This window comes from Pristiophorus japonicus, chromosome 5 (assembly GCF_044704955.1).
Source record: "Pristiophorus japonicus isolate sPriJap1 chromosome 5, sPriJap1.hap1, whole genome shotgun sequence".
Lineage (NCBI taxonomy): Eukaryota > Metazoa > Chordata > Chondrichthyes > Pristiophoridae > Pristiophorus > Pristiophorus japonicus.
The window spans coordinates 94,239,400-94,383,578 of record NC_091981.1 but is presented as its reverse complement, the minus strand read 5'-3'; the positions used below and the strand labels follow the sequence as shown (position 1 = coordinate 94,383,578).

At 44.0% G+C, this 144,179-nt stretch overlaps 2 protein-coding genes across 9 annotated transcripts in view; one reads left to right on the top strand and one right to left on the bottom strand.

The window, feature by feature from the left end:
• srd5a1 (steroid-5-alpha-reductase, alpha polypeptide 1 (3-oxo-5 alpha-steroid delta 4-dehydrogenase alpha 1)) overlaps positions 1-29,611 on the bottom strand; it is a 91,212-nt gene extending 61,601 nt beyond the window's left edge. For all 5 annotated transcript variants that reach the window (XM_070880779.1, XM_070880777.1, XM_070880780.1 and 2 more), the window contains exon 1: positions 29,097-29,611. In XM_070880779.1, the coding sequence (XP_070736880.1) occupies positions 29,097-29,413 (317 nt within the window). In that variant the 5' untranslated portion in view covers positions 29,414-29,611. The remainder of the gene's footprint in view (positions 1-29,096) is intronic.
• An 18,505-nt stretch (positions 29,612-48,116) lies between these two features.
• On the top strand, positions 48,117-126,130 carry nsun2 (NOP2/Sun RNA methyltransferase 2). 4 transcript variants are annotated; one of them, XM_070880776.1, is made up of 19 exons: positions 48,117-48,430; positions 82,479-82,636; positions 84,604-84,708; positions 84,785-84,890; positions 87,721-87,792; positions 91,211-91,295; positions 94,278-94,473; positions 97,384-97,458; positions 100,302-100,432; positions 100,922-100,995; positions 101,437-101,567; positions 102,904-103,000; positions 104,227-104,351; positions 105,126-105,218; positions 112,492-112,627; positions 114,036-114,116; positions 119,854-119,992; positions 121,070-121,109; positions 124,823-126,130. In XM_070880776.1, the coding sequence occupies exons 2-19, from the start codon at positions 82,581-82,583 to the stop codon at positions 125,265-125,267; spliced, it is 2,187 nt and encodes a 728-aa protein (XP_070736877.1). In that variant the 5' UTR covers positions 48,117-48,430; positions 82,479-82,580; the 3' UTR covers positions 125,268-126,130. The 4 variants fall into 4 exon arrangements, with proteins under 4 accessions (XP_070736877.1, XP_070736875.1, XP_070736873.1 ...); XM_070880774.1 differs by lacking the exon at positions 48,117-48,430 and adding an exon at positions 72,775-73,546; XM_070880772.1 differs by lacking the exon at positions 48,117-48,430 and adding an exon at positions 79,616-80,036.
• The last annotated feature ends 18,049 nt before the right edge of the window (positions 126,131-144,179 follow it).

Genomic DNA, 144,179 nt, shown 5'->3' with positions numbered 1-144,179 from the left:
TTAGTGGGAATAGGGTCGAGGGGGTAGGAAGTAGGTCTCATGAACAAGAGGAGTTCGGAGAGGGAATAAGGGGAGATCAGAGAGAAACTGGAGGGAGGTTCGAGTTCAGAGCTAGGGAAGGGGAGAACCTTAGAGGAAGTTTGGCCCAGTGGGCTAGGGGAAGGGAGGGAAGTGGCAGAGGCAGCTGAATGGATGGTTTCAATCTTAGAGACAAAGAAGTCCATCAGCTCCTTGCACTTGTTGTTTGAAGGTGAGGGTGGAGACAGGGGAGAGGGGTTTAAGAAGACAGTTTGCAGTCGAGAAAAGAAGCTGGAGGTTGTCTTTGCATCCTAGAATGATCCTGGACACGAAGCAATTTTGGCAGGCAAGAGCAGGACCCGATAGTGCTTCATGTGGCCCAGCCAGATCTGGCAGTGAATGACTAAACCAGTTGTCCACCATATATATTCAAGTCTGCGTCCCTTGGACTTAAGGGAGCAGAAATGAGGATCATACCAGGGGGAATGGCCAGGGAGAGAGTAATGCCTTTAGCGGAGCAGGTTGCAGATCGGGGCTTGGGCGGGGGTGGAGGGGAGGAGGGAGTCAGTGATCGTGAGGCAGGCTGTAGATCTGTTTGGGGAAGCGGTTTGCTGATTGAGGTGGGGCTAGGAGGAGGTCACAATGGTCAGAGGAGAGGCTCAAATCTTCCAGGCCCACAGGAGTGCCATAAAAAGCACTTTTATTCTGGAGCCAGCAGCTTCCGCATCCATTTCGCTGCAGAGCCTTGGTAAATCCATGCGGCAGCAATTAAATTTAAATTATACTGCCAATTGCACTGTGGGCGCCTGATTTAAATATGTTAATGAAGTGTCCCGCCTCTCCTGGCGGCAGGCGCATACTAGTTGAGTTGGGGGTCACATTTTTAAGCATTTAACACCACCCCCCCTCCCCATCTCCTGCCTGTCTTTGGGGGGGGGGGTGGGGTTTAATATAGAGGTCGTTACCATATCAATGCATCTATCTATAATGTACCAAAAATCTTGCATTTGCACGATGTCCTGTCTGTGCCACCTGACATCCTGCTGTCACATTTCTGTTACACACTTTGTGTCATCTTGGAATTACATCCAATGTATAGCACAGGAACAGGTCATTCGATCCAACTGGTCCATGGCAGTGTTGATGCTCTACTCGAGCCTCCTCCCACGCCTCTTCATCTAACCCTATCAAAATAATCTTTTATTCCATTCTCCCTCATAGGTTTATCTAGTATCCCTTAAATGTGTCTATGCTATTTACCTCAACTGCATCTTGTGATAGCAAGTTCCACATTTTAAACACTCTCCAGGTAAAGAAGTTCCTCCTGAATTCGCTTTTGGATGTATTCGTGACTATCTTACATTCATGGCCCCTAGTTTTGGACTCTCCACAAATGGAAACATTTTCACTACACCCACTCCATCAAACCTTGTCATAACCTTAAAGACCTCTATCAGGTCACACCCTCAGCCCTCTCTTTTCTAGAGAAAAGAACCCAGCCTCTTCAGTCTTTCCCGATACCAGAACTGAGAGGTTCTACCTATCATTCTTGTAAATATTTCTGCACCTTTCCAGTGCCTCTAAATCTCTTTTAGAATATGGAGAACAGGACTGTGCACAGTACTCCAAGTGTGGTCTAACCAAGGTTCTGTACAAGTTTAACATAACTTCTCTGCTTTTCAATTCTATCCATCTAGAAATTAACTCCAGTGCTTGGTTTGCTATTTTTTTTTAAATGGCCTTAATAACCAGTGTCACAACTTTTAATGATTTTTGTATCTGTACCTTACATCCCTTTGCTTCTTTATCCCATTTAGACTTATTATCCAAGCAGTATGTGGCCTCCTTATTTTTCCTAACAAAATGCACCACCTCATACTTGTCTCTATTGAAATTAATTTGCCAATTACACACCCATTCTGAAAGTTTATTTATGTCTTATTGTAATTTGTCACAATCCTCCTCTGTATTGCCTATACTTCCCAATTTGTTGTTCACAAATTTTGAAATTGTACTTCTGATTACCGAGTCTGAATCGTTTACGTAAATGGTGAACAGCAGTAGTCCCAGCACCGAATATTGTGGAACACCACTTCCACCGTTTGCCAGTCTGAGTAGCTATCTTTAACCCTTACTCTCTGTTTTCTGTTTTGTAGCCAGTTTGCTATCCATTCTGTTACTTGAACCCGAACTCCACATGCGGTATCTTATCGTAGACCTTTTAAAAATTCAAATTTATTACATCAATTGCATTATCCTTGTCTACTCTTTATGTTAATTCTCCAAACAATTCAATAAGGTTGGTCAAGCATGATCTTCCCTTTTGAAATCCATGCTGACTATTCTTTACGATATTTTCAGTTTCTAGATTTTTTTAATTTTATCTTTGAGGAAAAACTCCATTTTCTGTCCTGCCACTGGCGTTGAGCTAACTGGTCCATAGTTTCCTGGACTTGTTCTACCTCCCAGTATCAGCTGTGGCTCAGTGGGTAGCACAGGTTAGAAGGTTGTGGGTTCAAGTGCCACTCTTGACTGGAGCACAAAATCAAATCTAGGCTGACACTCCAGTGCAATACTGAGGGAGTGCTGCACTGTTGGAGGTGTCGGCTTTCAGATGAGACATTAAACAGAGGCCCCGTCTACTCTTTCAGGTGGATGTAAAAGATCCCATGACATTATTTCGAAGAGGAGCAGGGGAGTTATTTCGGATGTCCTGGCCAATATTTATCCCTCAATCAACATAACAAAAACAGATTATCTGGTCATTATCACATGGGAGCTTGGCTACTGCAATTCCCACATTACAACAGTGACTACACTCCAAGAGTACTTCATTGGCTATAAAGTGCTTTGAGACATGCGGTGGTCATGAAAGGCGCTACATAAATGCAAGTCTTTCTTTCATTCCTTTTTAAATATCGGAACAACATTGGCTGTCCACCAATACTCAAGCATTATTCAAATGATTTTTTATATATATGTAATAGTGTCTCTGCTATCTCTTTCCTAGCTGTTTTTAATATGCATGGATGCAATCCATCCAGATCAAATGTTTAATTCTCCCTAAGTTTGGTTAGTTTATTAATTATCTTTCCCCCCCCCCCCTTTCTATCTTAAATATCTTTTCGATCCTTTTCCTAAGGTCATACCCAGCTTGTTTGACTCCCTGGTAATTACTGAGGCAAAGTAATTATTCAATATCATTTTGCTATCTTCTTCCCCTGTTGTATATTCCTAGGTTTATCCTAATTATGGATTTCCCTTATGTATACTTGTTATGCTTTAACTACACTATCTTGTTTCTTGGTGGATTTGTGCCCAGTTTATGAACACCTCAAAACAAAATAGCTCAGAATTTACTTTATCAGTTGGCAAGGTTTTGTTTCAAGTTTTAGGTTTATTATCTCTATTTTTTTCTATTTTATGGAATATTTCAGCCTGTTCACTTGAACGTAAATTGGTTAATTCCTAGATGCTTCTTTCAGCTTGCCTCTCTCAAATATTAGTGTTCATATCGTCTGCACAGTCATGACATTCCAAAAATGGATTCACCAACGAGACTGACACAGGAAATTAATACAATGTTACGAGATATTTTCATTTCAGATTCATTTGATTAGACATCCATCTCTCATGACCTAATGTGAAGGAAACCTGTGACCATGACCTCCATGCGACAAAACAGCAGACGTCATCACTGTACCCTGGTCACTGTCGGCTGATCACATGCTATGAATGAAAGCTCTACTAAACAAGCGAGAATGGACAAAATGGCTCAGATAAATAATACCCACATTTTATTCATTACGGGATGTGGGTGTCGCTGGCAAGGCCAGCATTTACTGCCCATCCCTAATTTCCCTTGAGAAGTTGGTAGTGAGCTGCCTTCTTGAACCACTGCAGTTTGTGTGGTGAAGGTACTCCCTCAATGCTGTTGGGTAGGGAGTTCCAGGATTTTGATCCAGCGGCGATGAAAGAACGGCGATATCTTTCCAAGTCAGGATGGTGTGTGACTTGGAGGGCAACTTGTAGGTGGTGGTGATCCCATGCTGTCCTTGTCCTTCTAGGTAGTAGAGATTGCAGGTTTGGGAGGTGCTATCGAAGAAGCCTTGGCAGGTTGTTGTTGTGCATCTTGTAGATGGTACACACTGCAGACACGGTGCACCTGTGGTGGAGGGAGTGAATGTTTAAGGTAGTGAATGGAGTGCCAATCAAGCTGGCTGCTTTGTCTTGGATGATGTTGAGCTTCTTGAGTGTCGTTGGAGCTGCACTCATCCACGCATGCCATCATATGCCTGACTTGTGCCTTGTAGATGGCGGATAGGCTTTGGGGAATCAAGAAGTGAGTCACTTGCCGCAGAATACCTAGCCTCTGACTTGCTCTTGTAGCCACAGTATTTATGTGGCTGGTCCAGTTAAATGTCTGGTCAATGGCGACCCTCCCAAGAATGTTGACAGAAGAGGGATTCTATGATGGTAATGTCAAGGGGAGCTGACTAAACTTGCTACTTATCAGCAAAAGCCTGAATGTCGTCCAGGTTTTGCTGCATGCAAGCATGAATTGCTTCATTATCTGAGGAGTTGTGAATGGAATTGAATACTGTGCAGTCATCAGTGAACATCCCCACTTTTGACCTTATGATGAAGGGATGGTCATTGATGAAACAGCTGAAGATGGTTGGGTCCAGGACACTGCCCTAAGGAACTCCTACAGCGATGTCCTAGGACTGAGATGATTGGCCTCCAACAACCACAATCAACTTTCTTTTGTGCTAGGTATGACTGAAGCCAGTGGAGATTTTTCTCCCCGATTCCCAAATTGGCTTTAATTTTACTAGGGCTTCTTTAGGCCACACGGTCAAATGCTGCCTTGATGTTGAGGGCAGTCACTCTCACCTCACCTCTGGAATTCAGCTCTTTTGTCCATGTTTGGACCAAGACTGTAATGAGGTTTGGAGCCAAGTGGTCCCGGCGCAATCCAAACTGAACATCGGTGAGCAGGTTAGTGGTGAGTAATTACCGCTTCATATCACAGTCAGCAGACCTTCCATCACTTTGCTGATGACTAAGAGTAGACTGATGGGGCGGTAATGGGCTAGAATGGACTTGTTCTGCTTTCTGTGGACAGTACATACCTGGGCAATTTTAGACTTTGTCAGGTAGATGCCAGAGTGGTAGCTGTACTGGAACAGCTTGGCGAGAGGCACGGCTAGTTCTGGAGCACAAGTCTTCAGCACTACAGCTGGGATATTGTTGGGGCTCATCGTCTTTGCTGTATCCAGTACGGTCAGCCGATTCTTGATATCACTTGGAGTGAATCGAATTGGCTGAAACTGACTTCTCTGAAGGTGAGGACCTGAGGAGGAGGCCGAGATGGATCATCCACTCAGCACTTTTGGTATTTTGAGGTAATGGATTGCATCCAAAAAATTTAATTTATTGTTATTCTCACATTGGAAAGAGGTGTTCCATTAAACTCCTTCCCTCCTCGCACAGAAAGAAAAGACTTTTGGAATGTCTGGAAGTGCTTGATGGCCAATTAAATATGTTTGAGCTGTAGTCATTGTTGCAATTTTGGGAAATGCAGCAGCCATTCATGCACAGCAAGATTCCACAAACAGCAATGAGATAATAAAAACAGAAAATGCTGGAAATACTCAGCAGATCTGTGGAGAGAGAAAGAGAGTTAACGTTTCAGGTCAATGACCTTTCGTCAAAAGTGGATTGTAATGTTGGGTGGATTTTGGTCAGTTGCAATGGGAGTGCTCATTTTACCCATCTAAAGTCTCTGCCAAGAGGCCCGAGCCATTTTGAGAATTGGGCCCTCATTTATTTACTACTAGCGAACTGTGGGAGAAAATTTTTGTGAAGCTCCTCCTGGGCCCACATAAATCTGTAACAAAGCTTGTCCTTGTCTTTTTTTGAATGACTTGCAGCTATCCTTTTAAAGACAGTTGGTTAGACTGCTCATAAACAATGCACACTATTCTCATTGATACCTCAAAATTGCACTGGAGTCCTATGTACTCTTGGCCCTTGATTAGCACTTTACAAGAAGGTTCCCACCTGGACCATGCAAGCTTCTAGGCTGCCCATGTGAAGACCCAATGAAAATGCTTGCGGGCAGATCAGGAGCGGGAATGGTACAGCAAGTGCTTTGCCAGAATTGCTGTGACACTACCACCGACTTCTGCTGGACGGAGGCCCTCAAAGTCAGGGCTAGAAGTGTTTTTTTTCACTTCATGTTATTTCAATTACACAAATGCTTAATTTTGAAGTCAACTAATTATCTCACCCTTGCTTTCTTGGCAGAAAAAGGTCAATGCTAGTTACACCAGTGAAGTGGAGATACTATTTGCTTACACCAATAAGATTGAGAGACATACAGACAGCTGTCCAAGATAAATAGATTTATGATTTCCACTTCATTTGTATATTTTGTTATTTTGAATACTTGTTTCATGTTGTCCCTCCAGAAATATGTTTAATCGCAAACCTTTGTTTCCAACTTAGTCCCCTAAGACTTGGAATTATCCTAGTCTCTGGACCGTTTCTTAAGCATCTATATATTTGAGATAGGATGACTAAAAATGCATACCATACTCCATTCGCCCTCACCACTGATCTGTATAATGTCAGTACAACTTCTTCTGACTTGTAATCCAATGTCCTTCAGTCCCTGATTTGCCTAATTAATATCTGTATTATCCTGCTTTCAGTGCATACTGAATGATCACTCCCAAATTATTTTTCATTACAATCTACTCAGAATTTGATGTTTTCATGTTATCCCATGAATATTGAACACCAACATATAGGTGTAAATTTTCATCTTCACTGCCTGGGCAGTAATCTGACAGAATACTGATTTTAAATGGAGAGAACATTAGGCGGGCTCTACAACATGTGGGTGAGCTGCTCCACCATATTACTGCGGTGAAGACAAGAATTTAGCCCATGGCTTCCACCATTTTACCAGATGCCGTGTGTGGGCACTGCTCTGAATTTTTGTTTTAATCTCCCCTGACCATACCATTTCAATGTAATTTATTTTAGTTATTTTCATCTGAAAATCAGTTTGGACGGGCCAACCCATCTCTACTGGTGTCACCTATTAAGGACCAGCATTTAATTCCATCCCTGCGAGGTTGAGCTTGCCTGGCTCTAGACCAGCCTACCGCAAAACAGTTTTGTTTTTTGTTAGTTTATTTTTGTTTAGGACTAGTTTGCGTCGATTCATCCTCCTTGACATTTTAATGATGGTATCATTTTGGGTAGCCACATGTTGCATGTCAGTGGCGCTGCATTTAGCCCAGTCCCACTATTCCTAATAGCATATATTAAAATATAACATTTTCATGTTATGATTTTAGTTACGTTTGTTATATTGTTTTGTTTGAAAACCAGTTTGGGCGAGTCCCATTGTTTCATGTTACACGTTTACTGTTACCTGCTTCTATATGCATTTATGAAAATTGATATTGACATCCATCTGACATATTTCACCTCACCTTCACAATTGGTTCCAGTCTCTCTGGAGGAAATCAATCTTTTTTTCTGCTGTTACCTGCTCACAGAGCTTTTTGTCATTGGCAAATTTAATTCTGCTACAGACACTCTGTTGCAAATTATTCACAATATTGTAAATAGCGGGTGTCACAGAACAGATCACCGTGGTTCTACATTTTCCAAAGAGCACATTTTCAATTTAAGAGTATCCTTTGTATTCTGTTGCGGGTCAAAGTGTAATCTATCTATATGATTTGTCAGCTATTCCTTGAACCTTAAGCGTCCTTACTATCCTCATATGTGGAACTTTGTCAAACACTTTAAGTTCCCAATAAATTAAAGCTACTCGAGTAGTCTCATCCACGAGCTTATTTACTCCCTCAAGAAATTCTTTATTATTTGGGCCGGATCGTGCTGGGAAAATAATGGCATGCTAATGATATATGCCGTTATTAAGCCAGCAATTTTAGGGGATTAAGACATACGCTGCAGTTGCAAATCTCCAGAACTTGCTGGTTTATTTACACCACTTCACCATTTGCTTCAGTTATTTTTAAGAACTTAGAAACAGAGAAAATAGGTGCAGGAGTAGGCCATTCGGCCCTTCGAGCCTGCACCGCCATTCAATGAGTTCATGGCTGAACATGCAACTTCAGTATCCCATTCCTGCTTTCTCGCCATACCCCTTCATCCCCCTAGTAGTAAGGACTACATCTAACTCCTTTTTGAATATATTTAGTGAATTGGCCTCAACAACTTTCTGTGGTAGAGAATTCCACAGGTTCATCACTCTCTGGGTGAAGAAGTTTCTCTTCATCTCGGTCCTAAATGGCTTACCCCTTATTCTTTGACTGTGACCCCTGATTCTGGGACTCCCCAACATTGGGAACATTCTTCCTGCATCTAACCTGTCTAAACCCGTCAGAATTTTAAATGTTTCTATGAGATCCCCTCCCATTCATCTGAACTCCAGTGAATACAAGCCCAGTTGATCCAGTCTTTCTTGATATGTCAGTCCCGCCATCCCGGGAATCAGTCTGGTGAACCTTCACCGCACTTCCTCAATAGCAAGAATGTCCTTCAAGTTAGGAGACCAAAACTGTACATAATACTCCAGGTGTGGCCTCACCAAGGCCCTGTACAACTGTAGTAACACCTCCCTGCCCCTGTACTCAAATCCCCTCGCTATGAAGGCCAACATGCCATTTGCTTTCTTAACCGCCTGCTGTACCTGCATGCCAACCTTCAATGACTGATGTACCATGACACCCAGGTCTCATTGCACCTCCCCTTTTCCTAATCTGTCACCATTCAGATAATAATCTGTCTCTCTGTTTTTACCACCAAAGTGGATAACCTCACATTTATTCACATTATACTTCATCTGCCATGCATTTGCCCACTCACCTAACCTATCCAAGTCACTCTGCAGACTCATGGCATCCTCCTCGCAGCTCATACCGCCACCCAACTTAATGTCATCCACAAATTTGGAGATACTACATTTAATCCCCTCGTCTAAATCATTAATGTACAATGTAAACAGCTGGGGCCCCAGCACAGAACCTTGCAGTCACTGCCTGCCATTCTGAAAAGTCCCCATTTACTCCTACTCTTTGCTTCCTGTCTGCCAACCAGTTCTCAATCCACGTCAGCACACTACCCCCAATCCAATGTGCTTTAACTTTGCACATTAATCTCTTGTGTGGGACCTTGTCGAAAGCCTTCTGGAAGTCCAAATACACCACATCAACTGGTTCTCCCTTGTCCACTCTGCTGGAAACATTCACAAAAAATTCCAGAAGATTTGTCAAGCATGATTTCCCTTTCACAAATCCATGTTGACTTGGACCTATCATGTCACCTCTTTCCAAATGCGCTGCTCTGACATCCTTAATAATTGATTCCATCATTTTACCCACTACCGATATCAGGCTGACTGGTCTAAAACTCAGTTTTCTCTCTCCCTCCTTTTTTAAAAAGTGGGGTTACCTTGGCTGCCCTCCAAACCATAGACTTTATTTATTTTATTTGCCCATTAAACTCGCCACAGAATTTAAGTCTGGTAATTAAGAACGTAAGCACCCTTTTAATGATGTGATACTTGTTAATGCAATACCAATCAAACACTCTGGCCCAGAAAGGGAACATGTTAATGCTTCAATCTCATTCCTGCTTGTAGTCAAATATTAAGAGATTTTAAAAATGTCAAATTTAAAAATGTTTACATTTTTTACTTACTTTTCCTTTCAGTATTTTTTTGTCTCTTAATCAAATTTTTCTGTCTTTTTTTTTCTCCTTTCTCTATCTGATTTGACTAATGCACCGACACTAAATCATCCTCATTCTCAGTCATTCCTTTGTTTCTTTCTCAATCCTTAAATCTCATTGGTTGAGATAACTGTTGGTCCCAGATTTCTTTTTGTCAGCTCACACGAGCAGCAAGTTACGATGCAAAAAAAATGTCAACTGAAAAGATGCAGAAAATAGCCTAACGCCATATGCCATGAGATGCCCCACTCCAACAAGATCCGGCCCATTAGCATGCTCTATTACTTCTATATTACATCAACTTGACTCAGTTAATAGCACTCTCTGAATCAGAAGATTGTGGGATCAAGTTAATTCCAGCCTGGATTTATTAAGGGAAGATTGCGTTTGACTGACCTGCTTGAATTTTTTGAGGAGGTAACCAACAGGGTCGATGAGGGTAGTGCGTACGATGTAGTGTATATGGACTTTAGCAAAGCTTTTGATAAGATCCCACATGGTAGACTGGTCATGAAGGTAAAAGCCTATGGGATCCAGGGCAAAGTGGCTTAGAGGTAGGAAGCAAAGGGTAATAGTTGCTGGATGTTTTTATGACTGGAAGGATGTTTCCAGTGGGGTTCTGCAGGGCTCAGTACTGGGTCCCTTGCTTTTTGTGGTATATATCAATGATTTAGATTTGAATATAGGGAGTATGATTAAGCAGTTTGCAGATGAAACTAAAATTAGCTGTGTGGTTGATAATGAAAAGGAAAGTCATTGAGAGGAGACCTAATTGAGGTGTATAAAATTTTTGAGGGGCCTGGATATAGTGGATAGCAAGGGCCTATTTCCATTGGTGGAGGGGTCAATTACAAGGGGCCATAGTTTTAAGGTGGTTGGTGGAAGGTGTAGAGGGGATTTGAGGGGGGCTTCTTCACGCAGAGGGTTGTGGGGGTCTGGAACTCACTGCCTGGAAGGGTGGTGGTTGCAGAAACCCTCACCACATTTAAAAAGGTACCTGGATGGGCACTTGAAGTGCCATAACCTGCAGGGTTACGGACCTAGAGCTGGTAATTGGGATTAGACTGGATAACCTCTTGTTGGCTGGTGCAGAAACGATGGTAAGTACTGCAGGGAATCGAATATGGCCAAGGTGCTCTCCTCGACTAGTTTTGATCGCCTGGATGGGTTAGAGAGGAATTATCTCAGATTTTATTTTCCCCCCCCAATTGGCCTGGATTTTTAATCTGGTTTTTGCCTCTCCCAGGAGGTCGCAAGGATCCGATTGGGGTGGAGTGTAGAATGTTGCGGTATAAGGGGTGTTGCAGTTTGTGTGGGGCGGACTGGTTGAGCTGGATGCTCTTTACCTTTCCGCCATTGTTGATGAGTTTATATGTAACCTTCAGGGCTGCTGACAGAGGGCCGTGGTAGACGCGGGAGTGCTGTGATTTTGAAGGTGACATTACATGTTTGAATTTCTACATAACATGTTTTCTAGTCACATCTGTATGTTCAACATGTTTGTATGTTCAACATGAATCACAGTACCCATTTACTATGGGCTAGACTGTCCACTTAGCTGGCTATCGCCCAACAAATGGGCGATGTTCCAGCTTTCAAGATCGCTGGAACATCATCCATTTTTCTGATCACTAATTTCGGCTTTTTGGGAGGGGCAATAGCTCAGCGATGTGAAATGGGCCTCAGCGATATGGAAGACAAGGCGTCCCAAGCCTCAAGCCTTTCTGCGCATGCGTTTTTTTTTTGCAAAGAAGGTTTCCCGCGATTCAGGAGGTCAGGGTTCATCTGGGCATGCGCAGAAGGCAAAAGGAGGGCGAGGAAAAAAGAGAAAGCAGTTGAGAGATAGAGAGATAGAGAGAGAAAAAGCATAAAAGATGTCCCAGCATGAGTCTGCAGAGAGTGGGCAGGAGGTGGAGGGCAAAGCCGTTTTCGGATGAGGCCGATGAGGCCCTCGTCAGTGAGGTCCATAGCCGGTGGGGCCAACTAACCTGAGGTGGGTGTGGTAAACCGCCACCCTGGGCCTGCGTCCCACGAGGCGGAGGAGGTCAGACCAATGCCACAAGTGCTGGAGCAGCCTGGTTGCTTCGGCAGGAGTAAGTATTAAATAGATTTTAAATTGTAATAATCCACATAATATGTAAATCTCCCGGATTGAAATTAAGCTGGCTATTCTTGCATATATTACCTGCTAAGATCTGGACAGGGCTCGGAACCTGCGCCCTTTTTAAGTCAAGTTTTGGCACCGTCTCCTTTTGGGTTACGTTGATAGATGGGGCACGACTGAGCAATGAGGGGTCCGGTCACCTTTACCCAGACTGTGTCAGTCTCTCCGGCTGCTGTCACTCACACAGTGAGCCAGCCTGGACTGGGGGGGAAGAGCTGCCCTGGGACACTTTTGAACATTAGCTCCAGTCATTGCCGAGCTCACCAGCGGTCCTGATTTCCGCGCCCCCCCCCACACGGGGGCCCTCGTGGAGATTGTAGTCGAGATGTTGTGTGTCAAGCATTAGTTCCTAAACACGACCTTATGAAATATTTTATCTGAACGTAGATGTTATAAGCATGCATCAATAGTGGATACAAACCGTATTAGGATATAACGTTGGAACCTGTTGTCTTTCCATGATAGTACCTAGTCAATTAACTCATGCTATGCTCGTCATGTTTGCAGAGGAAGATATCTAACAATTGCAGGGAGCAGAGGCACACCGGAGGAGGTCCTGCTCAGCTACAGCTGCTCAGCGACCTGGAGGAACATGCAGCAGCACTTGTGGGCACCCACAGTCGCTCGGCCACCACCCGTGGTGGTGCAGATCCCTTGCTTGCGTCATGTGAGTAATGTGTAAAGCAGTGGTAATTCAAAGTAATGTAATGGCATTTCATTGTAATATACGAATTAGGTCATGTTATGCATGCAGTTTCTGTACTATTCTCAAGTTAACAACATAAGAACATAAGAAATAGGAACAGGAGTAGGCCACTTGGCCCCTCGAGACTGCTCCGCCATTAAATAAGATCATGGACTCCGCTCTACTTCCCTGCCCGCTCCCCATAATTCTTCACTCCCTTATCATTCCGAAGTCTGTCTATCTCCGCCTCAAATATAATCACTGATCCAGCCTCCACAGCTGTCTGGGGCAGTGAATTCCACATAGATGTACTACCATATGATGTATTAATATGCAACGTCTCTCGGTCACATTTACTGCAGTAGTGCTGCTCCTCCTACGTATACCAGCGCAGCGCAAGAATCATTTATACCCTTCGGTTCCAATAAGCTCAATTGTGTTTTGCAGGTCACCCAACTCAACAGCCGCAAAGGGAGGCCACACCTGTCCCTTTGCAGGTCATTATCACTACCTGGGGGGTGAGGAGGAGACCACGGAGTCAAAGGAAGGGGTGGAAATTAACAAGGAGGATGTCCCTTGCACCCTGGTATCCGTTGTACCAGCGGCCACATAGTCATCTTCGACAGAAAAAGTAGCAGGCCCAAGCGGCTTGCAGCAGGCAACCCCAAGTCATACAGTGCCCCCATGCCGACCCCACGGAGGTTGAGTTAGCGAGGTCGGCATGTGCTGCGATGAGCAGATCCTAATGAGAACATGACCATACTGTGCAGGGAGAGCATCGCCATAAGTAGAGAGCTGCTCCAGACGATTGGTGGGTTGACCGGAAACATTGTCGCAATGTCCGTCGAATAACGGAGGGCTTCGAGCGCATAGTTGTGGCAATGGGCCAAACAACCGCCACCATCCATGCCGTGCGGCGTGCGATACTGTTGGGAGAAGGCACTGCACTACAAGGTGCCGTCCCACCAACCACTAGCACAGATGCGAGTCGGGAGGAAGAACTTCCTTCTGCCTCGGAAGTCGCTACATCTGAATCATCTTCTCCTCCACCCAGAGGGGATGCTACCACCGTCACCGCCCCCCACCACCACAGCAGCAGGCCTTGAGGTGCCCTGCTGCAAGTCATCCCGGTCCTGTTACTCGGGGATTAAAACACGGGGGGGGGGGGGGGGGGGAAGGGGCGGTCGTATAAAATCTGGAGGGAAGCGTAGCCGCAGGGGTGTTGTTATTGTTAATAGAAATTTGTTGAATGTTGGGGGTGGTGAGAGGGTGTTTTAGTATTTTAAGTTTATTGTTGGTGACTGTTGAGGATGGCCGGGGGGGGGGGGGGGGGGGGGGGGTATTTTTACAGTACATAAAATATTTTATTGACTTTTACAATTGTGCCGTGTCTTCTAATAACGTACGGTAAGGTAAAACATGAATACAATTGTTGGAAAACAATGGCGAGGCCAGGCAAGGATAAAACGTAACGCAACTGCAACTGTTGTCTTTCCAATGTAAGTTCACGCAAAGCGTTCATTTATGAACTGCTGACGCAAGAGTTTTAGAAACATAGAAAATAGGTGCAGGAGCAGGCCATTCGGCCCTTTGAGCCTGCACCGCCATTCAATGAGTTCATGGCTGAACATGCAACTTCAGTACCCGATTCCTGCTTTCTCGCCATACCCCTTGATCCCCCTAGTAGTAAGGACTACATCTAACTCCTTTTTGAATATATTTAGTGAATTGACCTCAACAACTTTCTGTGGTAGAGAATTCCACAGGTTCATCACTCTCTGGGTGAAGAAGTTTCTCCTCATCTTGGTCCTAAATGGCTTACCTCTTATCCTTAGACTGTGACCCCTGGTTCTGGACTTCCCCAACATTGGGAACATTCTTCCTGCATCAAACCTGTCTAAGCCCGTCAGAATTTTAAACATTTCTATGAGATCCACTCTCATTCTTCTGAACTCCAGTGAATACAAGCCCAGTTGATCCAGTCTTTCTTGATATGTCAGTCCCGCCATCCCGGGAATCAGTCTGGTGAACCTTCGCTGCACTCCCTCAATAGCAAGAATGTCCTTCCTCAAGTTAAGAGACCAAAACTATACACTGCGTAGCTCCCACGGGGCTTTTCCAGTCTAGCGAGGGGGCATGGGGGCATGGGTTCATGGTCAGGCTGATTAGGACCTCGGGGAGCACAGTCATCATCCTCCTCCACCTCCTCCTCTTTGTCTTCCTCTTCCCCTCTCTCCCAGAGGGGAATGTCGGTCCACCTCAATAATTGTTGTCCTCTCCCTATAGCTAGTTTATGCAACATGCAGCACACCACAATAAGCTCAGCGACCTGGTCAGGGTGGTATGCAAGTAGCCTCCAGAGTGGTCCAGGCATCTGAAGGGCTGCTTCAGCACTTCAACTGTCTTTTCAACGATACTGCATGTAGCGATATGGCTTTTGTTATATATGCAACCCTATGTAACCAGCATACTACCATCACCAGAGGGCATCTCTGTTGGAGTCGCAAGGGATCCCAGCATCCCTTGGGAGCACTGTATATAAGCATGCCTCCAATGCTGTACCAGCACTCTGGAGTTAGAATAAAGAGACTAAGGTCACACTTACTCACGTCTACAGTACTCAATCACATTACTTTATTCTGGACTTAATAACTGGCGACGAGATAACAAACCAGCATGCAAAAATGCAGAGAACTGTTGGTACCCTGGAGAAATTCTCAGAAGGGGACGATTGGGAGGCCTTCGTGGAGCGACGACCAATACTTCGTGGCCAATGAGCTGGAAGGGAATGAGAACGCTGCCAAACGAAGGGTGATCCTCCTCACCGTCTGCGGGGCAACAACCAATGGCCTCATGAAGAATCTTCTTGCTCCGGTGAAACCAACAACCAAATCGTACGACGAACTGTGTACGCTAGTCCGGGAGCACCTAAATCCGAAGGAGTGTGTTCTGATGGCAAGGTATAGATTTTACACATGTCAACAGTCTGAAGGCCAGGAAGTAGCCAGCTACGCCGCCGAACTAAGGCGCCTTGCAGGACATTGCAAATTTGATGGATTCCTAGAGCAAATGCTAAGAGACATTTTTATGCTTGGCATTGGCCATGAGGTTATTCTTCGCAAACTATTTACTGTTGAAACACCGAACCTGAGCAAAGCTTTAACAATAGCCCAGGCATTTGTGCCCACCAGCGATAACAACAAATTTTGCAGCATAAAGATGTTTCAGCAAGTACTGTACACAAAATAACGTCGTTTTCAGACAGGAATGCATATGGCAGAATGTACACGCCTGCAGCTGCACGACCTCAGGTGACTGAGTCCGCCATCAAATGTTAATGCGAGGCAGTTTAACACCTTCTTGGCGCTGCGGAGGTGATCACTGAGCCCATTAATGCCGCTTCAAAAACTATGCGTGCAAAGGCTTAGAACAATGGGACACCTCCAGCGAATGTGCAGATGAGCTGCAAACCCTGCAAAACACCAGAGGAAGACCAATCCATGGTGGATCAAACTGAACTAGAGACTCACTGGGTACACACCTTCACCACGAAATGTCCACCGATCATGTTAAAAGTTAAATTGAATGGAATTCCAGTATCCATGGAATCGGACACAGGTGCGAGTCAGTCCATCATGAGCAAAAAGGCCTTCGACAGGCTGTGGTGCAACAAGGCATACACAGGCCCAAGCTGAGCCCCATTCACACCAAGCTAAGAACTTACACTAAAGAGCCGATCCCTGTAATTGGCAGTGCAGCAGTAAAAGTCTCCTATGATGGAGCAGTGTACGAACTACCACTATGGATAGTACCAGGAGATGGCCCCACACTGTTCGGCAGAAGCTGGTTGGGAATAATCCGCTAGAACTGGGATGACATCCGAGTGCTTTCGTCCATCGACGATGCCTCGTGCCCAGGTTTTGAGCAAGTTTCCGTCGTTGTTTGAGCCAGGCATCGGAAGTTTCTTGGGGGCAAAGGTGCAGATCCACTTGATTCCCGGTACACGACCCATCCACCACAAGGCACGGGCGGTGCCATATATGATGCAAGAGAAAGTGGAGATCGAGCTAGACAGGCTGCCACGAGAGGGCATCATCACGCCGGTGGAGTTCAAAGAGTGGGCTAGTCTGATTGTTCCGGTTCTCAAGGGCGATGGCACGGTCAGAATTTGCGGGGACTATAAAGTAACGATTAACTGTTTTTCGTTGCAGGACCAGTACCCGCTACCCAAGGCAGACGACCTATTTGTGACGCTGGCACGAAGAAAGACGTTGACCAAGTTGGATCTGACCTTGGCCTACATGACGCAGGAGCTGGCGGAATCTTCAAAAGGCCTCACCTGCATCAACACACACAAAGGTCTGTTCATCTACAATAGATGCCCGTTTGGGAGTTCTTAGGGAGAAGAATCGCGGCAGACGGCATCAGACCCACTGACGCCAAGACGGAGGCCATCAAGAATGCACCGAGACCACAGAACGTGACGGAGCTGCGGTCGTTCCTGGGACTCTTCAATTATTTTGGGAATTTCCTACCCGGGTTAAGCACCTTGCTAGAACCTCTACACACGTTGCTATGCAAGGGAGATGACCGGGTATGGGGGAAATCACGAGGGACAGCTTTTGAGAAAGCCCAAAATCTGTTATGTTCCAACAAACTGCTTGTTCTATATAACCCATGTAAACGTTTAGTGCTAGCTTGCGATGCATCGTCGTATGGGGTCAGGTGTGTGTTACAACAAGCAAATGAATCGGGGACATTGCAACCGGTTGCTTATGTGTCCAGGAGCTTGTCCAAGGCCGAAAGGACCTACAGCATGATTGAAAAAGAAGCTGGCATGTGTTTACGGGGTTAAAAAAATGTATCAGTATCTGTTTGGGCTTATGTTAGAGTGAGAAACTGACCATAAGCCGCTTATAGTTATTCTCAGAGAGCAAAGGTACCAATACCAATGCCTCTGCTCGCATCCAAAGATGGATGCTCACGCTGTCTGCATATAACTATGTAATTTGCCACAGGCCAGGCACAGAGAACTGCACTAACGCCCTCAGTCGGCTACCATTGCCCACCACTGGGGTGGAAATGGCACAGCCTCCAGACTTTCTCTTGGTGATGGATGCATTTGAAAACGAAAAGTCACCCGTTATGGCCCGCCAGGTCAGGACCTGGACCAGCCAGGATCCTTTACTGTCCCTTGCAAAAAAAAAAAATTGTGTCCTTCATGGGAGCTGGTTCAGCGTCCCAGCAGAGATGCATGAAGAGATCAAACTGTTCCAGCAGCGTAAAAACAAATTGTCCATACAGGTGGACTGTCTTTTGTGGGGTAATCGCGTGGTTTTGCCCAAGAAAGGCAGGGAAACGTTCATACGCGAACTACACAGTACCCACTCAGGCATAGTAATGATGAAAGCTATAGCCAGATCCCATATGCGGTGGCCCGGCATCGACTCAGATTTGGAGTCTTGTGTGTGCCAATGCAACACTCGCTCTCAACTGAAAAATGCACCCAGGAAGGCACCGCTAATTTTGTCATGGCCTTCCAAACCGTGGTCTAGGATCCACGTTGACTTTGCTGGCCCGTTTCTAGGCTAAATGTTCTTGGTTGTTGTGGATGCTTATTCAAAGTGGATTGAGACAGTTTCTTAATCGATAAGGGGTTATGGGGAGCAGGCAGGGAAGTGGAGCTGAGTCCATGATCCATTCAACCATGATCTTATTGAATGGCAGAGCAGGCTCGAGTGGCCTGCTCCGCCATTCAATAAGATATGGCCTACTCCTGTTCCTATTTCTTATGTTCTTATGAGCTGGGATATCTCAGCGATGACCTCCTTTCGGAAGCACAGCCTCCTAAGGCACATGTTATAGGACAAGTTCAGGTATGATTGCTTTTCCCTGCAAGTGCGTCGGGTGTAACGTCTCCTCCTCCACAGCAGTCTGCCATCTCTTTGATTGGGCACGTAATGCTCTTCAATATATCTTCTCCCATCTTCAGTCTGCAGTATGTGATTAGTGATACAGAAATTACAGACCCCATCACTAAATCGCTCTAAATTTGTCCTCAACATATAGAAATGTGATTACATGATTGCCAGAAGTCAATAAGGCCCTTAAAATCATTCACAAATTAATTCTCCTCATAGGTTCCTTATTGAAGCAGCCTCTTTCAGTTCCTCTGACATTCAAAATGGCGTCCGTAGTGTCAAGTTCTGCCGAGTAGTGCCAGTCGGAAGCAGCTTTTCTCCAGCAATCTTCTCGGCGAGTGATCAGCCCGGCAACGTGTGGTCGCTGTGGCACCTCGGCGATAGCAGATTCATGTGTGCTGAAAGTTGGGGCGATGATCAGTGGGCAATGTTCCATCCCAACTTTCCACTTTTAAGCTAAAATGGGTGATAGATGGACGATAACCCGGCGATCATCGGTGGAAAGTCTAGCCCTACGAATATAGTCCTTCTTTGTGAAAATTGATGGGAAGAATCCATTCAAAATATTTACTATATCTGACCACCTATAGTAGCTTAACCAATTTATTACGTAACAAATCCACTTGTTCATTAAAGTTTCTTCTACTATTAACCTAGTTTTAAAACTTCTTTGGGTCCCTGTTGCTGCCGTCTGAAATTGGTCTCTCTACTTCATATATTTTTTTACTTCAGCTATCCTGTTGCCTTTTGCAGGATCCCGATTCTTCCTTTTTTGTTTCTGAGTATCTCAAAGTATATTTGTTCTTCTTTTATGTTCTTTCTATCCTGTGTATTAAACATCTGTGGTTGAGGTTGCTAAATTATTTATTTAAAAAAATCTACATACCGTATATACTCGCGTATCATGCGACTTTTGAAGACCTAAATTGTAACCTAAATTTGGGGAGTAGCATGATACGCGAGATACAAAATTTGCGGGTGTGAAGTGCTGGCCAAGATTAGGCTGTTAGGCTGTTAAGCAGACCGTATCCATTTACGGTAAGTCAAATAGTACATATGTATATCAAATAAAGATGATTTTGATAAAACTGCTGTTTTACTTGCTGATACACACGTAATGTTTACGCTTTCCAAATCAGCTGAGAGGCTAACTACCAAAGGAAAACAGAAACGATTCTTAATGAAACTATTACCGGTATATTTATTTTTTTAAATGCTTTAACAATCAAATCTCCATCTATCTCAGCCCATGCTTCTTTTACCCACAAACACAGTAGAGACAAATCCGGAGCCTTCATAGTCCCTCCCTTCGTAAATGATTTCTCTCCTTCCATCATCCAGTCATTCCATTTCTTTCTTATATTGTCTTTAAATGGCTTATTAATGGATACGTCAAGTGGCTGAACGACGCTAGTCAAGCCAGCTGGAATGATTGCTATATCGGTGTTCAATTCGCGAACAGCTTTCACAACAGAATCCACTCGATGTGACCTAAACATATCCCACACAAGTAAACTTTTTTGGTGTCGTAAACCACCTGCTCTTGATTCCCAAACTCTCTTCAGCCAAATCTTGCAGCCATTATCGTTCATCCATCCTTTTTCGTTTCATGATTCGGTTGTTAACATAGAAACATAGAAAATAGGTGGAGCAGGCCATTCAGCCCTTCTAGCCTGCACCGCCACTCAATGAGTTCATGGCTGAACATGAAACTTCAGTACCCCCTTCCTGCTTTCTCGCCATACCCCTTGATCCCCCGAGTAGTAAGGACTTCATCTAACTCCCTTTTGAATATATTTAGTGAATTGGCCTCAACTACTTTCTGTGGTAGAGAATTCCACAGGTTCACCACTCTCTGGGTGAAGAAGTTTCTCCTCATCTCGGTCCTAAATGGCTTACCCCTTATCCTCAGACTGTGACCCCTGGTTCTGGACTTCCCCAACATTGGGAACATTCTTCCTGCATCTAACCTGTCTAAACCCGTCAGAATTTTAAACGTTTCTATGAGGTCCCCTCTCATTCTTCTGAACTCCAGTGAATACAAGCCCAGTTGATCCAGTCTTTCTTGATAGGTCAGTCCCGCCATCCCGGGAATCAGTCTGGTGAATCTTCGCTGCACTCCCTCAATAGCAAGAATGTCCTTCCTCAAGTTAGGAGACCAAAACTTTACACAATACTCCAGGTGTGGCCTCACCAAGGCCCTGTACAACTGTAGCAACACCTCCCTGCCCCTGTATTCAAATCCCCTCGCTATGAAGGCCAACATGCCATTTGCTTTCTTAACCGCCTGCTGTACCTGCATGCTAACCTTCAATGACTGATGTACCATGACACCCAGGTCTCGTTGCACCTTCCCTTTTCCTAATCTGTCACCATTCAGACAATAGACTGTCTCTCTGTTTTTACCACCAAAGTGGATAACCTCACATTTATCCACATTATACTTCATCTGCCATGCATTTGCCCACTCACCTAACCTATCCAAGTCACTCTGCAGCCTAATAGCATCCTCCTCGCAGCTCACACTGCCACCCAACTTAGTGTCATCTGCAAATTTGGAGATACTGCATTTAATCCCCTCGTCTAAATCATTAATGTACAATGTAAACAGCTGGGGCCCCAGCACAGAACCTTGCGGCACCCCACTAGTCACTGCCTGCCATTCTGAAAAGTACCCGTTTACTCCTACTCTTTGCTTCCTGTCTGACAACCAGTTCTCAATCCACGTCAGCACACTACCCCCAATCCCATGTGCTTTAACTTTGCACATTAATCTCTTGTGTGGGACCTTGTCGAAAGCCTTCTGAAAGTCCAAATATACCACATCAACTGGTTCTCCTTTGTCCACTTTACTGGAAACATCCTCAAAAAATTCCAGAAGATTTGTCAAGCATGATTTCCCTTTCACAAATCCATGCTGACTTGGACCTATCATGTCACCATTTTCCAGATGCACTGCTATGACATCCTTAATAATTGATTCCATCATTTTACCCACTACTGAGGTCAGGCTGACCGGTCTATAATTCCCTGTTTTCTCTCTCCCTCCTTTTTTAAAAAGTGGGGTTACATTGGCTACCCTCCACTCCATAGGAACTGATCCAGAGTCAATGGAATGTTGGAAAATGACTGACAATGCATCCGCTATTTCCAAGGCCACCTCCTTAAGTACTCTGGGATGCAGTCCATCAGGCCCTGGGGATTTATCGGCCTTCAATCCCATCAATTTCCCCAACACAATTTCCCGACTAATAAAGATTTCCCTCAGTTCCCCCTCCTTACTAGACCCTCTGACCCCTTTTATATCCGGAAGGTTTTTTGTATCCTCCTTAGTGAATACCGAACCAAAGTACTTGTTCAATTGGTCTGCCATTTCTTTGTTCCCCGTTATGACTTCCCCTGATTCTGACTGCAGAGGACCTACGTTTGTCTTTACTAACCTTTTTCTCTTTACATACCTATAGAAACTTTTGCAATCCACCTTAATGTTCCCTGCAAGCTTCTTCTCGTACTCCATTTTCCCTGCCCTAATCAAACCCTTTGTCCTCCTCTGCTGAGTTCTAAATTTCTCCCAGTCCCCAGGTTCACTGCTATTTCTGGCCAATTTGTATGCCACTTCCTTGGCTTTAATACTATCCCTGATTTCCCTTGATAGCCACGGTTGAGCCACCTTCCCTTTTTTATTTTTACGCCAGACAGGAATGTACAATTGTTGTAATTCATCCATGCGGTCTCTAAATGTCTGCCATTGCCCATCCACAGTCAACCCCCTAAGTATCATTCGCCAATCTATCCTAGCCAATTCACGCCTCATACCTTCAAAGTTACCCTTCTTTAAGTTCTGGACCATGGTCTCTGAATTTACTGTTTCATTCTCCATCGTAATGCAGAATTCCACCATATTATGGTCACTCTTCCCCAAGGGGCCTCGCACAATGAGATTGCTAATTAATCCTCTCTCATTACACAACACCCAGTCTAAGATGGCCTCCCCCCTAGTTGGTTCCTCAACATATTGGTCTAGAAAACCATCCCTTATGCACTCCAGGAAATCCTCCTCCACTGTATTGCTTCCAGTTTGGCTAGCCCAATCTATGTGCATATTAAAGTCACCCATTATAACTGCTACACCTTTATTGCATGCACCCCTAACTTCCTGTTTGATGCCCTCCCCAACAACCCTATTACTGTTTGGAGGTCTGTACACAACTCCCACTAACGTTTTTTGCCCTTTGGTGTTCTGCAGCTCTACCCATATAGATTCCACATCATCCAAGCTAATGTCTTTCCTAACTATTGCATTAATCTCCTCTTTAACCAACAATGCTACCCCACCTCCTTTTCCTTTTATTCTATCCTTCCTGAATGTTGAATACCCCTGAATGTTGAGTTCCCAGCCCTGATCATCCTGGAGCCACGTCTCCGTAATCCCAATCACATCATATTTATTAACATCTATTTGCACAATTAATTCATCCACCTTATTGCGGATACTCCTTGCATTAAGACACAAAGCCTTCAGGTTGTTTTTTTAACACCCTTTGTCCTTTTAGAATTTTGCTGTACAGTGGCCCTTTTTGTTCTTTGCCTTGGGTTTCTCCGCCCTCCACTTTTCCTCATCTCCTTTCTGTCTTTTGCTTTTGCCTCCTTTTTGTTTCCCTCTGTCTCCCTGCATTGGTTCCCATCCCCCTGCCATATTAGTTTAAATCCTCCCCAACAGCACTAGCAAACACTCCCCCTAGGACATTGGTTCCGGTCCTGCCCAGGTGCAGACCGTCCGGTTTGTACTGGTCCCACCTCCCCCAGAACCGGTCCCAATGCACCAGGAATTTGAATCCCTCCCTGTTGCACCACTGCTCAAGCCACGTATTCATCTGCGCTATCCTGCGATTCCTACTCTGACTATCACGTGGCACTGGTAGCAATCCCGAGATTACTACTTTTGAGGTCCTACTTTTTAAATTTAGCTCCTAGCTCCTTAAATTCGTTTCGTAGGACCTCATCCCTTTTTATACCTATGTCGTTGGTACCAATGTGCACCACAACAACTGGCTGTTCTCCCTCCCATTTCAGAATGTCCTGCACCCGCTCCGAGACATCCTTGACCCTTGCACCAGGGAGGCAACATACCATCCTGGAGTCTCGGTCGCGGCCGCAGAAACGCCTATCTATTCCCCTCACCATTGAATCCCCTATCACTATTGCTGTCCCACTCTTTTTCTTGCCCTCCTGTGCAGCAGAGCCAGCCACGGTGCCATGAACTTGGCTGCTGCTGTCCTCCCCTGATGAGTCATCCCCCTCAACAGTACTCAAAACAGTGTATCTGTTTTGCAGGGGGATGACCACAGGGGAACCCTGCACTACCTTCCTTGCACTACTCTTCCTGCTGGTCTTCCATTCCCTAGCTGGCTGTGGACCCTTTCCCTGCGGTAAGACCAACTCACTACACGTGATACTCACGTCATTCTCAGCATCGTGGATGCTCCAGAGCGAATCCACCCTCAGCTCCAACTCCGCAACGCGGACAGTCAGGAGCTGGAGGTGGATACACTTCCTGCACACGTAGTCGTCAGGGACACCGGAAGTGTCCCTGAGTTCCCACATGGTACAGGAGGAGCATAACACCCGACCGAGCTCTCCTGCCAAGGTCTGTATTCGATCGTTGTTATGTGTTAGGGTACTTGTTACGTGTTGGGTACTTGTTCAACTTGTTTGAAAGCCTAGCCTAGTGTCATCTGGTATCTCAAAAAAGTGACTCGCATGATACATGAGATATATGATAAAATCATGTTTTGGGGACGAAAATTTAGGGGTCGCATGATACGCGAGATCGTAGGATACGCGAGTATATACGGTATATGCTTTCTTATCAGCCCAAAACATCAGCTCAGATTTTCCTGCAATGGCGAGATCTACGATATTGTCATCATCATCATAGGCAGTCCCTCGGAATCGAGGAAGACTTGCTTCCACTCCTGAAGCGAGTTCTTTGGTGGCTGGACAGTCCAATACGAGAGCCACAGACTCTATTACAGGTGGGGCAGATCGTCGTTGAGGGAAGGGGTGGGTGGGACTGGTTTGCCGCACGCTCTTTCCACTGTCTGCGCTTGATTTCTGCATGCTCTCGGCATTGAGACTCTAGGTGCTCAGTGCCCTCTCGGATGCACTTCCTCCACTTCGGGCAGTCTTGGGCCAGGGACTCCCAGGTGTCAGTGGGGATGTTGCACTTTATCAGGGAGGCTCTGAGGGTGTCCTTGTAGTGTTTCCGCTGCCCACCTTTGGCTCGTTTGCCATGAAGGAGCTCCAAGTAGGGCACTTGCTTTGGGAATCGCGTGTCTGGCATGCGGACAATGTGGCCTGCCTAGCGGAGCTGATCAAGTGTGGTCAGTGCTTCAATGCTGGGGACACCGTAATCATTGGCGCCTCATGCACCAATTTCAGTTAATACATTCCTCCATATTTTCCTGCATTTCTAATTAGAATATGCCACAGCGTATGGTGGTGATGAATCAGAAGCAACGCGGCTCATGTCCAATGGCCAATGTTTGACATGAGCACCCTTCTGTGACAATTCTTGAAACTACAAGAACTGTGTTATTTAATCATAAACAGTCATATCATTTGCAGCAGTTTAACCTTTAATATCTACTAACATATTTGTGAGTGGTCAACCTTTCTCAATTTTCAGATGCTGTAATCAGTGATAAATAACCATTAACTAGATGTGTTATGATTATGGCTATTTATTAGGCTAAGGTGACTCAGGCATTTGAAGCTTTATCTACTACAATTTATTCTGTTACATCAAAACAATGCACAAGTTAATATCCTCAAAAAAGTATTGGCAAATTACCCAAATTTTCCTGCAACGGTGAGATACACCATAAATGTAATTGTTAAGCAAACTGAGAAACTGATCTCGCTGTTAACTTACTCCAATAAACTACATCTCCTAGCAGCTAAAAAAGTATAAAACATACCAGCACCAGGCTAACTCCAGTAACCGGAAGCAAACATCATCATGGACTGCAATTAATAGGTTATGTGATTTCAATTTTAAACCCAATTGATAATGGGAAGTCAAGGATGCACCAAACAAAATAAACTAAATATTTTATTTCATGGCAATAACTGCCTTTCCAAAAATAATAAAGACAAAATAGAAAGTGATTACAGACTCAGCGATGATTTCATCTGAGGAACTATAACAGGTGCCATTTCAGGTTGAAACCTGAATTTGTTTGTTTGTTCTGGGAAAATGTGGAAACTACATAATTTACTGTAAATATTTGCCCCAGTGGGTCAGAGCTCTGATAACCTTCTAATTGGTTTCAACGAAGCTAACAGTGAAGCGGCGCAAAAGTGCCAGGAAAATATGGAGTGGCATAATTAATGGTGTAAGGCATTTTATAATTCCCTTTTTCTCGTGACCCAGACATTGCTGGAGAGCATGACGAGCGGTGTTAATTGGATTTTTCCCCTCACCCTTCAGATTGTACTATTTTTCATAGAATAGAATCACAGAACTTTACCGTACGGAAGGAGGCCATTCTGCCCGTTGTGCCTCTGCGGCCAAAGAAGATCTATCTAGCCTAATCCCACTTTCCAGCTCTTGGTCTGTAGCCCTTCAGGTTACAGCACTTCAAGTGCACATCCAAGTACTTTTTAAATGTGATGAGGGTTTCTGCTTCTACTACCCTTTCAGGCAGTGAGTTCCATTTTGCTACAAATGCGAATTGGCTCTGGGACCTTGGTGAACATCGGGTCCAATGGTCTATGCCCTTAACCAATTAAATTGAAAGGTTGAGAAGGAAACAGAGCAGATAACGGAGAAGGAAATAGGGTGAATTAGAGTTAAATTAGATATGGAAAGAAAAATAAAAAGAGTGAAGGAAAGATTGGATAAAAGATAAGAGAAGAAAATGAGATAGAAAGGAAAATTAAGAAAATAAATTAAACATTTAAAATCTAAAAAGCCTCCAGGAACTGTTCCCTTTCTGGGCCTCTGGAGTATCAATGCAGGAACATCAATAACAGTGTCCTTACGATGCGAGATCGTGGCCGGAAATGTGTGGCGAGATTAATTCGTCATTACGGTGCAAATCCTGCAATTTCTTGACATTCATGAAGAGATTGGCCTGGAAATTCCGGCCTCTCCGGGTCCATACGAAGTTTCTACGGACCCAGGAAGGCATTGGGAAAGCCGGTTTTCAGCACACAATGCACTGAAAACTGGCCTTTCCAATCTGTCAAGCTGGAGCTTGACAAATCTCACGCATATCCGGAGCGAGGACATTTGCTTGGTATTTACCCATATCTTGCCCAGCAAAAGTCCTCAAAATTCTTGCACCTGATACAGGCGTAAGAGATTAAAAACATACAAAAATATAATAATTAAATTTAAAAAACACATTTTTAAAAACCCTGCCCACCAGGTTACATTTATTTAATGATCATTTTAAAAACATTGTCTTTTTTTTCCCCTCATTAATAGCAATGAGAACTCGTAGATACGGAGTTCTCATTGCTATTAATGAGAAAGCTGTGGAATACAGTACCTGATTGGCTGAGCAGTCACACATGACTGCATCTTCTGCATAGGAACCTGGAGGACGGGAGCACGCTTCGCAGCGCAGGAAGAGAAGGCCTCCCCACCAGAATCGTAGGCTCCTCCTGGACCAGCAGGTAGATTCGTAGACATTTTTCAGATCAGAGACATCTGCCCGTGGGAAGCCTCCGACTGCAATTTCTGGGTCATTGACAGCGAGCTAAAGTTTGTGCGAGGCTAACGGTGGGGCGGCGAAAATCGTCCAGCAACCTGTGGCGATTCGCACCTCATGGGCTATTTCTTCCTCGTCATGAATTGCTGGATTTACTGCACAATAATGGTGTGCATATGAAATTCACCATAATTTTCCTCACAATAACTGGACCAGAGTGCCGTTTAAGGGTTGCTATGTATTGTGTTCCTAACACAGATGTGACTGCATACAGGGAGGTTAAAGTAACAGTGACCTCAATCTTTATTAAGATACTCCAGAGTGAGGAACAGGCCTTAGGGGCTGGCTTATATACAGTGCTCCCAAGGGATGCTGGGATCCCTTGGGACTTCAGGGGATGCACTCCCTGGTGGCGGAACATGGGAGTGCATGCTTTACAGATACACAACATCACTCCTCCCCCCCCCCGCAAGTCAAAGTAAAAACAATTTACAAGGTGAGGCGGTCGGGAGCTTTTCTTTCCCTGGTAGACCGCGTCGGTATAAATGTCTGTTCTGGTGTGTTGGCTGGCGTGTTGTTGGCCCTACAGGGCTGCTGGGTGAGCCTAACCTTGCTGGGCTGTTGGGTTCAATTTCCTGGTCCGGGGTGGTGGTATTGATCCTTTGGGTGTGTGTTGTGGGCTCGAAAAAGATGGTGTCTGCTGTGGGTTGTTCAGGGCAGTCCGTGAACTGCAGCCTCGTTTGGTCCAGGTGCTTTCTGTAAATTTGTCTATTGTCTAGTTTGACTACAATCACCCTACTCCCTTCTATTACTATCACTGTGCCCACGATCCACTTGGGACCATGTCCATAGTTTAGCACATACACAGGGTCATTCAGATCAATTTCCCATGACACAGTGGCGCAACCATCATTTACATTTTGTTGCTGCCGCCTGCTCTCTACCTGATCATGCAGGTGGGGGTGAACCAGCGAGAGTCTGGTTTTAAGTGTCCTTTTCCTGAGTAGCTCAGCCGGGGGCACCCCTGTGAGCGAGTGGGGCCTTGTGCGGTAGCTGAGCAGTACTCGGGACAGGCGGGTTTGGAGTGAGCCTTTTGTGACTCGTTTAAGGCTCTGTTTGATTGTTTGTACTGCTCGCTCTGCATGACCATTGGAGGCTGGTTTCACGGGGCCAAGGTGACCTGTTTGATCCCATTGCGGGTCATGAATTCTTTAAATTCGGCACTGATGAAACGTGGCCTGTTGTCACTGACCAGTATGTCAGGCAGGCCGTGGGTGGCAAACATGGCCCTCTGGCTTTCAATGGTGGCGGTGGCGATGCTTCCCGACATTATTTCACATTCAATCCATTTTGAAAAAGCATCCACCACCACCAGGAACATTTTACCGAGAAACGGGCCCGCATAGTCGACATGGATCCTTGACCATGGTCTGGAGGGCCAGGACCACAAACTTAGTGGTGCCTCTCTGGGCGCGTTGCTCAACTGAGCACACACGCTGCATTGCCGTACACAGGACTCTAAGTTAGAGTAGATACCGGGCCACCACACGTGGGATCTGGCTATCGCTTTCATCATTACAATACCTGGTGTGTGCTGTGGAAATCCGAGATGAACGTCTCCCTGCACTATTATTAAGACACTCCAGAGTGAGAAACAGGCCTTCGGGGCCAGCTTAGATTCAGGGGATGCGCTCCCTGGTGGCGGAACATGGGAGTGCATGCTTTACAGATACACAACACTATGCTATATATTATTGTCCTACTTGTTATCATAAATGTAGTTCAGTTAGGACACCCGAGGCTCTTACCTGTGGATGTAGTGGCAAATAAACATGCCAAGGAGGAGCTGGTTGGAAAGCTGCAAAGGTCGAATATCAGTGCTGAAAAACACCAGATAGACTGGCACTGCCAGGGACGGGAACTCCTGGATAAACCAAGCAACCTTCACATTGACTGGAAATCCGAATTTCCTGCTAGCAAATCTCCCGTAAGGCATATTAACGAACCGCATGACCAAGAAAGCACAGCCTCCCATAAGGAACATGAACCAGGACAACGATTCCAAGAGCAGCTCGCTTTCATTGTCCACACCCAAAACAAACCGAAACATAGACTGCGAGAACATAATGGAGAATTAAAGCCAATTGCGAGGTCTTTCTTTATTTACACTGGAGAGAATGTGGTCACTATTAAGCCAGTGGTACTGAAATGCCAAATTAAAATGCAGTGAAGTACAACTAAATATTGTCCTATCTCCAGTACAAAAGGCTTTAATTTAAAAGAATTTAGCTTTTTGAGCGGAAGGAGAATTTGTGATTGACTTTGATACCAACCATTCAAAACTGACGTTGGTTTGAGAGACTCTGTGACGTTCTTAGTTTGACAGCAATCGGAACATCCAAAACGAGCGAATTACAGGACAGCGCGAAGCAAAGGAGCGAATTAAACCAGAGCAGCGTTCCCACCCCTGCACACCTCTCAATTGGTGAGCACAAACATCTATCAGAGGAAGTCCCTTGTCTCACAGCAGCAAGCAAGGGAGGAATTGTAAATAACATTAGACTGTGTGTTTCACTTAGCATGCTGAGGGGCACGTTGGAACTATTTAGTATATTTATGAGTAATAGTTGCAAATAAATGAAATGTTCATTGTAATATCACAAGCATAGGAGGGCAATAATGAAGCGACTAATCGACAAATATACACTATAGCCACATTCTGGAAAATGTGGGTCCACTTTTTTTAAACACATATTTCAACAGCTGTTGTCAAAGTGCCTTTGCCAGAGTTTGTAAGCAAGCAACCTGCTCATCTGTTGGTATGCGATCATCTGCTAGCAAGCGAAGCTCACTCCCTGCTTCTATTCCCTCCTGAACTGTTAATTAAAAAAGAAACTTAATGGCCTGGAATTTGCGGTGAACTGGCAGCATTCATCATCATTCCGCCTTTGAAACTGACCGCAACTTTCGGATTTAGTGCGTACGCAGGCGCGTGCGGAAATCCTGAAGTTGGGTCCATCATTCACAAGCTCCGACACAGAGTTTGAAATATTGAAACATTTTTGAAATATTGTCAAAGTAGTTCTGTAACTGAGTGCAATGTGGGGAAATGGTGTAAATTAGCAATTGTCATAATTAAATAAAAAGAAAAAAACCTGAGCAAAAAAAAAATGAAAAGCGCTCCAGCACTTTATAGGTGACAGTAAGACTGGCCATTCAGAGGTAGCAATCTGATGAAGTGTCTTTGAATCGATTTCTAGACTTAATCCAAGAAGTTTTTAAAAACAATTTTTATTTGATGAAAGCCTGGAGCTGTTAAAGCTGTGTCACTGTCACACAGACCTATGGAGAGGGATGATTAGCAGGGAAGGGGTAGGGAAAACCAACTCGAATGGTATCCTCCTCCTGACGAAATGCACAGAACATGATCTTATCATAACCAGCACCTTGTTTCATCAGAAAGACAAGTACAAGGCCTCCTGGTAATACCCTCGCTCCAGGCACTGGCATCTGCTAGATTACGTCATCGACCAAGCGAGGGACCACAAGGACATCCGCATCACTCGCGCCATGACAGGATCTGACGACTGCTGGACTGACCACCAGCTAATCCGCTCTGATATCTCCAGCAACGTAGCCTCAAAACGGCGGAGCAACAGAAATGCTGCCGCAAAAAGATCAACGCTCAAAGATCCTGCAAAGAAAGCCCTACTCAGCCAACGCCTCATAGACATCCTCACGACCTCAAAGAACCGGAGCTGCAGAGTGTCCATAGTGTCTGGTCTGCCCTCTTCTTTTTCTTAGGCAGTTCCCCGGAGTCAAGGATGACTTGCTTCTACACTAAAATGAGTTCTAAGATGACTGATGAGACCAATGTAGGCCAGGTCCCAAACACCATTTTAAAGGGTGGAAGATGCCTGTGCATGAATTCTTTTAATGTGGGGTGGCCATTGCACACCAGCTACCACATGAATTTGACAGAGCAAGGTCTTGGTCCAATGGCAAGCGGATCCAAGATGATTGGAGACCAGACTCTGCTGCATGGGCCTAGCACACACACACATATTCCTACTGACCACCTCCCTCAGGTTCTCTCTCCCTAGTTTTCAGAGATCGCAGTGTCGGTGAGTGCATTAATCTTGCAGCAGCTTGCATATTTGTCCGTAGAATACGGACACTGTACCCCGGGCCCCCTGGCTGCAGCTCCAGCACACTGCTCTGCATGCGCAGGCTCTGCTGCGCTTTTTCCACTCTCTCCAGCCACTCAAGCTTTGGTCATTGGTTATCACTTGTATTCTGGCCTTATCCCAATCTCACCGCTGGCCTTGGGTCATGACCTCGCTGCCGGCCTTGGGTCCCGACCGCGCTGCTGGCCTTGGCCCGTGGTGAACCTTTCCTGTGCTCCTAAGATTGCGCTCTTGGGCTCCCTTTTGCTGAGATATGGTTGGGCCCCTTATCCACCCCCTTGTCCACCAGTGTGATGTGGCTGTAGTATGTGGCTCAGAAACATGGACTGTTATGTATTTAATCCCTTGTAACCTGTATGACACCTGACCACCAGAGGGCCCACCTGTTGGAGTCCCAAGGGATCCCAGCATCCCTTGGGAGCACGGTATATAAGCAGGCCGCCCACGAGGTACCTGCACTCTGGAGTCTTATTAAAGGAAGGTCACACTTGCTCATTGTCCGTAGTACTCAGTTTCATCCTTTATTATGAGTGTACCAATTGGCGATGAGGTAACGAACAACCGCGCGAAAAGGCAAAGAACAGCCGGTATCATGGAGAAGTTCTCAGAAGGGGATAATTGGGAGGCCTTTGTGGAAAGACTCGACCAATACTACGTGGCCAACGAGCTGGAAGGGGACGAGAATGAAGGGCGATCCTCCAAACTGTCTGCGGGGCAACAACGTATGGCCTCATGCAGAATCTCCTGGCTCCGGCAAAACCAACAGAGAAATCCTACGAAGAATTGTGTACGCTGGTCTGGGAGCACCTAAATCCTAAGGAAAGCATTTTGATGGCGAGATATCGGTTCCACACGTGTCAACGATCGGAGGGTCAGGAAGTGGCGAGCTATGTCACAGAACTAAGGCTCCTTGCAGGACATTATGAGTTTGAGGGATTCCTAGAACAAATGCTCAGAGACTTTTTAGTGCTGGGCATTGGACATGAGACAATCCTTCACAAACTGTTGACTGTAGAAACTCCGAATCTAAGTAAAGCCATAACGATAGCCCAGGCATTTATGTCCACCAGCGACAACACCAAGCAGATTTCGCAGAGTAAAGAAGTTTCCGCCAGTACTGTGCATAAAATAACGTCAGTCTCGAGCAGAAATGTACATGGCAGGACATACACGCCGGCTGCGGCTGCCTAACATCAGTTGACTCAGAGTCTACCATCAGTTGTTAATGCGAGGCAGTTAACACCTTGTTGGTGTTGTGGAGGTGATCATCGGCCCCATCAGTGCCGCTTCAAGGACTATGCGTGCAATGGTTACAGAACAATGGGACACCTCCAGCGAATCTGCAGGCAAGCTGCAAACCCTGTAAACCACTACGTTGCAGAGGAAGATCGATCCACTATGGATCAAGCTGAATTGAAGACTCGTACAGAGGAGGCAGAAGTGTACAAGGTACACACATTCTGTCATGTATTCAACTGTCATTGTCACCCATGTATAAGCTGACCTAAGTTGTATACCTTGAGAACACTGACCACAGGGGGCGAACTTGTGGAAGACACTCCTAACCTGGATTTTCCGGTATAAAAGCGTAAGCTCCACCCACTGTCTGCCTCTTGAGGTCTTGGTAATAAAGGTAACTGGTCACAGAGTGATCTTTTCTCAAGTATGGGCCTCGTGTGCATTTATACTGTATAGTAAGGACATATTATTGCCGACGAGAAACTGGGATTTAAACCATGCGAGCATGGCCACTAGCAGCACAGAAGAGAGGTACTGTGTTGGTGATGATTGGGACGACTTTATTGAGAAACTACAGCAAAGTTTTGTCACTAAGGAATGGTTGGGACAGGATTCGGCCGACAAACGCAGGGCTCATCGCCTGACGGTTTGTGGATCTGATGGAGGACCTTCTAGCGCCAGAGAAGCCGGCGGACAAGACATGCGAAGAACTCAGTAAGTTGATCGGGGAACACCTTAAACCGGCGAGCAGCATGCACATGGCGAGACACTGGTTTTACATGCACCGGCGGCAAGAAGGGCAAAGCATTCCAGACTTCATGGCAGATCTCAGGTGACTGGTGAGCCTATGTAAGTTCCCAGATGCATGCAGAGTGGAGATGCTGCGAGACTTTTTTATTGAGGGGATCGGGCATGCTGGGGTTTTCAGGAAACTGATTGAGACCAAAGACTTGACTTTGGAAGCGGCGGCTATGATAGCCCAAACAATTATCTCAGGGGAGCAAGAGACCAGAATGATTTATGGCAAAAATCTTGGCTCAAATGCGGCAAACGACCAGGGAGTCAACATTGTTAACGCGGCACACCATTCTCTAGGCAGACAATGGCAATCGGACATGCCCCAGCATGCAGTCGAACCCAAAGGGGGAATTCAACAGAGACAATGGCTAGCTGAACGGCGATTCATGCCATCGCAATGGATAATGTGGCCAGTAATGGGGCCATCAACACCTGTTAATGGTGTGCTTAAGGACAGTTACAGAGACAGTCAGAGACGATTGACTGGTAATGGACCTTTTGTTTCCAACAACGGAGCCTCCAGTTCATGCTGGAGGTGTGGAGGCAAACACCCAGCCAGAGCTTGCAGGTATCAGCAATATACCTGCAGAAACTGCAACGTCAGCGGTCACTTGGTGCGTATGTGCAGGAAGCCTGCTGCCAGGTTGATATACTAGGAGCACAGGCCCGATGTAAGCCCTACGAGGCCAAATGAATACTGGGGGAAATCGCTGGACGCTGAAGTTCAGCGAGTTCATGTGGAGCACATATACAGTTCATATACTAGGACGCCACCGATAATGATGAAAGTGCTCCTCAATGGCATCCCAGTATTAATGGAGCTAGACACCGGGGCCAGCCAGTCCCTGATGAGTATCAAACAGTTCGAAAGGTTGTGAGTGTCCAAGGCCAGGAGGCCAAAATTATTGCCGATTGACGCACTGCTACGGACATATAAAAAGATCATTCCGGTGCTAGGCAGCGCCATGGTAGTCGTGACCCACAAAGTTTCGGAGAACAGGCTGCCACTCTGGACTGTCCCAGGGGACGGTTCCGCACTACTGGGGAGAAGTTGGCTTGTTGTCATGAACTGGAAATGGAGCGATGTCAATGCAATTTTTTCTGTGGAGCGAGTATCATGCTCACAGGTCCTGGACAAATTTGACTCATTATTTCAACCCGGCATCGGCACTTTCATGCGAACCAAGGTAGTGATTCACATAAACCCGGATGCCAGGCCAGTACACCACAAGGCCAGAGCAGTGCCGTACGTGATGCGGGAAAAGATAGAATGCGAATTGGACCGCCTGCTGAGGGAAGGCATCATCTCGCCAGTCGAAGTCAGTGACTGGGCGAGCCCGATTCCGTCGGTGCTCAAGGCGGATGGGTCGGTCAGGATATGTGGTGATTACAAGGCCACCATCAATCGGGTGTCACTCCAAGACCAGTACCCGCTACCGAGAGCGGAGGACCTCTTTGCGACGCTATCCGGTGGCAAACTTTTTTCAAAATTGGATCTGACCTCAGCTTACATGACCCAGGAACTGGCGAGTGAGTCGAAGAAGCTGACCACCATCACGATACACAAGGGGTTGTTTGAGTATAACAGATGTCCGTTCGGGATTTGCTCAGCCGTCGCAATCTTACAGCAAAATATGGAAAGCCTCCTCAAGTCGATTCCAAGGACGATGGTTTTTCAAGACGACATCCTCATCACGGGTTACAATACTAAAGAACGACTCCACAACCTGGAGGAGGTGCTACGCAGACTGGACCGGGTAGGGCTGCGACTGAAAAAGGTGAAGTGCTTCTTCCTAGCTCCAGAGGTAGAATTCCTGGGGATGAGGGTAGCAGCAAACAGGATCAGACCTACTGCATCCAAAACGGAAGCGATCCAGAGAGCACCCAGATCCTGTAACACGACGGAGCTGCGTTCATTCCTGGGGCTCCTGAACTATTTTGGTAACTTTCTTCCCAAATTGAGTACGCTGTTAGAGCCGCAAGATGTGCTCCGATGCAAAGGTCGCGATTGGGTCTGGGGGGACAGCCAGGAAAGGGCTTTTGATAGAGCACACAAATTGTTATGCTCCAACAAACGGTTAACGTAATATGACCTGTGTAAGAAATTAGTTTTAACGTGTGATGTATCGTCCTATGGGGTCGGGTGTGTGTTGCAGCATATGAATGCCAATGCTCAGTTACAGCTGGTAGCTTATGCCTCCGGAAGTCTGTCCCGAGCAGAAAGGGGCTACGGGATGGTAGAAAAGGAAGCGCTAGCATGTGTATATGCAGTAAAAAAAATGTACCAGTACCTGTTTGGCAGGAAATTTGAGCTGGAGACCGATCAGAAACCCCTAATGTCCCTCTTGGCCGACAACAAGGCCATAAATGAAAATGTATCGGACGCATACAGAGGTGGGCACTTACATTAGCCGCCTATGATGACACAATTCGGCACAGACCGGGCACTGAAAACTGCGCCCATGCACTTAACAGGCTACCACTAGCCACCACTGAGGGGGCAGCTGAGCATGATGCTGAGATGGTCATGGCTGTTGAAGCTTTCGAAAGCAAAGGCTCACCTGTGACAGCCCGTCAGATTAAAGTCTGGACAAATAAAGACCCACGACTGTCTTTAATTAAGAAATATGTTCTGAATGGGGACTGGGCAGCCACGTACAGGGCATGCCCTGAGAAATTTAAACCATTTCATAGGCGCAAGGATGAACTCTCGATTCAGGCCGATTGCCTACTGTGGGGAAACTGAGTAGTCATGCCCCAGAAGGGCAGAGAGGTGTTTATCAGAGAACTTCACAATGAGCACCCGGGCATTGTCATGATGAAGGCAATTGCTAGGTCACACATTTGGTGGCCAGGGATAGATGCAGACCTGGAACATTGTGTTCACAGGTGCAACACGTGTGCTCAGCTGGGCAACGCACCCAGGGAAGCCCCCCTTAGCCTCTGGTCCTGGCCCGCCAAGCCATGGTCACGCATCCATGTGGACTACGCAGGTCCTTTCATGGGAAAAATGTTTTTGGTTGTAGTAGACGCCTACGCTAAATGGATTGAGTGTGCCATTTTAAATTCAAGCACATCCTCTGCCAAGGTAGAAAGTCTACGGGCAATGTTCGCCGCCCATGGTCTACCGGATGTCTTGGTCAGCAACAATGGCCTGTGCTTCACAAGCACTGAATTCCAGGACTTCATGGCAGGCAATGGAATCAACCATGTCAGAATGGCACCATTCAAGCCGGCATTTGTTAAATCCCACCCTTATGTGAGGAGCTGATATCTGAACGATTTGCCTGATGTGAGTGACAACGCTGACACAATGCTGTGTGTGTGCAGCTCAGACATCAAAGGAGCCCATCCCCTTGGTGCCAGTTAAAGTTTACGTTGGTTGATGTTAAGTTGTATTTAACCCTATCATGGTAAGGAATCACCAGTGTGTAACGGTTCAGCTATCTGAGACAATGCGCAACAAGGTTATGCTCAATAACAAAAATTTAATACCAACATTGGTCTGAAATCATAAGTATCACCGCCCACACCCCACTTTTTCCACCATTGACATAAATCACGTGTTCAACATGTCCAACAACACAGAATACAAAGGCAAAGCAGGAGCGTACATACATTGTAACAAATTGCATACACCCAGATGGAGATATAACACAGCCATCACCTGCACACATGCAGCTCACTTTCCTTCCCGCCTCCCCTTCTTCTCCCCAACTCTACCCCTTCCCCCCCTCGCTCCACAGCGCCTGGCCGAGGAGCTCCTCAGGCGGTGCCTCATTGGCGAGGATGAAGGTAGATGTGGTGGTTGCACGGGAGCGGGGCGGTGCCAAGGGGGCAACATTCTCTGATGCAGAAGCAGGATGTTGGTCCTTGCTCTCATCTGTCGTTCGCAGTGGTGGTGCGGAACCTAGGGGTGGAGTGCCGCGCTCGGGGACCACTGGGAGGCCTGTGGCAGCAGTATTCCTGGCTATCGCATCCAGGGCCTCCGCCATGCGCGGAATCTACTCGGTCATGGTGGCCAGCTGTCGGGATATGCCCCCAATGCTTCGATAAGCTAGTCACCAATGTCTACAGTCCTCTTGGACAACTGTACCATCTCTCCGCTCTCATGTGGCGCTCGTGGAACAGACCTGCCGCATCCACAAAGCCTCCGCAGGGTCGGCGCCGTCCTGGGGACAAATGGGGTGCACTGTGGCGAGGTGTTTGGGGCCGGTACCTCCAGATTGGAGGTGGGAATAACCAGAGGACCACTAGATGGCCTTGGGGTGGAATGGCTTCTGGAGCGATGCAGGTTCTTCGATATCCGCGCTCTCATCCATGGAGAACTGGCCCAGCGGATTGACGGGCGAGAATCGGAGCTCCTCAGCACCAGATGTAGAATGATCGTCCGCCGACTCCTGCCCCGCGCCCCCACCTTCTGGCCTATGTGGTCCTGCCTGCTGGCTGAGCTGCAAAACACAAATGAGGTTATTAGAGGAGAAAGGGTGCTCGGGTGACAAGGTGAGTCCAGGGCTACACATAGCATATGCACGACAAAAGCACCACCGCTATCAAAATCATCACAGACATCACATTTCATGACCGTCAACACATTGTGCATTGCAATGATTTTCATTAGGCCAGCATTATTTCTATGACAATTTTAGAAATCATCTATCATATATGATTGTTCAGATATGAGTGGGTGTGGCATCTATTGACTTTACATGAAGCAATGGTGTAAGCTTTACTCACGCGGCATCCCTTCAGGGTCTGCAGATGTGTCCGTGACTGTCAGGAGGTGCTTCCCCACGAGTGCGAGCACACGCTCCTCATGTCAGTGATGTCGCTGGGGACTGGTGGCCCCCACCCGTTTGCCTCTGCACGGAGCTCATCGTCGATAGCTTCTCATACCATGTCATCCTGCCACTTTTTACATAAGATCATTGCGTGATATCATTGCTAGGTACTGTCAGAGAGAGACTGATACAACACATAACCGACAGATGTAATCATGATTATTATGATAATCATCATTCTTTACCTGAAGATGTACACCGTGACCACAAGCTTTGCATAAAGCATTCCCGGTAAAAATGCAAGACCTCACATTTGCTGATACATGACTGTTACAAATCAAATTATATAAATACATAAGTACATGTAAATCAATGTAATACTTACTCTTGCAGATCCCACAAGGTCGTTCCATCGTTTGCGGCATTGGTTGCCCTCACGCACCTCGTTGGTCGCCGACGAGACCACCTCTGCTATCTCAGTCCATATCTTCTGCTGTGCCTTTGGGGTGGACTTCCCACGCCCTCCCTGTGTCGAGTCACCCCAGCGTAACTCGACCTCCTGCAGGAGGGAGGCATTTGCCTCCTCCGAGAACCTTCTAGCTCTTTTGCGGCCTCTAATGTGCTCCTCTTCCATCTCACTGCTGTCTCCAGCGTCAGTCTCCACAGCATGCTGTGATGCCTCCTCCTCTCTCTCCATTATAGGCCAAATTCGGTCAAATATGTGGCTGGTAACACCCATTTTTTGTTTGCCTACTTGCTGTGAAGCTCTAAAGTCTCCCTCCTTCCTACCAAAGCAGCCACACCACACCCAGCCACGCCTTCAGTCCCTCTCAGCTCCCTCTCTCTCTGTCTCCTTTTCTGCGCATGTCATGGTGACCCTTGACCTCCAGAATCACGGGAATCGAGCATTGCCATGCCGTTGCTAAGGACGGCCACACTTTATGGCAGAAGGTCAAAAAAATGTAATGGTACCGCCCATTTTATATCGCTCGTGGTAACGCCCATTTTCAAAAGTGGAGACTAGGTGGTTTGAGAATGGGCGAGAAGACGGCTATGTCAAAATCCTTTTTTCCGCCCACACCGTAAATATTGCCCATTTTTGGGCGATAACCACCAAAATGGAGGTTCTAGCCCATAGTAATTATTCGCTGACGTACCCCGAAGTGTGTCTTATCCTTGGTCTGCCTTATTACCAATCCCCCTTTTGCCCCAGCGTTCATAGTTGGCACTGGGGGTGTGGTGGTTGGGGCTCTGGTAGTGCTCACTTATTGCTAAAGTAGTGGGTGAGGCTGTGTTGGTGGGTCTATCTCGGGAGATAATCCTCCACCAACATTCATAGATGTTGAGTAAAATCTGCACCCCCTTCCCCCGGGTGCAGTATCTTTGTCCCCCCCCCTCCTGGTTATAAAACACCCCTGGTCTTATTCCCATGAATTATTGGTCCCGTATTACTGGCCCATCCCCAATATTGTTTCATTTCCTTGTTACGTTGTTTTATGCCCATTATTCCGATGCTGCAATTTAAGTCCACAATAGCTCCAAGCGTCACCGTCAGCATTTTTGATTGTTTATCACAACTAATTTCGCCCGAGTCCCTGTAATACAGGCCTTGCTGTCCCTCAGCCTGTTGTCCTTGATATGACGCTGCGTTACCCCACGTTGATCCCTCGAGCACCAAAATCCTGTAAAAAATAATATTTCCCGGTCGTCACTGGTTAATTATTGACCATGCTTTTTCAACTGTGTCCAGTGTTTCCACTTGCTGATACCCCTTATAACGTGCAGGCGCACGTGTCCCTTACCAATATTACCTGATAGGGTCCGGTCCATTTTGGTGCGAGCCCAGACCTCTCTGGGCTAATCCTCACCATCACCTGACTGCCTATTTGGGGTATTAGGACTTCCTGATCTCTAGCCTGTGCTTTTAAGTCATGTAACTGCTTACAGAGTTCCATCACAAACCTCCGTATCCAGTCTTTATAAGGTCCTACGTCCTCGGTTCCTGTAACCAGACTTCTGGCAGTCTCATTCGTTCAAAGGGTGTCAGCCCTGTCGTCCGACTAGGGGTTGCCCTGAGCTTCATCAGTAGTCGGGGTAGCCTGTCTACCCATCCTTTTCCAGTCTCTTCTTGGCTGGAGTGCCTTGGCTAGGGCCGCTTTTCGGGTTATATTCATTTTTGCCTGATCCCTAGTAAAGCACAGGCCTGTTTCATTATCTCCCTGTGAAGTGTGTACCTTGATCTGAGTCCAGGATCCTTTCTGCCGGGGCTGATGTCCCATTCTGACCATTTCTTTCCCCCTGGGTTGTATTTTGCGCGTGTCCGGCACCTTCTACAGTGGTTCTTTATATCTCTACCCATTCCCTTCCACCACCAGCATCTGGTCATCGAGCTTATCATGTTGCTTCTACCTGTATGGACGTACCCATAGTATAAATTCCCATCTTTCCTCCATACCCCGTCGGTCCCTTGTTGGGCCTCTCTCTGCTTCCACCCCTCTTTTTCCTGTGGTGTGGCTTCTCCCTGTACCTTAAGCATGTTTCCTTCCTCAGGCCCGATTGTACATGCTCCGACCTGGGCTTCCCCGACCAGTGTACCTGTCTCCACCACCCACTTGGCTGCCTTGTCTGCCCATCGCACACTCCTGGGGTAGGTGGGAGGCTTCCACTAATTCCTTAACAAGCCTCGTGTTTTATTGGCCCTCCTCCTGAGGTCATGTATCCTCGTCTACTCCAGGCTATCATATAATCATACACTACTCCAAAAGCATACTGACTGTCTGTATAGATGTTTACTCCTTTTCCCTTAGCCATCCTCAGAGCCTCAGTGAGAGCCACCAATTCAGCCACTTGAGCGGATAGGCCCCCTTCAAGCCATCCTTCCCTTCCATCCTGTCTGCTGCTATCTACTATTGCCCATCCCATCCGTGGTGTCCCGTTGATATAGCACCGGAACCCATCTACATATAGATTCATGTCTGCCTCCTCAAGCCTGACTACTTCTCTTGTCTTCTCCTGTCGGGCTACACAGATGCTCCTCTCCCTGCATAATGACCTGCAGGATTGTTACAGTTGTCTTTTATTGTTACCGTCTCGTTGGGGGGGTAAGAGCATTGCTTCCCACCTAGCCCTTCGTACATCGGATACTAGTTTTAGCCTTCCTGTATTAAGCACTTCTACTAAGATTTGCTGGGTATGTAGGATAACGTGCCCTGACATGACTATGCCACTGGCCTATGCCTGTCCCCATGTAAACTTTACTGTGGTATATTTAGATGTGGAAGGGTCTATTCTGGTCGGGTAATCCCAGGGTTGGAGCACTTGTCAGAGCTTGTTTTAACTTTACAAACGACGTTTCCTGATCTTGGGAGGGTTTCCCCCCTTTGACCAGGTTCTGTATAGGTTAGACCATCTCGGCTTATTCGGGAATAACATTTTCTGCTGTAGTTGAATAGCCCTAGTACCTGCCTGACCCCTTTCACTGTTCCTGGCCTGGGCGTTGATTGGATTGCTTCCTTTCTGTCCTCGGGCATCTGTCTCTTCCCTTGTGTGATTATGTATTCTCGATATGTTACTTCACTCTTTCCATATTAAAGATTACATATTTTAAAAAAATTCTTTATAACTGTTACAATTTTATTTTTCTTCTGGCACGTGGGAAAATATTCACTTCCAATTAAGAAACCCAAATTAATAATGTCCAGTAATTCTTTTAATTCTATGCAGCGATGCTAAAGTTGTTTGGTGAGCTAAATAAAACAGCTGTCAGTGGAAAGGGGTTAATTCCTTTGCAGGTTTGTAAGAAGGCCTGACGTCATTATGTGACATTACGTACTTTTTTTTTTAAACCTCTCCCGATATCAGAATATGGCATATATTTTTAAAAGATTTTCAAACCCGAAATTTAAATCTCCTTTTATTGAAGTGAAACTTTCTCATGATTTAAAATCATTATCAACATAGAATGTCTTTTTATCTCTTTTCCAATATTCACACTTTGAAACAAAGCTGAAATTTCACTGTGACCACAATGAAAGTTTGATTTTCATTGGTTAATTACCCTCCAATTAAACCGAAGGGCTAGATTTCCCACTTTTGTACTTATCGGTAAAAAAGGGTTTTCAGATTGCCGGCTTCTCGCCTATTCTCAAAGCACCTAGTCTCCATTTTTCAAAATGAGCGTTACCACAAGCGATATGAAATGGGCGGAAGTGTTAAATCTTGCTAACCTACTGCCGTAAGGTGTCACCGTCCTTAGCAATGGCATGGCAACGCTCGATTCCTGTGATTCAGGAGGTCAAGGATCATCATGACATGCGCAGAAAAGGAGACAGAGAGAGAGGGAGCTCAGAGAGACTGAAGACATGTCTGGGTGAACATAAGAACATAAGAATTAGGAACAGGAGTAGGCCATCTAGCCTCTCGGGCCTGCTCCGCCATTCAACAAGATCATGACTGATCTGGCCGTGGACTCAGCTCCACTTACCTGCCCGCTCCCCGTAACCCTTAATTCCCTTATTGGTTAAAAATATATCTATCTGTGATTTGAATACATTCAATGAGCTAGCCTCAACTGCTTCCTTGGGCAGAGAATTCCACAGATTCACAACCCTCTGGGAGAAGAAATTCCTTCTCAACTCCGTTTTAAATTGGCTCCTCCGTATTTTGAGGCTGTGCCCCCTAGTTCTAGTCTCCCCGACCAGTGGAAACAACCTCTCTGCCTCTAACTTGTCTATCCCTTTCATTATTTTAAATATTTCTATAAGATCACCCCTCATCCTTCTGAACTCCAACGAGTAAAGACCCAGTCTACTCAATCTATCATCATAAGGTAACCCCCTCATCTCTGGAATCAGCCTAGTGAATCGTCTCTGTACCCCCTCCAAAGCTAGTACATCCTTCCTTAAGTAAGGTGACTAAAACTGCACGCAGTACTCCAGGTGCGGCCTCACCAATACCCTGTACAGTTGCAGCAGGACTTCCCTGCTTTTGTACTCCATCCCTCTCGCAATGAAGACCATCATTCCATTCGCCTTCCTGATTACCTGCTGCACCTGCAAACTAACTTTTTGGGATTCATGCACAAGGACCCCCAGGTCCCTCTGCACCGCAGCATGTTGTAATTTCTCCCCATTCAAATAATATTCCCTTTTACTGTTTTTTTTCCAAAGGTGGATGACCTCACATTTTCCGACATTGTATTCCATCTGCGAAACCTTAGCCCATTCGCTTAACCTATCTAAATCGCTTTGCAGCCTCTCTGAGTCCTCTACACAACCCGCTTTCCCACTAATCTTTGTGTCATCTGCAAATTTTGTTACACTACACTCTGTCCCCTCTTCCAGGTCATCTATGTATATTGTAAACAGTTGTGGTCCCAGCACCGATCCCTGTGGAACACCACTAACCACCGATTTCCAACCCGAAAAGGACCCATTTATCCCGTCTCTCTGCTTTCTGTTAGCCAGCCAATTCTCTATCCATGCTAATACATTTCCTCTGACTCCGCGTACCTTTATCTTCTGCAGTAACCTTTTGTGTGGCACCTTATCGAATGCCTTTTGGAAATCAAAATACACCACATCCATCGGTACACCTCTATCCACCATGCTCGTTATATCCTCAAAGAATTCCAGTAAATTAGTTAAACATGATTTCCCCTTCATGAATCCATGTTGCGTCTGCTTGATTGCACTATTCCTATCTAGATGTCCCGCTATTTCTTCCTTAATGATAGCTTCAAGCATTTTCCCCACTACAGATGTTAAACTAACCGGCCTATAGTTACCTGCCTTTTGTCTACCCCCTTTTTTAAACAGAGGCGTTACATTAGCTGCTTTCCAATCCACTGGTACCTCCCCAGAGTCCAGAGAATTTTGGTAGATTATAACGAATGCATCTGCTATAACTTTCGCCATCTCTTTTAATGCCCTGGATGCATTTCATCAGGACCAGGGGACTTGTCTACCTTGAGTCCCATTAGCCTGTCCAGCACTACCCCCCTAGTGATAGTGATTATCTCAAGGTCCTTCCTTCCCACATTCCCGTGACCAGCAATTTTTGGCATGGTTTTTGTGTCTTCCACTGTGAAGACCGAAGCAAAATAATTGTTTAAGGTCTCAGCCATTTCCACATTTCCCATTATTAAATCCCCCTTCTCATCTTCTAAGGGACCAACATTTACTTTAGTCACTCTAGTTACTTTAGTTACTTTAGTGTGGTGTGGCTGCTTTGGGAGGAAGGAGGGAGACTTTAGAGCTTCACAGCATGTAGGGAAAGAAAAATTAGCTGTTACGAGCCACATATTTGGCCGATAATGGAGGGAGAGGAGGAGGCATCACAGCACGCTGTGGAGGCTGACGCTGGAGAAAGCAGTGAGGTGGGGGAGGAACACATTGGAGGGCACAAAAGAGCCAGGAGGTTCTCGGGCGAGGCAAATGCCTCCCTCCTGCAGGAGGTCGAGTTACACTGGGGTGATTTGACACACAGAGGGCATGGGAAGCCCACCCCAAAGGCCTACCAGAAGATATGGACTGAGATAGCAGAGGTGGTCTCGTCGGCGACCAACGAGGTTCGTGAGGGCAACCAATGCCGCAAACAATGGAACGACCTTGTGGGATCTGCAAGAGTAAATATTACATTGGTTTATGTGTACTTATGTATTTATATAATTTGATTTGTAACAGTCATGAGTGACTATCAGCAGATGTGAGGTCTTTTACCAGGAATGTTTTACTCAAAGCCTGTGGTCACAGTGCAAGTCTTTCGATAAAGAATGATAATTTTCATAAAAATCATAATTACATCTGTTGGTTGTGTGTTGTATCAGTCTCTGTGACAGTACCTAGCAATGATATCAAGCAATGATCACATGCCATGTCGTCCTGTCATCTTTTACAGAAAAAGCTATCAACGATGAGCTCTGTGCAGAGGCGAACGGGTGGGGGGCCACCAGTCCCCAGCGACATCACTGAGATGGAGGAGCGGGTGCTCGCATTCATGGGGATGCACCCCCGGCCAGCCACGGACACATCTGCAGACCCTGAAGTGATGCCACATGAGTAAAGCTTACACCATTGCGTGATATAAAGTCAATAGATGCCACACCCACTCATATCCAACCAGTCATATATGATAGATGATTTCGAAAATTGTCATAGAAATAATGCTGGCCTAATGAAAATCATTGCCATGCTAAAGTGCCGATGGTCATGAAATGTGATGACTGTGATGATTTTGAGAGCGGTGGTGCTTTTGTCGTGCATATGCTGTGTGTATCGCTGGACTCACCTTGTTACCCAAGCACCCCCTTCTCCTCTAATAACCTCATTTGTGTTTTGCAGCTCAGCCAGCAGCACAGCCCCATGCAAGACCACAGAGGCCAGAAGGTGGGGGCGCGGGGCCCGACTCGCCAGATGATCCAACATCTGCTGTTGAGGAGCTCTGATTCTCACCCGTCAATCCGCTATGTCTGTTCTCCACGGTCGAGAGCGTGGACTTCGAAGAACCTGCATCGCCACACTCCAGAAGCCATTCCACCCCAAGGCCATCTAGTGGTCCTCCGGTCATTACCGCCTCCACTTTGGAGATACTGGCCCCAAGCACCTTGCCACAGGGCACCCCATTTGTCCCAGGACGGCGCTGACCCCAGGAGGCCTCGTGGACGCAGAAGGTCTGGTCCACGAGTGCCACATGAGAGTGGAGAGATGGTACAGTTATCCAGGAGGACTGTAGACATTGGTGACCAGATCATCGAAGCATTGGGGGGCATATCCCATCAGCTGGCCACCATGACTGAGTACATTCCGTGGATGGCAGAGGCCCTGAATGCGATAGCCAGGATCACTGCTGGTACAGGCCTCCCAGTGGTCCCAGAGCACGGCACTCCATGCCTAGATTCCGCACCACTACTGCAATTTGTTGTAATGTATGGGAGGAGGGGGCCACCCTCCTGCTTTGCATTCGTATTCTGTGTTGCTGGACATATTGAACATTTGATTGATGTCAATGGTGGAAAAAGTGGGGTGTGGGCGGGGTTTGGGTGTTATTGCCTGTGATACTTATGATTTAAGACCAATGTTGGTATAAATTTGTTTTTGTTGAACATAACCTTGTTGTGCATTGTCTCAGATAGCTGGACCATTACACACTGGTGATTCCTTAACATGAAAGTGTTAAATACAACTTAACTTCAATCAATCTAAACTTTAACTGGCACCAAGCTGATGGGCACCATTGATGTCTGAGCTGCATTCACACAGTAGTGTGTCAGCGTTGTCACTCACATCAACGTTCTTTCAGGCAAATCGTTCATATTTCAGCTCCTCATGTAAGAGTCTTGCAGCTATGTAGCCACCACGGGCCCTTTCCTGTGGTCTGAAGGGGTCGTGAGCATGGTTGCATAGCCAGCCTGCTTGTCTGACCCTAGGTCAGTATCCAGCCCCTCATCGTCCTCTTCCTCTCTTGAGGTGGAGCATCAGTCCCTTCTGGCAATTCTTGTCCTCTCTGATAGTCAGGTTGTGCAGCATGGAGCACACGACCATGAATTTAGCTACTTGCTCAGGGTTGTATTGTTGCTCCCCTCCTGAGTGGTCCAGACATCTGAAGCGCTGCTTTAAGCACAGTTATGGTTTTCTGGACCACATTGCGTGTGTCTCTGTAGCTCTGGTTGTATCGCTTCTTGACCTCGATGTGGGTGTTACGCAGAGGGGTTATCAGCCAGGTGGCTAGGCAATATCGGTTATCACCAAGCATCCAGCATTGTTCTTGTGGCTGACTCTTAAAGATGTCAGAGACAGCACTCTCACGCAGGATGTTAGCCTCATCGAAGGTGTCCAGACATTTGGCATGCACTGCCAGTATGATCTGGTTGTGATCGACAACTCGTTGGACCTTCAGGCAGCGAAATCCTTTTCTGTTATGAAAACGCTTCGGGTGCTAAGAAGATGGCCGCATGGCGTGTGAGTGCGCTGTATAGCTCCCTGCACCCTGGGGAACTTAGCAATGTGGTAGCATGCTCCAGCCCTGTCAGACTGAGCCTCCGTGGTGATTGGGAAGCTGATAAAGTCCATCCTTCTCGCGCACAGTGCTTCCGTGACCTGTCTAATGCAGCAATGGGTTGTATGGTGAGACAGAGGGCAAATCTCGACCACGAAGGCCTGAAAAGAACCGGACGCATAGAAAGACAGTGCCAGGGTGAACTTGACCTTGACCGACACTGATGTCCTGATGGCAGGCTGCATATGTGGCCTGATGAGCTCACTTATTTCATTGATCACCACCTTGTGGAAGCGCAGTCTCCGAAGGCAGGTGTGGTCGGAGAGGTCAAGATAAGACCTCTTGTGGAAGAAAGAATCTATGAATCCATGGCTTATGGAAGAGGGAAGGGTTAAATTCTTTTTACTTGCTATGCTTAAAGAAATAATAAGACTAGAAAAATAGCCACGCTTTTTAGCCTTGAAACTTAGAGATGCAATTAGGTGACCATCTGGTATTAAAAGGGAGTCTCCTTTTAACTTTGCTTATCAGACTGTGAACAGAGAGAAACTATGCAAGGACAGATAGAGTGTGTACCTTCCGAGATGACCTTTGTACTCGCGGGACTAATGAATAAGATTCCTTTTCTATTTCTGTATTCAATTTCTGTACAAAGATAAGTGCAATTTGCTTGTACGACAGAGTTCTGCCTTGGTACGGTCCAAGCAAGCTCTCCAAGATATCTTGCTTTTTAAAATAAATTCTTTCTCTCGAAGTGAAATTCTGAAAGTCTCCGCCTGAGTTGATTTAAGCTAAATTTCCTCGACAGATTCTGGCGTAGTCCGGCAGGATCTATCAAAAAAAAACGAGATCCAAAAGAACTAAATTTAACTTTTAAAGAGAAAAGAGGAATTTCCTCGACAGATTCGGAACGAAATTTTTAAAGAGAAAAGAGGAATATTTCCTCGACAGATTTTAAAGAAAAGAGGAATTTTTAAGGACCTTCCTAGCTGAAAGGAGGAAGGTGCCTAGGCCGTCCTAACTGAAAGGGGGACGGGCCGCCGAGATCCCCGAGAGGGTGAGGCATAAGGTAGCTACCGCTAAGAAGCTAAAATAACAAAAAGGCAAAAGGAGACCCCGAGCTGAGCAGAAAAGAGAACACCGGTGAGCGCTTTGTAAATAATTTTATATTTTGTAGGATTGTCCTAACTCTCATTTCAGAAAAGATCGCGAGTCGTTGCACCCGTAAGAATGGGAAACGGCTCTAGTCGAGCAGGGCGCTCGCGCCCAGTTCCTAGAAAAGGAAAGACGGACGACTTCTCGACTGAAAGAATGAAAGTACATCCTAAGACTGAGAAAAGAATCAGTAAGGTAGTAAAGCAACGAGAGAAGGTAGGAGATCCCATTGTGCCGCCCGGCTCGCCGGCGGACACTGTAATTAAAGAAACAGGAGACGACAGATACGCGGTAACGTTTAGTAGCGATTTGTACGGTTGGTCTGATGGGGATTGGCCATATGGAGGAAGTTTTAAATTGTCCTTAATTGAGGAATGGAGACAGACCACCAAAGATGGGGCGGGGGACCCCACTTGGGATAAAGATTATATGGAGAATTGTTTTAAAAAATGGACAGAGGTGGCAAAGAGGCACCAGCCCCCTAAAAATAAAAAGAAAGAGGAGGAGGGTAAGGAGAAGCCCCCTCCCTCTTACAGCCCCCCCGAGTGCCCCGGTTTTGACTGCTTCCCCTGTCAGCTTATACCCCCGTCTTCCAACCACCAAGCCGGATGATTGGCAGGAGATTATAGAAATAGTGGTCGCTCAGCTGGATCAGGCCTCTAGGCGACGAGTAAATCCACAAAACCCACCAGTAAATCCACAAAACCCACTAGAAAATGAAAATGGAGACGGGGGGGGCGGGGGGAGGAGTCGTGGATGATAGCACAACCCCTGCCGCAGGAATGAATACCAGGAATACCATAAGACAGGCCGATTCCACCACTACCCCCACGGTGCAAGCCCCCCGTGTAATGATCGGAACAACGGCTGTTCTAAAGCCCTGGACACCGGGGGAAGCTCGGGATATGATATCAGCCGCCCCTAATCCTGTTAAGAAGCCAGTAGCCTTTCACAACTGGCTTGAGCAAACCTGTACCATTTATAACCCCCTTCCCGGAGATTTTGCAGGCAGATGGAAAAATAGTTGGGACGAGCATGCAGGAATACCAATGGATCAAAATGAACCTTTGGCAGTACAGACTTTGTTGAATTGCATGTTGCTACAACAAGCAAGAACATACAAAATAAAGGTTTTGGACTGGCAAGGAAAAAGTTGGAAAGAGACAGTTACAGTACTGGCTAACATGGATAGAGAGGGACTATTTATCTATAAGGAAAACAAGGCTAAAACAGCAGGTCAGTACTATCAGCAAAAAGGAAGAGGACAAACGCAGAATAATAGAGGAGGATATGGGGGACGAGGACGAGGAAGAGGGAGAGAACAGTGGCTCCAAAGAGACCGCTCCCAAGATGAGTGTAGAAATTGCGGAAGAAAAGGGCATTGGGCTTGTGATTGCAGGTGCCCCCCGAAACAGGGTGGGGGATTGCAAGGGGGTTTCCCCAAACCTCCACCTCCCTTGGCCCCTCAGTTTTCGTTCTCGAACCCCAACCCGCACCAATCAGCATAGGGATGCCCCGGAGGCTTAGTGGTACAGGCGCCAGCTCTCCGCCTATCAGCGGACATAGAAGAAAACCCTCTGGCAGTAGTAAAAGTAGGAGACACTTATGTGAATTTCCTGGTGGATACCGGTGCTACTATGTCTTCTGTACCATCCTCTGTGGGATTACCTGTAAGCAACACCACCGTCTTAAGTATGGGTGTGGCCAGTATCCCCATGAAAGAATTTTTATCTGAACCTACCAAATTGATAATTGAAGGACAATCAGTTAATGATGAGACTTTGATAGTCTCTAAAACAACGCCGCTCCCTTTATTAGGAAGACAGACTTTGTGCAAACTAGGAGCCACAATTTATTGCACAAAGGAAGGAATGTACATGGAGCTCCCTCCAAATAATATTCATCAGTTCTTTAATGGGATTAAAGAAGAGAAAAGGGAGGATAACAAAGAAAAGGCTGCCCTCTATTGTTGGAAATTGAATGGCAACTTCTATTCCCCCTTGATAAATGAAGTTATACAAAACTTAAAAGCTAAATTTGACTCTAATACTAAAGAATTGATGTATATAATTTTGACAAGCTTTGAGGCAGTTCAGCTTCACTGTACAGCCTGGTACACTCGACAAAAAGCTGAAACTTACCAGTGTTTGGTACAATCCTTTTTAAATAAAGAAGAAATAATAGAAGCTACGCCCTGCGTTTATTTTGGACCAGAAGGATTGGGGGTAGCCGTGGATTTGACACCCTTGCAGCAACAGCGGTTTAGAGAAGCGAACTCGACACCCCATCTGACATTGGCTGTAAAACCGCCAGCGAAACCTAAAGATATGGGTCCGATGATTGTAGGAATAGAAAAAGAAAAACAGCAACAAGGCTATCAACCTTGGGCAGTAATAAAATTACAAAATGTTCAGATAGACTTTATCAACCACAACAGGGGGATTCTCCAGTGGAAAGGTAAAAATCATGCCTCCACTTTTGAAAAACAGCAACCCTCGGAACAACCAAGCCCTTAGCTGCCAATGGCCTTGAATCAAGTATCTTCTGAACTTTGGGCAAAGCATAAGAATCATGTTGGGCAAGTACATTCTGCAGTACCCCATCGGGTACAATTAATAAAAAACGCCGTGTTACCAAGCACTAGACAGTACAGACTGCCTCCAGAGGCAGAAAATGGGATAGAGCCAGTCATTTCTGCATTATTGGAACAAGGAGTTTTAGAAAAGACACAGAGCCCGTGTAACACTCCGATACTGCCCATACCAAAGGTTAATAGGCCGAATGAATGGAGATTTGTGCAAGATCTGAGAGCTATAAATAAGATAGTAGTCCCTATCACCCCTGTGGTACCGGACACCAACATTATACTATCTGCTATACCACCAACAGCAACTGTTTTTACTGTGGTAGATCTGTGTTCAGTTTTTTTCTCTATCCCGTTAAATCAAGAAAGTCAGTATCTGTTTGCTTTCACCCACAAGAAGCAGCAGTACACATGGACCAGGTTGCCCCAAGGATATACCGAAAGCCCCGCAGTATATGCAGCAGCAGTAAAAAGAGACCTCGAAGACTGTTCATTATCAGACCAGTCTGTACTGCTGCAGTATGCGGACGATTTGCTTGTGGCTTCCAGCCACGGATACAGGTGCATGCAAGATTCCTTGAAACTGTTACAGCACCTATGTGAAAGAGGGCACCGAGTGTCGTTACAGAAGTTACAATTTTGTCAGACTCAAGTCCAGTACCTGGGTTTTCACATATCTAAAGGGCAAAGGCAGCTAGGACCAGAAAGAATTCAGACAATTCAAAGGGCCACCATACCAAAGACAAAGAAAGATATCTTGTCATTTTTAGGGATGGTTGGGTACTGTAGACAATGGATCCCCGATTATCGAGAATGGGATGCGGTCCTAAGATCAGCCGCCCTAAAAGATGCCCCACCCAAGGTGGAGTGGACCCCAGAGAGAGAGGAGGCATTTAAACAGTTAAAGAAAGCTATTACTAATGCTTCGGCGTTGGGACTACCGAATTATGGTAAACCTTTTCAGATGTATGTGAATGAGAAAGAAGGATTTGCAACAGCAGTACTAACCCAAGAACATGGAGGGGGAAATAGACCAGTTGCTTATTATTCGGTTTTGCTGCCTCCAGTAGTAAGAGGAATGCCAGCATGTCTACGTGCTGTAGCTGCTACTGCGGTCATGGTGGAGAAGTCGGTACCTATTGTTTTGGATCATCAATGTACTGTCATTACAGCCCATGCTGTGTTATTACTTTTGAATTCAGCTGCCACGCAACACTTTACAGCGTCTCGAAGAACAGGTTATGAAGTATTACTACTGTCACACCCTAACTATACCTTTCGACATACACCGGTAGTGTACCCAGCCACCTTTCTCCCCACTAAAGAAGTAGAGGATCCAGACCAGCATGATTGTCTGTTAACGGTGGAATTAGCCGCCTTACCAAGACCAGATTTGCTCACAGAGCCCATGGACAATCCTGATCTTATTCTCTATACGGATGGATCATCACATAGGCCGTCGGATGATTTGCTTTTGGCAGGCTATGCTATTGTAAATCCCTACGAAACCTCGGCTCAGGCTGCTGAATTGTTTGCCCTCACTAGAGCTTGTATAATAGCTAAAGATCATACTACTAATATCTATACTGATTCTAGATATGCATTCGGTGTGGCCCATGATTTTGGACAACTGTGGAAAAACAGAGGCTTTATTACCTCTGGTGGAAAGCATATTAAGCACTCTCAAATGGTGCTTAATCTATTAGCCGCCATTCAGTTGCCAAGTAAGGTAGCCATTATCAAATGTGCAGCTCACACAACCGGTGAGGATGAAGTATCAGTAGGGAATAGGAGGGCTGACAAAGCAGCCAAACAGGCCGCTTCGGCACCGGCAGACTGCCTTTAAGCAGTCTCAATTTCCCCTCCACAGGTACTTGACATCCAACAACTTAAAACAGCCCAACAAGAAGTTACCATGCAGGAAGGAAGAACTTGGAAAAACCAGGGTTGTTTTTAAAAAAACGACATTTGCTATCACCCTGATGGGCGAACTGTTTGTCCTAGATCTCTATTCTTGCCCCTGTCTCGCCTAGCACACGGTCAGGCTCACATGGGCAAAGGAGGGATGATACATGCTATTAATGCACAGTGGTATGCACCAGGAATAACAGTAGTAATTGAGAAAGTTGATAGGACATGCCAAATTTGTCAACAAAATAACAGAGGTAAAACACCTGTTGGATATGATCATCTACCCCAACCAAGTATGCCCTTTGAAAATTTGCAAATTGACTTTGTCCACATGCCTCCAGTATCAGGTCTTAAGTATCTATTAGTTATAGTAGATATGTTCACAAGGTGGGTAGAAGCGTACGCCACTAGGAAAGACAATGCCCGAACGGTAGTAAAAATTCTATTTAAAGAAATAGTACCAAGATATGGGATACCTATGGGAATCAACAGTGACAGGGGAACCCACTTCACTGGAAAAATAGTGCAAAACCTTGCAGAAGCGTTAGGGTTCCAGTGGAAGTTACATATACCATATCAGCCACAGTCCTCGGGAATGGTAGAAAGAGTAAATGGGACAATAAAATCTACCCTTACCAAGGTATGTCAGGAGACTGGACTGAAGTGGCCAGAAGCCTTACCATTAGTATTGTATCAGATGAGAAACCAGAAAACCCGAAACACTGATTTAACACCACATGAAGCTTTATTGGGAAGACCAATGCCTACTGGCGTAAAACCACCACTGGCAGATGAAAAAATAGCATTAATTTGGAATGATGAAAAATCACTAAAGTATGCTCAGGCCATGTGTGAAATAGCAAGAAGTCTGCATGAACAAATAAAGCAGACACAGGTGCCCCCGTCAGAAGGAAATATGCACCCTTTCAGACCTGGAGATCAAGTGTTAGTAAAAACTTTAAATAAAGAATCTTTTTCTCCTAGGTGGAAAGGACCGTATCAGATAATTCTCACGACACGAACCGCTTTGAAGTTGGAAAAGCACCCGAACTGGGTGCATGCAACCCGCTGTAAATATCATTTCCCCGACGAATTACAGCCGAAGGAAAAGGCATTGAACCAGGACATACTGCGGTCGCCCAACTAAGACACCCTGTATGATCCTGCAGTAAAAAGAACTTATACCTTTGGGCAGTGGCAAAATGTAGAAAAATATCTATCTATGCACAAGATTGAACCCTTACCCCCTGTAATTAATTTGACCAGACTGCACAATTTGATACGGAATGACAAGAAAATTGAGGAAGCTCTGTCAAAGCAAGGCAGAGACATCCACCAGTTTAGAGTCGAAATGAGTTACAAGAAGAGACAGCTAGTGAGAATCGCAGATGAAGTCACCTCTTTGACAATACACCACTGGTGGGATGTGTTTACCGGATGGTCCCCAAGAGCTACAGCAGTACTGAAGCTTGCTATACACCCCATAGTAATCGTAGGTGTGGTTATGCTTGTATTATTAATAATCCTTTGCGGAATGTGGATAAAATTAAAAAATGTGATTAGTCAAGTAATAGGCCTGCACTCCGAAATAGAAAGAAAAGATGTGTGCATGAAAGGAAGGTTAAGTCGCTTAGAGGAAAAGGTTGATGAAGATGATTATCTCCAAATGCGACCCTATCCGGAAGGGTATACACCCCCTTTTGCTAAAGAAGAAAATATAGGAAATTGTGTTGATCTAAAAAAAAAATAAAAAGATCAACAAGGAGGGAATTGTGGAAGAAAGAATCTATGAATCCATGGCTTATGGAAGAGGGAAGGGTTAAATTCTTTTTACTTGCTATGCTTAAAGAAATAATAAGACTAGAAAAATAGCCACGTTTTTTAGCCTTGAAACTTAGAGATGCAATTAGGTAACCATCTGGTATTAAAAGGGAGTCTCCTTTTAACTTTGCTTATCAGACTGTGAACAGAGAGAAACTATGCAAGGACAGATAGAGTGTGTATCTTCCGAGACGACCTTTGTACTCCTTTTCTATTTCTGTATTCAATTTCTGTATAAAGATAAGTGCAATTTGCTTGTACGACAGAGTTCTGCCTTGGTACGGTCCAAGCAAGCTCTCCAAGATATCTTGCTTTTTAAAATAAATTCTTTCTCTCGAAGTGAAATTCTGAAAGTCTCCGCCTGAGTTGATTTAAGCTAAATTTCCTCGATGCCTCTTTTCCTTGTATGTGCGGGGTGTGTATGGTCTGGCCCTCCTCCTCATTCTTGCACGTCTTAAATTGTGGATATAATGATGTGCATCACACATTGAGCCATCTGCACTCTGTTAATTGATGCAGGCTGAGAAATGGCTTGTCCTATTGCAATGAAAGTATAATAGCGATTGATCAGAAGCAGTGATTTCCTCACTAAAATACACCTAGAATAAACCCCAAAAAGCGGTAAAATGGGCATTAATTGGGCGTTAAGCAGGCAAAAAAAGTGAAGGTTCGAGCCCAATATCTTTTTCACAGCCAATATCACATCCAGTAAGTTACGTCATTTTCCATTTTCTCCTTTCTTCAAATTAGTTTTGTATCTAACAAACATTTTACACAGAGGACTTGCGTCTCCGAGAAATTGTTAATTTAAACTTCATAATGAGGACGGGCCCGATGTAAGTCCTATGAGGCCAAATGGACACTGGGGAAAATCGCTGGAAGCTGAAGTTCAGCGAGTTCATGTGGAGCACATATACAGTTCATACACCAGGACGCCACTGATAATGGTGAAAGTGCTCCTCAATGGCATCCCAGTATTAATGGAGCTAGACACGGGGGGCCACCCAGTCCCTGATGAGCATCAAACAGTTCGACAAGTTGTGGGCGTCCAAGGCCAGGAGGCCAAAATTATTGCCAATTGACGCACAGCTACGGACATATACAAAGGAGATCATTCCGGTGCTAGGCAGCGCCATGGTAGTCATGACCCACAAAGATTCAGAGAACAGGTTGCCACTCTGGATTGTCCCGGGGGATGGTCCCGCACTGCTGGGCAGGAGTTGGCTTGCTGTCATGAACTGGAAATGGGGTGATGTCAATGCAATTTCTTCTGTGGAGCGAATATCATGCTCACAGGTCCTGGACAAATTTGACTCACGATTTCGACCCGGATTTGCACTTTCATGGGGGCCAAGGTAGTGATTGACATCAACCCGGACGCCAAGCCAGTACACCACAAAGCCAGAGCGGTGCCGTACGTGATGCGGGAAAAGAAAGAAGGCGAATTGGAATGTCTGGTGAGGGAAAGCATCATCTCGCCAGTCGAATTCAGTGACTGGGCGAGCCCGATTGTGCCGATGCTCAAGGCGGATGGTTCGGTCAGGATATGTGGTGACTACAAGGCCACCATCAATCGGGTGTCACTCCAAGACCAGTACCCACTACCGAGAGTGGAGGACCTCTTTGCGACGCTATCCGATGGCAAACTTTTTTCAAAATTGGACCTGATCTCAGATTACATGACCCAGGAGCTGGCGAGTGAGTCGAAGAAGCTGACCACCGTCACGACACACAAGGGGTTGTTTGAGTACAACAGATGTCCTTTCGGGATTCGCTCGGCCGCCGCGATCTTTCAACGAAACATGGAAAGTCTCCTCAAGTCAATTCCAAGGATGGTGGTTTTTCAAGACGACATCCTCATCACGGATTGCGATACTGAAGAGTACCTCCACAACCTGGAGGAGGTGCTGCGCAGATTGGACCGGGTCGGTCTGCGACTGAAAAAGGCGAAGTGCATCTTCCTAGCTCCAGAGGTAGAATTCCTGGGGATGAGGGTAGCAGCAGACGGGATCAGACCTACTGCGTCCAAAACGGAAGCAATCCAGAGAGCACTCAGACCCTGTAACACGACGGAGCTGCGTTCATTCCTGGGGCTCCTGAACTATTTTGGTAACTTTCTTCCCAAACTGAGCACGCTGTTAGAGCCGCTACACGTGCTCCTACGCAAAGGTCGCGAATGGGTCTTGGGGGACAGCCAGGAAAGGGCTTTTGATAGAGCACGCAATTTGTTCTGCTCCAACAATCTGTTAACGCTATATGACCCATGTAAGAAACTTGTTTTAACATGCGATGCGTCATCCTATGGGGTCGGGTGTGTGTTGCAGAATGTTAATGCCAAGGGTCAGTTACAGCCGGTAGCTTATGCCTCCAGAAGTCTGTCCCAGGCAGAAAGGGGCTACGGGATGGTAGAAAAGGATGCGCTTGCATGTGTATATGCAGTAAAAAAAATGCACCAGTACCTGTTTGGCAGGAAATTTGAGCTGGAGACAGATCACAAACCCCTAACGTCCCTTTTGGCCGACAACAAGGCCATAAGTGCAAATGCGTCGGCCCGCATACAGAGGTGGGCACTCACGTTAGCCGCCTATTACTATACAATTTGGCACAGACCGGGCACTGAAAACTGCGCCGATGCACTCAGCAGGCTCCCACTAGCCACCACCGAGGGGACAACCGAGCATGCTGCTAAGATGGTCATGGCTGTTGAAGCTTTCGAAAACGAAGGCTCACCTGTGACAGTTCGTCAGATTAAAGTCTGGACAAATAAAGACCCTTTAGTTAAGAAATGTGTCCTGAATGGGGACTGGGCAGCCACGTACGGGGCATGCCCTGAGGAATTTAAACCATTTCACAGGCGCAAGGATGAACTCTCGATTCAGGCCAATTGCCTACTATGGGGAAACCGAGTAGTTATGCCCCAGGTGGGCAGAGAGGAGTTCATCCGAGAACTCCACAATGAGCACCTGGGCACTGTCATGATGAAGGCAATTGCCAGGTCACACATTTGGTGGCCAGGGATAGATGCAGACCTGGAACTTTGTGTTCGCAGGTGCAACACGTGTGCCCAGCTGGGCAATGCGCCCAGGGCAGCCCCCCTTAGCCCCTGGTCCTGGCCCGCCAAGCCCTGGTCACGCATCTGTAAGGGGTGGTTTGCAGGGGGTCAGCTTTTCCTTCTGCCCTTATATGAGCGGTTCCAAATCGCTCCCACACCCTTGGCTCTAGACACTGGAATTATGAAGGGACTATAGCAGACTTGGACAGACAATCGGTTTCAAGGTAGGAAGCAGGTATGGCTTTATTGTGTTTAAAAAGAAGTAAAAGGCACACCTTTAATAACACACACAGACCAATACACACTGAAGGGGACAACGCATTGAATAAAATGTCAAATTATAGCCTGTGGGGAAAATAATACAGCTTAAACTCTAAATGGGTTAAAGAGGAGAATGCAGATATATTTACACAAGTTATCCCAGCCTCCCCCCTCCCAATTCCCCTAACTAACGAAGTTATAGCTCTGAGGGTTCAGGGGCTATGCTCACCAATCCCTTTTGACAGTTGCCGGTGAATCGTGGTTTCGGGGTTTGCTGCACTTGGCCTTCTAGGCAAGCCATACCCTGGACGGAGGAGAGAACTTCGGACTGCGTAGTCTTCAGTTGGGGTGCATCCGTTGATGCGGTAAGTTGCGTTTCGGATGTTTGGGATAAGTACCCACTTTCTTTGGTTTGAGTTAGTCCTTTTAGGTAATTTCTCACCTGTTGGCCATTCAGAAGTAGATTGTAGAGTGGAAATAAATGTTGATTCTTCGGTTTTTGCTGAGTTGGTTTTGGTTGGTCGTTTCGCTGGTTGTGGTAGCCCGGGTTTGTCAATTTGGTTGCTGACAACCTTCCATTTCGTGGGCCTCGTGCTCAGTCGGTCCTTGACGATTTCTTGTAGGTTCCTTCACGACTCCATTTCTTCACTCCGGCTGCTTGTGTCTGTCTCTGTGTTCCCATCTGTGTCCTTGTTCGAGTCTGTGTTCTGCTAGCTTTTCCTTGTAAAACTGGGGGATAGATATATCCCAAAAAAGGCTCCGTTATCTCCCATCAAATCTCTTGGGCTCTGTTTAAACTGTTCTGTCCATTGATTTTCAAATGTCTCCTTTGTCAGCAGTAACTCGATTAGGGTGTGAGAATGTGCTATCACTGGTTTTGCATTGTTTTAGGATTGTCCAGTTTCTTGACCATGATTTCCATTGTGCTTGATTGGGTAATTCGATTATCTCTTAGAGGGTGAATAGCCTGGGATCCTTAATACACGAATTTGTTTCAGAGGTTGGCCCCACCTCCTCTATTTGGTAACTCTTTTTGGCAGCCAAAATGTTGTAGAATCTTAAAATTGATATGCTCCTTCCCATAGATGTTTAGGGAATCTCAAACTTCTGTAATTTAGGTCCATTTTGAATTCCCTTTCCTATGAGTCCAAACACTGGGTGTGTGGGGGGGGGGGGGGGTGTTCCATGAATGCATCCCCTTTTATCCCCCCCAGGCTTCGTCTGCCCCTTTAAACTCATTTTAAAAGCCCAGAAAGGGATTCTTCTCCTCTGCAGGGGAAAGGTACCTGGAATCTTTGCGAGATATTGGTAAATTCTACACATCCATGTGGACTACGAAGGTCCTTTCATGGGAAAAATGTTTTTTGTTGTAGTAGACGCCTACTCCAAATGGATCGAGTGTGACATTCTCAATGCAAGCACATCCTCTGCCACGGTAGAAAGTCTACGGGCAATGTTCGCCGCCCATAGTCTACTGGACGTCTTGGTCAGCAACAATGACCGGGCTTTACAAGCATTGAGTTCCAGGACTTCATGGTAGGAAATGGAATCAACCATGTCAGAATGGCACCGTTCAAGCTGGCCTCAAACGGCCAGACGGAACGAGCAGTGCAGATAATCAAACGGGATGCTCAGAATCCAAGGGGGTTCCCTACAAAGCCACTTATCACGCATCCTGTTGGCCAATAGATCCCGACCACACTCACTCACAGGGATTCCACCCGCAGAGCTGCTCATGAAAAGGACGCTCAAAACCAGATTATCCCTCATACACCCCACCACGAAAGAAATTGTTGAGAGCAGGCGCCGGTCACAATGTGACTACCATGACGGGAATGCGAGGGCGCGATGTATTGATGTCAATTACCCTGTCTTTGTCCTCAACTGCGCTGCAGGGCCCAAATGGCTCACAGACACTGCGATTGCGAAAGAGGGGAATAGGATTCTGGTAGTTAAACTTACCAATGGACCAATCTGCCGCAAACACGTGGATCAAACAAAAAGGAGGTTCAGCAACCCCATAGAAGAAGCAGAGGAAGAACACGATGTAGTGTTCACTCCACTACAGGTGACCGAACACCGGAACCAAGTGGAGGAGAGCCCAGTCACTGTGGGCAGTCCAGACAGGCCTGAGGCACCACAAACAGCAGACACTTAGGCCAGCGCCCAACAACTGGAGCTCCAACTCAGGCGCTCTACAAGGGAGTGTAAACCACCAGAGAGACTTAACCTGTGATCTCAATAAGATTTTGAGGGGGGGGGGGGTGATGTCATGTATTCAACTGTCATTGTAATCCATGTATAAACTGACCTAAGTTGTACACTGTGAGAACACTGACCACTAGGTGGTGAACTTGTGGGAGATACTCCTAACCTGGACTTTCAGGTATAAGGGGAAGCTCCACCCATCTTCTCCACTTCAGTGCTGGCTAATAAAGGTTACTGGTCACAGAGTGACCTTCTCTCTAGTATGGGCATTGTGTGCATTTGTACTGTATAGTAAAGACATATTTAAGAGGATCACAGCAACCGACATCGTGGATGGAAGAAAGATGGCGTCCAAACCACGAGGTGAAGCGCTGAAGGAAAAGATGTTGGCGGCCAGACCACGAGGTGCAGCGCTGATGGAGCAACACGTGGTACCAAACGAAGAAGAGGATTGGGGTAAAGATAACAAGGCTCTCTTCAAGGAGGCCAGAAATCCACAACACTTAAAGTGACAGTCCCACACTCTCACTCAATGTAATAACAACTGTGAGCTAAATGTAAAGCTTGTAAGTAATGATCAGAGTTTTATACATGTAATAAGCAAAGAAAAGTTGGGCGATTGCGATCGGAGCTTATGGTAGATAAACTGTAGCAATGAAACATTCTGCGATACAGGATTTCAACTGTATTCTGATTATGTAGCGGACAAACACCCATCGGAAGCACACAGGTCCAGCGGGCTACCCGATGCTGTAGCCTGCGTCCCTGGGATCAGAGTGATGCACCACGGAGTGTGGTCACAAACAGCTAAAATAGACAAGCTGCAGAGCGAGCGATCTCAAGAGGGCAACGGCACCGGTATCGATACCCTGCCGCTGATCGGCTCCACCTCTCAAGAACCCGATGGCACTAACCGCCACGAGCCTGAAAGAGCAAACTGCGCTAAGGCGCAGCCTCCAGACACCATCACCGCCAAGGCTACGCCCGGGAGCAAGGGGTCACCCGCGGTGGTTCTCCCAATTTGGAACGGAACCAGCCAGGATCCCAAACCAAATAACGCCCAGGCAAGCGAGTTAGCAGTTCCCTGTGCACTGCTAGATGACTGCTCCTCTGGGAGCAGCAGTGACCCAGGGCGCAAGGAGAGAACAGGGAGGTCACAGGCATCTGTGAACCTGCCTGATGCTAGGAGCAACGGCAAAGGCCCCAAAGAGCGAGCAACTCGAGCCAACTGGGTTCCCACTGCCAGCACCAGGCAACGCGCCGCCACCATGCTGCCTGGACATCATCCAGCAGCTCTGGAACTAGCTTGTCTTCACACACCGGTGCTGACCCCAGCACTGATCCCAAAGATGTACCATCAATGTATCTCACCAGTCAAATGTACTTGCCTCACAAGTATACCACAAATGCAATGATGTAAAAGCAAATTTCCTTTTCTGGACTTGAATGTATATGAATGTGATGAGACACTGGCATGATCTACATGGGAGGGTGGGGCAGGGGAAATGGATGTATGTAGCCATGGACACACACATGGATCACACCCAGAACCCACTGAAGTTCCAATGCATCATCGAACCATCCCAACTAGTAACCAACATTGTGGTAATATGGACTTGGGGGTTAACAGGGAGAGAGCCAAGCCAAAGCACAGCCAAGGTGCAAGGGCTATTGGCACTTAAGTCTGGGGAGAGCCAAGCCAGAGCACATAGTGCAAAGGTATTGGCACAAAAGACTTGGGGGAGAGTGATGTTATATATGTACACTATATCGATACTCTCTGTGTAGTCACTGTATAGTTGAATAAGAAGGTGACTTGTTTGCCAGAGGTACCATCAACAAGGTTCACACTATATACACTCTGCTGGCACCACCAGAGGGTGCTACTGGTGGAGGCCCAGGGGTCACCTGTACACCACAGGTACCCAGGTATAAAAGGGGTCCACCATGTATCCTCACTCTGGAGTTATATTAAATGGACTAAGATCACTACAGTTCAAGTGCAATACTTTGCCTCATGGAGTCATTATCAGAGCATCTAAAGACATAACATAAACTATTTAATAATTCTATTGTGCTTATTTCCAATGGTTTGTTGTGGTCACGGACAGGTCTCTTCTGACAGATCTTATAAATCTTACACACTAGGAAGTTTGCAGATGATACAAAAATTGGCCGTGTGGTTGATAATTAAGAAGAAAGCAGGAAGTTATCAATGGACTGGTCATGTGGGAAAAACAGTGGCAAATGGAATTCCAGAGAAGTGTGAGTTGGGGAGGGCTAACAAGGCAAGTGAGTTCACAACAAATGGTAGGACACTGAGAAGTGTAGACGAACAGAGGGACCTTGGAGTGCATGTCCAAGATCCCTGGACGTAGCAGGACATGTAGCTAAGGCATACAGAATACTTGCCTTTATTAGCCGAGGCATAGAATACATGAGCAGGGAGGTTATGCTTGAACAGTATAAAACACTCGTTAGGCCACAGCTAGAGTACTGCATGCAGTTCTGGTCATCACATTACAGGAAGGATATGATAGCACTAAGGAGGGTACAGATGAGATTTACAAGGATTTTGCCTGGACTGGAGAATTTTAGCTACGAGGAAAGATTGGATAGGCTGGGTTTGCTTTCTTTGGAACAGAGGAGGCTGAGGGAAGACCTTATTGAGGTGTATAAAATTATGAGGGGCCTAAAGAAAGTGGATTGGAAGGACATTGTTCCCTTAGCAGAGGGATCAACAACCAGGGGGCATAGATTTAAAGTAATTGATAGGAGGTTTCGAGAGGATTTGAGGAGAAATATTTTCACAGGGAGAGTAGAAACATAGAAATAGAAACATAGAAATTTACAACGCAGAATGAAGCCATCGTGTCCACGCTGGCTGACAAAGAGCCGCAAGGCCCTTGGTCAGCAGCCCTAAAGGTTACATATAAACCTATGAACAATGACGGAAAAGCAAAGAACATCCAGCCCAACAAGTCCGCCTCACACAACTGCGAAACCCGTTATACTGAAACATTCTACACTCCACCCCAACTGGAGAGTGATGGGGGTCTGGAACTCACTGCCTGAAAAGGTGGTAGAGGCAGAAACTCTTGCCACATTTAAAAAGTACTTGGATATGCGCTTGAAGTGCCGTAACCTACAAGGCTACGGATCAAGTGCTGGAAAGTGGGATTAGGATGGATAGCTCTTTGTCGGCCGGCACGGACACGATGGGCTGAATGGACTCCTTCTGTGCTGTAAATTTCTATGATTCTCTTATGTCATGTGCCAGACTCCAATTTAGAATCAGTTTTAAATGTTCACCTGTTCTTTCCCAACTGTTCTTTTAGACCATGGGCCGAAGCCTGTTTTATTGCCTAGATTTTTACTTCCGTAGTTTTTGTTGGGAAGTACCTAGAACCTGTGCGGCGGGGACAGGCTGGTGGAGGACCTTTGTCTTACGGATGTTTAGCGTAAGGCCAATGCTTTCGTACGCCTCAATAAATATGTTGACTATGACTTGGAGCTCGACGACAGAGGTTGGGGTGGTATTGGAACTGGCCTGGAGACGACGAAGGTTGAACAGGTTCCCACTGCTTCTGTTGTTTAGTTCCACTCTAGCAGGGAGCTTGTTGACTGTGAGGTGGGACATGGCAGCGAGGAAGATTGAGAAGAGGTCCACGGCGTGGCCCTGGACAACGTGGACCATTTCCCATACCTTGGGAGCCTCTTATCAACAAGAGCAGACATTAATGACGAGATTCAACACCGCCTCCAGTGCGCCAGTGCAGCCTTCGGCTGGCTGAGGAAAAGAGTGTTCGAAGACCAGGCCCTCAAATCTGCCACCAAGCTCATGGTCTACAGGGCTATAATAATACCCACCCTCCTGTATGGCTCAGAGACATGGACAATGGACAGTAGGCACCTCAAATCACTGGAGAAATACCACCAACAATGTCTCTGTAAGATCCTGCAAATTCCCTGGGAGGACAGATGTACCAACATTAGCATCCTCGACCAGGCCAACATCCCCAGCATTGAAGCACTGACCACATTTGATCAGCTCCGCTGGGCAGGCCACACTGTTTGCATGCCAGACACGAAACTCCCAAAGCAAGCACTCTACTCAGAACTCCTTCACGGCAAAGGAGCCGATAATGTATGTACATAAGGTCTGCCCACCACCAGGGGGCACTACCATCGGAGGTCCTAGGATCATAGGTACACTCGTGCTGGTCCCAGGATATAACCTGAACTTCCACCTTTGTATCTTCACTTCTGGAAGCCATTAAAGACTGATCAGGTTACACCTAGTCACTGGCTCACAGTACAGAGTTCATTGTATTATGTCCATAATGTACTTATGAATGACTCCACGAGGCTTTATGTTGTACTCAAACTGTAGCGACCTTGGTCCTTTATTCCAAACTCCAGAGTGAGGCACAAGCATGATGTGCAGCCTTTTATACTGAGCCCTGCCACTAGGGCAGGAAACCCCTCAGTCTCCACCAGCTGCACCCTCTACTGGTGCCAGCATGTATATACAGTGTAAACCTACTTGCTGGTACATCAGATAAACAAGTCTTCATCTTATGCAACCACACAGTAACTACATAGAGAGTACATCCATAGACTGTATATACAACATCACTCTCCCCCAAGTCCTTTGTGCCAATTACCTTTGCACTATGTGCTCTGGCTTACCTCTCCCCAGACTTAAGTGCCAATAGCCCTTGCACCTTGGCTGTGCTTTGGCTTGGTTCTTTCCCTGTTAACCCCCAAGTCCTCTTGCCACAACGTTGGGTAGTGATTACCAGTTTGGATGGTTTGATGATACAGTGGAGGTTCCAGAGGGTTCTGGGTGTGATCCATGTGTCTGTCCATGGTTACTGATAGCGCGAATGTACCCTCCAAGAATCACTTGTCACTCAGGGTCGGTGCATACATCAGAAAGGTTTATTATGCCGGTGGGGAGATGAAGCCACTGGTGCATCCAGGTACCTCTCTCCGCCGAACAAAGGGTTTCATGGATTTTTATATGTTTTACAACAGTTTACTACAGTTACATCAGCCCATTTTGGCCGGACACTATTCCACTCATATTGATTATAGATTACATATAGATTCAAATAGACCATTAGAAGTGGTCTCTAAACATTAGGTGGCTGTGTGATTGCCTCATGTGTTACTAAGAGTTATTCATGGTCTTGTGACATGTCCGGTCCCCCCCTTATCTTACTGTCCTTCGGTGCTGTCTTTGGGCAGTCTCCTTATCTTAATCCTGTTACAGAGTCGTATTGTTCTAACATGAACCAGGACATCTTGTCTGAGGCCTGAAAGCCAGTTGATTAGGGACATCTGCAGAACTCGTTTTTTTAATGTGTATCCTGTGCGAGAAACAGCAGTTATCAGTAACCAGGAATGCAGTCTCTTTCAGCTAGCTGAAATCCCTTGAGGCTTTGCTAAATCACGGGCAGCCATCTTCATACATTTTACACACACACATTTAATTCTAACATTATGCATATTTAGTTCTAACATTATGCTACAGGTGCCTTTGCTTTATTGGAAAATCTCTCTCTATAACAATTCCCCCTTTCGGTAAAGGGGCTAGTCCTAGCCCCCTGAAACCGACACTAATTTATATTATGTTATTTTATGTTTTTGTATCACCCGGTACTCACTGCTGCGACGTGCTGGCCAGTCACGTGATTTCAGGAGTCCCAGTTGTTTTAGATCAAACTAATATAGTTTGAATCGCCCCTTTCGTCTGTCACGCGAACTTCCTTGCTTATCTGAGCTCTGGTGTTAAACCTCCGTTGTTGTGCATAATTTCTGCAGGACCGGCAAGCCATGAGTCCCCATGCTAACGCTAGGACTAGCTGTATTCCGACCAGTATATGTGATATAATTCGAATCCAAGGGTGGATGTTGACATTCATCCCCCAGTTCCAAACCTTCCTCCACTAACTCTCATCCTGCAGCTCTGTGTCGATGTCTTTCTCCAGTATTTCAATCTTTGTCCGTAGTTGGTGGGAGAGTTTAACAGACTGTCCGACTCTGAGTCTTAGTTCCCTTAGTACTTCCGCTAAATGGGGAATAGGGGCCTGTTCTGGCTCGTCATTGTCCTGTAGGTGATCATGGAGCTGATCGGTAGCGTCAATGATTTCGGTACCTCGCAGTCTAACTTGGATAATGCGGGCTTGCCCTATTGTAACAGGTCGTAGGGGTATAAAGCAGAAGTTTGGTTGCGGGATCTGGCATTGCAAGCCGTTACACTGATATGAACGTTCCGTGGTGGAGACACAGTATCTCCCTTTGCCTCCGTACCCGGCCAGGGCAAAATGTGTAGGGCAGGTACTATTTCCAGAACGCATCCATCGGTTCGATTAAAACCACAGTCATCTAATTCTCCCTGTCCCACTGGGTGGGGACACACCGTGATCTCGCCCCTCTATTTGCACCCTGGTAGGGAGATGCCGTATAGTGTGTTATCTCTACAGATAGCGGAGTCTGCGATTAAATAGTAACGGAGGGAGGCATTGTCACGTACAACCCCGATATTCTCCAATTGGTAAAGGGGAAATGGACCTGAGTCTCGTGTGACTATAGGGATCATCAAGACAATCCCCATTCCCGCAGCTGTGCCCATTTGGCAGTTTGGGATCGCTGGGTATACTCTGGTTAGTCCCTTCAGAGTGCAGTTATCCAGTGTCCCCTTCAGCTTGGCTAGCTGAGCCAGATGTGAACTGTCTATCCAGTCTGGTACCTCCCCGCTTTGGATCTGATCGAGGTTGTGTCGTATCTGTCCTACCATCCACAAACCATAAGCATGACAGAGTTACCCATGTCGGAGCTTTCCGGCATCTTCCTTTTCTTTGTCAATTAGACAATTGTTTTGGCATGTGTCTCGATTACTGAAATTCCATCTAACTGTATCTCCATGCCTTCCCTTCCTAAGTCGGCTTGGTCTTTCTGATTCTGCTCTGCCCGCTCTAACAGTTCCCTCATCACCTCTTTAAGTTGTTCCACCTTTTCATTCAGTCTTTGTATATCCAGTGAGTTTACTATGGAGGTCCCGGTATTAAAGCCATAGCAGCGTCATTAATTATTCCCCTCTTATACCTATGCACCTGCTCTTGTCCTCGGAACCTACTGGCACCCATGACATCGGCAGCCTGCTGCATTACAACCTTACTTAATACACTATACATATTCCTTGCTTGTTCAGTACAATATTCCGGCATTCGTATGCCTGAGATATTGATCAGAATTGGCACAATTTCAAGCTTAACATTATGCGTTAAAATAAGTTCTGTCCTTGCTCCAGTCCTTGGCTGCTGGGATACATATTCCATCAGTTAAATTAAACAAGATCCCATAGTTCGGGTAAGTGTGTCTTTCCTGCATTTGCTGCATCCCCCGTAGTCCATCCGGGTTATCTGATGCTTGCATTGTGTCGAGATCCCTAGTATCATGCTGCAGAGCTGAAGTGGCCACTGTGATTCCATCTCGATGGGTGTTTTATCTGCAAATTTTAAACAGATCCTGGTCATCACCAGGTGTTAGGTTCTGGTCTACTCATCTTTTATCCATGCATGTCGAGGTCACTCTGTGAATTCGGAGGTAAGGGTTAGGTTGGGTTTGTGGACTCCACTTATTCACCGTGGGGTACATTGGCTCTATGGCCATAGGTGATGGTGCTATGGCTGCGCACTGCACTATCCGTCTGGTCCTATTTTTTTTTAAATCTCTTCCAGCTCATTTATCTTAGCTTTTAATTCTTGAATTTGTTTGTTTGAGTATCTATTTCTTTATTGTATTAGGCAAGTATTATTACATAGGCTAGTTCTATTTTATTTTTATCCTGACTATCCCATCATTTCCTCTATCTATCAGGTGAGTCTTTATTCTATTAAGAAATCCAAATTAATAATATCCAGTATAAAACAGCTGTCAATGGAAAGGGTTAACTCCTTTACAGGTTTGTAAGAAGGCCTGGTGTCATTACGTGACTTTGCGTAATCATCCAAAATTTTTTTTTAAGTCTTTGTGCCTTCAAAACTTACTTAGAAATCAGGAATCCGTTAAAACAGCAGAAATCATTAGTAAAGCTGTCATAATAAAAGTCTTCTCTTCAGGAAAGACAGCATTTTAGATTAAACTCCAATTTTTTCTAAACTTCTAATTCAAGTACTTGCCAAAGATTTTTTTTTAATTGAGTTAAAACGAGACCACAAATTTTTAATAGCTATTTTGTTTACTAAAATCCAATTTTCACACAAGCTGTATACATTCCAACATTTCGGGTTTTTTTACGGTCCCGTTCACTGGGCAAATCTTGTGTTTTATTTCTCCCTCGGCACAAAATCTAAACTTCCGTGCCAGTTCCATTTTCTATAAGAATTTTAAAATTCAATATAATTTTCTAATTTCCAGTTTTTTTTTTCTGTGCTGAGTTCGCATAGCTTAGATCTTTTCTCCTCATTATTTTCAAAACCCTCCTGCTTGTTTAGAATGGTCAAGACTTTTCTTGATAAACGACGTCTATTTTGGAAATCTTTTCAAACTGCAGTGAAACTCTTTCTCGTAATTTAAAATCATTATCAATGTAGATTGTCTTTTACCTCTTCCAAAAAAATGTTTTTCAATTAAACCAATATCTTTTTCACAGCCAATAACAACTAGTATTTAGTAAGTTATGTCTTTTTCCATCGCAAACACTGTTTTTTTTCAGCACCTATTTAGTTCGTTACGTCTTTTTTTTTCAGATCTCCTTTCTTCAAGTTAGGTTTTGTATTTTACACAGAGGGCTCGTGTCTCCGTAAATTTGTTAATTTAAAATCAACAGACAATCGAAGACACTTTTTCTTTCAAATTCATTCAATTTGTTTTCTTTCCAGGTTGCGTCTTTATCTTTTTTTTCGTCTTTTCCATAACTAGAACGGAGTCGAGCATGTAGGCTTTGAGTGCTGCTTTTCGTTATCTCAAATGTTCCAGTTTCAAGGCCGTTACAATGTCCTTTTTTCTAAACTGCTAAAGCTTGCCGTTTTAACATTTTATTATTTTTTTCTCAAAAGTCCCTTTTACACCTTCACAGATAGCTTACCACTCGCCCAGGAGTTTGACTTGATCCCTGAAGGTATTTCTAGATTGGTTCCAAACCTTTTTGTTTTATTTCTCTTTTTTTTAAAGAGATCAGATTTAATTTAATTTTTTTTTAGTTTGAATCTATCTCAGTATTTTGCTGTGCCTTCTCTTAATATCTCAAAATCCCAATTCAAATTTTGTAATGCCAATCTTTTATTTAAAACTCTTTTTACTGAGCTAAAAGCTTTCGCGTCAAGGTTTTACGCAAAGGAAAATGGGAGCGTACTTTCCCAGCCCGCAACTTCGAGAGACCCACGCAGGCTTTTTTTAAAAAAAAGAAGGCATTCTTTATCTCATTCCCAGACTAAATTTATGTCTTTCAACCCAATGTAATCAATGATTGCGGGTTTTCTTTCGACAAGTAAGTGAGTGTGTCAAATAAATTTGATTTTTTTAAACCACCGGGACCATGTATTTTTTATCTTTTGTTCAAAAAATCTATATCCTTTGTGCATTTTCTAGCTCCGTAACTTATCATCCGAATAAATCCACACCTGCATTCCTAACTTAAAATGTAATTCAATTCTAGGTTCACACTTTCTTAAAACTTCCTACATACAGGACAACACTACAAAGGGTTAAAAAAAACTTTCACTCTGTCTGAAAAAGTGGGTGGAGTTAAAACAAACAGACAGCTCCACCATTTTTCCAAACAGACTTTCAGACACATGAAAAATTCATTCCGCAGTCAAAAAATCACACAAGCACTCTCACTCAAAGACAGACATTCACAAAAGTCTCTCTTCATTCAACAAAGCTTATTGTTTAGCCGGCTCTATTTTTTGAATCCATACATCACTTAAGATAATCATTATCAGGATTTTTAAAAAATAGATTAATACATGATGATAGATTAATACATGATCGATTTACTTTCTCTTAATTTTACGTGGGCTCGAAGAATCAGAACCCAGGCCTTTTCTATTACTTTCTTTTGTTTCTCCGCCAGGTGGCGGGTAAGGGACCTTCTGGCCCCCTCTTGAGTTTTGTTGTTATACTGGCCATATTGTGTATTGGGGATGGTTAGCTCATTAGGGATCTAACTCTCAGAGGTCCACTTTTTTTTTTTATCTGGCGCGACTTGTAGTAGATCATCTAACTCTCAGAGGTCCGCTTTTTCTTTCCAGCACGACTTGTAGTAGACTGTTTCTAACTCGCAGATATTGGGGTGGGTAGCTCATTAGGAATCTAGCTCTCAGAGGTCCGCCTTTTCCAGCGTGACTTGTAGTAGACCATTTCTAGCTACTGTCAGGTCACAAGTCTGCTATTCCCGCAGTGCCCTACGTCTCCTTACGACTACCTACCACCGTTTTGCCTGTTTTCCGACCCTCCTTACAGGTTGGATATTGCGTCGGCCTCTGGACACTACCTGGTCCCTTACCCCACCCAACCCCCCCCCCCCCCCCTGCCCCGGGATCTATTGCCAATTCCCTTACTGGGTCCGGGAGGTGTCGCTCGGTCTCACGATCCTATGGTCTCAGGGGGGGTCCTCTACGCCTACTTGATCCTGGCCATCACGTGGGACAAAGTCCTCTTAATTCAGGCTCAGGCTAGGTGTGTGAGATACTGGATCATCCATCCGTGTTGATCAACCTGTGCGTTCACCTCCAGCACCCCGCTATATATTTTCATACTCGGACTTATACTCACCCAGATTCTCCAGGGGTGTCCCAACAGCCTCTGAAATATCCTGCCAACTACGTCATTGATAGCGCGAATGTACCCTCCAAGAATCACTCGTCACTCAGGGTCGGTCCATACATCAAAAAGGTTTATTACGCCGGTGGGGAGATGAAGCCACTGGTGCATCCAGGTACCTCTCTCCGCCGAACAAAGGGTTTCATGGATTTTTATATGTTTTACAACAGTTTACTACAGTTACATCAGCCCATTTCGGCCGGACACTATCCAATCATATTGATTATAGATTACATATAGATTCAAATAGACCAATAGAAGTGGTCTCTAAACATTAGGTGGCTGTGTGATTGCCCCATGTGTTGCTAAGAGTTATTCATGGTCTTGTGACATGGTCCAGGCCTCCCCTTATCTTACTGTCCTTCGGTGCTGTCTTTGGGCAGTCTCCTTATCTTAATCCTGTTGCAGAGTCGTATTGTTCTAACATGAACCAGGACATCTTGTCTGAGGCCTGAAAGCCAGTTGATTAGGGACATCTGCGGAACTCGTTTTTTTATGTGTATTCCTGTGTGAGAAACAGCAGTTATCAGTAACCAGGAATGCAGTCTCTTTCAGCTAGCTGAAATCCTTTGAGGCTTTGCTAAATCACGGGCAGCCATCTTCATACATTTTACACACACACACATTTAATTCTAACACTATGCATATTTAGTTCTAACATTATGCTACAGGTGCCTTTGCTCTATTGGAAAATCTCTCTCTATAATAGTTACATACATTCATTTCTGCCGCCCCCCCCCCCCCACCCCCCAGCGAGGTCATGCAGCTGGCCCGTTACATTAACATACAGGATCAGACACAGTGCAAGTACAAAGAAAGGAAGAAGACATTTTTTTACAGTTTGTAACGTGACACCTAGGTTCAGTGACTTACATTCATTACGTTTTACGGTCGTGCGCCTGGATTGGGTAGAATGCATTCATGGTTCAGTCATGGTCAGTACTGAGGTAGCAGTACAAGTTTGTGAGGACACTAGTTCCAGAGCAACTGGGGTTTTAGTCATCTGATGGCGGCGCTGCGCCCCTTGCTAGCGGGGTGGATTTGGTTCATTCACCTAGCCAGGACTCAGGGCCCTTGCCGTTGCCGAGTGGTGGACAGAGCCACAGATGTGTGTGGCCTCCCTGTCCTCCTTTGAGGGCTACAGAATCTTCTGCCTGCTCTCTAATCGGGTTGGGAACCTGGCTGTTCCAGGTCCCGTTTGGGGAACTCATTGGTTCTTTGGAACCTTTCGCTCCCGGACATGGCCGAGGTAGTGACTGCGTCTGGGGGCTGCACCATCTCCACCCGGGTGTGGGCAACGGCGGCCGACTGCGTGTATTGGTACCGTTTTCGTTTCTGGGTCCGTGGCAAATAGTGCCATTGGGGCAGGGTATCAGGATCAGTGCCTTCACCCTCCTGAGGTCGCTTGTTTGCTACTTTTGGGGACACTCTATTCCCGACATCTCGCAACAACATTTTGTTCTTTACATTAGAAATAGTACCAACAATTCGCAACAACATTTTGTTCACAATCTTAATCAGTTCGTTACATTGATTGCCATACATACAATGTCTCTTTAAGTTCAGTTGGTTGCAGGTCTCCTTTAAGAGAACTCTGTTGGCTTTACCCCAGTCAAATCCTTTGTTAGACACCACGTGTTGGTTCCTCAGCATTGCACCTCGTGATATTGCCCCGGCCTTCTTTTTTTTCAGCTGCGCTTCCGCTCGCTGCATCAGCGATGCCATCTTGCCTCTGTCCTCGAGGTCGATTGCCTTGATTCTTCTCTCCCGCGATTCTGCCACAAAAGCTGGAAGAGTGCCTGTGAATTCAGATCTTTCTCCCCAGGAGTCCTGCCACTGGAGCCGGGAAGGTACTTTTAGGTCGTTCTAGTCGGATCATTGCCACGCAGTCGTGTTGGACGGTCTGCGCCTCAGGTGCTGCGCTGGTTTGTTCTCTGGTGCCTAGCCCAAGTGAAGATGAGGTTTTGCTCTGCCTCTGAGCATGGGGAACATAAATTGCTGGAGTGAAGAGGTCTTCCCATTTCTACTGGATCTTCCCCATCCACCTTCTTCCGAGTAGCATTGGACCATCACCTGCAATGATCCACAGAGGTAACTTGTGCACCACGCCATTATGGATTACAATAACATCCGCACTACCAAGGATTGGGATCAGCTCCTTGGTATAGGTGCGCAACTTTTCCTGTACTGGAACCAGCTCAGGTCATTTTTCATTCCTAGCCTCTCAAAGGCATCTTGGCTCATCACTGACTGGGTCGCTCCTGTGTCCACCTCCATGAAGACTGGAACACCGTTTATCTCGACTTCCATCTTCACAATCGGTGGTGCAGGTATACATTCCATACACTTCTTCTTGGGGCTGAGCCTCTCTGGCCAAATCATCATAATCCCCGTTGGATTCAAAGTCATCTACTGACTCCTCTGCTAGACGGTGAGTCGGATTTCTTTTACACATACACTGGAGGTGGCCCTTCATGTTACAGGCTTTGCATATGTACTCATCAAACCGACACTGGTGAGCCCTATGGTTTCCTTCGCAACGCCAGCATGGTGCTACTCGATTAGCACCCCTCAGCGGACTCTGAGTTCTGGAACCCTGAGGTCTGTGCTCTCTGCCCTGAGCAGAGCCACATTCTTGGCACCTGTGAAAGGCACCATTCTGTGTACAGTACTTGCCGGGTTTGAGTCCACAGGATGAATAATTTGCTTGGTGCTGCAGGTCAAGGTCATGAATGCCTGACTGATGCTGATGGCCTTCTGCAGGTTGACTGTGGTGTTGGCAGATAATAGCTTGTGAAGGAGGCCCTCATGGTCAATTCCTATAATGAAGATGTCTCGCAATGCTTCGTTGAGGTGCATGCCAGAATCACACGGTGCCATAAGTCTCCTGAGGTCTGTAGCATATTTTGCAATCTCCTGGCCCTCAGGTCTGTGGTGAGTGTAGAATCTGGGCTTGGCCGTGAAGATGCTCTCTTTTGGTTTTAGTTTGTCGTGAATTAATTAATTCAGCTCATCATATGTCTTATCCTTGGCCTTTGTGGGTGCCAGCAAGTCCCTGACCTCGGGCCCACAACTGGTCAACAGTATAGCCTTGCGCTTCTCTGCCGATGCGTCCATCTCCCCTGCCAGGTCGTTTGCCATGAAATATAGCTTGAGCCTTTCCGTGAAAGCATCCCAATCATCACCCTCTGCGAAGTCTTTTAGTGTGCTGAAGGTAGCCATAATCGCATGAAAGTCCGTATTCTTGTCACCAGTTATTATGTCTGTAATGTACTTATGAATGACTCCACAAAGCAATGTGTTGTACTCAAAACTGTAGTGACCTTGGTCCTTTATTCCAAATGGCAGAGCGAGGCACAAGCATGGTGTGCAGCCTTTTATACTGGGCCCTGCCACCAGGGTAGAAAACCCACGGTCTCCACCAGTTGCACCCTCTAGTGGTGCCAGCATGTATATACACAATGTAAACCTACTTGATAGTGCATCAGGTAAACAAGTCTCCATCTTATGCAACCACACAGTGACTACACAGAGAGTACATCCATAGTCTGCATATGCAACACATTGTATCATTTCATACACCACAGAGCCAAAGATAGGCAGAGGAAACAATACAAGGACACCCTCAAAGCCTCTCTGATAAAGTTCAACATCCCCACTGACACCTGGAAATCTCTGGCCAAAGACGGCCCTAAGTGGAGGAAGTGCATCCGGGAGGGCGCTTAGCACCTCGAGTCTCATCGCCGAGAGCATGCAGAAATCATGCGCAGGCAGCGGAAAGAGCGTGCGGCAATCCAGTCCCAGCCACCCTTTCCCTCAACGACTATCTGTTCCATCTGTGACAGGGACTGTAGTTCTCGTATTGGACTGTTCAGCCACCTAAGGATTCATGTTTAGAGTGGAAGCAAGTCTTCCTCAATTCTGAGGGACTGCCTATGATGACCTAGAACCATGCTAAATATGTTAAATATCTGTATCTGAAGCAAAAACCAAAATTGAGTGTTACTGAGAAATGGCCAAAAACAAAGAAAAACATAAAAATGGTTACTATGGGCTTTCTTTTCCCTAGCAACGGTGACATATCAGTGCTACTGCTAAATTTTAAGTTGCGAGGTGGGCGACTGGGTGACGTCATCAGGACCCAGGTCGCCATTTGGAGTATAGGCAGGAGCATTAGCGGGGCCCTGGTAAAGCAGAGGAGCGGGAAGGTCGTGGCGGACTTGTGACGAGTGATCGGGCGGAGGAGTGATGAGGGATCATGGCTGAGATTTGGTGGGTGATCATGACAGAGGTTCGGCGAATGTTTGGTGCGGAGGTGCGGCAGGAGATCATGGTGGAGGTGAGGCGAGTGTTTTTGTGGCGAAAGGGGATCGTGGCGGAGGTGCGGCGAGTGTTTGTGGCAGAGGAGCGACAAGAGATCGTGGCGGAGGTGCGGCGAATGAGGGTTGGGGCCCAGAAGAGCCAATGGCCCAGGGGCAGCACGGGCCTGTCCACACTGCGATATGTGTGCATACTAGGTCCGTGCAGCAGAGCAGGTCTCCAGTCGTCCTGGATAACCCTTGCCACTGGATAAAGGCCTAGCTCTGTCAAACCCGTGTGGTGGCTGATGTGCAATGGTCACCACATGTTAAAAAAATCCACACACAGGCATCTCCACCCCCTCAATTGGCGTTCAAGACTGGAACATTGGGTCCTTCATTGGGGCTCTTCTGGGCCCCAAACCCTCATTCGCCGCACCTCGGCCACGATCTCTCGTCGCTCCTCTGCCACAAACACTCGCCGCACCTCCGCCACGATCCCCTTTCGCCACAAAAACACTCGCCTCACCTCCACCATGATCTCCTGCCGCACCTCCGCACCAAACATTCGCCGAACCTCTGTCATGATCACCCACCAAATCTCAGCCATGATCCCTCATCACTCCTCCGCCCGATCACTCGTCACAAGTCCGCCACGACCTTCCCGCTCCTCTGCTTTACCAGGGCCCCGCTAATGCTCCTGCCCATGTGGAAGCAAGTCATCCTTGTTCGAGGGACCGCCTATGATGATGATGACTGCTAAATTTTAAGCATGGATAGTGTAAGAATTGGTAAAAAGAAGTATTACTGTGGACATCTGAGGTCCAGATGCATCTAATGGTGCAGTTATACATAAATTTTGTTTTCATATCCATTGCTAAGAAAGAAATCTACCATAGCAACCATTTATTTCATACTCACTTATTGACATTTCAGATGGACACCCACACTCATTTGTCAACCATATAATTATAATAATTATTACAATAAGAATAAAAGTAATAGTATTGATTTTTTTTTAAATATAGAAGTACTGAAAAAACAACATAGATCTGAAAAAAGTTAGAGGCTGAAAAGGAATGCATGTCTATGAATCATCATCAGATTCAAAGGTATCTGTTTCCTCAGCTCTAGAAGTCACGGGCAAAGAGGCAGCATTCTCACAACCTACACACGAGCAGATGTTGGTGCAAGGTAGCTTCCTTGTGCACACTGGATCTTTTTGCATGAACAATGTGCAAGCTCCATTGCACTTGCTGGTGCTGGAGGAAATGCTATCCAGTCTGTGACAATACATCATCTTCAAGTTTCCACCCATGGTCCTTTGGAGATGGGATTTCTGGCATGTTTGCAAGAGACATGTTCTCCAGAGCAGCAGAATACGAGGTTTTGCAATCAGGTCTTAAATTCGATCCTCTGATGGGAACTTTGGCTCCAGAATCCATACAGGTATCCGTGTCTGTGTCAGTCTCACTTGTGCTTGTTTCTGAAAGCAAAACACTGACTGCCTCCTCAGCCACTTCTTCTGTTGCAAGATCTTCTACAAAAACAAGATCACTCTCATTACTGTGTGATGATCTGACAAATTTCAGGAAACTTTAAGATTTCTGCATTCTACGTTTAAGATTATATATTTTATAAGAAGAAGCGTCAATACCCTCTTTCTCAAAAATGCATTTCTTAAACAAACTGTTCAGCTTTGTCATTCTAAGAACTTCACGGATCTTTACAATCTTGCCCTCTATCACTGTATCACAGAAGTGCCTATATCCTGTCTGGTAGAGGTTGCCTTCTGGAGGGTCTTCCTGCTCCTTTCTGGTCAGAAATGAGGTGTAGCTCTGCTAGCAGCTACGTTGGTACCTTGCTTCAAGGACAACAAGATCTTGTTCACGGATATGCAACAGGATTGCCTCATCTTTGCGGGTTTCTGCTGCAAGGAGCAGCTTACCTGCAGTTTTAGTCTCACATTGTACCAGCCTCTCTTTTTGTCTCTTTCGGCTGTGTCTATACATAATGTTCTTGTCCTTCTTGCAGAGAAGGCATTGCACTGGAAGAAGATGGGAAGCCCTCACAGCTATAACTTTGGGGTCTGTCGTCTTTGAACGAAGCAGTTGAACCTTGGTGGCGGCTTCACTCCTCTCCTCTTTCTGTACTGGTTCTACAATGGCTGCATAGGAATGATAAAATGGATATTCTAATCAGCTCCACTGACAATGACCCTTGGTCAAAAAATCTGTTTTTGCTGTGTTTGTGTGTGTTGTGACCAGTGTGAGAAGTTTAGAGTCAGTCAGTCTAGACAGAAATAAGTATATGGGGTGAAGCAGGCCCACAAAATGGAATGTGTGAAATGGCATAACCATTGAACTAAGGAATGAAAGTTGGATATAAACATTTGTTGGCTGACACAGTTTCATAGGAATGACTGTAAAATCATGTGTACTCAAGTTCATAGTTGTGCTTTTCCCTTTCTTGCTTCTTCTTGGCTCTGTCGATCTTGGATTTATTAATGAAACGCGTGTAGCACTGCTGATGATATCCAATCGAATGTGGGATTGTTTGAGTCTTTCTGGTGCAATAACCAGCTCCAAATCTAAACGTTCGACGGCATTCTCTGCAATTTTAGCTTCTCTAGTTCCAAAAAATTTCCACTGATGAACACTCATGAAAAATTTTATTCAGCTAGAATCTGAAAAATAAATTATGTTGCCTTTGGCTCCTGCAACTACATGCATGCAGCACGCCATTGTTTCGGTACATGCAGTCAGACTCTAATCGATCCAGTACAGAGATCGTGATTGGGTGTGTCATGTATTCAACTATCATTGTAACCCATGTATAAGCTGACCTAAGTTGTACACCTTGAGAACATTGACCACAAGGGGTGAACTTGTGGGAGACACTCCTAACCTGGACTTTCAGGTATAAAAGGGGAAGCTCCACCCACCTTCATCACCTGAGGTCTTGGTAATAAAGGTAACTGGTATGGGCCTCGTGTGCATTTATACTGTATAGTAAGGACATATCAGGCTGATTTTGTGGTACGTACTGACAAATACAGCAGTTGTGATTGGTCATTTAAGTAACTCACAATTACATCATCACTCTGAGTTTTGACGAGATTTCTGCCTATTTTCTATAAAATGCACACTTTTTGAAGATGGGAACATTAATTTTTGTGATAAGTGGTCCCTAAACTAATATTGGTGTGAATATGAAGTACTTCCAGAGGGGACTACAGAAAAGCATTTTTTTGAGATTCGGCCCTTGGATTATTTCTATTATGCTCAGTATAAAAAATTAAAGGAAGGTTGTGACACAAACAAAAGTTGCCTCCATGGAGTTATTCTAGCTGGTGAGAGCAGCAAATACAAACACAAAACATATTTACATAGCAACTTTAACATAGTGAAATGTTCCAAGGCAGTTCACAGTAACGTAATCAGACAAAATTTGACATCAACTCATATCAGTAGATTAGGACAGGTGATCAAAAGCAAAGACAAAGAGGTAGGTTTTAAGGTGTGTGTTACAGAAGGGAGACGGAGAGGTTTAGGGAGGGAATTTCAACGGTTGGGTCCTAGAGAACTAAAAGCACGGCTGCTAATGGTGGAGCAGAGGAAATTGGGATGCATGAGGCCAGAATTGGAGGAATGCAGAGTAGTTAAGGAGTTGTAGGGCTGGAGGAGGTTACAGAGATTGAGAGGGGCGTGAATTAATTTGCTGAGCCTGAATTAGAGTGCCAGCGTTCTATATAAAAAGGCCCTTTCTCACATTTTGACATTTATTAAATAAGAATTTAACATTAAAATTTACATTGATATTCTCTCATCACACATTTAGTGTAAAATGACTAATGATAATTGACACTGTCTGGTTTACCAATGTATACATAATAACAATAAAATAGCACAATATTTAGTGTTTTTTATTTAGCCTGGGCCCTAAGCTCTGGAACTCCCTCCCTAAACCTCTCCATTTCTCTTTCCTCCTTCAAAACACTCCTTAAAACCTTCGTCTTTGACTCTGCTGTAATTTATTATCTGGCTCAGATAATAAATTTATCTTTTGTTTTAAAGCACTTCTGTGAAATGTTGTACTACGTTAAGGGCGCTATATACACAAGTTGTTGTAGTAGTATTTACGTAGGTATCTCGCGTCATGCGAAATGGGAATAGAGGGTGCCCCAGTTATTTGCCAGTCATGATGTACACCACGTGTAAAGAGTTACATTTGACGGATGCGGTGTAAATGGTCACAGTCCGAGACATTAAGGAGCGGCTGCGACAGTATCTTTAATTTTGCTACATTTTGCTGTGGTAGCGCGTGCACCGCACAGGCATCCAGGGCGCGCGGGGCTTCGTAAGGCACGTTGGGCAGAGCTGGTGCAGAGAGCGCTAGGGCTAGGGCTGGGGCTGTGCAGCGCAGCTTTCTCCCCAGTCTTTTGCACTCCCAACTTCAGGCTTTCCTTTCCCAGTGTCGTGCGCGGCTCAGGCCCGGTGTCCATCTCCGCGTTCTGCGGGGAGAATCACGTTTTCTCGGTTCTTCTCCGCCCTCTGCACCATGGGGAGACGAAAGAACAGACCTAGAAATCGCGACAGCACTGAAAACCCCGGCAGCAAACCTGTAGGTATTGAGTCGGACTCACGGTCCGGCCTCTTTAATCTATCAATATATTCGTTAAAAAAAAATTACTCCAAAAGTTGGGCCTCACCATTTCAAAATCTGTATTTTTTTTACTGCTCTGTTCCGCTTCCGACTTTCGTGTTAAAGTTTACGTCGGCCAGTAAGGGAACGCGAATTTTTTTCTTTAACTAATTTGTTTAAAGTTTTTTTTTCCTCATGGGCCCCGTTTTAGATTAAATCCATATTGCTGATACTAATTGATCTTAGTGTTGTAATGTCAACCCCGCCGTCTCATAAATCAAGAGCCATTTTCTTAAAATCAAGAGATTTGGTAGATATAACAAAAAGCAGAATTTTTTTGAATGGTGAGGAATGTTCGCATTCAGAGGGACCTGCGTGTCCTTGTACATGAATCACAGAAAGTTAACATGCAGGTACAGCAAGCAATTAGGAAAGCAGTTGTATGTTGGTTTTGTTACAAAAGGATTAGAGTATAAGAGTAAAGAAGTCTTACTACAATTATATTTTGTGAGGCCACACTTGGAGTACTGTGTACAGTTCTGGTCTTACCTAAGGAAATACATACTTGCCTTGGAGGGAGTGCAACGAAGGTTCACTACTGGATCCTGGGATGAGGGGATTGCCCGATGAGGAGAGATTGTGCAGACTTGGCCTATATTCCCTAGAATTTAGAAGAATGAGAGGTGATCTCATTGAAACATATAAAATTCTGAAGGGGCTTGACAAGGTAGATGTTGGGAGGATCTTTCCCCTGGCTGGGGAGTCTAGAACCAGGGGGTCACAGTCTCAAAATAAGGGGTTGGCCATTTAAGACTGATAAGAAATGTCTTCACTCAAAGGGTTCTGAGCAACCAAGCTCTTGGGGTTAATTGCTGAGTATATTCAAGACCGAGGTTGATAGAATGTTGGGAACTAAGGGAATCAAGGGATATGGGAATATTGTGGGAAGGTGGAGTTGAGGTAGAAGAGCAGCCATGATATTGAATGGTGGAGTGGGCTCGAGGGGTCAAATGGCCTACTCTTGTTCCTATTTATTATGTTCTTATGTACCTAAATCATGAGTTGCTTTTTTTTCTTCAAACATAAACCAATATAGATGAACTCCAGTTTTATCCTCACTACACAAGCATGTTCATCCTTATCACCTCGGATAATCAGGCTGAAAGCAAAAATCAAAATACTGAAGACCGATTAAACATTGTTTAAGAAGCATTAAATCAGATATTTCCCATTTAATTTGGAAATATCCAAACTTAATTGTGTATACCCTTCAGCTCGCCAAGGCAACACAGGCCTAAGAAGTCCTAACCTACCATATTATACAGTTGCTTAGCAGCAGACCAGTTATTGTAGGTGTTGAATGGAAACAGACTCCGTTGTCAATGCAGAAATGTTCATTTCCCCTTTTTCAAACCTCAATTTTTTTTTCCTGATTTTCTTCCTCTGAAATTGTAACAACAATTAATGGGAATATGTATTTAAACTGTGCGGTCCTCGGAGATGCCATTTTACCCATCTATGCGGCCATTATGACTCCAAGCTTTACAGACTCTGGTGAAGAGGGCGAGGAAAAACTTTGTACTAGAATCTTTTAGTTTTACAGCATGAATCCTATCTCTGTCCAGAATTCATGTACTTACAAAGCATTTTGTCCAGTTCCACGAGGCAGTAATCCTGCGAGAACTGACGGTTGTAGCTTGGCTGGGTCCAGTTTTACCAACTGTAAAGTGAGTTGAATCTTCTGCAAGTTCCTCATTGTGTCAAGCTGCTGGTCAGAAAGTTACAATGACTGCCAGGCGCTTTGCAGTGGAAGAGCGATGGAATCTCTGTTCCATTGATGACTGACGTTGCACAAAACCAATAGAGAAAGAACCTGGGCCTGGAAATGTTCTAGAATTGGAAGCTGTATCTAATGAGAACAGAAGGTGGGAGAAGTGAATATTTCCCCTCAAAATCGTGCCACTTGAGCTGGCTTAAGTGCCACTTAAGAGTAATGCTTTAGGGTGATGCTTGATTTTACTCAGAAATCACGTCTCAAGATAAATTTGTGTGAGGGGCTAATCCTGCAATGAGGCAATGGCGCTAATAACAGCCTTTTCCAAATCTTTGGGCAAATCAGCAAGTAGTCGAATAAATATCTGTAAAACAGGATTGGAGTGCCTGGGCTTTATGGGCCAGATTGCCAGGACTCTGAGGCTGTTGTTTTTGACAGCCCTATTGTAAATAACACACTTTCCTGTGCAAATAGATGGCACAAGGGCCAAACCTTTTACAAGATGTATATGTATATTTCAGTTGATAGCACATGGTACCATGCAGATGAGATTTGTTGCACTATACTATGGTAAAAATTGTAGAACTTGTTTAACAGTTGAATATATATTTTCTGCCTTAAGTTGTTTGGTTCTCTGCACCTTACAGGGTTGGGGAGCTGGTTACCAAGAGATTATTAAAGAAAACAAACTATATGAAGAATATTACCAAGGACAAAAGGTTGTTCCTGTTGGAGAATGGGACCAGTTCATGGCAACCATGAGAGAGCCATTGCCAGCTACTATTCGGATAACTGGGTACAAGAGGTAACTGAGTGAGAACTGGATTAGAAGATAAATGGCCCGAATTTGTGGTAAAAATAACGGTGAGGCTATAGTGCTCACCGTTATTAAGGAGTAAATCGGACATCAACTTTCGGTGTTAGCATATGCACAGTTAACTGCGGAAATCAGGAAGTTGCTGACTGAGTTGCCCTCCTTCAGAAGCGTCGCTCTAACAGTATCTTACTGAGAGACTTGCCATTCAGATACATGAAGGGTGTGAAGTTGGGGTACTTCCACACTAGATACCCACTAAACATGCCAGAAAATGTTAGGCCTTGTCTATTCAAGTAAGTTTTTAATGGTGTGATAAGTATTAATTACAGTCAAACTACTTCTGGCACTGAACATTTACTTTTAGAAGTGTGGAATGTCATTCGTTTTTAATTATTGTTGGAGATTTTTAAAAATTAAAAACATTTTTAAAAATGTTTTTTTATCTCAAAACCATCCTTCTTTCTCTTTATTTTGCTTTCTGTACATGATTTGGCATTGAATATTCTAACTCACACTTTCTGATTTAGTTTCTATGACTTAGTAAGGATTCTTCAATCTGGTTAAGGAGATACACCATTGCTTGCTTGCCCTGTTCACACAGGTTGCAGATCCCCTGTGGAGGGTGCTGCACTGTTTTGGATTTCTAATAACTGTAAATCACAGTGCTGTTGGCGAGTGCAAGTGTAATGAACGGTGAGTGCCATTCGTTCACTGCTGAGCGCAAAATCCGGGCACATGTACCAGTGGTAAAGAAAAGAAAGAATTTGCATTTATATAGTGGCTTCCATGTCCTCCATTCCCCAAAGTGCTTCACAGCCAACGAATAACTTTTGAAGTGTCGTCACAGGTGTAGCCTAGACAAAAGCACCTGCCAATCTCTGTACAGCAAGATCCCACAAACAGTAACGCTGATCTGTTTTGCGACTGCGGCTGTACCAACCCCCCCCAATTAAATAGCACACTGCTAACACTTGCACTATTTTGAAGTAGCATTGTACATTGGAATTTGCATGTTGTAGATTTTTCAAATTGACGGGACAATAACGACAGATCGGCTTTGTGTCGGCTAAAATAACCAGTCAAATGAATTTTCAGGTGCAGATATTGTAGCGCAATGTGGTATTTTTATGCACCTGCTATACTAAAGAAGCAGTGTGTTACGTACAAATGGCTTTCTGTGGCCTTTTGACATAAGCAATTCAGTGAGGTTTATATCAGTTATGTGCTTCAGTTTCATGAAGCCTCTTGTGTAGGTAGTCTAGCAATACACTTCTATTACAAGGTTCTTCCTTGTGGAATGCTCAATGAGAGAACACGCCACCAAACCGATAGAAATTTTGTTTTAAGGATATTTTTTTTGTTTTGAAACTAAAATTGTTTATCAAGATTATTTAAATTGAAAATTTAAAGTAATAATGCATTTATGCCCTGTGACAATACAGCGCCTCATAATATTTACCCAAGATTAAAATACAGTATTAATGCTATAAATGGAACCTTTTTTAAAATGCAGTGGTATAACTTGCAGTAGTCAGCTGCTGACTCAATTTGCCTAGCAAGCTGATCCCAATCATTTCTGGGTCAAATATTTTTATCGCTATGAATTCTTGATTTTTAAAATAGCCTGCCTATTCTCTTAGCACCACTCTCTGTGGTCATCTATTTTTTGTAAACTTAAGGAAAGAACAGCTTCCATTTAAAACTTAAGTTAATTTTGTTTTTAAAAATGTATTCGGATGTAAGAGTTTATTGAGCAAAGCATTTACTTTTGGCACGCACCCTGTAATGTGTATACGTGTGTTTTATAAATGTTCTGGAAGCAGAGTAGGTTTTTTCTTGGAGAAATTTACTTTTCTTACACACAAACTTTAATATTGGTCACATCATTTTCTTCAGAAATTGTTTGATTTATTTTTTTTTTGCTTTTTCTTCCTTTTCCTGTTTGTTTTGTAAAGTCATGCGGAAGAGATTTTGCATTGTCTAAAAACCAAATACTTCCAAGAACTACAAGACTTGGAGGTGGACGGGCAAAAGATTGAGGCTCCGCAACTTTTGAGCTGGTAAGAAAGGCACACAAATTAGTGGTCTTGATGTTGTTCTCCAACAGTTGGATTAAAATGAAGATTTCTCTTGCAGGTATCCAAGTGAATTGGCTTGGCATATTAACATTAGCAGGAAGATGCTAAGAAAGTCACCAGTCTTGGAGAAGTTCCACCAGTTCCTTGTTAGTGAGACTGAATCTGTAAGTATTCAGGAATGCTTCACTTAAAAAAGACAGTTCAGTAAAATGATGAGGAAAGCTTACACAAATAGAAATGCAAGAGAAACAAATTCTGCAATTTACTTCATAAATTTTACTGTTTTATTAATGGATCTGTATCGTAAAATAAAAATATTGGATCATTCTATCACAAATACTGGAACTCTGAATATATTTGTGTTGGATATTTCTACCTGCTATTTATATTTTATTATTTTGTATAACTTGTGGGATGCAAAGATACTCACATAATTTTCTTTAAATCTAAAAATTTCCACAGCTAACGGAAATGTTATTAACAATGCAAACAATTTTTAACCTAGAAATATTCAGTTATTAATTCTTACCAAGGTAACTTTCATTTCAACTAGCTATTGAGATTTATTAACTTTTAGACATGTACAGACTCGATGAAGATTTTCTTGAGGTGGTAATTGTTCACTTAAAGCAATGCTGTCCAAAAGATCTTTAATGCATCACATTTCAGATCCAGTGTGCTGCAAATTCTTCTATTTTATTTGCTATTCTTTTAGTTGTTCATTAAGTAACCGAGAGGGTTGATAAGGTAGTGCAGTAGATGTATATATGGACTATGAAAAGGCATTTGATAAAGTACCTCACAACAGACTGATTCGGAAAATAGAAGCACGTGGTATTAAAGGGACAGTGGTAACTTGGGTATGAAATTGGCTAAGGGATAGGAGGCAGAGAGTAGTGGTGACTGGATGTTTTTCTGGCTGGAGAGAAGTATGTTGTGGTGTCCCCCAGAGATCAGGATTAGAATCATGCTTTTAATAAGAACAATAAGAAATAGGAGCAGAAGAAGGCCATAAGGCCCCTCGAGCTTGCTCCGCCATCAGCTCCACTTCCCTGCCAGCTTCCCATAACCCCTTATCCCCTTATCGTTTAAGAAACTGTCTATTTCTGTCTGAAATTTATTTAATGTCCCAGCTTCCACAGCTCTCTGAGGCAGCGAATTCCACAGATTCACAACCCTCAGAAGAAATTTCTCCTCATCTCAGTTCTAAATGGGCGGCCCCTTTATTCTAAGACCATGCCCTCTAGTTCTAGTCTCCCCCACCAGTGGCAACATCCTCTCTGCATCCACCTTGTCGAGCCCCCTCATAATCTTAGATGTTTCTATAAGATCACCTCTCATTCTTCTGAATTCCAATGAGTAGAGGCCCAACCTACTCAACCTTTCCTCATAAGTCAACCCCCTCATCCCCGGGATCAACCTAGTGAACCTTCTCTGAACTGCCTCCACAGCGAGTATATCCTTTCGTAAATATGGAAACCAAAACTGCATGCAGTATTCCAGGTGTGGCCTCAGCAATTCCCTGTATAGTTGGTGCAAGACTTCCCTGCTTTTATACTCCATCCCCTTTGTAATAAAGACTAAGATTCCATTGGCCTTCCTGATCTCTTGCTGTACCTGCATACTATCCTTTTGTGTTTCATGCACACAAGTACCCCCAGGTCCCGCTGTACTGCAGCACTTTGCAATCTTTCTCCATTTAAATAATAACTTGCTCTTTGATTTTTTTTCTGCCAAAGTGCATGACCTCACACTTTTCAACATTATACTCCATCTGCAAATTCTTGCCCACTCACTTAGCCTGTCAATGTCCTCCTGTTATAACATAACTGACCTGGACTTTGGTACAATGAGTGCAATTTTGAAGTTCGTGTTACAATACAAAACTTGGCATTGTAGAAAATAGTGAGCATGATGGTAGCAGATTTCAGGAGGACATAGACTGGTGAAATGGGCAGAAACAAGGCGGATACAATTTTAATGTGGCTAAGTGTGAAGTTATGCACTTTGGGAGAAACAACATGGAGTGGTAGTATAATTTAAATGGTACTATTTTGAGGGGGGTGCAAGAACAGAGGGACCTGGGGGTGCATATTCATAAATCTTTGAAGGTTGCAGGGCAAATTGAGAAGGTGGTTAAGAAAGTGTATGGGATACTTGGCTTTGTAAATAGGGGCATTGATTACAAAAACAAAGCCATGCTTAAACCATTACAAATCTCTAGTTAGGCCTCAGTCGAAGTATTGTGTACAATTCTGGGCACCACACTTTAGGAAGGATGTCGAGATTCTGGAGAGGGTACAGAGGTGGTTTACTCGACTGATAGCAGTGGTGAAGGAGTTCAGTTCAGTGGAGAAATTGGAGAAGCTGGGATTGTTCTCCTTAGGGCGGAGAAGGTTAAAGGGAGACCTAATGGAGGTATTCAAAATTAAGAGGGGTTTTGATGGAGTAAGTAGGGAGAAACTGTTTCCTCTGGCAAGTGGGTCAGTAACCAGAGATCATGGATTAAAATAATTGGCAAAAGAACTAGAGAGGAAATGAGGAGAAATTGCTTCACACGCAGGGTTGCTAGAAGATCTGGAACACCATACCTGAAATGGTGGTGAATCAGATTCTATTGTAATTTTTAAAAGGCATTTTGACATGTACTTGTAGCAGACTAATTTGCAGGGTTAATAGGGAAAAGCTGAAATGTCTGATTAAATTGGATAGCTCTTTCAAAGAGCCGGCACAGACATGACAGGCCCACTGGCTTCCTTCTGTGCTGTAAGATTCTATGATTGTATAGAATTGCAAGATTAATTGTGCATGGATTGTAATTAGCTGAGGCCTATCTTAATTTTAATTTTGTCATTCTCAAATTACTCCTAATAGGTCGTGTATCATTTAGGTAGTGCACCCACCTGTCTGAGTTAAGAGCCTGTGTCTTACTTTAAATTGTAGTCATTTGGGCTGTAACATGCTTCAATTACATATTTTTTTTCCTTTTTCCAGGGCAATATCAGTCGCCAGGAAGCTGTCAGTATGATCCCTCCTTTGCTGCTTGATATTAAGGCTCATCATAAGGTACAATAAATGTTTTTGCTGTATAGGAACAATGGGCTCAAGTTTCGGCCTGAGTTGCTCCTATTTTTTTGGAGCAACTAGTTTAGAATAGAGCATCTTAGAAATTGCAATTCTCGGCATTTGGTTTGCTCCAGTTCTAGTCAGTTAGAATAGTTTCATTTTAGAACAGATTTTTTTTTTCAAAAGAGGGCATGTCCAGCCACTTACGCCTGTTTTGCAAGTTTAGGCAGAAAAAACTTACTCCAAACTAACTTAGAATGGAGTAAGTAGATTTTTGTACGCTCAGAAAAACCTTGTCTACACATCAATCAAGCATAGGGAATGAAAGATGGGGGGGGGGAGGGGAATAGAGGGAAGTTTACAAACATTAAACATTTCACTTTTACAAATAAAGAGCCATCATCTATAATAAATAATAAATCAATAAATCAAATAATAAATCAATCAAAAACAATTAAGGTAAAATATTTTAAAAACAATCATTAAATAAAAAATTATTTCTTTGAGATGCGGAGAGGAGAGGGGGAGTAAGAGTAAGGGAGGTCGGGGGGGGAGGGGGAAAGAGAGGGAGGGAGGGTGGGGGGTGAGGGGGCTGAACGGGCCAGGCCGCCGAGGCTGAACCGGCCCCCAGCGAGATGCCGGGCCCCGCCGCCGTTGGGGTGTGGTGGGGGGAGGTGGAGGGAGCTGAACGGGAGGGAGGTCCAGTCCGATCTTCGCCCGGTGAGCCCATTTGGCCAGAGCTGGGTTCGGACCCCTCCCACGCAGCCTTGGGGGCCTGGAGCTTCTGCACATGCACGTGCATGTGCAGAGGTCCCGCACTGTTTTCAGGCCAGGACCTGGCTCTGCCCCCGACCCCTTGTGCTGCGCCACACCGAGCAGGAAGACGTCCTGAAGAGACTGGAGAATCACAAGGTAAGTTTTTGGCGCCCTTTTTCTTTCAGAAAGTCAGCGCACCTTATCGAGATGCCCATTTTACCAGATGGCGGAAACTTGGGCCAACAGTTCTGTACAGATTAATAATCGAAAAATATTTATTTTCCTGTCGGTATTCCAAAATATATCACCTGAGTTCAGCTAATCACTAGAGGGTGCAGTTGTACTACTTCTTTTGCATCATATGAAGTAGTTTTGGCTCAACATCAATTCAAAAATTGTAACAAAGCTTGGCACTGAAGCCCTGAGGTATATGGCCCCTTCTAGGAGATCATTCACACTAGATTGAGTTTGGACAGTGTTGCCTCATAATCTAGCTTACGTTCTGTTGCTACAAGCTAACTATATGGACCAGTTTACACTTTGAATAAACTATTCCAATTTTGTGAAAGTGAGCATAACCTTTTAAAAAGTAGGTTCTTAAGCAATTGGTTTTATTCTACTTAAGGCCACTTCAGAGGACGTTAAGTGTGGCTGGAGTTGTGTTGAGACTAGACCAGGAATCTTCCTATCCCTACAGGGCATTGGGTATAAATGAGGCTTTTTACAATGGCCCTGGAATTACGGTTGGAGGCCGCTGACCCGCAAAACATTTCTGAACTTTCCTCCTGGCTCCCAGGCTGCGGAGAGTTCGGATCTTAGGCCTATAGGCGTACGTAAAGGCTCACGGATCCCAGGGACACAGGTGGTTCGGAACAGTCTCTGGAATCACGTGGGCCAGGTCCTCCAATCACAAAGGAGGATTCCATTGCCGTCATTTCCGAACGGAATCCATTAATGGGATGCAATGGAATCCCCAAATAATTAAACAATTTAAGCAATTCTAATATATATAAATGTTCTAATTTTCAAATTTAATTAAAAGTCCTTTCATTACACAAATACAATAAAAATGTAACCTTTTGAAATAATTTAAATATTTGCATAAACTAATTTTAAATGTCATTTTTAATTTTCAATAACCTTTGTACTGGTAATAGCAGGCCCCTACACTTTTACCGGCCATAAGAGTGTCACGGGCAATTGCTGGGGAGTTTGCGCCAGCGAAAGTGATTTTCCAACAGATCATACGAACTGACTGGAAAATCACTTGCTGTTGAGGCGTAGTTTGACAGTTCCAGGTTTTTGCACATGTGCAAGATCGCAATTTCTGGGTTTTCGTGCATGTATAAGATCGCAAATTCCAGGTTTTCGCGCATGCGTAAACGGCTGAACGTATGCTGTCAAAGACAGCACAATTTCTGCCCCAACAATTCAGCAACTTTCAGGTTCACTTTTTTTTCTCTGTGCTAGTCCACAAATTAGCAAATTGTTTGCCATGGTGGAATTTGAGCACATAATCTCTGGGTTGCTCGTCAAATACCATAAATGCTACACTAGAGTGCCCATAATTTAAGGTTAGAAAGAATCTGGGAGAAAAATTCAGAGGATCATTGACCAAAGTAGCATCAGGGCAGGGTAATTGCAGGCTAGGGGATTGCCTATCTGAATTGTTGTTTCTTGTTGACGTGTGAGAAGATGTGGAGTGCTGGAGTATACCTCCCCAGATATGAGAACAGCATTTAAGTTTAGGATGGACTTGGGCTTTATAGAAAGCTGGAGGAATTGATGCGAGAAGTACTTGGTATGAAAGCTTCTTGGAGGAAGCTTTAGCAGTAAAGGAGATGTGCAAAATTCTTTGGAGATCAGTGTGTATAGTGACCAAAATAATGTGGAAGGTTGAAGGACTGATGCTAAAACTGTCAGTTAAGAGGTGGTAGCTGTTGCTTAGACTTGGGAGATCATCATAGGCAGTCCCTCGAAACGAGGATGACTTGCTTCCACGCCAAAAAGAGGATGAGTTCACAGGTGTTTCAATGAAGGACCCAAACTGCATCCTGAAGGGTGGAAGATGCCTGTGCGTGAATTCTTTTTAACGTGGCCATTGCACATCAGCCACCACAACTTAAAATCTGTTCTTCCTGTTTGTCAAAGATTACATTTTAATTATTTAAGGGCATGGAGATCAGGATGTAGTGATTTAGCAATTCTCTAAGAAAGAAAATGGTTTAAGGCCATTGATTTATGGTTTTCATGAATTGTGGAGTTCAATCTTCAAGATCCATTGCCACAATGCAGCATTTGACTTACTTACTTTAAATCAGTGACCCTGAAAATTATGTACCCCAGTGAAGTGCAACTATAGCCCTTAGCCCTGTGGATCCTGAACATAAGCATTCCGAGCCGTGCCCTTTCTGTTCTGATGGCATCTTAACAGGATTCTTCAAGACATTCAGTTTCAAAATGATAAAAGTAATCCTCTCCCAAGTAAAGAAATAGGGATGCTGTCAACTAAAATTTGTTCTCCATCTCACAAGTTTTGCCCCTCAAAATGTAAACTATTGCATTTTAGTGTTGTATAGTATTTGTGTGTTGGCATCCTCAGTTGAATTATGTTGTAAATTGAGTCATGGTGTCATTGTGAAATGCTTTTGTTGCTTGTTAGATTCTTGATATGTGTGCAGCACCCGGATCAAAGACTGCTCAGCTAATTGAGATGCTGCATTCTGACATGAATGTTGCTTTCCCAGGTAATTATCCTTTTTCTGATGGGAGGGCATTCAAACTTTCCAGTGCCAAAGGCTTCACTTTAGTATTTTTATTATTAAATAAGGGACCTTCTGAAGCTGCTACTCACTTCATTAATACCTGTAGATAGCAGTCGTTCTGATTTCAATGACCTGACAAATTAAAAGTGTGATGTCTGCTTATCCTAGTTAAGCATGAATGCTCAAGTCTTTTTCAAGTGGATCCTTATGTTATGAATTTGATTTGACCTACAATTTGTCTCCGAACTGAACATTGCAGGTTACGTTGCAGCTTGATTTCTTTTTTCAAACAATCCACTGAAATTGACATTTTAAAATGTTTCAAGCACAAAGCAGTGGGACAAAGACGGCCAATTTGTGAAATGCTGTATTTTGCTCAGTTAAGGTTTTTGACCATTTTTTTGAAAGTAATACACAAGCAGGACAAATGTACATTTTTAAAATCTGTTTCAGGTTGTCTATGGTTTAATAATTTTTTTTCTATTTCGACACTTCAAATTTTGCCACACGTGTGTAGCTGCCCAAAACTGGAAGGCAACTGGAGCAACTTTAGTTGTGATCTTTTCCTGATGGAGCTCTGTTTTAATTAAAATTATTATTAATGTGGTGCTCTCCTCCCCTGTTTCTAGCAAAATAGGATGCGTGTTTTCAATCTGCAATTATTGTTGATGGCTGGTGGGAGGGTTAGCTTGCTCTTCATACATAGTCTCAAGTATGTCTCGGCTTGATGCTATTACTAAAACTGTTAATCTTTTTGCTTTCAACATATTAATGATACTGCAACTTTTATTATCCCCAGTGAGGGAGGTTATAGGTGGGGGGAGTGAGGAGTTGAAAATACGTACAGCAGGAGTACTGCTGAAGCATATGTACACTGTTTTCAGCCAGTTGCCGGTGTCCTTCTAGGTGATAGAGGTCGTGCGTTTGATAGGTGCTGTCGAAGAAGCCTTCGCGAATTGCTGCAGTGCATCTTTGTCCTGGATGGTGTTGAGTTTCTGAAATGTTGTTGGAGCTGCACTCATCCAGGCAAATGGAGAGTATTCCATCACACCCCTGACTTGTGCCTTGTAGATGGTGGAAAGGTTTAGGGGGTCAGGAGGTGAGACACTCGCCACAGAATATCCAGCCTCTGACCTGCTCTTGTAGCCACAGTATTTATGTGGCTGGTTCATTTGCCCGCAAGGGTATTGATGATGGGATTCGGTGATGGTAATTCCATTGAATGTCATGGGGCGGTGGTTAGACTCTCTTGTTGGAGATAGTCATTGCCTGACCTTTGTGTGGTACAAATGTTACTTGCCACTTATTAGCCCAAGCCTGAATATCATGCAGGTTTTGTTACATGCAGGCATGGACTGCTTTGTTATGAAGAGTTGCGAATGGATCTGTGCACTGCAATCATCAGTGATGAAGAGAAGGTCATTGATGAAACAGCTGAAGATGGTTGGGCCTAGGTCACTGCCCTGAGGAACTCCTGCAGCGATGTCCTGGGGCTGTGATGGATTGGTCTCCGACAACCACAATTATCTTCCTTTGTGCTAGATATGACTCCAGCCAGTGTTGAGTTTTTCCCCTGATTCCCGTTGACTTCAATTTTACTAGGGCTACTTGATGTCACACGCTGTAAAATCCTGCCTTGATTTCAAGGGCAGTCACTTTCCCCTCACTTGGAATTCAGCTCTTTTGTCTGTTTGGACCAAGGTTGTAATGAGGTCTGGAGCTGAGTGGTCCTGTCGGAACCCAAACTGGGCATCGGTGAGCATGTTATTGGTGAATAAGTGGAGCATGATAGTACTGTTGATGACACCTTCCATCACTTTGCTGATGATTGAGAGTAGACTGATGGGGTAGTAATTGGGCAGATTGGATTTATCCTGCTTTTTGTGGACAGGACATACCTGGGCGGTTTTCCACATTTTCACTGTTTAGCATGCAATGTAGTTCTGTGTTGTAGCATCCCCAGGTTGGTCCTCAATTTTAGGTATGCCTGGTGCTGCTGTTGGCGGCATGCTGTTCTACACTCTTCATTGAACCAGGGTTGGTCCCCTGGCTTGATGGTAATGGTAGAGTGAGGGATCTACCAGGCCATGAGGTTACAGATTGTGGTGGAATACAATTCTGATGCTGGCCCACAGTGCCTCATGGATTACCAGTTTTGAGCTGCTATATATATTCTGCCGCACAACACGATGGAGGGTGTCTTCACTGTGAAGACAGGACGTAGTCTCCACTAGCACTGCGCAGTGGTCACTGTTACCACTGTCCTGCTGGTGGGACTGGACATACCCAGGGATAGTGATGTAGTATGGGACGTTGACTGATCTGTATGACTGTCTTGACTAGTCTGTGGGACAGCTCTCCAAATTTTGGCACAAGTACCCTGATGTTGGTGAGGAGGATTTTGCAGGGCTGGGTGTGCCGTTGTCGTGTCCGAAGCTGGTTTTACTACTTTATTTTCCGTAGCGGTTTGGCACAACTGAGGCTTGCTCGGCCATTTCAGAGGGCAGTTAAGAGCTGTGAATCACAAGTAAGGACGGCAGATTTCCTTCTGAGGAGACATTAGTGAACCAGATGGGTTTTTACGACAATCCGGTAGTTTCATGGTGACCATTACTGATACTAGTTCTTTAATCCAGATTTTATTTAGTTAACTGAATTTAAATTCCCCAACTACTGTGGTGTGATTTGAACTCAAGTCTCCAGATCATTAATAACATTACCATTATGCTACCATTCCCCTAATATTACAGGGAATGTTTGAAGGCTGCGATAGTCAAGGGATTCAGATTGAGCAAAAGAGTGAAGCTTGAGCAGTTTCTTAATGACCTTTCAACCATGTGATTTGTGTACTCTGTAGAATAACTTATTTTTTCATATTTACTGATTTTTCTTTTTCAGTATCATCACATTGGAATTCAAGTTTTGGAATTTTATACTAATATTTTGTTTTCTTTGTTTTGTAAGAGGGTTTTGTAATTGCTAATGACGTTGATAACAAGCGATGTTACCTGTTGGTTCATCAGTCAAAGCGCTTGCACAGCCCTTGCATTATGGTCGTAAATCATGATGCATCAAACATACCAAGATTACAGATGATGGATGCTGATGGTCAAAGGGACATTCTCTTCTATGACCGGATTTTGTGCGATGTACCATGCAGGTATAGTAAGTCTTTTGCATGGTAAAAATGCTATGAATGTATTACTATCTTAGTAGCTGAAAGAGATTTCTTCATTACAGTTAAATATGCACTATCTGGTTGCATGTTATTTACAAATGCAATTTTGCACACTGATTCATGATTTGATATTTCCGTCCCTGCCTCGGCTCATCTGCTGCTGAAACCCTCATCTATGCCTTTGTTACCTCTAGACTTGATTAGCCCCAACGCACTCTTGGCTGACCTCCCACATTCTACCTTATGTAAACTTGAGGTCATCCAAAACTCGGCTGTCCGTGTCCTAACTCGCACCAAGTCCCGTTCACCCATCATCCCTGTGCTCGCTGACCTACATTGGCTCCCAGTTAAGCAACGCCTTGATTTTCAAAATTCTCATCCTTGTTTACAAATCCCTTCATTGCCTCGCCCCTCCCTATCTCTGTAATCTCCTTAACCCTCATAACTCCCTAAGATATCGGCGCTCCTCAAATTCTGCCCTCTTGAGCATCCCTAATTATAATCGCTCAACCATTGGTGGCCATGCCTTCAGCTGCCTTGGCCCGAAGCTCTGGAACTCCCTCCCTAAACCCCTTCACCTCTCTATCTCTATCTCTCTTTTACTCCTTTAAGATGCTCCTTAAAACCTTTTGGTCATCTGCTGTAATTTCTTCTTGTATGTCTCGGTGTTAAATTTTTGTCTTGTGACACTCCTGTGAAGTGCCTTGCGATGTTTTACTATGTTAAAGATGCTATATAAATACAAGATGTTGTTTGTTGTTCTCTTGGAAAGCTTCATCTGTACATATGACAATGACCTTTTATTACAAGGAGGAAAGTGTATTTAGTGTAGTGTAGCTTGTCGTCATTATGTTTCATAATTAGACACTAAAACCCATTACAAACTGATGCTTTGGATGGTGAAGTACAGGCTACCAACATTTAGAATTTTGAGAGCATCTGGAGTACGTTGATGTGAATGAAGCAATGGTGTTGAGGTATAATTAGCTGTTGCAGATCATTTAAGATCTACTTAAACTGCTTGTTTTTGTGTAATTTTTGTACATTGTTTTAAAGGGAGGTGAACAAAGGCAAAAACGCATCCAAATAAGCATTTTGTAGGAAGGGTTGACATTCAATAGTTTCTTTTAGTGTGTGTATGCATGTATACGCAGATCTGTATCTAACATCCTTTAACATAGCTGCTAGGGTGTGTGCAAGAGTTGCCCAGTTTATTTTTCTTTTCCCTTTGCTATGGAGAGTAGTTCTTGACCTCTACTTGGTACGTCCCCGATACATTGGAGTGAAAGGGAAATTTCTCTGTTATGAACCCATGTCTTGCCATTCTAGTAGCCCATTAATTGTCCAACAAGCTGTGCCATTGTATTGCTGTGATGTGAAGTTATTTTAGGAAAAGCAATTTAAACCATATCTGGCACTTAAGATTGAACTTTTGAGCATTTGGCTGCTCGAGGTACTGGGTTTGGTCCTCAAGATACTCATTCCCCCCCTTCCCCCCCCCTCCCTGTGATAAATACGCATTAATGCCACTGTCCAGGAGGGTAGAGATGCCTGCACCATGGATTTTGACATGAAACTTGTTGTCGGACACTGCTTTCCTTTAGTGCTGAAGTTATTCTGTGAGTTTTTGTTCGCCATTGAGCTGCGGCATGTCCTGTACAGCTGGAGCAGGACTTCCCTACTTTTACACTCCATTCCCCTTGCAATAAAGGCCTATCTATATCCCTTTGTAGATTCTTTGCATCTTCCTCGCAATTTGCTTTCCCATCTATCTTTGTATCATCAGCAAATTTGGCTACATTACACTCTGTCCCTTCATCCAAGTCATTAATATATATAGTGTAAATAGTGGAGGCCCCAGCACTGATCCCTTGGCATCCCACTAGTTACAGTTTGCCAACCTGAAAATGACCCATTTATCCAGACTCTGTTTTCTGTTAGTTAGCCAATCCTTTCTCCACGCTAATGTATTACCCCCAACCCCGTGAGCTCTTATTTTGTGCAGTAATCTTTGGTGTGGCACCTTATCGAATGCTTTCTGGAAATCCAAATACACCACATCCACTGGTTCTCCCTTATCCACCCTGCTTGTTACATCCTCAAAGAACGGCAGCAAATTTGTCAATCATGATTTCCCTTTCATAAAACCATGCTGAATCTGCTTGATTGAATTATGATTTTCTAAATGTCCTGCTACTACTTCCTTAATGATGGACTCCAGCATTTTCCCAATGACGGATGTTAGGCTAATTGGTCTATAGTTTCCTGCTTTCTGTCTCGCTCTTTTCTTAAATAGGGGTGTTATATTTGCGGTTTTCCAGTCCGCTGGGACCCCTCTGGAATTTTGGTAGGTTACAACCAATGCATCTGCTATCCCTGCAGCCACTTTTTTTAAAGACCCTAGGATGCATGCCATCAGGTCCAGGGGACTTGTCCACCTTTTGTCCCATTAGTTTGACTAGTACTTTATCTCTAGTGATTGTTTTAAGTCCCGTCCCCCCCCCCCCCCCCCCCCCCGCAATACTCCTTGATTATCAATTATTGGGATGTTTTTAGCGTCCTCTACTGTGAAGAGCGATACAAAATATTTGTTTCAAAGTCTCCGTCATTTCCCTGTTTCCCATTATTAATTCTCCAGTCTCATCCTCTAAGGGACCAACATTTACTTTAGCTACTTGTTTCCTTTTTATATACCTGTGGAAGCTCTTACTGTCTGTTTTTATATTTCTTGTTAGTTTCTCACATTGACGTTCTCAGTTAGGTATCCTAGTGCAAGCTTGTCCAGTGAGTGGAAATCAAATAAAGTGCAGGACTAGAGCTTGAATTGGGACAACCTACACATGTCTGTCAACTTATCTTTCTGTATTTTGAGAATGCACTTCTTAATTATAGTGGTGATGCAACCTTAAGAAAAAATATTGACGTGTGGAGAAAGTGGACGACCAGCAACAGTCTACAGTTGCATGGGTAAGTTATCTGCTATGTTTTGAGAAGAGCAGCTTGTGATTTCTACATTTATTTCTAAAGAAATTGGTCTGTTTTATCGATCATTATTGCTTTCTTTATAGTGGCAAACACAAACTGACCTAATGGATTTCTGAGTTCCAGCAATCTAGTTATAGAAAGCTAACATGGGTGCAGAAGGCACAGGTTGTATCTGTCCATTTTAGTGGAGATCTTTTGAGGAGGTTCTTGATCTGGTGGATAAGGATGAGGCAGTGGAGGTCATAAGCAGGATTTCAGGATTTGGCATTGTCCCAAGTAATTGACTAATTTGCACGGTGTGGGTCAATAGGATAGATAATAATTATTAGGCTGAGCAAAAGATGGTGGTGTGTGGGAAGTTATCTGGACGGAAGCTGGTTATCTGTGGAGTTCCACAGGGGTCAGTAATGGGGCCACTGATTTTTTTTAAATGAGTTCAAGATGTAATATTTTACAAGTATGTTCATTTGTTCAGCAAGACTGGTCTTCCCTATAATATTTTGAGGAGGTAACCAGGAGGGTTGATGAGGGTAGTGCATTTGATGTGATGTAAATGGATTGTAGCAAGGCTTTTAATAAGGTCCCATATGGCAGACTGGTGACGGAAGTAAAAGCTCATGGGATCCAGGGCAAGGTGGCAAGTTGAATCCAAAATTGGCTCCAAGGCAGGAAGCAAAGGGTAATGCAAGATGGATGTTTTTGTGACTGGAAGGCTGTTTCCAGCGGGGTTCTGCAGGGCTCAGTACAAGGACCCTTGCTTTTTGTGATTTAGACTTAAATGTAAGGGGTATGATTAAGAAGTTTGCAGATGATAAAAATTGGCCGTGTGGTTGGTAATGAAGAAGAAAGCTGTAGACTGCAGGAAGATATCAATGGGCAGGTGGGCAGAACAGTGGCAAATGGAATTCAATCCGGAAAAATGTGAGGGAATGCATTTGGAGAGGGGTAACAAGGCAAGGCATACACATTAAATGGTAGGACATTGAGAAGTGTAGAGGAACAAAGGGACCTTGGAGTGCATGTCCACAGATCCCTGAAGGTAGCAGGCAAAGTAGATAAGGTGGTTAAGAAGGCATAAGGAATACTTGTCTTTATTAGCCAAGGCATAGAATACAAGAGTAGGGAGGTTATGCTTGAATTGTATAAAACACTAGTTAGGCTACAGATAGAGTACCGCGTGCAGTTCTGGTCACCATATTACAGGAAGGATGTGATTGCACAAACAAGGGTACAGAGGAGATTTACGAGAATCCTTCTATATTGCCTGGACTAGAGAATTTTAGCTATGAGGAAAAGTTGGATAGGCTGGGCTTTTCTTTTGGAACAGAGGAGGCTGAGGGGAGACCTAATTGAGGTGTGTAAAATTGAGTGGCCTGAGTGGATAGGAAGGACCTATTTTCTTTAGCAGAAGAGTCAATACCCAGGGGGCATAAATTTAAAGTAATTGGTAGAAGGTTCAGAGGGGATTTGAGGAGAATATTTTTCACGAAGAAGATGGTGGGGGTCTGGAACTCATTGCTTGAAAGGGTGGTAGAGGCAGAAACCCTCATAGCATTTAAAAAGTACTTGGATATGCACTTGAAATGCTGTAATCTACAAGGATATAGACCAAGAGCTGGAAAGTGGGATTTGGCTGAATAGCTCTTTGTCGGCCAGCATGGACATGATGGGCCGAATGGCCTCCTCCTGTGCTGTAAATTTTCTATGATAAGCAGACCTCTCTAATACCTAGTTAAATGATAGAGAACCGTTGCTCTTTATATCAACACATGCCACTATATGGTGGATTGAATAGGACTTCATCAAAATGGCATTAGCTTCAAACCAATAGGTAGTTCTCCTTTTATATGCAATATTTAAATGAACAGTATACAGTTTTCACAGTGATAATTTAATTTTCCTACACACCAGTTGTGGAAAATGAGAATTTACAATCTCTAAATGAAGGCTAAGTTCCTGTTCAAAGCTGGTTCAGACATTTAAAATACAAGCAGCTGCCTCCTAAAATGCAGTTTGCCTTCTATGTAAAAGAGAGAAGTCGACTTGTATCCCTTGACATCTATGTGTAGGCAATATATCTTTAATTTAATTAGTCTACAGTGGACATTTCACAAACTTTGAAAGCAAAATAATTTGTACAGCACTTTTCATGTCCTCGGGCTATCCCAAAGCGCTTCACAACCAATGAATTACTTTTGAAGTTTAGTCACAGACGTTTTGTAAGTAGGCACAGCAGCCATTGCAAGGTCCCACTGACAAATGTCCAGTTAATCTGTTTTTAGAGGTATTGATTGAGGGATAAATGTTGGCGAGGGAATGAGAAGAGCTCCCCTGTTCCTCAAATAGTGGCGTAAGATTTTTTAACATCGAAAAGGCCTTCCTCAGTACTGCACTGGAATGTTGCCCGAGAGCGTGGTTTGAACATGTCATTGCCTAATAGTTCACTTGATTGCAACCAGTTTTATAAAAGAATCAGTATTTGGTGTGCAAATACACTCCTGATGCAATCAAACTCAGTTGATGTATGGTAGGGAAGTGCGCATTCAAAATTTTTGAAATCACTGGGATGATTGTGAAAGTCTGTTACTTCAGAAAAACTACATGGTGTCCAGCCAGCCATCTTGTGGTTTGCGAGTATCTGGCTGCTTTTCCTTGAACATCTGACCTAAATTATGGAAGTCTTCATCTTATCAAAACTAGCAATGCTCCAGTTTTTATTCTACTATCGGTTTATGTAGTTGCCCTTAATTTTTTTAACGTTCTGATTTACTCAGGCATTTGTAGAGCAAAATTTTTGTCTGCTTTATAACTTCCATATTTTCAAGTTTACAGCAGAGAATTGCAATCCGTGGTGTGGAACAGTTGACAGTTGGAGGCAGAATGGTCTACTCTACCTGTTCTCTAAACCCTATTGAAAATGAAGCTGTGATAGCAGCAATTCTTGAGAAGAGTGAAGGTGAGCATGTCCAATGTTTACATTTACTGCATTTTTGTTAAAATAAAATTGTAAAAATAATCAGATTATAGATTCATCCTTTTTAATATGTAATAGCACAAATAGAGTACATGTAATGTAATATTTGGATTGGAGCTCGCCTTTAAAATTACTGTAATGAAAATGGAATGCTTCAAGAATACCTACGTCCTAAATGTAAAAATGTTCTGTTATACTAAAGTACTGAAGACACATTGAATGTTAATTTCACTTCTAGTTTGGGTTAGAACTTCAAATTCTTATAAAAGCTGGTGTTTTTCGTTGGTTTGAGTTTGGGGAAGAGAAAAATTATGTGAGCCTTGTGTTAAATTAATTTATTTGAATTGTCACTTCTGTGTGGGTATATAAAACTTTGCACTCCAATAAATTTAACTGATAATTTTAATGTGGATGTTTGAAGATGCTGATCTAAAGCTACAGATTAGTTGACAAAATGGTAATTTGTTGCAGGAACTCTTGAGTTAATTGACGTCTCATCCGAGTTGCCAGGGTTGAAGCGGATGCCTGGTTTAACATCGTGGAAGGTAATTCTTTTGAGCTGAAACTCTTCCTTTGATACTTCCTTTCTCTGTCCAAGATTCTCTAAAACACAATGGTTTTTTTCTGTACTGTAGAAACACTGAGGTCATCACTAAATCTTTCAACATACAATTGAAGCTGAGTTCAGTCAAAATTAGAAATGTGGCATCTTGTGGCTTTGCCATCAAATTAAAGGGCTTGAATTTGAATTCCAAACTTGATTGACTTTTGTAAATGCTGTGTCTTTTCTCCTCTTTTTCCCCCTCCTGCATTACAGAGTTTGCTGATCTTGGCTAGCAGTGAGGGGAGTGGGGGTACGGGGAGGGGGATGAGAAGATGAGGTTTGAAGATAAGGAGACTGCAGATTAAAAAAAATGTTTTATATTGTATTGGTGCACACATTGAATAAATTGCTTTATCTGATTGTAAAATCTATTTGCTGTCAGGTAATGACCAGAGAAGGTCATTGGTATGCTGAGTGGTCAGAGGTGCCAGAGAACAAACACACACAGATCCGCCCTACAATGTTCCCAAGCAAAGACCCTGAAAAGCTCAAAATAATGAATCTGGAGAGATGGTTAGTTGTGGCCAGTTCTTTTAATATTACTAATGCGATGTGTACAATATTTAGACTTGAAGGTAAAATTATAACTAATTTAAATTGTGTAGCCTCTGAATAAATGTGTAGTTCATGTTTTGAGTTTTTCATTTAATTGAGCTTGAGACTAACCTCGGCCATGTCCATGATTAGCAAATGCCTCAACCCATCATTACAAAATTTCCGAGAGATTTGATTCCACTACAGCTTGTTAACCTTGTCTCTGCTATACCACGCTTATTTTAAACCTCTTCTCTACGGCGGTCCCTCGTATCGAGGATGACTTGCTTCCACACCAAAAAGGGACGAGTTCACAGGTGTTTCGATGAAGGACCTGATATTCCTGGTCCCGAAATACATGTTACAAGGTGGAAGATGCCTGTGCGTGGATTTTTTTTAACGTGTAGTGGCTGTTGCACACCAGCCACCACACGGGCTTGACCGAGCTAGGTCTTGGTCCAGTAGCAAGGATTAATCAAGACTACTGGAGACTAGCTCTCTGCACTAACCTAGTGCGCGCACACATCGCAGTGTGGGCTGGCCAGTGCTGCCCCAGGGCCTTCGCCTCTCCTGGGCCCCGTTCACGTCGCTCCACGATCACTCGCCACTCCTTCGCCCCGACCTTGCTGCACCGGCCCACGCTCCAATCACCGACCTGGACCTTGGTGACGTCCAATCCAGTCGCCCACTTGCACCAGCTCGCACTGCTCCCTGAAGTGGTATGCTGCCACGCTGTCCAGGGGCGGCTCGCCTTTTCTGGTGCCGACCTGCCTCTGGTGTTTGCTCACAGGTTGGGGCCGCCACGCTGCGGTAGCATATACATGTACTAGCAATAAAATGGTATTTTATAAAAATATAAAATTACATTACGAGACATTACTGACTCAACTTTTGAACTTTTAAATACTTTATAAATCATTCACAAAAGACAAAATATTTTTGTCTAATTTTTTTATGCATGTAGCTTTGTTAATTTGTGAAATTATCCTAAGTTTTAGTTTGCATAAACTGTAATCTTAATCATAATATTTTGGCAAATGTGCTTTGGTTTGGGTTTTCATCAGGATTGCTAAATTGAAGGAAACTGGAAATTGAGAATTGGGGAACAAATACCCTTCTGTCTCTGCCAAAGTATCAAAACCTCTGGTTCCATTCATCTCGCTTGGCATTTTGATTCTATAACCATTATTTTTTTTTAGGCTTTTTTTGTAGGATTCTAAATATTTGAAAAAACTGTAATTTGTTGCATAATTGGTTCACATGAACGAGATGCTTGCAGCAATACTTGTCTTGTATGTCTACCCAATCTTTACAGCATTCGGATACTTCCTCATCATCAGAATACTGGAGGATTTTTTGTAGCTGTTTTGGAGAAAAAGGCTCCAATGCCATGGAACAAACGAGAACCAAAGGTAACTTGTTCTGCCTGTTAGAAACATTTTTTCAAATGTTACTATTTTTCGCTTTTTATTCCCATCTTTTACTGTTCACTAACACATGTTATGCATTATTCACTCAACTGAGAAAGTGGGCAGGTGTCCTGCTCATCGTTGCCTGTTGGATGGAGTGATTTGCAAGGAGTTGTACAAGAGCAGTTTGGGCTAACTTTTTTTCCCCTCTACTTCTTCCTTGCTTCCTGTAAGGAATTGTCTTCGTCATGCCTGCTGCAATCATTTAAACAATCTATACTGGTACATGTATCAATAGGCTAATCCCATTTTATAAGATTATTTTTTGTAACTTGACATCTGTGCATTTGAATCTTTGTTGACTCCATTGTTACCACGCCCCTTATCTCTGCAAGCTATTTTTGTTAACACCGACAGGAATGTCTCCCCCATCAGTACCACCCTCTTGCCAAATGCCTGGATGCTATGCAAGTCAGGATATTTGACTACAGTGTTCTCTTTAAATTGTGCAGTCACATAGTGCTCACCACATCACAGCTGGTGAACCAGCTTTTAAATTGGGGGGAAAAAAAGGATGCGCGGAATTTTGAATGGACCGCGCGGAGCATTGCTCGACGATGCTTAGTTTAAACCATATTCTTACCAGCTCCTCTCGCCGGCAATTGAGGAATTCCTGGTCCTCAGGCAAGCTACGGCCAGTACAATATCAAACTGAGTGCCTAATGAACTCTAATTGAAGTTGTGCATATACATGATGTAAGATTTGTGGTTTTCAAAAAGATTTGATTGAATTCAATCACCAGAATATTGGCAAAAGCTGTGGCACCTCCTGTTCAAAATGGAATTTGACATTTTCCAGTCACCATAAACCACTGGCTCTTTAGAGATTCTTTGAAGGACTTGGTTGATGGGCCCAACAGCATTGCATCCCCGTTCCCATTTCTTCCCCCGCTCCATATACCTCATGTCTACTTCTGGCCTACTCCTCCTCCTATTTCTTATGTTCTTCTGTAATAATAAATCTTAATCCAGATACTGATTTCTTGCAAAGAATGGAAGGATGTGCATATAAAATTGAAGCTGCCAAGCCTGCAGTAGCTGAAATCCATTCTTGGGTTCCCACGTTGTCTGAAGAAAAATGATTGCTAGAAGAAACCACAGAGACTATGTAAAGTACCTATCTTTTCAAAATTAATTTAGCAACCATTTTAATGTGTATTTTTTGGCAGTTGAGACATAAAACAGCAGCTGTTGATACCCCAACTGAAGGTGCTGACGAGAAACTTGCAGTAATGGATGAAGCTAAAAAAAGTGATGGCGAAGAATCATCAGCCAGTAAAGATGGTGTTTGTTGGTAGGTTATAATGTGTGGAAATAACTCAGCATTTTCTTCCAATGTCACTTGCCCTCTTGTACATTTTAAGACAGCTTAGTGCAAATGTGGCACGGTGCGTAAGAGTTTCAAGGGCCCTAGCAGTCTGTGTTGTGAAATAACATAATGTGGGCTTATGCTCTTGATCCTCTGTAGTGAGCTACTTATGGTCAGCCATGTAGCTGGGGGGAGGCAGAGGATAGGTGCTTTCACATAGTGAAAGGGAGGAAAATCTGGGGTGAGTTTGTGGATTGTTTGCTGTACCTTATAGTGGCTGGTTTCAGAACATTATTGTAGGCATTGTGTAAATTGCCCACCTAAGTATAGTTTGAGTTGTAGTTCAAGGACATCCAAGAAACTAGAAGATGGGATCTTTTTTTCTTTTTTAGCTTTCCATTTCTGGCTGACATTGGCCACTAAAATAGAGTTTTTAAAAAGCAGTCAAGCTTGTTTAATATTTATGAAGTCAAAGTACTACTCTCATACGATTTGTAGCTCTACCTCTCAGTCTCTGTGATTAAATAGTCCATTACCAAACTTTAAAAAAAACTTGTGGTTTTTCAAATATTTTTAAATGCTTGATGCTGTTTGAGCAAATAGCAATTTTTAATTGCTGACATAGTAAGAGGTGAAAAGTGATGGCATATTCGAGACTGAAAGGGATGAATCAGGATGTAAGTGAGTATCTTTTCTGCAATTTCTTGTAAATTTTGCATCAAAGTAATTCTTGTGTGAAAACTCAATTTTCTTCTTTAGTCCACCGCCATCGAAGAAAATGAAACTCTTTGGATTCAAAGAAGACCCGTTTGTGTTCCTGAGTGAAGATGATCCGATATTTCTACCAATTCAGTAAGACATCTTTGGATGTGCTGGTTCTGTTTTGTTGTCTGACTGGGAATGAAAAGGTTTAGCTGTGGCCAATGACCAATTCCTACTGTTTTGAGTCGGGCTGTGTTTTCGTGTCCATCTTGCTCACTTTATAGTTGTACATACTGATACTAATGAGTCTAGCTTGTTGAACTTTAATGCATAGGGATATTAAGAACAGGAGAAGGCTCTTTGTTCCCTTGAGCCTGTTTCACCATTCAATTAGATAATTGCTGATCTGCACCTCAACTCCATTTTTCCACCTTTGCTCGATAATCCCTCGATACCCTTATTAAACAAACATTTATTGATCTCTGTCTTGAAAATTTCAATTGTCCTGGCATCCAATGCCTTTTTGGTGGGATGGGGGAGAAGGAGAGGTCCAAGTTTCAACTACTCTTTCTATGAAAAAGTGCTTCCTGATTTCACTCCTGAATGGCCGAGCTCTAATTTTAAGTTAATGGCCTCTTGTTCTTGATTCAGTTTTAGGACAGTAAGAGCCATTTTTCTAAGTCCTTCTATCCTAGTAAGATCATGTACATTCTTTTGAAATGCAAAGAGCACACTGAAGTCCTAAACTATATATTTTTTAAATGCCACCTTTATCAGTGTTAACAATATTGAGTGTGGAAACAAGTCATCCTCGATACGAGGGACTGCCAAAGAAGAGGAGACAACATTTTCATATGCTTATATTTTGTGAATTTCATCATGATTCCCGGGATGGCGGGACTGACCTATCAAGAAAGACTGGATCAACTGGGCTTGTATTCACTGGAGTTCAGAAGAATGAGAGGGGACCTCATAGAAACGTTTAAAATTCTGACGGGTTTAGACAGGTTAGATGCAGGAAGAATGTTCCCAATGTTGGGGAAGTCCAGAACCAGGGGTCACAGTCTGAGGATAAGGGGTAAGCCATTTAGGACTGAGATGAGGAGAAACTTCTTCACCCAGAGAGTGGTGAACCTGTGGAATTCTCTACCACAGAAAGTAGTTGAGGCCAATTCACTAAATATATTCAAAAGGGAGTTAGATGAAGTCCTTACTACTCGGGGGATCAAGGGTTATGGCGAGAAAGCAGGAAGGGGGTACTGAAGTTTCATGTTCAGCCATGAACTCATTGAATGGCGGTGCAGGCTAGAAGGGCTGAATGGCCTGCTCCTGCACCTATTTTCTATGTTTCTATGGTGCTATGACCATTAACGGTGGTCTAAAATTAATGAAAAGTTAATTTCATAAGTGTTGCAATTTTGTAAGCTCAATTATGAAAATCTTATATCAATATAATATAATATCCATGAGTGACACAAGTGTAATATATATAGCTCCAGTGGACTATAGTGGCATTGCAACCATTGCTGTTTACAACAATGAGGGAACAAGTCACATGACTGGTTTTCCTGAAGTTATCAGTCATCATGAAGCCTGTGTATTTGTGAGGTCGTACCGAAAACATAACATTGGCGATGAGGATAGGACAATTGGATAACCTAGCTAAAATATTTGTTGGTGGATGATTCAGCCATCTGACCGAGAGACTTTGAGAGTTTCTCTGTTTTGATTAACAGCTACAAATCCAGGGTAAATTACAAGCACACTTGGTTGAATTGCCAGCGTCCAGATGGCCATGCCTATGAGAATAATAGGGCATGGCCATTATTGGCAGAGTTTCAACGCGACCGTGAACGTTTCAGAGCGTATGTGGAGCAGCTAGAAATGTTTTTCACCGCAAATAGTATAATCGAATTCCCCGATGATGAAAACCATAACCGGGTGGTGTTGGAAAGAAAATGAGCTATTTTCTTAACTGAAGCAGGGCCCGAGGTGTATGAAACCCCGAAATTTGCTTGTGCCGGGTCAAGCCAAAGGACAAATTACTTGAAGCAGATTCTAGCACTACAGTCCTGAGCCCCTGGAAATTGCTGTCCATATGTGAAGGCAGAGTGTTTCTTCTGCAGGAAAACTGGACTTCTTGCGAAGGCATGCCGACTGAAGAGTAAACCAACTTTCAAAGCTATAAATAGAAATCCCCAGAGATTACATAGCATAGAAGGAAAACAACAGGACGAGGAGGTTTTGGAGCTACACATCAGGAGCACGAGGGTAACTAACAGCGATTCGAAAAGTAGCATCCACATAGATGTTGCAGGAACTCAAGATACCCATGGAAATCGACACTGGTGCATCCGTGAGTGCAGTACCGGAATCGCTATACCTCGACAAATTGTGTGATTTTCCCATTGGAGAAATCCAAGATAGACCTGTGAACCAATCCAGGAGAGAACATTACTGTGGTAGGTTGTATCGCCATACCTGTGAAATACAAGAATCAATTTCGGAGCTTGCCTCTCTTAGTAGTGGCAGGAGACAAGCCTGCCTTACTAGGAAGAAATTGTTGGGATCACTGAAGCTGGATTGGAGTGAGATTTTTCGTGTTGAAACGAGATTTGTATCAAAGGATGATGTCATCAAGAAGTATCCGAAGGTGTTCCGCAAAACAGGCAGTCCGATTCAAGGCAAGTGTCAGTGTACAGAAGGACACGCGACCAGTTTACTGCAAGCCACGTCCCACACCATATGCACTCGAGGAGAAAGTTGAGCAAGAACTCAAAAGACTAGAGACTGAGAACATTATTTCTAAGAAGATAGATCTATGTAATTGGGCTACACTCATTGTTGTTGTACCTAAGTCAGATGGTAAGGTTGTGTGGTGATTGTAAAGTATCCGTAAACCAGGTTCTAGAAGGTAATCTCCCGATCATAATCATAGGCAGGCCCTCGGAATCGAGGAAGACTTGATTCCACTCTTAAAATGAGTCCTTAGATGGCTGAACAGTTCAATAGGAGAGCCACAGTCCCTGTCACAAGTGGGACAGATAGTCGTTGAGGGTAAGGGAGGGTGGGACAGGTTTGCCGCACGTTCTTTCCACTGCCTACGCTTGATTTCTGCATGCTCTCGGCAATGAGACTCGAGGTGCTCAGCGCCCTCCCGGATGCACTTCCTCCACTTGGGGTGGTCTTTGGCCAGGGACTCCCAGGTCTCAATGGGGATGTTGCATTTTATCAGGGAGGCTTTGAGGGTATCCTTGTAACATTTCCTCTGTGCACCTTTGGCTCGTTTGCCGTAAAGGAGTTCCGAGTAGAGCACTTGCTTTTGGAGTCTTTGTCCGCATGCCAGACACATGTGTCCTGACCAGCAGAGCTGATCAAGTGTGGTCAGTGCTTCGATGCTGGGGATGTTGACCTGGTCGAGGATGCTAATGTTGGTGCGTCTGTCCTCCCAGGGGATTTGTAGGATCTTGCGGAGACATCATTGGTGGTATTTCTTGAGCAACTTGAGGTGTCTTACTGTGCATGGTCCATGTCTCTTGAGCCATACAGGAGGGCAGGTATTACTACAGCCCTGTAGACCATGAGCTTGGTGGCAAATTTGAGGGCCTGGTGTTTGAACACTTTTTTTTTCCTCAGGCGGCCGAAGAGTGCACTGGAGGCAGTGTGAATCTTGTCATCAATGTCTGCTCTTGTTAAGAGGCTCCCGAGGTATGGGAAATGGTCCACGTTGTCCAGGGCCGCGCCGTGGATCTTGACTGGGGGGCAGTGCTATGTGGTGAGGACAGGCTGGTGGAGGACCTTTGTCTTAAGGATGTTTAGCATAAGGCCCATGCTTTCGGTATGCCTCAGTAAATACGTCGACTATGTCCTGGAGTTCAGTCTCTGTACGTGTGCAGGCGCAGGCGTCGTCCGCATACTGTAGCTCAACGACAGAGGTTGAGGTGGTCTTGGACCTGGCCTGGAGACAGCGAAGGTTGAACACGTTCCCACTGGTTCTGTAGTTTAGTTCCACTCCAGTGGGGAGCTTATTGATTTGTGAGTGAGGTGGAGCATGGCAGCAAGGAAGATTAAGAGGAGGGTTGGGGCGATGATTCAGCCTTGCTGGACCGCGGTCCGGACATGGATTGGGTCTGTAATGGATCCGTTAATAAGGATCACGGCCTGCATGTCGTCGTGGAGCAGGCATGGGATGTTGGCGAACTTTGGGGGCATCCATAACCCTCGTAGACAGTGTCAAAGGCCTTTATAAGGTCAAAGGAGGCCATGTATAAGGGCTGGCGCTGTTCCCTGCACTTTTCCTGCAGCTGTCGCACTGCAAAAAAATGAGCGTTGTGCCCCGTAGGTGAAGAAATCTGCACTGTGATTCCGGGAAGAGCTCCTCGGCCATAGGGAGAAGACAGTTGAGGGAAGACTCTAGCGACAACTTTCTCAGTGGCTGATAGCAGGGAGATTCCTCTGTAGTTGCCGCAGTTGGACTTGTCCCCTTTTTTAAAGATGGTCACAATCAATGCATCTCTGAGATCTCCCAGCATGCTCTCCTCCCTTCAGATGATTTGCGGCAACAATGCCTCTCCGCCGTACTTCAGTGCCTCAGCAGGGATTCCATCCACTTCCGTAGCCTTGTTCTTGAGCTGTCTTATGGCTTTTTCTACCTCGTGCAGTGTTGGGGTTTTACTGAGGTGGTGTTGGATAATCTCCCCAATACATTACCAAATGTAGAAGATTTGTTCACAACACTGACAGGTGGTCAAATCTTAAAGATGGATCTTACGAATGCCTATTTACAACTTGAACTAGATGAGTCTAAGTCATGTTTGACTAAATACTTATCTAGGCCTATAATCAATTTAATAGACTACCATTTGGAGTATCTTCCGTCCCCACCATATTCCAAGAGGTGATGAACCAGATTTTGCAAGGTGTTGAAGGGGTAGTATGTTGTTAAGATGACATACTGATTTCAGCACCAAATAGGCAAATTCGTAATGCAATGAATGAAATCCTCAAACGGTTAGAGAAGCACAGAGTACAAGTGACTGCTCGCAAGTGTGAGTTATTTCAAAACTCGGTGGAGTACTTTGGGTACAGAGTAGACAAAGATGGTTTACATCCAACCAAGGGAAAGCTGGATGCAATCAGAAATGCACCCACTCCCAAGAATGTCACTGAACTTTGATCATTTTTGGGTCTTTTGAACTATTATGAGAAGTTCCTACCAAATTTGGCTACAGTGTTGGCCACTGAATGAACTATCGAAAAAAAACATCCATTGGAAGTGGTCAGAAGAATGCGACACAGCATTCAAGGAGTTTAAAAGCCAATTGGTAGAGAGCACCATGTTAGTTCACCTATGATGTAGTTAAGGAGATCAAGCTAGCATGTGACGCCCCTCCATATGGAGTTGGGGCAGTGATCTCTTCTACTACATAGTGGGGTGGAGAGACCAATTGCTTTTGCTTCATGCACTTTCAGTGCCAGTGAGCGTAATTATGCGCAAATCGAAAGGGAAGCTTTGGCATTCATTTTTGGGGTCAAGAAGTTCCACAAATACTTCTATGGTTGTAAGTTTACCATCATTATGGACCATAAGCCCCTGACAGCAATCCTCCATCCAAAGTCCCCAGTTCCAACATTAGCTGCAGCCCGAATGCAGAGATGGGCTTTGATTTTGTCAGCAAATACCTATGATATTGAATACATATGCTAATGCTGATGCTATGTCCAGATTGCTTTCCCCATCACAATTTACACCCGACAGGGAAGAAGTGTTCTATTTTTCATTCATTGATGAACTGCCAGTCACAGCTGAAGAGATTGGTAGAGCAACCAAATGTGACCCAGTGATGTCAAAGGTGTATGATTACATCACAAATGACTGGCCAAACCAGGTAACAGACAAAGATATTCATCCATTCTTCATTTGTAGGAATGAATTATCAGTCGATAAAGATTATATCATGTGGGATGCAAGAGTGGTTATACTAAATAAATTCAGGTCCAAATTATTAGGAGATCTTCATGGCCAGCACCTGGGAATGTGCTTGATCAAGAGTTTTGCATGCAGTTACTTATGTCGGCTAGGTCGAGATAAAGATATAGAGTACATCGTCAGTCAGTGTACAACATGTCAATTGGTAAGCAAGAAACCACCATCAGTACTATTACAGCCATGGAAATGGCTTTGCAGGGTGTAGCAAAGGTTGCATATCGATTTTGCTGAGCTAGAAGGACAACAATTCATTATGATTGATAGCCATTCGAAATGGGTCGAGGTGTTTCAGATACAGAAAATAACAAGTAAAACATTAGACATTTTGCGAAGATTAAAATGAATGAAAAGTTAATTTAATAAATGTTGCAGTTTGTTATTTTTATCAATATAATATAATATCCATGAGTGACATTCGTGTAATATATATAGCTCCACCCAGTGGACTACTGTGGCATTGCAGTCATTGCTGTTTACAACAGTAAAGAGGGAACAAGTCATATGACTGGTTTTCCTGAAGTTGTCAGCCATCTTAAAGCCTGTGTGTTTGTGATGTCGTACTGAAAACATAACCAGCAATGTAGCTTTCAGATCTGAGGAGTCTATAAAAGGACTCTAATTACAATGTGTCACTATTTTCTTTCAAACTGAGCATTACGCAGAGTGCTACTTTAAATTAATGAGTCATAAAATGTTAGACAATGCTGCCTACATGCAGAAGGGTATTGAGTAGTTGAGGTGGGGGAGGGGAAAGAAAATCTAAGGGTGAGATGAGTTTGGATGGTGGATATTTGAGTATCAGTTGGTAGTGGAGGAAAGGGGATAGTTTGGAGATGGCTAGCGATCGGTATGTGAGGTGGCAGTGGTCAGCAAATAGATTGGTGTACATGCGTGCCAAGAACCTGGATTTAAACCTGGGCTTTGGAGTTTGAGGTGAAACAGTGGCCATTCAGGACTGAAATCAGGAAGCACTTGTTCAAGGGCTATGGAGCAAAGGCAGGTAAATGGAATTAATGGAGCCATGATCTAATTGAATGGCGGAACAGGTTTGAGGAGCTGAATGGGCAACCTATTTCTATCATCCTATCTTCCGAAACAAGCATGAGTGTTGCCCCATTAATAGTAATGGAATGAGGTTTTACTCAGTGTCAGACTACATGACAAAAAGTGTGTGTGTGTGTGTGTGTGTAGTTTGCTGATTAAGCTAGTTAAGGCTTTATGCTTGTATAACTAACAAAACTGAGGAATAATTTAAACATTAAATGTACATACTGAACTTGTGTAAGAACATGTCCTATACAAGTATTTGACACATACTGAGCTTCTAGTGGGCCATGCCTGCATGTTTACCTTATCGATGACTGTTAAATTATTTGCTGTATTGAGAAAAATATAACTGACATTTTATCAAAATACTGAAACAATTTTTAATAGGAAATTTTATCAATTGGATCCATCTTTCCCAAAGTTGAATGTTCTCACTAGAACACATGAGGGAAAGAAGCGTCACCTCTACATGGTTTCAAAGGAGCTAAGAAATGTGCTTCTCCATAATAGTGAACGAATGAAGGTTGGTTGACATAGTTTTCTATTGCTTATTTATTTTTAATTTTAGCTTGTACTGTGCTGGTAGGCTTTGGGAATCATTGAACATTCTCATTTGGCAAGGCTTTTCCTAATTTGTCATGGTTTTGATTGTCCTGATCTATGACAGTTAGTCAGATCACTCTTCAGAGTTAAGACTTGCTTTTTAATAAATTTGTTTTTAAAGCCCATTTTCAGCTAGTGAAAACTCTTTTTAATAAATGTAAACTTAAAATAATCACCTTCAAAGTTTAAAAATGAGTTCTTAATGGAGTAAAGTGTGATATTGGCTGGAATTTCCCCTTATTTTTTTTAACCAAAAGGGGCAAGTTTGGAGGACAATTTGTGAAACCCAGCAGTTAAACCGAGGCGGGGACTGCTGCATCCAGGAGCTAAGTGGCTTCATACCAATCTCCTGGATCCAGGTTCCCTGCCTAACCCACCCCTCCGCGATCGGAGACTCCCTCGCGAAGCTTCCGATCCCCACCATTGAGGCCTCCCGGGTTTCCTGCCTGCCTTGGAGGCCCCCAACCCACCTCCCTTGAGAAAATTGCGGACATTTTTAAAAAAAAAAAAGCTAAGGAGGGGGGACAACGAGAATTGAAGTGTGTTAATGTTACTGTGAGTATATGTTAATACAGGAACAAAGCTATTCCTGAATTGAGGAAATTTATTGCTTTAATAGTTTTTGCACAGCATCATGATGAGAGCTGAAAACTCAAGGAACTGGCTGGCCATGATCAAATACCACCTATTCTGTGTGCCATTTGACCATGTATAATTTTTATATTTTATTTTTAAACAGACAACTTTCACTGTGTCTTCGCTAATGTTTTTATGTAAGTGTCCAAATGTTAGAATTAGACATCCGTGCTCCTCCACCCACCACACCCACGATCAGGTGTTAAATTCAAAATCCCTACCTTTTTTAAAAAAAACCCTCCATGGTCTTGGTTCACCCTATCCCTTCGACCTTCTCCAACCCACGATTCCTTCTCAAATATTCCATTTCTCCACTTCTCTGCTTTCGATCTTTTCTCTTTCTCCTCCCCCCCCCCCCCCCCCCCCGCACTCATTTCACCCTTATTGATGGCAGTCTTCAACTGAGCCTGCTGTCTTGTACTTGCTCCCTATACCTGTTCCCCCTCCATCGCCCTTTTTTTATAAAAAAAAATTTAATTTTAAAACCATCTTTTCAATCTTTCATTTAGTCTTCTAACCCCTCTCTCGAGGTTCAACATCCATTTTCTTTGTGTCTATTTGTGAAGCATTTCTTCACATTTAAGGTGTTGTACAATTGTTACAACAAGCTGTTTTTTAGACTTTTAAATGAACATTTAATTTTTCTTTTAATTTTTGGAGGGTGCTTTAATAAATCTGATTTATTCTCCTAGGTGATCAACACCGGAATTAAAGTTTTGAGTCGCAATAATGATGGGGAAGAGTTTGGCTGTGCCTTCAGATTAGCGCAAGAGGTAATATTAGCTTTGTCATATTTGCAGAATATCTGTGGTGATACTGCTATTTTTTCTTGGAGTTTTTAAATATGTAAATAATGTGATTTAATATTTAGACGATTAACTTTAGTATAATTTTTGTTGCACAAATTAGGTTTTTAAATAGAAAAATATGACATGACTTTTAAGGTTGACTTACTGAAAATGAAGAACACTTCATTCTATAAATCAGGCATATTCATGTATAGGATCTTGTAACTCAATTATTGAGCCAGAAATTGCGGTCAGAGATTTCATAGAGGCGGATGCCTCCGACCAAAATTTTTTTACGGAAGTACCTGGTGGTCCTCGAGGAACGAACACTTCAGCTCCAAGACCTAGATAACTAGTGCAGAGGCCCGAGCATCCCAGGAGCGTAAGCGCCTCCTGGGATCACGTGGGCTTGGACCACCAATGAACATGGAGTATTCTCATAGTGAGTTCCTTTTGTACGGAACTCCCATTACTATCTGAGAATATCTGCACAAACAAAACATAAATTTAAAAAAAAACACCTCACATTTAAAATTAATTGAGATGGAATTAAATTAAAGGTTTTAGGGGGGAAAAAATTGAAATTTTAAAAATGTTTTAATAGGGTTAAAAATAAACTTACCTTAACGGACAGGGTTTTTAATATAAAAATTAGTAAAATTTTATTTTTTATCTTTTAAAATTCTTACATTGGTAAAAGCAGGCCTTTTACCACGCATAAAAATTATAAGGACATTCGCTGAGCAGGAGTTGGGCAAATAACCCAATTCTCCACCCATGAAGGCTCTTCTTCCGGCTTCACGTGCCTAAACCCTTCAGGCACGTGCGCACGTCGTACACATCCGGACAGGCTGCAATTTACGGCCCAATACCTGTGTAACCATCTCTTGTGGCAATCTGTCATTCTGCAATTGCCTGTGATGCCTGTAAGTGGCGCTGTGATCAGACTTTTCATCTCATCTGTAACACAACAATTGTTTCAGTAAGGTTACTGTAGGGACCTTATCTATCTTTTCACCAAAAATCATTCACCATACTTTCTGGAATAAAAATTGTCACTTTTTTTTTAAAAGCAAAATGGATATTCAAAATTGCATATTTAGAAACATAGAAAATAGGTGCAGGAGTAGGCCATTCGGCCCTTCTAGCCTGCACCGCCATTCAATGAGTTCATGGCTGAACATTCAACTTCAGTACCCCATTCCTGCTTTCTCACCATACCCCTTGATCCCCCTAGTAGTAAGGACTTCATCTAACTCCTTTTTGAATATATTTAGTGAATTGGCCTCAACAACTTTCTGTGGTAGAGAATTCCACAGGTTCACCACTCTCTGGGTGAAGAAGTTCCTCCGCATCTCGGTCCTAAATGGCTTCCCCCTTATCCTTAGACTGTGTCCCCTGGTTCTGGACTTCCCCAACATTGGGAACATTCTTCCTGCATCTAACCTGTCTAACCCCGTCAGAATTTTAAACGTTTCTATGAGGTCCCCTCTCATTCTTCTGAACTCCAGTGAATATAAGCCCAGTTGATCCAGTCTTTCTTGATAGGTCAGTCCCGCCATCCCGGGAATCAGTAACATATTTCACTGAATTGTCTTTTGTGTTTTTTAATACTTTCAAGTTTCTACTTAAAGGCTCAGCATCGTCCAAAAACTGGGACTAGATATTTTTGCCCTCAATTATAATGCTAGCTGAATTTAGATTGTGCAGTCTCAGCATGTGCAGTATACATATTTCCTAAGAACTGCTGGAATATTTTTCTTCTTGCTTCTGTTACTTTCCAAAATCATTTGGAAAAACTAGTATAAATTTCAAAAACTTTATACAGGCAAAGTTCAAATTGCTGTTTTATGTGTGCATGTGAAAAAAGGACAGTGCTGATTATACAAGTCTTCCCTCATCATTGTTCGAGTTTATTTTTCAAAAATAAATTTAGTTGAATTTTGAAGCAAAGTGCCTCTAATTACCAAGATTGATGGTCATATTCAGTTAGAAAATGTTAGTGACACCTGCCACACACAGGGTGAGTCAAGAGAATCAGCTTTCAATTAGCTCCTGATTATCACCTGTTATAGTGTCGGAACATTTTTGTTTCTAATTTGTGACCCCCCCCTGAGACAATGTCTTAATTTAAAACAAAAGCAAAATACTGTGGATGCTGGAATCTGGAAAACAGAAAATGCTGGAAATCTCAGCAGGTCAGGCAGCATTTGTGGAGAGATTTAATTTAAACTTGTATGCAAACAACAAATTTAATTGAACTTCGATTTATACAAACAATCGTAGGCCAATCAGCACCTCAAGCCTGTTTGCTATTGATTAGATCATGGCTGATCTGTACCTCAGCTCCATTTACCTGCCTTTGTTTCGTAACAAACATTTATCGATCTCTGTCTTGAATTTCAATTGACTTAGCATTCGCAGCCTTTTTGGGGAAAAGAGTTCCAGATTTCCATTACCCATTGTCTGAAAAATTGCTCTTAAATGGCCAAGCTGTAACTTTTTAAGATGGTGCCCTCCCTTCCCCTTGTTCTGGATTCCCCAACATGGGGGAAAAAAATTCTCTCTCTCCCCAATCTCATCACTATCATTTTGAAAACTTGATTACATCACTCCACAGCCTGCGAAACTCCAGGGGATACAAACCAAGATTATGCAACCTGTTGTCATAATTTAACCTGCTATCATTCTGGTGAATCTGCGCAGTATCCACTCTTGAGGCCAATATATATTTCCTGAGGTTTGGTGTCCAAAAATGAACATAGTACTCCAGATTGGGTCTTACTGATAAAGTTGGAAATTAAATTGTTTAGACTTCCTTAGAGCTGAGAGGGTGGAAAAGAAATGTATACAGAGATACATGTCCCTGAGCCCATCATAAACCATTAAATTCATTGTTTGCAAAGATCCCTTCAAAAGTCATCAAACTAGCGCTGCCAAACATGAGAATCTGCACCCAATGTTATCAAACACATGTCCTCCCTTCGCTCTTTGCTGACAGGAATCTGCCACTGAGTGAGACCTCAGATTCTAACCACTGTTGTACCAAACTTCAGGTTTGTCTTCCGCACTTGTACTAATCTCTGAATTTCCTTGTGCAATGATGCCAGATTGATATCTTTATAAATGATCTGGAGTTAGGAGTCACAAGCACAATGGCAACGTTTGCAGATGATGCAAAGTTAATGAAAATAGTCGACTCCGAAGCTGAACAGGATAAACTACAGGAGGATTTGAAATATACTTGGGAATTGGACAGATAAATGGCAGATGAAGTTCAGTGTAGAGAAACGCAAAGTGCTTCAAATGGGGACAAAAACATCTCGGAAGAGACAATTACTTAAATGGAAAGAAAATAATGTGCATGGAAAAAAAATCTGGAGCAGCACCTGGTTGACAATAAATTGAAACTCAGTCGCAGTGATTTATTAAAAGGTCGCTATTGAGCTGAAATAGTAAGGTAATTCTGCCACTTTATATAATAATTGGTGTGATGAATTTATAATACCACTCTTAAATATATTGAGAAATATTTCTTAGTGAAAAATCTTTTTGAAAAAAAAATTACGTTCCAAAACATTGTCTGATTGCGCTGGTTCATGGCAGATTTTACATTCGGTGCTACACAAAATGAGTGAGTAGAAACTTGAGAGGAAGAAAAAACACAAATCTAGTGCAATTTGCGCCTTGATTGCCGATTGCAGCCAATGCGGAAACTCTACTTCCTAGTTCTCTTAGGTTTCACTGTTAAATCACAGACACCAAACCACCAGCAAAGAGACGAGACTTTCGGTGTAAGGAAGATTTAAACCCACACTGGGATTGGGGGGGGGGGGGGGCGCGGTCGGGATGTACAGAGTGACTGTGCCAGATAATCATCAATCAATTATTATGCCTGAGGAAAACTACAGCTGACATCCCGAATATACCTATCTGATTAATGTGGATGCATCTTGCCTTAGCCCCGACCTGCATTATTTGGATGTGATTGCACTATTGGGGCTGCTGAAGAGTTAACTTAAGTGGCTCTGTTGCTTTTCAAAAGAATTGCGAGTTGACATGTCTATGATGTAACCATGTCAATCTGGTCTACAGACTCTTGGCGGAGTGGTGGATGTGATATTTTATAGAATTTATAACAAAATTTTAGATAAGTTAGGCTCCGTCAAGAATGTGTATTGGAACCTTGGAGGCTTAGGAAATAAGATGAGACTGGATAAGCAGAAATTAAGTGTCTAAAACTATTATTAAAACAATTAAATAAAATGTGGATCCCATACGAAAATGGCGCTAACACTGATTTTTGACATTGGGGTCTGGTGAGGAATGTTTTTGTGGATATACTGAATTCCCTAGAATTGCTGCTACCCATCGCAGTAATTGTATTTCATTTTAACAAATCCATCCAAGATGCTTGCTCCTGGAGTTACTGTTTAGCACTGCGTGAGCTAAGTTAATGTTGCGATGTAGAGCAGGAGCGTTCAAATTACAGCCCATGAGCTTACTTCGTCTCCAAGCCCTGGCAGTGTGGCTCTTGAAGTCCAGACAGCACAGTCTTCTTTGCGCTTGTGCTTATTTCATCCTGTTTGAATTTTTAAGGGCATGGAGATTTGGAACGGGCTACTTGTAATGCTGTTGCTCCATTGGTGGATATATCCTAAATCAAAAAATCTGTTAACATCAGCAATCTGATGTTTAAATGAATGGGAGCATGGATTTAAAATGTCTTTATGTGGCTCTGAGGTTCCACTGTACTCACTGGTCTACTAAGACATAAGGGGAACACCCCTTCTGTAGGAGAATCTGTGATTACAGTACTAGATTCTGTTATGTGGAATGCGAATTTCTTGAATTATGTTAGCAGACAGATGTGACCAGTGTAATGCATATTGGCCTGGATTTTGTAGTCAGTGGCAAAGTCCACTTGCCGCTGATCTCAAAGAAAGCTGCCCAACAAAGATATGGCTATCCCTGATGTGAATTTCACCATTCCCGATGTTGATTTCATTCCAGCGTCACCTATAGGGGCTTTCTGGCACCCAGCAACAGTGATGTCATCAAGCAGGCTAAACAGCCATTCGCATTGAGGAATTCTCAGTCCACAAACCAGGAAGTAAAAAGCACTGATTATCCTTGATTTTTTAAAAACATTTTACATAGAGCAAAATAAAGATTGGGACATACACATGTGATTAAGGTCAAAGCTGAAATATAAACAAAGTTTAAAAATAATTTTTTTGAATTATTTAAAAAATCTAGAAATTTTTATCATAATGAAGAAATTTGACAATCCACAAATATAACATTAGTTTTTTGGGGCCAGAGAGATTTTTTAACATTAATTATGACTTAGTATGCTGTTTTAAAAATCCTGTTTCGCCTCATTCAACAAGGCTTAACTTTTTCAGGGCTTTTTACATCTAGATTAGAGCGTAAAAAGTGGGCGTTCGCATCACTTCGTGATTTCTAAGATTTCCATCTGCAAGGACTTCAACAGCGAACCTTGTGGAGGAGCAAGGTATTACTGACAGCAACTTCTGGATTTCCAGTTTAACTGCGCATGTGCGAATGCCAGAAGTTGCTGTCAGTTTCACAGTAATGACGGCGAACGCTGACCGTTTTGCCATCATTACTGCTACAAAATCTGTGGCATTATGTATTAGAAAGTAGATGCCTGTTGTCAAATATAAGCAGCTAAAAGTGTAATTTTGTGTTTCTTCAGGGTATTTATACTATAAATCCATACATTAATGGAAGAATCATTAAGATTTCTGTTGAGGATGTTATGGTGCTGTTAACTCAAGAAAATCCATTCATTGGCAAACTTACAAGTGAGCCACAGAAACAGGCCAAGAAGCTGAGTAAGTTACTATGCTACCATCTTTCTCTCTAAATGAGAGAACTGCTCTCTTATGGCTGTAGGAATTAACTGTGTTCCTGTATTTTTTTTTAAGTATGTGTAGCATGTTTTTGTGATACTTTTTACATTTCTCACAGATATGGCATGTTGGTCTAATCATTACCTATTGTATGTAAAATGGGCTTGAGCTTGCAATATTTAAAACAAAATTTGGAAGCTTGGTGTGGAAAAAAATACCAGGTGTTTGATCATGAGCTCACTCACTGCATCATACAATTCCCAGTATGTTTGCATCTGAAATATCAAGTCAGCTGTGGTGATTTAATTTGCAGAATATGGTTAAAATCTGCAGGTACCATCAGCGTTCCTGTTAAAGCTGCTCTCTCTTTTCTCAGCAGCAAACAATACATAAGTGAAGCCAGCAACTTGGGGAAGAATTGTGTGCATGCAAAACCTGCTGATGGCAATTTTGCATGTTTGCTGCAGAATGTTCATTTGACCTTCCCAGATCTCTCATCCTCAGCATATTAGATTTTACTTCTCATTATTCATGAGAGAATTAGTGGGACTATTTAACAAGTTGTAGCAGTCTAAACCAGCACATTATGTTTATGTGCCATACTTATAGTCACTAACTTGAAAAGCAAATGTAATCAATATAATACTCAGCAGTACATATAGCATTGAAACATTTTTTCCAATCATCTTCACTTTCCTGAATGTTGTGATTCATTGAGGTTGGGAGAGGGACCTGTAACTGGGAAGGGGAAGAGCATGTATTTTGACTGGGATGGATTGAAGCTGACCTGTGACTTGGGATTTGTGCTCCCTGTAGTTGATATTCTGGCCTCTTGCAAAGTAATGTTTGTACAGTGTTTCACTTGTACCGAATTGCCACAGAAGTAATTTAATACAATAAACAGCTGTGTCTTTTCACTGCACTAGAATTCTTGTTACTAAAGATGTAATGTATTAAAGCCTTTATATTTAATGGCTAATTTTCAGTAGAAAATTGAGATGTTTACTCCAATGGAGTTCACAAATAATCAAATAATTATTTCTCTTTTTATTAAAACAGATATGGGGAGCATTGTGCTGAAGTATGAACCAGATCCTTTGTAAGTTTCTCAATAAATTATTTGTTTATTTTCACTAACTTTTAATGTAAAGGTTAGATTATGTACCTTTTTCTCCCCTCCTTTACTGAAGGTGCTGGCTCTTGCAGAGGTAGGGTCCCCTGTACACCACCAGCAGCTCCAGTACCATGCCAAGCCACTATTCTTAATTAAGAAGTATAGGCTATTCCACTGGGGTGGGCATCACACAGCAGAACCTAATCCTCTCCATCTGATGTTTAGCCACATACCTTTTCCCAGACACTTGAAGCCAATTGTAGCTTGTCAGCCATTGCCCTAACTGAAAGCAGCTAACTCGGTACAGATCAGGAATTGAAAATGGGATCTACTGTCAGCACAGCATATAGCATCTTTTGTTTCCCTGAGGGGATTGAGTCATTTGTGTAGTGTGGTACTGAGTCACATGTAGACCAGATCAGGATGGCAGGTTCTCTTCTCTGGAGGACAGTAGTGAACCAGTTGTTTATTACAACAATCCAGCAGCATTTTGTCACTTCATTGTGCTAATCCACATTACTAAATTCTCAACCTGTCGTCATGGTGGAATTTGAAGTCATAAGCTCTGGGTTGCGAGTTCAGTATGCTAACCACTAGACTACCATAATGTACTGGATAGTGCCCTTATCCACTAAACAATCAGGGGATCTTGGATCTGTACTCTTGGGGCCCAAGTTTCCACATGATTTGCGCCTGATTTTTAGGAGTAACTGGTGGAGAACGGACTATCTTAGAAATTGCAATTCTCCACATTTTTTTTTTCTGCAGTTCTAGTCCAGTAGAACAGTTCTACTTTGGAACAGAATTTTTTCTTCAAAAGGGGGTGTGTCCAGCCACTGACACCTGATTTAAAAGTTTCCACAGTGAAAACGTACTCCAAACTAAGTTAGAAACATAGAAACATAGAAAATAGGTGCAGGAGTAGGCCATTCGGCCCTTCTAGCCTGCACCGCCATTCAATGAGTTCATGGCTGAACATGCAACTTCAGTACCCCATTCCTGCTTTCTCACCATACCCCTTGATTCCCCTAGTAGTAAGGACTTCATCTAACTCCTTTTTGAATATATTTAGTGAATTGGCCTCAACAACTTTCTGTGGTAGAGAATTCCACAGGTTCACCACTCCCTGGGTGAAGAAATTCCTCCTCATCTCGGTCCTAAATGGCTTCCCCCTTATCCTTAGACTGTGTCCCCTGGTTCTGGACTTCCCCAACATTGGGAACATTCTTCCTGCATCTAACCTGTCTAACCCCGTCAGAATTTTAAACGTTTCTATGAGGTCGCCTCTCATTCTTCTGAACTCCAGTGAATACAAGCCCAGTTGATCCAGTCTTTCTTGATAGGTCAGTCCCGCCATCCCGGGAACCTTCGCTGCACTCCCTCAATAGCAAGAATGTCCTTCTTCAGGTTAGGAGACCAAAACTGTACACAATACTCCAGGTGTGGCCTCACCAATGCCCTGTACAACTGTAGCAACACCTCCCTGCCCCTGTACTCAAATCCCCTTGCTATGAAGGCCAACATGCCATTTGCTTTCTTAACCGCCTGCTGCACCTGCATGCCAACCTTCAATGACTGATGTACCATGACACCCAGGTCTCTTTGCACCTGCCCTTTTCCTAATCTGTCACCATTCAGATAATAGTCCGTCTCTCTGTTTTTACCACCAAATGGAGCAAGTGAAGATTTTTGTAGAACTGAAAAAAACCTGTTCTACACATTAAAAAAATCAGGTGCAGGTTACAGATTAGGCGTCCAGAACGAGGCAGGGGGGGAAGGGAAGTCATTAAATTCTACAATAAATCCTTATTTATACTTCTACAAATATTATACAAATAAATCCAACCTGAATAAACATTTATAAGCAAAGAAAAGATTAAATAAACCATCTTCCTACCTGTGTGAAGGCACGGAGAATGCTGCAGTCAGCCTGAAGCGCCCGTTCTTCCCGCGGGGGGGGGGGGGGGGGGGGAAGGAGACAGTGAGAAGGCTGCAAGTGCTGATGGCAATGTGCTTTTATTAAAAAAATGTTCAAAAATTAAACAGCTACAAAGAACTATAAAAATGGCCACGTGCCAATGTTTTTTTCACACTGCGCGTGCGCGAACGCTCCGACACGCACGCACAGCATTGCCGGCAGGAAAAAAACGAATTTAAATAATACCCGCCCCATCCCACTTATAAAATCGGCACGAATGTAGGCTCCGCCCCCCGGGCGCCGCGCCAGGCAGACAAGGAGCTGCAGAACGCTCCAGAATCGCGATTTTTTTAGGCGCGAAAAACGGGCGCCCAGCTCGGAGGGGCGCCCGTTTTTTATCGTGTGGAAACTTGGGGCCCCTTGTGTTAAAACACCAGTCTGTTTTTAAATAACTTTTTTCCCCCCCCCAAAAAATCTGTTCTCTACAAGTCAAATACTTTATTAATCTAGCAAGTAAAAGACTGATTCTCAAATTAATTGAAATTAAGTATTGCCACCTCCCTTTCCTGTTTTCCTAACGAAGCAGCTAACTCTTCCTACATCTTATCCATTACCAACAATACTTTCATCCATCTCTGAAATATTGTTTGCCTGCAGTACCCCCCACCCCAGACCATTTCTGAGATTCTTGTCCGTGCATTTATCAAAAGGCTTGCCTTCTCTGATTTGCTGGTGGTCTCTTATTTTTATTTCCTCTCTCCTCTTCCCCAACCCCCACCTGTACCACACAAATTACACATTATCCAGAATGCCGTGTTCCTTGTGCGTGCCTGCACCGTGTCCTCGTCATGCTCCACTGGCAACGCCAACAGATCAGTTTATAATATCCTCTTTTGTGTGTTCAATTCCTCCCTGGTCTTGTCCGACCCTACTGTGCGATCTCCTTTCGCCAATTGTCCTTGTGTATATAACGTTCACACCTCTGACACTGATTTACTTTCTCTTGTCTGTACAACCATCATTGACCATTCCTTCAGTCATTGTGTTCTTGTCCTTGAGAAATCTGTCCCTAATGCCATTTACCACCCTGCTTTCAAATGGCTCCTTAAAATCTTTCTCTTTGACCATGCTTTTGCACCTTTCTATAACTCCTGTTTCTTTTTTCTTTTCTCCTTCTTGGTGTCCACCTTTTCTGTAAATCATTCTATCATGTTCTCTACATGGAGTGCTATGTTGTCCATTCAGTGTGAGGATATATCTGCTTTTTAATTGTAGATCTATCCCTGCTGTAGACATTTAGAACAAATGTTCAGTAATGAATTATGGAAGAAAAATAGTGATTATAGGTATGGCTGTATAATGAGCCCATGATCAGTTGCTCCAATTTGGTCCTATGGAGCAGCACTAACTCCTTTCATAAAATTACTTTTACATGTCCGTTTTGTGATTAACCATATTCTCATTTGTTGCTGCTAAAATGATATACTCAAAAGATATGTGGGGGGAAAATAAATACCATTCAAAGAATGGGGAAGATAGTTTGAAGGCAGATAATATTTGCCTTTTTCTGTTAACTAAATAGGAATCTGTGTGCTGGTCTTTAAATTATAGCTTTCCCATGGTTAGAAATGGTGAGCTGTTTATTTGGGGAGAACCCTTCGGAAATAAATAATTCTGGGTGTTTCTGCTCTCCAGACAAAAAAGTTACTTACTGACTTCATTCTGAATATTTACTTTCTGCTCTCTCCTTCCTAACTCTCGCCCACACTTGTTTTTACAGAAACATTGAAGGTCCAAAGTGCCCTATTGTACTGTGTGGCTGGAGGGGAAAGAATTCAATCCGTGCCTTTGTCGCTAGGAACGAGCGTTTCCATTACTTACGAATGTTGGGAGTAGAGGTTTTCAGAGACAAGAAGAATCCGGGTGAAGAATCAGACAGTGTAGCTGCAAATACTGAGAAAAATGAGGAACCAATGGAAGAAGGGGAATTGAATGTACAAAGAGAGGCTGAAAAGTTGAAAGAAGATTTTGAAATATTAAAAGAATCTGAAGAAAAATGCAATGAGATCCTGGGGGTCGCAGAAGAACATGTACAGCATGCCAAGATGGAAAGTAATGATACAAAAAGAATGCCAGAATCTGTCGATTCATGTTCAAGAATTGAAAGATGTGATGATACTGAAGTGGCATCTTCTGATGCAAATAAATCTACGGTTTTGACTTAAAGAAATGCCAAACATGGACTGATATAGATTGTAGCACAAGTAATCTTTTGACTACGTGTTGGATAGCCAGTGCTGCAGGAGGAAAAATATAACTTAATTACAATCCACACTTCAATATTTCATGTGACCTTTAGTTATGAGACATTTAGACTTGAAAAATTAATTGATCTGGTGTTATTAGAAATCACAAGTCAACCACTTTCTGATTTGAATATCATCTTTTCTGTAAAGGTATCTTGGCCATTTGCCAGGCATTTTCTTCATGGAGAAAGTGAAGTAAGTATATTCACGGTTTGGGGAGGGGGAGAGGAGAGTTGCATCACTTTCATGATGACTTCATTCGTTAGTGATGATGAATTTCAGGACCATTCATTTGATTAAGTTGCGACTTTGCAAATAGTTTGACAATCCATTCTCATGAAGAAAATAATCTTTTAAAATGGGCATTTCTAAGTTTGGTGCTATTTTTGTTGATGCTTCTATTTGAGCATTTTTTAAAACTCTTGTGAATCCCTTCTTTGAAAGGTGATTTAAAGTTTTTTACAGTTGCATTTGTAAACCTGAAGTGCTAACTTTATTTTAAAGCATCCTTATAAGTTTTAGGATAATTTTCACCATTACCACTTAGACGGTAAACTGGTGGAGCCGATCAGCCACCCATTATACAGCCCACCTGATTCTCTACCAATTTACTGCCCAAGTGATGAAGGTGATTACCCCCTTAAATTAAAAAAAATTATCTTTTTAAAAATGTGTGGCCAAAGGAAACTTCCACATTTGTATTAAACATGGTTACAAATGTGAGGATATCTGGTTTTCAGTCAAGGTACCATATTTTGTCCAATAAAAGGCACTGAATTTTGCATTTTTGGTATCTTAACTTTATTTTCTATCCTTTTTGTATGTGCAAAGTTTCTGGTGAATATAAATCAGTTGAATCTTGCTCCGATAGAAACTTTGCCAACATGCAGAGACTGCATTCCCAAGCTCCTTGAAGTCTATACATTTTGTGCAAACTCTGTATAGCGGCTGCTGGAAGTGGTCATTGACATCAAAGTTGGAACTATGTATGCGCTTTGTTTACATCAGGCATGTGAACATGGAAGTGTGCTGGCTGGGTTAGGGTAGTGAAGTATTGAACAAGAGTAGTCTTTGTGATAGGGAAGAAAGCTAGCTTTGTTGGATCCAAGTTTATGAGCAAAGTTTGTTTTGTTATGTGTTGTGATATCGTGGAGTGGGTGAGAAACTGTCCTGGAATTTTCTTTTTGGTAGAATGTGATTGGGGCCAAAATTAAAATTGAAAATTTTGTGCAATATTAGTGAGTAACGGAAGTTAATTGATGAAAAACAAAACTAAACAACTCACGAGGAAGAAAATTGACAAACTTTATGGCTGTAACATGGACAACAGCACACAACAAACTTTGTATTATAACAATGTAAATAATTTTAGCTGCACTGGCTCACAATTAACAACTAATAGTCCAGATACAAACAAAAATACCATAAACTGATCTATATGTTGGTGTAGGTTTACATCAACAGAATAATTGTGATAACATTTTAAAATCTTAAATGAATACATTGTTCAGATTTGACTTACAATACCATCTAGAGGTGTGTATACATACTTATTTGATACAGGTCCTCATATATATTTATAATACTTACCTACCACTTACAAAGCTTGCTTAAGATGCAAGTAACTTAGTTATTCCCCTCTGAAAATCTGTTCATCTCAGTTATTTACATTACTGGTTAATCTACCATGGTGTATACAGGTCGTATAGATCAATTTGAATTCTTTAGGTCAAACGGGTTTAGCGGATGGGGTATAATGGAACCAATGCGGGGAAGGGGAGGAGGAGGCAAATTGGGATGAGAAGCAGGGGAGAAAGACAATAGGGGAGGGGTGAGGATGGAGAAATACAGCCAATTCGAGGACGCTTGCATGGATGGAAAATTAAGTCTGGTTATGTAAAAGGTAAAATGAAGTGGGATAGGAGTAAACTTAAGAGGGAACTTGAGGGTTGGAGAAAGTTGGATTTCTAAAGCGCCTTTCGTGACCACTGGATGTCGACAAGCGCTTTACAGTCAATGAAGTACTTTTAGAGTGGTCACTGTTGTAATGTGGGAAAGGGAGATGGAGCCAGTGCTGAACAAATAGAAATTTGAGCTGGGGGGGAGAATGCATTTCATGGCTTAATGCTTAGTGGAGGAGGTGGTGGAGTCCATGATTCCTATTTATTTGGTGGGTGGTGGGGTTGTGGTGTGCTGACAGAACTGGATTGGGAGTTTTTGTTCCCCATTTTACTTTGCCAATCATTTTGCTCAGATTTGTTCTATTCAAGGGATGTGCATGCCGCTGGCAAGGCCAGCATTTGTTGCCCTTGAAGGTGGTGGTGTATTGCTGCCTTGAACCGCTGCAGTCTGTTTGGTGAAGGTATTGCCACAGTGCTGTTAGGGATGGAGTTCTAGGATTTTGACCCAGCAATGATGAAGGAATAGCAATATAGTTCCAGCTCCGAATGGTATGTGACTTTGAGGGGAACTTGGTGGTGGTGTTCCCATGTGCCGGCTGTACTTGTCCTAGATGTAGAGGTCATGAGTTCCATCACACTCCTAACTTGTGCCTTGGTGCTGGAAAAGCTTTGGGTAGTTAGGAGTTGAGTCACTCTCTACAGAATACCCAGCCTCTGACCTGCTCTTGTAGCTACAGTATTTATGTGGCTGGTCCAGTTAAGTTTCTGGTCAATAATGACACCCCAGGTGGGGATTTGGCAACGCTAATGCCATTGAATATCATGGGGAGGTGGTTAGACTTTCTATTGTTGATGGTTATTGCCTGGCACTTGTGTGCCATGAATGTTCCTGGGGCTTCCACTGGTGCTTCAGGGATTCTTGATACTCGGTTGCTTGAACTGACTTTCTTTCACCTATTGTCCTTCAAAAATGTTTGAGGATGTTCCAATTACACTTTTACATTTTAAGATTGGGGGGGCGGTGGGGAGAGAAACGTCCTGTTGTTAGCAGTTTGGAGAAAGGGAATACGAGAAGAGGAGGGCTACATATGTGCTTAATACAATGTGTGAAAGGGGTTGAAATATTCATGGGGAGGAGGAAGCCAAAATCTTGTTCAATGGGGGAGGCTGATGCAAGGAAAAGTCTTATTCAGTGATGAGTGGAGGGACTAGGCTATAAATTGTCTGTTTGCGTGTCTGTATATGCCTCCCTCTCCCCGACTAATGAAAATTTACCTGAATAAAGCTGTTAGTCCATTGTTCCAGCTATTTTTCAAATCATTTGAAAGGACAAAGGAATTCTGCACAAGGACAAAATTTGGGTAGTTGCAGTGAATGTATCATACTGATGAATGCCAGGAAAACCCCTATAACTGCTGTGCAACGATCATGGTTTATTTGATTATACAAGGTTAATATTTTTAATAGCTTATTTGCCTTTGAAAATGTAACAGTTTTCTGGATAGGGATTCCATGTTTCTCCTTCCAGATTCAGGCTCCACTTCTATTCTACCATACTTGTAAAATTACATAACACTTTTTAAACAGCAATTCATTGGATGTTTTGTGCTATCCTTTTGTAGAGCGAAGTGCTTGCTGGTGTGGTACTCCATTAATATCTTCCATCTGGCAATGGAGCAAATTCTGAGACCTACTGTAATTGACCATAACCAAGTAACAAATTACAGAAAAGCAGGAGCCTTTTAAAATGATTGTATAATTCTCCCTCCATTTGTAGCCTTTGAGCAGCTTTCTTTGTTACTCTGCTGCACTTTCAAGGTGAAAGCAGGTTTCAAATCAACTGACATCTGCTGACTCTAGTTTGCTGCTGCCACTGGCAGTTATCTAACTGAATAAACACAAGGTTGACCTCTATTCACAGCCCTATATAATATGATGCTGCTGCTTCATTCTGCGTCAATCTACAAAACGTTAGACTTATTCACAATGGATTTAAATGTTAAAAGGGCAATGGAGTCCCATTTCTATTTAATGTGGCATCACAATTGCTATGATACAGACCTGAATTTTAATTGGGGGTGGGGACTCTGAAGCGGTCAGGAATCTTGGGAGAACAGATTTCCCACAGGGCCTGATTTGCATTGAAAACTAATGTTTCCCACCTGTAGCCAACCAGATTAAGAGGCTGGCTGACTGCAGGCGTGTCGGCCTGTGGTACTAGGCCGCAGAAAGGAGGGAGGGATTGCGAGGCGGCCGTAAGTGTGGGGGGGGGGCGCGCGGGGGGTGGTGAAATAGAAACTTAGAAAATAGGTGCAGGAGTAGGCCATTCAGCCCTTCTAGCCTGCACCGCCATTCAATGAGTTCATGGCTGAACATGCAACTTCAGTACCGCCTTCCTGCTTTCTCGCCATACCCCTTGATCCCCTGAGTAGTAAGGACTTCTTCTAACTCCCTTTTGAATATATTTAGTGAATTGACCTCAACTACTTTCTGTGGTAGAGAATTCCACAGGTTCACCACTCTCTGGGTGAAGAAGTTTCTTCTCATCTCGGTCCTAAATGGCTTACCCCTTATCCTTAGACTGTGACCCCTGGTTCTGGACTTCCCCAACATTGGGAACATTCTTCCTGCATCTAACCTGTCTAAACCCGTCAGAATTTTAAACGTTTCTATGAGGTCCCCTCTCATTCTTCTGAACTCCAGTGAATACAAGCCCAGTTAATCCAATCTTTCTTGATAGGTCAGTCCCACCATCCCGGGAATCAGTCTGGTGAATCTTCGCTGCACTCCCTCAATAGCAAGAATGTCCTTCCTCAAGTTAGGAGACCAAAACTATACACAATACTCCAGGTGTGGCCTCACCAAGGCCCTGTACAACTGTAGCAACACCTCCCTGCCCCTGTACTCAAATCCCCTCGTTATCAAGGCCAACATGCCATTTGCTTTCTTAACCGCCTGCTGGACCTGCATGCCAACCTTCAATGACTGATGTACCATGACACCCAGGTCTCGTTGCACCTCCCCTTTTCCGAATCTGTCACCATTCAGATAATAGTCTGTCTCTCTGTTTTTACCACCAAAGTGGATAACCTCACATTTGTCCACATTATACTTCATCTGCTATGCATTTGCCCACTCACCTAACCTATCCAAGTCACTCTGCAGCCTCATAGCATCCTCCTTGCAGCTCACACTGCCACCCAACTTAGTGTCATCCACAAATTTGGAGATACTACATTTAATCCCCTCGTCTAAATCATTAATGTACAATGTAAACAGCTGGGGCCCAAGCACAGAACCTTGCGGTACCCCACTAGTCACTGCCTGCCATTCTGAAAAGTACCCATTTACTCCTACTCTTTGCTTCCTGTCTGCCAACCAGTTCTCAATCCACATCAGCACACTACCCCCAATCCCATGTGCTTTAACTTTGCACATTAATCTCTTGTGTGGGACCTTGTCGAAAGCCTTCTGAAAGTCCAAATATACCACATCAACTGGTTCTCCCTTGTCCACTTTACTGGAAACATCCTCAAAAAATTCCAGAAGATTTGTCGAGCATGATTTCCCTTTCACAAATCCATGCTGACTTGGACCTATCATGTCACCTCTTTCCAAATGCGCAGCTATGACATCCTTAATAATTGATTCCATCATTTTACCCACTACCGATGTCAGGCTGCCCGGTCTATAATTCCCTGTTTTCTCTCCCTCCTTTTTTTAAAAAGTGGGGTTACATTGGCTACCCTCCACTCGATAGGAACTGATCCAGAGTCAATGGAATGTTGGAAAATGACTGTCAATGCATCCGCTATTTCCAAGGCCACCTCCTTAAGTACTCTGGAATGCAGACCATCAGGCCCTGGGGATTTATCGGCCTTCAATCCCATCAATTTCCCCAACACAATTTCCCGACTAATAAGGATTTCCCTCAGTTCCTCCTCCTTACGAGACCCTCCGACCCCTTTTATATCCGGAAGGTTGTTAGTGAATTCCGAACCAAAGTACTTGTTCAATTGGTCTGCCATTTCTTTGTTCCCCGTTATGACTTCCCCTGATTCTGACTGCAGGGGACCTACATTTGTCTTTACTAACCTTTTTCTCTTTACATATCTATAGAAACTTTTGCAATCCGCCTTAATGTTCCCTGCAAGCTTCTTCTCGTACTCCATTTTCCCTGCCCTAATCAAACCCTTTGTCCTCCTCTGCTGAGTTCTAAATTTCTCCCAGTCCCCAGGTTCGCTGCTATTTCTGGCCAATTTGTATGCCACTTCCTTGGCTTTAATACTATCCCTGATTTCCCTTGATAGCCACGGTTGAGCCACCTTCCCTTTTTTATTTTTACGCCAGACAGGAATGTACAATTGTTGTAATTCATCCATGCGGTCTCTAAATGTCTGCCATTGCCCATCCAGTCAACCCCTTAAGTATCATTCGCCAATCTATCCTAGCCAATTCACACCTCATACCTTCAAATTTACCCTTCTTTAAGTTCTGGACCATGGTCTCTGAATTAACTGTTTAATTCTCCATCCTAATCCTCTCTCATTACACAACACCCAGTCTAAGATGGCCTCCCCCCTAGTTGGTTCCTCGACGTATTGGTCTAGAAAACCATCCCTTATGCACTCCAGGAAATCCTCCTCCACCGTATTGCTTCCAGTTTGGCTAGCCCAATCTATGTGCATATTAAAGTCACCATTATAACTGCTGCACCTTTATTGCATGCACCCCTAATTTCCTGTTTGATGCCCTCCCCAACATCACTACTACTGTTTGGAGGTCTGTACACAACTCTCACTAACGTTTTTTGCCCTTTGGTGTTCTGCAGCTCTACCCATATAGATTCCACATCATCCAAGCTAATGTCTTTCCTAACTATTGCATTAATCTCCTCTTTAACCATCAATGCTACCCCAGCTCCTTTTCCTTTTATTCTATCTTTCCTGAATGTTGAATACCCCTGGATGTTGAGTTCCCAGCCCTGATCATCATGGAGCCACGTCTCCGTAATCCCAATCACATCATATTTGTTAACATCTATTTGCACAGTTAATTCATCCACCTTATTGCGGATACTCCTTGCATTAAGACACAAAGCCTTCAGGCTTGTTTTTTTAACACCCTTTGTCCTTTTAGAATTTTGCTGTACAGTGGCCCTTTTTGTTCTTTGCCTTGGGTTTCTCTGCCCTCCACTTTTCCTCATATCTCCTTTCTGTCTTTTGCTTTTGCCTCCTTTTTGTTTCCCTCTGTCTCCCTGCATTGGTTCCCATCCCCCTGCCATATTAGTTTAACTCCTCCCCAACAGCACTAGCAAACACTCCCCCTAGGACATTGGTTCCGGTCCTGCCCAGGTGCAGACCGTCTGGTTTGTACTGGTCCCACCTCCCCCAGAACCAGTTCCAATGCCCCAGGAATTTGAATCCCTCCCTGCTGCACCACTGCTCAAGCCACGTATTCATCTGCGCTATCCTGCGATTTCTACTCTGACTAGCACGTGGCACTGGTAGCAATCCTGAGATTACTACTTTTGAGGTATAACTTTTTAATTTAGCTCCTTGCTCCTTAAATTCGTTTTGTAGGACCTCATCCCTTTTTTTATCTATGTCGTTGGTACCAATGTGCACCACGACAATTGTCTGTTGTCCCTCCCTTTTTAGAATGTCCTGCACCCGCTCCGAGACATCCTTGACCCTTGCACCAGGAAGGCAGAAACGCCTATCTATTCCCCTCACAATTGAATCCCCTATCACTATCGCTCTCCCACTCTTTTTCCTGCCCTCCTGTGCAACAGAGCCAGCCACGGTGCCATGAACTTGGCTGCTGCTGCCCTCCCCTGATGAGTCAACCCCCCCAACAGCACTCAAAGCAGTATATCTGTTTTGCAGGGGGATGACCAGAGGACCCCTGCACTACCTTCCTTGCACTACTCTTCCTGCTGGTCTTCCATTCCCTATCTGGCTGTGGACCCTTCTCCTGCGGTAAGACCAACTCGCTACACGTGCTACTCACGTCATTCTCAGCATCGTGGATGCTCCAGAGTGAATCCACCCTCAGCTCCAATTCCGCAACGCAGTCCGTCAGGAGCTGGAGGCGGATACACTTCCTGCACACGTAGTCATCAGGGACACCGGAAGTGTCCTTGAGTTCCCACATGGTACAGCAGGAGCATAACACCCGACCGAGCTCTCCTGCCATGACTTAACCCTTAGATACCCTTAAATTGGCAACAACAATGTTAAGTTACTGACTGATATTAAAAAAAAGAAAAGCTACTCACCAATCACTTACCCCCTAGGCTGTGATGTCACCTTTCTGTTTCTTTCTACTTTTTTGCCTTCTCCCTGTAGCTGCACAAGTATGCCTTTTATAGGCCTCTGCTGATCCCCGGACTCACGCCTCAGCGACCACGAACTCCCGCTGCCTCTCGCGGCCTTTTATAGGCCTCTGCTGATCCCCGGACTCACGCCTCAGCGACCACGAACTCCCGCTGCCTCTCGCGGCCTTTTATAGGCCTCTGCTGATCCCCGGACTCGCGCCTCAGCGACAACAATGAATGATCATTGGGCTGGATGAGCAGGGGGCTACGAAAAATCATTGGAGGAGCATGGGGGGTGGGCGGGGAGACATCAAATGATTGGGGGTCTTCGAACACAGGAGGTACTGGAACACATCTGGGATCTAGGAGCAGCAGCTGGTGGGTGGGGTGGGTCCAGCACACACCGGAGGGCCAGAGGTGCACGTGGGGTAGAGGGGACGGAGGCCTGTGGGGTGGAGGGGGGGCGGGGAGATCTCTGATTGCGGTAGGCATAGACACTGAATCCAGGAGGTAAATGTAAAGGGACTTACCTCCTGGATCCAGCAGTCATCGCCTTCCATTAGCCAGTGGATTTCACGAGGCCTGCAAAACCCGACCAGCCACTGTTAAATTTAAAATGGCGGTTAAATCTGAGGCATACCAGCATCATAATATTTAAATAAGCGATCCACCTCCTGGGAGTGGATTGGCTTCCTAACCCCCCGCCCCCGTCGCACCTCTGTTTAAAGCTGAAAGTGAGTGGGTTGAAGGTGGGTTCCGATTCAGATTTTAAACACTAACTTCCCACCCAACCCACTTTTTTGTTAACATTCCCCCCATAGTGTTTTGTGGGGATGTACATCATGTCAATAAACAACAATGCAGGACTGTCTAGCACAGCACCAAAAAAGTGTTTATCCATACTAATGTTTCAGCCAAAAATAAATTGTATTTAAGAAAGTAGAACTCGTGATATTTTTAATTGTCATGATGTATAGTCAAAGGTTGATACTTATTTTCATGGACAAAACCTATTTGCAATTACTTCATTTTTGGGGGTCACTTTAAAAAAAAAAAAAAAAAAAAATTGTTGGGGATGGGGAAATGCTTCTCCACTTTTAATGACAGTTGAGACAGATGGGTATATTTCCAATATACTAATCATGTAACACTATAAAATCTGTGCATGTTTCATTTAGCACACTGAATATTGTTGGCTTGGTATCTTCTATTATATACCAGTAATATCAAAACTTTGGCTCAATTAGATAATTGATTTAAAGATGCTTGGGTACAAATTTAGAAATTGACAACATTTTCATAAGATGAAAAGTTCTTTTGTTTTAACAGAGACTTTCTTGACAGTCATTGTGTCTATAATTTAAAAAAAAAATTAAGTGACCAACTAAAAAGTATAAACAGTTGACATTTCCTTGTAAAGCTATTGATTTTCTGCCCGGACATGATTTCACAGGTGGCACATTCTCATCAGGCAATTCAGTCACAACTGAGTGTGTCATCGAGCTATTTATCCTGTGGTATGAGTGAGCTTAGTGGTAGCATTCCTGTCTGAGTCAGGCGGTGCAACTGGAGACTGCCTCTAAAATCTGTGTTGACATCCAGTGAGATACTTGTGTTCAATGGGTCTGGAATGTCAGAGCCCATAAATCCATCCAGTTGTATAGGACAGACTAACCCTGTTGGCTGGTATAAAGATGGTTATGACCAGGGAAGGAGTGTTTATATTGTGACTGTTAATCAGCCTGAAAATTATTCTACTATTATACACTAAGAGAAACATGTAAAGATATGAAAAACAAACAAATCATGTGCCATGCATCAGTTGAGTTAGATCCTCATGAGCACACGGGGATGCTTCCAGTAGGGGTCAGCAAATAGCAATCAAGCGCTCCAGATATTTCCTTGTGACTCGGATGCTGTCAATTGCAGTCCTCGACCGCTACACAGGCTGAGATCAGTTAACTTCATACAAACAGGACTCAAACCTACAATCTTGATTTTCTTCAAGGGGAAAAAAATGTTATGTACAAATGTCATGAGTAAGCTACAATACTACTGGCAATATTGTGAAAATTGAACTAATCTGGCTCCAAGAAAGTGAGAATCTATCATCAGTAATAGGACTTTTACAATGGCTGTTAGTGATTTTATTTACGATTTAAATTAAGGATAGATATTATGATTGATCAAAAATTACAGATGGGAGTTTGGAGAACCAAATTACTTCAAAGTGTAATTGGTATAGGTCTACATACCTATTCCCTGAACTTAGAATTATAAAAGACAGTTACTTCCACCCAGAAATATCAGCTCTCTCCATGTCTACTTCATCCTACTGCCACAAACTCTCATTCACCAAATTCTCAAACCTCCCAAACTCCAAGCTTCACTCTACACACATCTCATAGAGGGATCTGCTACCTCCATCCTCCCCATTGCTCATATGCTTGCTGACCTTCACTGTCTCCTTGTCTCCTAACAATGATTTCAAACTCCTTGGGGGGGGAAATTAATTGTCACTCAGAAAGTAGTCGGTGTCGGGCCAACTGCCGTTAATGACTGCCTGAAATGGCTGCTGTGCTAAACCAGGTCAATTGGTATAGGGGTCATGGTGGTAGGTGACGCAGCTCTGACCTTCGATGCAACGCTGTCCTGCACGAGGGATCCGGGACCAATTTGTCGTCCTGGTGCAGCATTACTGCCTCATTCAGCGTCTTGTGTGCGAGGCACTGGAACGCGCTATGCATTGTGGGTAGCGAGGATCTCTGAAATTTAAAGGGCCATGCACATTGAAGCAAGGGAAAATAAAATGCACTGATTTTTCAGCCCTTTCTGTCTTAATCAGTATTTCAAAGGAGTTCCAAATGTCAATATTTAGCACTTAAAGCTGAATTATCTTCCTAAATTCAGCAAATGGGGAAAACTACCCTGGCATTACCACAAATGCAGCACTCCAGCTTTGTGCAGAGGGTCAACACTGCAAAACTAGACCTCCACCCACAGAGGCCTGGAGGCCCTCCAGAAAGAACAACGTGGGAGTACATTACCAATGCTGTCACTGCCAGTAGTGTTGCCTCCGCTACTCTCATCTACCCCCTCATCTCTGGAATCAACCTTATGAATCTTCTCTGAACTGCCTCCAAAGCAAGTATATCCTTTCGTAAATATGGAAACCAAAACTGCATGCAGTATTCCAGGTTGGCCTCACCAATACCCTGTACAACTGTAGCAAGACTTCCCTGCTTTTATACTCCACCCCCTTTGCAATAAAGGCCAAGATTCCATTGGCCTTCCTGATCACTTGCTGTACCTGCATACTAACGCTAAACATCCGTAAGACAAAGGTCTCCACCAACCTGATCCCACTACACAGCATTGTGCCCTGATCATCAAAATCTACGGCTCAGCCTTGGACAACATGGACCATTTTCCATACCTTGGGAGCCTACCATCAGCAAGGGCAGACATCGATGACGAGGTCCAACACAGCCTCCAGTGTGCCAGCACAGCCTTCGGTCACCTGAGGAAGAGAGTGTTTGAAGATCAGGACCTTAAATCTGGCACCAAGGTTATGGTCTACAGGGCAGTAGTGATACCCGCCCTCCTATATGGCTCAGAGATGTGGACCATATACAGCAGACATCTCAAAGTGCCGGAGATGTACTACCAATGCTGTCTCCACAACATCCTGCAAATCCACTGGGAGGATAGATGCACCAATGTCAGTATTCTCGCTCAGGCCAACATCCCCAGCATCGAAGCACTGACCACGCTTGATCAGCTCTGCTGGACAGGCCACATCATTTGCATGCCTGACACGAGACTCCTTAAGCAAGCGCTCTACTCTGAGCTTCATCACGGCAAGCGAGCTCCAGGTGGGCAGAGGATATGCTTCAAGGACACCCTCAAAGACTCCTTGATAAAATACAACACCCTACCGGCACCTGTGAATCCCTGGCCCAAGACCGCCCAACGAGGAGGAAGAGCATCCAGGAGGGCGCTGAGTTTCATCACCGAGACAGCAGAAGGAGCGTGCGACAAATCAGGCTCCCCACCCACCCTTTCCCTCAACCACTGTCTAGGTTGATGCACATTCCTTCTGCTGTCCCACATTGGACTTTTCAGCTACTTGGGAACTCCCTTTTAGAGTGGAAGCAATTCTTCCTCGACTCGAGGGACTGCCTATGATGATGCTAATGGTGGAATTGGCATGAATTCCTTTAGGTGATAAATTTTAAATATAAGATAAATTCAAACGTGGCCTTTTTCATTTTCTGTTTTTAAAATGTGAATTGATAATTTTGGCTTATTTGTGAATATAGGCTGTAGCAACATAGATGATTTGGGAGCTAACTTTTAAAGCCATTAGTTCTTTGTTTTATCAAAATTTACCTAATATATGACAGAAGTTAAAGTTTCTGAAATGTAGCAAAGATTACTTTGATACTCATTTACTGCCATAACAAAGCAAGTGTGCTGGTGTATATCTGTGAATTTCAAAAGTGTTAGATGAAATTAGAAACCACATACAGAATTCACATCCTGGCACTAAAACCTACTCATTTATACTTCACTAAACAAACAGGGAGTGAATCACTCCTGAATTTGCTTTGAGTTTGGAATGCCGATCTAAACTGGCTCTTCTAAAACACGATAACCTAACCCGTTGAGATGGTACTCAAACTTTACACGGCTGATTTTACTGACTACAATGGAGAGTCAAATCGGGCATGGTATAAAGCTGCTGGTCAACCCAAACCCACCAGTTACTCACCAGGCGGGTTAGATTAACATTAACCTCTCATGACAGTCTTACTTCCTCAGTTTCAAATCAGTCTGAAATCTGTTGGCATTATGATGTTATAATGTATGCATGCTAGTATCACGATGCTCAGAATGCATGCACACATGATAGTTTGTAAAATTTGCCAAAATACTTCACTAACTACATCTAGGAGAGCCATCCATTGGTAATTTCATGAACAATCTTATCTGCCTTGCTGACAAATTTCCAGGCATACCCTCACTCCACTGTGCACTTTTCTTTGAACCAGAACTGCAGAAGATTGTGTGTACACTATGATTGGAATCTGCAGTTTGGGTGTAAAACCCCCAGCTGTTTGCAGTTTCACTACAGCACAAGTTAGCTCATGTTGCTTTAGCACACAAAGAAAATAAATTGAAGGTAGTTTTAAACCCTCTGCCAGAATAATTTTGATGATTAAAAACAAAGTTAGATTATCTTTTTAATAAGAAAAGGTGTGTTTATATTTCTTAACCAGTTCAAGAATGTTGAATGCTCTATGCAAGTCTAATTTTCTTTTGGACTTAAAAGTTTAAATTGTTTGGATAAAAATTAAGCAAAGGGTACAGTTGACTTCGTATGTCCTTGTTGGAACCATGAACAGTGGAACACATTCATAAGCTACACCCGTTCTGTACTTGTTGTGATGAATGATTGTACTTCCATTAAAAATGGGACCATTGGCCTTCAACTAACCTCCAGTTGTAGAATGGCTTCAATCTGGCTAAGCTCCAGTAATACTGATGGACTTCAGCCTTTCTGCAAAAATAACAAAATCAAGCAAAATATTTTTTTAAATTCCTAATTGGTTGAACACAGTTGTATTTTCAGATAACATAGTATATAGTATTATAGATGTTTGAAGATGAGATGTTTCAAATGACTAAATGTTTTTTAAGTTATAAAATTATATTAGGAAAGCTGTTTGCTACAGCACTGTAGTGTTATATTCAGCTGGGGAATCCTGCATTAAATTGTAGTCTTGACTGCCATTCTCATTCAAGTTTCTACATGAGAGATAGGTTTGCCAGTCTTGGATAAGTTATCCGAGCTAGGAAAAGAAAACTGCCCCAACCCTATCGCTTAAGCTTCTAGTGGCTGCGGCCCCACTCTGCCTCCTGCCATTGGTTAACTGCCTGGCAGCAGGTCAGTCAATTTGTCCGGCTGCCAGGCAAAAAATGAAAATAAAAATTATAATGACGTCTTGCCATTAAATTTAGCACGACCTTCGCTCCCCCGCAACCTCCTTGCCTCCCCGTAAACATCGAGGCTATCATGTCCTTATTCTTGTCAAAACTATAAATGCACAATGTCTTTCCTCGAAAATAGGTGGTGGACTGAAGTATTTTAAGTATAAACAACAGCATTTTGTTACATTCTTTATTAGTTGCAGTTTTCTGTCTTATTTTGAAATTATCCATCCTTGACAGAATATAAACATTTAGGATTATTGTTTTATTTAATAATCCAAATGCTTTAATCCTGATTTTATAGCGAGCTGCAAACTAATGCACTAAGGATTAGTAACCAGTTATATCATTTTTAACATCGATTTTCAATAAAACCATGGCTTTAAAAAGTGTGTTTTGTTACAAAATATAAACAGTGCAATATTAGTTGCAAATCAATATTTGGGACAGGATAAAATTAGAAGCTCAACTTAGATGTGTGTGGCGGATTGGGATTGACATTAACTAATGTACGAACTACTGACTGCTAACTTTAATGAGGATCAGCCCCATTACTGTTATGCTTTCAAGAATGCCTTACGTAATCAAAATGTTGGCATCGCTTAACAAAGCAGGGCAACAGTTCCAGTGCTGGTGTTGTGCAGTGTCACAGTAACTGCCGATACATTGGAATGAACGTTATGAGATATTAGTAATGGATATGAACCCTATTCCTTTCTATGTGTGAACCGTGACCTTGTAGAGACTAAAAACACTCAGCATAATATTTTTTTAAATTCCTAATTGGTTAAACATAGTTGTATTTTCAGATAACATAGTATATAGTATTATAGATGTTTGAAGATGAGATGTTTCAAATGACTAAATGTTTTTTAAGTTATAAAATTATATTAGGAAAGCTGGTTGCTACAGCACTGTAGAGTTATATTCAGCTGGGGAATCCTGCATTAAATTGCAGTCTTGACAATTAGAGACTTTTAGAATCCATCTTTACTGATTTTCACTGATAAATTCCCAGTCATTTTGAGGTAGTGAATTGGTAACATTTGAAATTTCCTATTGTTTTCTCAATAAAAATCAGGAACGGAGATGCATCCACAATGTCACGACACATGTTGAAAAGCCGTAATAATGATTGCAGCTATGTTATTAACAAAATAGATTGACTGCACAGTGATCACTGTTCATAGCACATATTACAAAGCTAAACTTTGGCATCCACTATTTCATATTTCAGGCAGACTTTAAAAATATTTGTGCTTCATGATCCGATGGTGGTGATGTGTACCTAAGCATACATTTTAACAGTCAATATTTTACAATATGCAGTCCATTCGCAAATACATTGGGCTCAATTTTCCCCGGTCATTTGCACCGTTATTTTGGCGTACGCTGCTTTTTTTGGCGTAAGTTTTTAAATTAAAGTTTCCCCAAGGAATCTGCACCAACGTAACTGAATTAATTCCGATTTATTTAGGTTAATTTTTTTTTACGTCATGTCTGCGCCAGTTTTTAGCATTTTTCAAAGTTGGCTGAAATTTTTTTTATCCGAGTTCGACGTATCTGGCCACTCCCGAAAAACCTTCTGTTGAGTTAAGAGAAAGCAGTGCACATTGAAAATCAGCATAGAAAGACGCCATTCTTTTTCATCAAAGTTTTGGAGGGAGATAAGAACACTTTAAATATGCATAATAAAGATTTTTTTTTTTAACCTTACAACGGAGTAGATGGAAGTTTGATGGAACTCTGAACTTTTCATTTTTTTTTAAACTCACGCCACCACCGAACATTTTCAAACAGGCCTGGAGGGTCGGAACATCAGCCGGCAGAATTGGCCCTACGCCCAGACACGGGCTCGGCTACAAAACAAGCCTGGAGTGTGGGGGGGGAGGAGGTGGCGATCGGAAGACTGCACTCGTCATCAAATGACATTCCTTGCCAGGTATGTCGATGGGGCAGGAAACAGCATCGACCTGAAGGACTTCCATGGGATTTGGACCAGCAAGCGCCAGATCCAGGTCACCTTGAAAGTGGACGCCAGCGGAACCATCCTGCACCCCTCACTCCAGCTTCACCATCGGAAGAAGTCAGGCCAACCCAATGCCGAACCTGCGGAAAGCAGGCCACGTAGCGGCAAGCTGCAAAGCAATCATTTGCCGCAACTGCAAAAAGGAAGGACACCAGACAAAAGACTGTAAAGAGAGCAAGTGCTGCAACTTTTGTGGCCAGGCTGGACATCTGTACAAGACCTGCCCCAAGCGCAATTTCAGCTATGCGCAGGCGGCAAAGAATATGGTGACATGTGAGGAGAAAGCTGAGGAGCGCAATGCCCCAGAGGAGACCTACACCTCCCTCCCCACCAAGACACTGTGCGAACAAACCACCGCCCTAGTCGTCACTGACAGAGAGGAGGAAGGGAATTCTGCCACGGCAAGCCGCCAGACACTAACACCCAGCAGTGAAACTCCCCCCACCCCCCCCCCACCTCCCGAGACACCGAGTCCATGGAAGAGGAGGGAACAGAAGCAGAAGAGGAACAGGAATGGCAGCGTGTCACCAAGAAAGAAGGCGGCCCGCAAGTCAAAGGAAAAGAGGCCTCCTGCAGAAACGAGAGGCAAAAGACGGCTGCCGTCCACGACTGACAGCAGTGGCTGCAGCTCTTCCGATGATGAAGGGCGAGGCAAAAGCCCCCACTACCACAAGCAGAAGAAGAGGCAAAACGCCAGTGCGACCAGTGCAGCTCAGCTCTGGGACGCCGGGAGCAGTGAAGTGACCGATGCACCCCCGCTCCGGATTTCCGGGAGCGACGAAGCGACAAATGCACCCCAGCTCCAGAACATTGTGAGCATCGACACCACAGGGGATGCACACAAGGAACAACCAACACCAGGCAAAGGCAGTCCAGTTGACATGGAGGACCCCCAGCCCACACTGCTGGTGTCCCCTGGCCCAAGGCAAAGGACAACCTATATCTCAGCCAAGGTGCAGTAGAAGAGTTTAAAGCTAACCGATGTATACGGGAACAGGGCCAAAGGACTGCGTGTTTGTAATGTAATGTTTGGATTGTAATCACCAATTTAAAAATGGGTTTAAAGATTGCATCCATTAACGTACGTAGCATTAAGTTGACTACACGATGTGTTTCCACCTTGGGTACCTCGCCAAGGTCAAGGCAGACCTGCTGTTCTTGCAGGAGTGCAGCCTGCCGTACTTCAGCAATTATCGGCAGTGGTCAGGAGGCAACGATTGCTGTTCCTCCGGCTGGGCATTCTGATGCGGGGAGGCCACTTCACCATCACCGATGTTAAGGAGGTGGTGGGCGAACGCCTCCTTGTAGCAGATGTAATGTATAAAAATGTTCCTCTAAGGCTAATTAACGTGTATGCCTTGCCCCTCAGAAGCGAGCGGCTGGCCCTCCTCCAGCAGCTCCCACTGCTGCTGGCGACATCCAGTCCGGTCGTTCTGGGCGGTGATTTCAACTGCATCATCGATGCGGCTGGACGATCCAGCAGAGCCGACAGCAAACTGGTCACCACATCCAAACTCCTGATGGACGTGGTAAAAGATGCCAAGCTGTGCGACGTCTTCAGCAACCCTGGAGACGGAGCACCGTGCAAATACACCTGGTCGAGACCAGGCGGGTCCGTCTGCTACAGAATAAACTTCCTGTTTGTGTCCCACACGCTCAAGGTCAGATCCACCAACGTCACGCCACTGCCTCCTACTGGCCGAATGCCTTCCACAGGAAGACCAGAAAGTTGGCAGGAGGATATGGAAGCTCAACGTGAAACTGTTGACCCCGGAAAACATTGAGGAACTCGAGGGATTACAAAGGTTGAAGAACCGTAAAACCCCTCTGTGATTCCCCGATGCACTGGTGGGAAACAATCAAGACAAACATCAAGAGGTTCTTCATCCTCAGAGGTGTTCAGGAGGCAAGAGGGAGACAGAGGGAATTGTCCCAACTCCAGAAGAGTATGCAAAACCTACTGCTGCGGTCGATGTCGCGGAGGAACTCCAAGAGGTGAAGGGCCAGCAAGCCTCGGTCTTTGCCTCAGAGTCCTCCAAAATCATTTTCCGCTCCAGAGTCCGCTCCGTCGAGCAGGATGAGACGTGTTCATGTTTCTTCTTCCAAAGGGTACACAGGGGGAGCTCTGTGATCACCATCCTAAAGGAAGGTGGTCCTGTGCCGTCTTCACAGCCTGACATGCTGAGGATCAGCAAATCCTTCTATGCCGTGCTATACTATGTAAAGCCCACAGACCGCGCAGCCTCCCAGACTTTCCTGTCATCTATCTGAGGTCTTAGATGACAGCGAGCGGGAGAGTCTGGACCACCCGCTAACTCTGGACGAACTGACAAAGGCCGTCCGGTCCCTCGCGACGAATAAAACTCCCGGAAGCGACGGCTTACTGGTCGAGTTGTATTCGGTTCTGTGGGACTGGATAGGCCCAGACCTGCTGGAAGTGTACGGGGGTATGTCAGAATCAATGAGGAAAGGCATCATCACCTTCATCTGCAAGCAGAAGGGGGAGGGAGGAAATCAAAAACTGGCGCCCCATTTCGCTGCTCAATGTGGACTACAAGATCCTGTCGAAGGTCATCGCAAACAGGGTC

What these genes read in the sequence shown, in the direction of transcription:
- nsun2 (XM_070880772.1), top strand. Translation starts at nt 79,974, where the DNA reads ATGGGGAGACGAAAGAACAGACCTAGAAATCGCGACAGCACTGAAAAC. An exon ending in ATATTAAGGCTCATCATAAG is followed by an intron (nt 87,793 to 91,210) that starts GTACAATAAATG and finishes GTTGCTTGTTAG; the next exon opens with ATTCTTGATATGTGTGCAGC. An exon ending in CTGGTTTAACATCGTGGAAG is followed by an intron (nt 100,996 to 101,436) that starts GTAATTCTTTTG and finishes ATTTGCTGTCAG; the next exon opens with GTAATGACCAGAGAAGGTCA.